Source organism: Clarias gariepinus, chromosome 4 (genome assembly GCF_024256425.1).
Source record: "Clarias gariepinus isolate MV-2021 ecotype Netherlands chromosome 4, CGAR_prim_01v2, whole genome shotgun sequence".
Classification (NCBI taxonomy): Eukaryota; Metazoa; Chordata; class Actinopteri; order Siluriformes; family Clariidae; genus Clarias; species Clarias gariepinus.
In genome coordinates, this window is record NC_071103.1 from 4,034,659 (window position 1) to 4,147,500 (window position 112,842).

Consider the following 112,842-nt stretch of genomic DNA (forward strand, 5'->3'; position numbering starts at 1 on the left):
TGCTTGGTGGATTTCCTCCGGGTGCTTTGTTTTCCTCCCACAGTTCAAATACATTCAGATTAGGCTGATTGGCATTTCCAAATTGCCTGTAGTGTGTGAATGAGAGTCTGTGTGTGTGTGTGCCATGCGATGGACTGGCACCCCTTCCTCACCTTGTACCCTAAGTAGGCTCCTGGCTCCCCGCGACCCTGTATACAGAGTAATGCGGTACAGACGATTGAGTGAGTGAGAATGAGTATTTGGAACCTTTCAGGAAAATACAAAAGCGATAAATATGTTGTAAATATGAGTTTAAATAAAAAGTGTTTATTTTTTTTCATGCAACAGTATTCAAAAATAAAACAGTGGAACAGTGTTCGAAAACAACCCCCAAAGATAAACTCTGTCATCACAGAATATTTTTTCTTTTTAGATTTCTGGTCCAGCTTTGAGCTTCGTGTTGCCAACGACTCTTCGGTATTCATTTAGGTCCAGGAGTTTAACGCCGTTTAAACGCAGGACTTTTATTTTCTCCGTGACGCGTGTCTTGGAGTCTCCTGCTTCCTCGTGTGTTTAACGTTTAGCTGCAGGCTGGGGCCTGGTTTTTGGAGCATATTTGCATTTCTGCTTGTTTTTATCATCGTTTGCGGGAAAGAGCTGGACCTGAGAACTCTTTGGCGTCTCCTCCACACCTCGCGGCGTCTGTTTTTTCTCTCTTGTTAGCTAATCGAGCTAGTAATAGCTTTAGCTGGGTTCATGTTTTGGGCTTCCTTTGTCGCACTGACGTTTGTTCTTCTTTCAGGTTCACTCGTTTAACGAAAAAAAAAAAAAAAAACCACCCAGACCTTTCATTCAATTAGCTCGTTTTATCATAGCTTTGTCCTGATTTAGCTTGTTGCTAGTTGCACGTTTAAATCGGTTGTTGTTGTTTGGGTGTCCTTTTTTCCCCCCTCTCCCTCCCGTGCGATTGTTTGCGCTAATGCGAATATGCTAACTAGCTAGCTCGGGCTGTTTTGTTTATTGTGTTGAATGACAACAGTCGTAAATGTTCTCCCACACCGCGGCGTTGTTGTCGCACTTCCGGGTTGTATATTTCGTTCTGCCAATTTCCGAAATCAATTTTTGAATTAAAAGTGGGAGGAAAAGAGAGAAAGCAGCCCCCGTCCATTAGTAATCGCGTCGCCCTGACCTGCAGTTGTTTTGCTCCGCCTGCGTCACGCGAATTCGAATTTATTTTGCTACGAATTTACGCGAATTCCGACTGCACACGAGATGTTCCGCTTTCTGGACGATGTCGATGACAATCCGTACATCATGTGAGTGACTTTTCGAATCTCTTTATTATTTATTCGTTAAAAAAAAAAAATTCTTTCACTTTATCTCACAAGTTGAAATTTTCTTAAAAAAAATGGACGAATTTGTTTGTAGATTTACGTAAATTTATGTGTAAGGATGCTGATTATGTCAACTTAATATATATACATATATATTTTTGAATGGAGTGCGTACGAATTTGTTTTTCGTCATCATTAGGATGAATTTTTTATCAAACAAATAAATTTGCGAATTGTTTTCAGGAGCGTTTACACAGGACACGTTGTTTGGCGTTAAAAATACAGTTTGTTCAGAACAGCGAACATCGTTCGAATCATACCGAGTTTGTTGTGTGACGCACAAGGAAATTGATAAAGTTTGTGTTGCATAAATGTTTGGTTTGGCTGGCGACAATATTGACACAGAATTTTACAACAAAGTTGGGAAAGTGTAGCTGATAACCAGTAAACCAGTTAACTGAACTCAACTTTCAGGAAAAGGAATTATAAGCTAATATTGTATACATTTAGCTCTGTTTTTGTTAGCTTGGATGGTGAGTTAAGGTAAAATATTTACATGAAGTTGAATTGGCCAGAAATTTAAAAATAATGATGGCTTTAAAGTTAAGTCGAAATTAAAAGAAAAATGATGTTGATGTAAAGTCCTAGCTTGTTCAAAACTTCAATTCCAGGTTTCTATATCTTGCTTTATATCTTTACTACGGTATAATTTTTATTGGCTTATTAGAAATTCTATCATCTATTTTTAAAACCGTTAATCAAAAAAGATGGAGTCTAACTTTAAGATACTCCATATGGCCTCATCTTATTTTGAATTCTTATCGTAACATTGTTCTGAGTGTTGATTGATTGATTTTATTATTTTTCCCCCTTTCAGGGACCCATTCGCAGCACATCGTCGCCAGATGAGGAGCGTGTTTGGGTCGTTCGGGTTCGAACCGTTTCCCCTGACTCCCCAGATCCAGTCGGCCCGAACTCCCATGCAAGTACAGGTAAACACACCTGTCTCCAAATCCTGGAAACGCTTTTCCTGAGAGTTAGCATCAAGATTGTACACCCCGACTGATGTAATCATGTGATGACGGATGCTAAATGAGGGACAAAACAAAAATGAAACATTGCATTATAAATACTAAAGATTGTTTTTTTTGTATTTGTGTGTATATGTCCAGAATTATCTGTTTATTAATGTCCATGTTTTTTGTAGCCTCAGACTGGTGCTTTGGCTCCCTTCGGTATGATGGGAATGGTAAGAGAACAGTATTCCACTTTTTTGTCCTTTTTGCCACTTAAATGCTCTGCGTCAACGTCAGGATTGTTTGTGTGATTTGGAACCTTAATGATGACGAAGCCTGATTGTGATTTTGCACAACTTGGATTTCAGCTTCTGTGTTTTTTTCAGTACAGATAAACATGTACGTTGATGCCATTAAACATGATACAAATTTGGCTAATGACAAATGTGTATGTAGAATTATAATGTTCTTGGTGTGTGCTGCAGGGAGGAGGATTCATGGATATGTTCGGAATGATGAACAGCATGATGGAGAACATGGTAAGTGACATCACACATACGGTACACACCAGTTGTGTGTGCATTTGCATATTGGAAATGCCTCCATACTTGAGTCTGTTTGTGTGTAAGCGTGAGCATTTTTGTGTGTTTTATGAATTTATGTTTGAATGGTTTTTGTTAATGCATGCATGTGTCTGTGTCTTCTACAGGATAGGTTCTCCGGTTCTCCATCATGTCAGTCGTTCTCCTCCTCCACAGTCATCTCGTATAGCAGTGACTCCGGAGCCCCGAAAGTGTACCAGCAAACCAGAGAAATCAGAACAGCACCTGGAGGGGTGAGACACGCATGCACACACACACACACACACACACACACACACACACACAAAAGGGACATTATGAGGACACAAGCTTTAGTTGGTCCCTTAGTTTGAGATACCACACACGTGCACGTTTAAAAGTGGCTTTGAGCAATTACAATGTCACTTAGAAGGGTCTCTCCTACCCTCATTCTTGTGATTTAAAACATTTTGGCGACACTTAACTGTTTTACTAAAGCGTTTCGGAATAATTAGAACATCACTTGGAGGGGTCTTTCGCACACACACAGACCCACACAATGTGCTTTATGGGAACTCTGTTATCATGATCCTACACAAACACACTCCTACAACCTTTAGAAATTAAAACGCCACTTGGAGGGGTTTGTGTTTCGACCCACCCATCGGCGTGTGTGTGTACAAACACCCTTTTGTAATTACTTTGATGCACAAGCGAACACTGTCACATACCTGCTTTATGGGGACTCACATTATGCACGTATATTACAATTGGTTTATGGAATCTCTCAATTCATACTTACACATTCTTATAATCATGACAGTGTAAGAACACAACAGTTTTCCATGGACTTTCCATACTACTCTACACACATGCTGTTCAAGCAGCAGCTTTGAGAAATTAGAACATCACCTAGAGGTATCTTGGTCTCTCTCTCTCTCTTGCTTTCTTTCTCTTTTGCCTCTACCCACTCCACTGCCCACGATGTGCGCTTGGGTGCACACATACTTTTATAATTATGATGACGCACCAGCACATACTGTCACATTCCTATTATTTTAAACAGGGTTCATATATTAGACTGTGATGACGCAGTGTGCCAATTTAATAAATCTTTCACACATTCCGGAATTAATGACATTATGAGGACACAAACCTGTTCTATGTAAATTCCATGATATTACACACACATGCTCTAACAACAATGTCTCTGAGAAGTTAGAACATCACTTGGAGGACACACACACACACACTACTTTTCATACCTTTCTTTTGTAATGGTTTTCTTTATTTGTGCGTGGGTAGATCAGAGAGACGCGTCAATCGTTGCGTGACAGTGAGAGCGGAATGGAGCGGATGTCCATTGGCCACCATATCGGAGATCGAGCTCACGTGATGGAACGCTCCAGAAACGCACACACTGGGGATCACGAGCACCGACAAGACTTTATCAACCTTGAAGAAAGTGAGTGCGACACCGGTTTTCCCGTGCCTTTCTGACTCTAATGTGTATCAGCTAAAACCGGCTGAAACGTCGTGTAATTTATGCTAATCTTGTAGATTAAAAAATACGTTTGTATGTATGGTCGTAGAATTTCATTTGAGATCCAGCTTGTTCTTTGTATAACGTCTGCCAATTTCTGACTCTGTTTCAAGTTTAAATAATTTAATTAAGTTATTAAATTTAAATTAAAGTTTCTTGTTGACTATTTTAACAATGTTACTCCCCCCCCCCCCCCCCCCCCATTATCTGTGTATCTTGTCTCTGTCTTTCTTGATTTTTGCCTCAGGTGAAGCTGAAGCTTTTGATGAAGAATTCAGGAGGGGGGTGGGGCGCTACATGAGTCCTAATGCCCGTGGCCTGGATTATGGACGGAGCCGAAGGACAGCGGCAGGACAACTGGCCTTACCTGCTCCACCGAACTCCAACCCCTCATCCTCTCCTCGACCCCCCCACCGCCCCCGCTATGACTGGTAAATTATTAGCTGAGCCAAATTTCTAAATAACCTACTTTAGTAATTTTATCACAGCCTATTGAACTGCTAGTTTATTTATTCACTTTAATCCAATGGCCCGCCCTTTTTGCATAACGTAAAAACACCTAGCTATCTTCAGTAACTCTGAATTCTTAGTTTTGACTGGTCAAAAAATGTTATAAATTTTTTTTAGCAGCAGCTCAGATGTTGCTTGTTCTAATACATATTGACGACGCACGCAAGAACGTCTTTTAACATGGAACAGAACTTTATCAGTCACAAAGGTTTTAAAAAACGGACCTCTTTCAAGGAGTCCCCAGTTTTAGCTCACTGGTGTCTAAATAATGTGAGAACTTTTAGCGTAGTCACAGTGACTCCACTTTGTATAGTGCTGCATCACATCTAGCAAGGTTATAGGTAGCAGCTTTAGTGCCAATGTATCGCTGGTCACTGATTTTTTTTTTTTTTTTTTGCAATTTATCCTTTAACCGACAGAGAGAAAATTGTAGGTGAATACCAAACTAACTAGTACCAACCTTAGTTTACCTTGCTTGTTTAATTGCTATTGAGTGTATTGTAATACTGTTTCGCTGAGGTTAATTGCAATTGTGTGTGTGTGTGTACATGCAGGTGAAGAAACCAAGCAGATGAGCCTCATGATCTACCTGATGATGTGAAGAAGATTGTTTAGGAAACCATGGTCCTCTGTGTGTGTGTGTGTGTGTGTGTGTGTGTGTGTGTGTGTGTGTGTGTAAACACTGCAGGACTGACACTGTACAGTATAAATAGCTGGGTCCAAAAATCCGAGTGCACTCCTCTCTGCTATATAGGCCACATCACAAAAGTCTCACCTATGGACGTGTACACCCTAATGACTACATGGGTCATGGGGCATTATGGGGTACAATTCCCGGACTCTGTCCTGTTGTAGGGCATTGTGGGAACTCCTGTGTGTGCGTGTGCTCTTGATATGCTTTGACAAAATAGTGGACTCCAAAGATAGTTAAAAAAAAAAAAAAAAAAAAGTTGTGATTTAGGACATGCCGTGAGTGTTATTAGTAGTATTGAAATTGCATTCATGTTTGCTTGGTAGTGCACTCTGAAATTTTGGACGCTATGTACATGCATGCACACACACACACTTCAACATTCAAAGTCCATTCCTATGCTTCCAACTCTTAAATATTAAAAATGTGTAATTTATATACTGCTACACACCAGGCATGTGCCGATATTAAACATTTCATATAACCAGAATAGGTCTGAAGTTCTGTTGTAGTTAACGTTAAAAAGAATTGATTCATCTCACGCCTGTTCTAAAATGGACCCACAGTTCACATGCTCCGAAATAAGGACTATTATACGCCAGCTGTCCTCGTGCAGCACTGCGACCGAGACGTGCAGAACGAGCCTCACCTTCTGACTGGATTTTATGTCAGCAGTGTTGAATACCGCGGCATGTTGCACCCTTAGTCATCGGCACATGCCTACTACACACACACTGTACAGTTCATTAATGTCTGTGTTGTTGACGCTATGCTAATCTGTGATTTGAGCTGTACACTGTTGACTAGTTACACTTATTAATAAATAAATTAAAGTTGTGTTTGGCCCATGTCTTGTTATTAACTGTACAGTGTGTGTGTATATTAAGTGCATATATACCCATCACTTTATTTGGAACACCATATTAATGCTGTGTGAGACCTCTTAGTTCTACAAATTGAGGTTTTGCCATTGGTGTGTCTTATTATTATTATTATTACTGGATTTTTGTTTGTTGTTGCATACGCTGGAAATCTCTACGGATTTTTAAACCAGTTTGAGACTATTTTGTGACGTTATCCTGCTTGAAAGAGTCATGGGTAAATCGTGGCCATAAATGGATGTGCATTTTGCAGCCACGATACAGGAAAAGTTTGGGCATTCCGCACACACTTGATTTGTATTGAGGGATGTGCCGGGAGAACATTCCCCACACTGTTGCACCATCTTAACCATCTTAACATTTGACCCAATCAGGCTGTGTCCGTTGATTCATGCTGTTGACTGCATGAACCATGAACATGCGGTCCTCAGAATCCTGTTCTTGGCTGACTTTAGATGGTTTGCTTTTGTAGCCCATCCACTTTAAGTCTTGACGTGTTGCATGTTCTGAGGTGGTTTTCTTTCCAAAAGAGTGTTTATATGAGTTAGTTTAGTCTGCCAGTCAACTTGAAGCATTCCTAAAGTTTTGAGACTATTTTGCGTTAAAACATGTTACATCTGAATGTTGACTTCAAAATTTGCATGATTTCGTACATTGCGCTGCTGCCTTGCGATCGACTAATTGTATGAATAAGCATGTGTCCAGGTGTTCCTAATAATGTGTATGGTAAGTGTATATATATAAGACATTAAAAATGACTTTGCTAGCTAATACATGTCAACCGTATGTTCGCCAATCCCTAAACACGCTCATTTCTAATTTAATAGGAAATAGTAACCCTAAGTGCTAGTTGTTGCAATTTTGGAAAAAAACACACCCATATTTACCAAGATAATAGTTTTTTTTATACATGGTTCATCTGGAACAGTGCTTATGGACATGCTGCTTGCAAAAGGTTTGTTATTAAAACGCATTTGAGTTTAATTACCTGGATGTTGTTTGTTGGCATCTGTTCCACATTAGTTTCTGAAGTGTGTTCTGGGTCATGACCTTTGCTGATCCTATGACCCCACCAACCATGATCTTAAGAACCCTTTCACAAGTTCTTATAATGAATCATGAGAAAATATAAGGTCCTCGGAAAACAGCTCCATCCTGGCCACTTAAAAAAAATGAACGTAATGCATGGAAATTGGTTAAAGAGCGTTATTCTCAAATCAACTTAGGATGCATATTTAGTGTAAGAACTCTTTGTACATAATGAAATATATACAGCGAATTCATTTATTCTATATTTTGTTATGGCTATGCTAGCTACCAATTTTTCAGTCCAGTTAACGTTCTGGTTCGTCTTCATGCCATCCGGTAGTTAAGGTACTCACTACCCTAGAGGTATATCTGTCATTTTTGTGGCAGTTACTAACGGGGTTGGCTTGGCTTGCCAGCTTGATACCTGCTTGTATCTGAGATACAGTGGCAACCTGGCAGTGTCAGGGCTCGAACTGGTGGACCTCCTGATCAGTAGTCCAACACCTTAACCACCGAGCCCCCTAGTTAGCTATCTAACCTAGCTATATGTTACATGATTAAATACAAACATTTTTTGGTAAAGAAAGTAAAAACAAAATATGAATATACAGTACACCACCAGGGCAAGACGACCTCTGCCAGGACTATAAGACTTCCTATATCTTTGATTACAGCACACAATATGGTGGTCTAAATAATTCCACTTGTTTGCATTTTGTGTCCTGGAATATGTCTGTGTCCATAGATGTAATAACCTGGTCAATCAGGACATTCAGATAGTCAGCTTTCTTCATTTTATTGCCACATAATGTTGCTAAGCCTAGACCTGAGCAACTAAGGAACCCCAGATCATAACAGTGTCTCCAGAAGCTTGTACAGCTGGCACTATGCATGAAGGGTGCATCGCTTCATGTGCATTTCTACCATGAGGCTAATGGTTCAGCATCTATCCATACTCTTCTTCTTCTTCGTCTTTCAGCTATTCCCTTTCAGGGCCGCCACAGCGAATCATCTGCCTCCATCTAACCCTATCCTTTGCATCCTCTTTTCTTGCACCAACTAACTTCATGTCCTCCCTCACTGCATCCACAAATCTCCTCTTTGGTTTTCTTCTAGACCTCCTGCCTGGCAGTTCCAACCTCAGCATCCTTCTACCAATGTGCTCACAGTCTCTCCTCTGAACATGTCTAAACCACCTCAATCTGGCAACACTTATTTTATCTCCAAAACATCTAACATGGGTTGTCCCTCTGATGGACTTATTCTTGGTCCTATCCATCTTTGTCACTCCCAAAGAGAATCTCATCATCCTTACCTATGCTACGTCCAGCTCTGCCTCCTGTCTTTTTATCAGTCCCACTTTCTCTACGCCATAGAGCATAGCTGATCTTACCACTGTTTTGTACACTTTTCCTTTCATTTTTGCTGATACTCTTTTATCATACAACACATCTGACACTTTTCTCCACCCCTTCCAATCTGCCTGCCATTTTACCTCCATTCCACACTCTCCTTGCTCTGGACCATTAACCCTAAGTCCTGCACCTTCTTTACCTCTGCTCCCTGCTTTACCGTTCCACTTGGGTCCTTCTTATTCACAAACGTCTTCTTTTTTGGGGGGGATTTTTTCCCGCTTCCTCCACCTTTTCTTGCTCTCGTTACAAAGCACAATGTCATCTGCAAACATCATAGTCCATGGAGACTCCAGTCTAACCTCATCTGACATCCCCTCAATCACCAGAGCAAACAAGAAGGGGCTCAAAACCAATGTTTGATGCAGATCCACCTCCACCTGGAACTCTTCTGTCACACCTACAGCACATCTGTCCTACAGCTCTCATACATGCCCCTCACCACGCTAACATACTTTTCTGCCACTCCAGACTTCCTCATACAATACCACAGCTTCTCTCTCGGCACCGCGTCATATGCTTTCTCCAAATCTACAAAGACACAATCTTACTCTATAAATCTTGTTAAACCGACTAGTCAGAAACTCCACTGCCACCCCTCCTATGCACTTCTATATCTCCACAAATATGTCATCTGGACCAACTGCCTTTTCACTCTTCATCCTCTTAAATGCCCTCCTCACCTTACTCTTACTTTTTTCCTACTTTCTGCTCCAGAACAGTCACCTTGTCTACTCTTCGTTCTCTTTTATTTTTCCCATGTAAAGTACCTCTTCCACGTTCCCATCAGTCTCCTGGCACGTGTCAGTACATTTCCATCCCTCTCTATAATCACTCTAAGTGGCTGCACATCATTCCCATCTCTATCTCTTTGCCTCGCCAACCTGATATATACAGATATACCTCTGCCTCCTTACTGTCTAACCTAGCATATAAGTCCTCATATGCTCTTTGTTTGGCCTTTGCCACCTCTACCTTTACTTTCACACTGCATCCCCTTACTCCTGTCTACTTTCCGTATCCCACTTCTTCTAAGCTAACCCCTTTCTCTGTATTTACTTCTGGACTTTCTCGTTCTGCCACCAAGTTTCCTTGTCTACTTTTCCCATTTACTGATGTACCAAGTTTCCTCCTAAATGTCTCCCTGATCACCTCACTGTAGTTGTCCAGTCAACTGTCAGCACCTCCTGACCACCCAGTCTTAACTCCCTGAAAAGATTATTCTTCCTTTTTTAACTTCCACCCTTTGTCCTCTGCTCTGCCTTTGTCCTCTTCACCTTCCTCACCGCCAGGGCAATTTTACACACCACCATTCTGTGTTGTCTGGCTACATTTGCCCCTACCAATACTTTGCAGTCACTGATCTCTTTCAGATTACAACGTCGGCACATGTAGTCGATGTAGTCCACCTGACTGCTTCTGCTGCCTCTCTTATATGTCACCCTATGTTTCTTCTGGAAGAAAGTATTTGGCTGCCATTTCCAGCCTCTTTGCAAAGTCCACCACCATCTGTGCTTCTGCGTTCCTGGCCTGAAGACCAAACCTGCCCATTACAGTCTCATCACCTCTGTTCCCTTCCCAAACATGTCCATTAAAATTCAATCACCAATCACCATTCTTTCACCCCTGGGGATGCACCCTCTGCATCTCCAGAATATCTCCTTATGTTCTAACTCACATCCTATCTGTGGGCCATAACCACTAACAATATTGCACATCACACCTTCAATTTCCAGCTTCACACTTATCACCCAATCTGAGACTCTTTTCACTTTCAAAACATTGCTTACAAACTTCTTTTTCAGGATAACTCCTACTCCATTTTTTCCCTATCCACACCTTCTAGCCTGGCTTCTACTACAGCTTTTAATAATGTGTTGGACAGTTTTTATTTCAATGTCATGTTTTTTTTTGCTTGATGCCTTGCAATATTTTGACCCTTATTTTGGTCAGACAGTGTACGTTTCTCAATATGAGGAACACTAAATTAACCCAAATTCTTAAGTTCGATGGTTGGACATAACTTTGTTCCTGTATTTGGGAGAATCACTGTAACAACATAGTAATGGGACATACTGTAGCTACATGAGAAACATTAGAAATTAAGTCACTGATTCAGCTTGTGTAGGTGTTGTAAGATGTAACTGGAGAAAAAAAGAAAAGAAGCTAAAGATAACTAGCTAGGTAAAGTTCAGTTTTTGCCTTACAAAGGCTACACTTGTCGGACTGACGATAGCCATTGTCTTTATGTATAGGTCATGTTGCTGCATTTCTTTTTTTTATGTCCACGCATGGAAGTCCCCATAAAACCAGGTTTGGGCTGATTTTAGCTTTGAATGCCTGTAACCATAGTGACAACTGCAGTATGAATGTTTTATCAAGGCATTCTTTTATTATTGTACTTAATTCAGAGGGTGAAACTGTAGCCATTTTAAATGTATGTTAAATATATTTTAGCGTAATAATATTTTGCATTTTGTAGAACATACATGGACAGCCAGAAGGACCAAATGTCCTTACTGGTGTAGGTATGTGGGGAGAAATATGTGCATCGTTGAAGCTGACACATCCACATGCATACACATGACAAATACCAGTAGATGGAGCACAAGCAGAAATAGGAAAAGAAGAAGAAAATAGACACACACACACACACACAAACACACACACGAAAAAAAAAAAAAACTGCCTGGTTGCTATGGTTACAGCACAATGGAAGACGGGACATAAAAGAAATGTAGAAGAAGGGAGAAACTGAGGGACAGAAGAAAAAATTGAGACAGATGAAAAAGAAGAGTGCTAGTGTGTTAGATTAAATTTGCTATATTGGTTATACTGTTGTGAAAGTCTTAGACTGTTCCACATTTCTGTTTTAGATGTTGTACATAACTGTTCACCCTGACTGGTCGACTGCATTCGGTAAATGAATGCCTGCGGACACTTTTTTGTTCAATCCCATCATGCACTGTGAAACACAGAGGGAGGGGCTTCCTAGTGGCTTATCTGCACAGGTGTTGTTTTATAAGAAATTATGATTCGCATTTATTGAAGGTTGTGGTTGTAGACACTTTGTAAAAGTAAGATTCCCACCATGTAAGAGTCTTCAGGACAGAAGACTTTGCACTTCCTGGTTTCTCAGTAACATGGCAGCTATGTGTTTTTTTATTTATTTATTTTTATTTTTGTTGTATTAACTTTTATAGACTTTCAGTACCTGCTTTATTGTGGTGGATCTGACTTCAGATGTAACACCAGTGTACATTTACCATTTACATTTAGCTGCACGCGAAGCCACAACCTTTAGCCGAATGCAACAGCTACTGTACACCTAAAGACTACTGTTAAGAGCTATGATAACGTTGATATAATTATATAATAATAAAAAATTGCAAGAAATGCAGTGCCATGAAAATTATTTTTTTTGCATATTTGTCACACTTAAATGATTGAGATTATTTTTTATGTTACACAAAGTTAACATTAAATGCAAATTGCAGTTTTAAATGATGATTTAATTTCTTAGTGGAAAAAGTTATCAAAACCTACCTCTCTATGTGTGAAAAAGTAATTGCCCCCTATTGCTAGACTTTTGTGCAAATATTCCGTGTATTGATAGAACAAAAGTTGGAAACTTTGAAAACTTTTTGGAAGGGGTGCATCCCATTACATCTGGTGTAAAAATCTAACACAAAGAACAACATACCAACAGTCATACATGGTGGTTGTAGTGTGATGGTCTTGGGCAGCTTTGCAGCTTCATGACCTGGACGACTTTACATAATTGATGGATACATGAATTCTCCGCCCTACCAGAAAATCATGAAGGAGAATGTCCGGCCATCAATTTGTGACCTCAAGCTCAAGCACACTATGCAGCAGGACACTGACCAGGAATCCTTAAACAGGCAATTCAAGCTGGAAAACCTTCCACTGTGGCTGAATTAAAACAATTCTGCAAAGAAGAGTTCGCCAAAAGTGATTTGAAAGCGTCATCACAAATGCTTAATTCCAGTTGTTGCCTACTAAGGTACTACAAACAGGTATTAGGTTTAGGTTAGGATTTTGAAGTGTTTCTGTACCCATTCATTCTGTAGAGCATTTAGGAGGTCAGACACTGATAGTCGACTGATGTTTCAGTTTGTCCTAAAGGTGCTTGATGGGGTTGAGGTCAGGGCTCTGTGTTAGGGCCAGTCAAGTTCTTCCACACCGAACTCATCAAACCACGTCCTTATAGTCCTAATTAACAGGTTTGGCCAAATACTTTTGTCCATAAAGTGTAGCTATCAGTATGGTTTATTAACCTCTCTCTCTTTCACACATTTCTTTCTGGTCTTCCTTCGTCATACACCTTAAGAATATGCAAATACGCAAATGAGATGCAAATCATCGAGCTGTCACACGTTATATACCCCCCACCCCCCACCCCACCCCACCCCAGCACAGCGTGCGTGTCTCGCGTTCCCTCAGCCGTGGAATTTTTGTTTTATATATAGCTCGTGCCCGTTGCACGAGGGGAAAAAAAAGGGAAAAGAAGAAGAAAAAGAAGAAGAAGAAACACGAACAGAGGGAGAGGGAGAGGGAGGGGGAGAAATCAGGGAAGAAAAGGGGGTGGGGAAGAGGAGGAAGGCGCACGCACGCGCGCGCATCAGATTGTGTGTGTGTGTGTGTGTACAGTCATTCCTGCTGAAGAAGAATAGAAAAGAAAGAGAAAAGCAAGCAGAAGAAATAAAGACAGATGCATGATTTGGCGGAGCGCTTGTGATGGGGAGCTCGTGCGTGCACGCGCCGCATGCGTGTGCCCGCGCGTGCGTGCGGTAGGAGGAGAGAAAGACGCGGAGCAAGAAAAGGAGAGGAGGAAGGAGGGATCCGGCATCGCAGCGCCAGCCTAGGTAAAGGAAAAGAGCGGAGAAAATGGATGGAGCACTCATCCTCGTCCTCCTGTTCTCCTTCTGCTCTTTGTGTGTGTGTGTGTGTGTGTGCGCGCGCGCGCCTGGTGGCAGTATGTGTGTGTGTGTGTGTACCCTGTGTTTCCACCAGCAGAAGAATGTCTGTGCGTATATGTGTGTGTGTGTGTGTGTTCGCCATGCTTCTGCTCCGTGGAGAAAAGATGGCAAAAAGGGGGTTCGTGCTGCACGCGCACACACACGCGCGCATGTGCGCTGCGTTATTGTGTGAGATCCAGAGGTGGCCTGCGTGCAGCGGCGGCGCGCGCGACCAGTCCAGCTTCACTGCAGAGCTGCAGAGTGCATACAAAAGAACGCGCGCGCGCGCTCACGTGTGTGCGTGCGTGCGCGCGCGCGTGTCTCACAGACAGACCTGTGTGTATATATGCGTGTGTGTATGTGTGACAGCCCCATCTTTTCATAGGCTTGTTTCGTTTCTGTGTGTGTTTGCATGTAACATAGAGGCCTGTCACCTGTGTGTGTGTGTGTGTGTGTGTGCATAGACTGATTTATATTATTCATATTTGTCTATATGTATATATGCATATGTGTGTAGACCTATGTTTCTTATACTTGCGTGTTTGTATGCATAGACTGATCTATATTGTTCATACTTGCCTATGTGTGTGTGTGTGTGGTATAAACTGTATTGTTTTTGTTTATGGGTTGGTGTGTGTGTGTGTTTGCATGTTTCATACAGGCCTTCCACCTTTGTGTGTGTGTGTGTGTGTTTGTGTGCATAGTCTATTCATACTTTTCTATATGTATAGATGCATGCACATGCATATGTGTGTGTGTGTGTGTTTGTGTGTGGGTTTTTATAGACCGTCTCTTAAACGTATCTATATCTGTGTATAGTATAAACTGTTATTTTTGTTTCTGGGACTATTTTGTGTGTGTGTGCGTGTGTGTGTGTGCATAGACTGATCTTTATTATGCATACTTGTCTACACACACACACACACACACACACACACACACACACACACACACACACATGCATATATACTGTATATGTGGACTAAGATGTTTTTTTTTTTACTTGTCTATATGTGTGTGTTTGTGTGTGTATGCCTCTATATTTTTCATACTTGTCTATATGTATATATGCATGTGTGTGTGTGTGTGTGTGTGGACCGAGTGACCTACGTTTCTTGTACTTCTTTATATGTGTGTCTGATGGAATAATAGAAGCTGTATTGTATTTGTTTAAGGATTGGTTTGTGTAGTTTGTGCGTGGTTGTGTTTATGCATATGAGCTTTTCATCATGTTAGTCCAGTGGTTTGGATGTGTGCGTGTGTGTGCTCGGGCAATTGTCAAAACCGGAAATATGAAAACTTGCCAGAAAGGAATTATATTAAATGAGTTGCACATGCTGCAGTGAGTGAATATTTGACCTTAAACATATTGGGACATAGCGTTTTATTTGGACACGCTGCATGTCCATGTCTGCAGCCAAGTCTTCCTGGCAGAAGTTTTGTGCTAAAATATCCTGGTACTTAACCAAATTCTCGATGTCATCAATCTTCACAAGAGGCCCTGAACCACCAGCCACAAAAACAGCTCTAAAGCCTCATTGATCCACCACCATATTTTTACTGGGTTTTGAGCTCTGTCTGTTTCTTTCGAGGTTCACTTTCCTTTTGCCTAAAATGTAGAGAGTGTTCACGGTTTTCATACGATCTGACCACAGTGCAGGATTTCGACGGTATGCGGGTCATCTTTAGAGGTGTCAATTATCTTGTCATTTGTCCTGTTATTTACCTCTTTTTGTAACCAATAGAGGAGAAATACTGTAGTTTGAGATAAAATTAAATTTCGATCGGTAAAGAGGTGCCAATAAATTTGGTATTGACTGTAGGGGTCTGTGTGTGTGGATATACTGTGAATCTAAGCGAGTCCTTAAACACCCTGCTGTTCATTCCAAACTGCTGGCTTGTGAATGAGTGTGTGTGTGTGTGCTTGTCAGTGGTGGGGTGTTAAGATTTAATTATCACGTGGGCTGTGCTCTATATATAGTCTCATACTCCATAAATAAACACTGTATGTGTGCTTATGAATGAAACATCTCAATATATCCTTCCCTTACCATCTTTTTTCTGCATGTCATTTTTTTCACCCACTAAATGTGTGGTTTTAAAGGCAGGTCTCGTCTTTTTCGGGTTTCTTGAAACCCTACCGACTCTTATCGCCTGTGACACAAGAGTGTGAATTGCAAGTTTGATTCGGATCGGTTAGACGTGTTGATTAATTTATTTTAGAACAACACCTCAGACAGTAGTTCCTGTCGCAAGGCAAGTCACATGGTGATAATAGTAATGGGCTTATTTGAATATTCTACCATTTCTATAGTAACAACTTGTACAGTGGTACTTCAGCATGCAAATTTTATCTGTTCCGTAGGCGAAGACATGTACGTAAATTAAGTAAATATAAAATAAATAGACATTAAACCTCACTTAATTTATTTTATGATTGGCACTGGGTGCTTTCAAAAAAACGAAACTGAAAGTGGCTGCCTTTTCTTCTTGCTACTGTCCTTGATGACATTCTAAATCTTGCACAAAATGTAAAAACCCACCATATAAACTCACTTGGCTTTGCTTTTCACCAATGCAAACAAGTTTTGAATTCGGTTCGCTCATATGCTAAAAATAATTTGTATGCAGACGCAAATTTCTCGCTAAATTTTATTTCTTGAGGCGAAAGTTCGTATGCCAGGGGATCTCTGTACAACCTGTTGTGCTGTGTGATTTCTCGATAACATGACAAGCTGACCTTTTTTCTTGAGTAACCGTGGGAAGTTGTGTTATAAAAGGAGTAAACCACTGTAAGATGATTTTCATAGGTAAATATTCATACCACATACCCTAATGATTTTCCTAATACTATATACATATACAAAATGGCATCCGCTTAACCAACAGGAAGCCAGAATAGTTCAATATAGAAATTCATGCCAGTGGCCAGTATAACCATTTCCATAATGCTAGAGGAAAGGGGAGGTGAAACAGGCCAGAGATACACCATCGACACTGGAGCAATTGCTCCCCCTCCCCACTCCCTCACCGGTCTGTGTTCACATTACTATTTTTTCCCGTACTTGGGTACTCATTCACTCACTCATCATCTATACCGCTTTATCCTGTATTCAGGGTCGCAGGGCGCCTGACGCCTATCCCAGGAGGCTTAGGACAAGAGGCGGGGTACACCCTAGACAGAGTGCCAATCCATCGCAGCCGTATTTGTGTACACTTGTGTAATTTTAGCCTCCGAACCAGACTTTAGAGTCAAGTGTTCTCGGAAACCATCCCGGTCCCTAATGTGAAAACACTAATCCATTAATGTGGATCTTCTTAAAAATAGAACAACATAACTGTTCAGGATCTCCATTCAATCTGGCTTTACCGAACCTAAGGGGAGCAAATTTGTTCCAACATGGGAATGTCCCTGTGCATAAAGCAAGCTTCATGAACGCATGTCCTGACCTCACATCTGTGACAATAAGAAGTACCTAACCATTGGTGTGATGGTTAGGTGTCCAAAAATTGTCGGACATACAGTATGATTGTATATGAAAGCATTATATGGAACAATCACAGTTGTTGCTATTGGTGATATATCAGCCCATTCACTACTTACATGCTGCAGAGCGAAAGCTGGTTAGCCAAAACAGAAACTGACAAAAGAAGAAACAAAGGAGCTTTGTCGTTTAAAGTGTTTAACACTCTCAGTTCTTGTGTGTTTGTGTTTTTACAGTATTTAATCCGTTGAATGCTGTGTATTGTGCGTTAATCGCCTGATAAAAAGAAATGGAGTGATGAAAACCAGAACTCACAAAGAGCCGGTGAGTTCAGAGAAAATAATGCTGTATTCAGGAACGTTGCTTTCACTATGTGTGTATGAAATTTCTGCATAAACTTCTCCGTCGTCAGCTTACTAATTGCAATTGCCTGTCTATCTATTTATCGATCTATGTGAATATAGCATGATTTTCCGTCGATCATCCCTTCCATCCATCCATCCATTCATTTAATCATCCACCCACCCACTTTCCTACTTGTTTATTCTTTTTTTGTTTGGAAAAACACCCTTAATCCTCTGTTCCTTCTTCTTCTCAGATGCCTGTACGTAGTGGGCGAAGGCGGGGTGGTAGCGAGGAGCGGAGGGGAAGGCGTCCACATCCTAGCCCATCTCGAGCAGAACGAAATGAACGACAAACAGTAAAATACTGTCTATACAAGTTTTCATCGCTCTTTTGTTTCCCTGCTTTATTTCATCCCACAGCAACCTCTTCATTTGGCAATTTCTCTAACTCCTTTATTTAGTGAATCAAATACAGTGAAATAATTATGGAAGTCATGGAACTAATCATGATGAAATATTATCCTAAGCATCTTTCAAACCTATTAGACATCATAATCTGTGAGGCCTTCGTCTCACCATGTACCGTATATCATAGTTTCTTGCTTTGTCATCTTTTGTTCTCATCTCTTATGTCATATTTCTTTTCTTTTTCCTTCATTGTACCGTTTATCTATTCCTGTGCAGCCTTATTAATTTTTCATAAATATCAGATGAGAAAGTGTAGTAGTGAAGAACTGTTTCACTGTAAATTATTATTTGACATGTTTAGCAGAGAGCTGTGGGAGAAGAGCTTGGTTGTTTTAGACGACCACAAGGACAGGATTCATCTGAAAGTGATGGAGAGCGGACTATTCCTCCCCCCAAGAGGCAGAAGGTCCAGGTACCAGGCGTAGATTTTGTTTATTTGGAATGCAGAAATGACAATTAATGAGGATAATGCAATAACAGCAGCTGAGGACCAAACAATAAACACACATTATATTTGTCTTTCTATCTAAATATGTTTTTTTTTTTTTTTTTACTGCAAGGACTCTTCATCCAGTGCCCCGACATCAACACATTCAACCGGGACGACAACTTCAGCACCGCATCCAACTTCGTGCAACACCCGGGAAAGTGACAACGAAGATGGGCAGTCACAAGGCAGCCGTAGCTCAGCTGGAGGAAGCTTAGCTAATAGCAGCAGTAGTATTAGCAGTGGACGGGATATCGATCAGGACAATCGATCCTCTTCACCGAGCCTCTCTGGCTCCCCATTGGCCAGTTTGGACTCTGAATCAGACTCACCAGATTCACCAAAGCAAGCCGGGAAGGTGAAAGAAGGAGCGATACCTAAACCGGGAGGAGCAGGAAGGGGGACTGATAGTGTTAGTGGAGAATGTCGGGACACTGAGGGGGGGATGGAGGCTGATTTATCAGTACTGAAATCGCCATCATCACTTTGTCCTTTAAGTGAAAGCGGAAATGCAAGAAAATCCTACTTTGCAGTTGACCCTAAAATAACGCCCAAGATGGAGTTTTCTAGTGTTGTGAGTGATGAGGCATTACATGGCTGTGGCCGCAGCAATACCAACCCCAAAACGCCTTCTCAATGTGGAGGAAAGATTGTAGTTGGTGGAGCAGAGTATCCCCATGGAAATCCAAATGTTAGTCATGCCCCCTCCTCTTCTCTCCCCCCTCCACCTGCTCTGAAGCCTCTAGAGGCAGGCCAAAGTGCTCCTGGTGATGTTAAAATGGAAAAAGTTGAGAAATGTGACAAGGCTCCACCCTCTCTTCTTCCACAGACAACCTCCTTACCACAGCAGGCCCCTCCCCCTCGCCACACTCTTCACTACAGCCCTACTACATGGTCAGGCAGTGCTGTTTCCACTTGCCCTGGAAACTGGGGTTACACACGTTACCCAGGTGTCCACCATGCACCTGTGCAACAGCAACAACTGCCCTCTGTCTACAACCCCCCCTCCTCCACTCGTCACTCATCCCATCCACCCTACCTCCCCCACACACACCCACCCCACCCACACAGGGAGTACTTGCCCAGGTACGGCAGTCCAGCTGAGCGGGACAGGGCTGCAAGGGACATTGCAATTAAAGATGCCACTGGTGGATCTGCTGCACATAACAGTGCGAATCTGGGAAATGACTTTGCGACTCCAGTTTCTGGACAAAACCGAGAATTTGGAGCACCAGGCCGGGAAGGACCACCAGGGGGTCGGGAATTTCGAACAGGATTTCGGGATCGGGATGGACTAAGAGAATTCTCTTTGCAGAATCAGAACCAGCAACACATAGCACAGAGCCGGGACTTTGGATCTGGTGGGCCGAGTGGAGCAGGAGGTGCAGGTGGGTGTCACCCAAGAGATAAGGAGGGAAGATGGGGCGAGTTTGCAGGTCAGATAAGGGAAGTAGTTGGTAACAGCAATCCAACTAATATTAACCAAGTAAATGTTAGCACTTCAAGCTCCACTGTATCATCTAGTTCTCCACAAAACAGTTTATCCACCCAAAATAAAGACTTTCAATCTGCGGTGGAGCAGGTGGGGCAAGGTCATCAAGGACATCAAGTCCCTGCTACTGGGTCAGATCCTCCCCCCACTGCGCATTTCCTAAGGGAATACCCTCCACCAGAGTCCAAGGAGTACCCTCCAGCAGGGACTCAACCTTCATCTGCCCCTCATCCTGGTACATCCAGAGAATTCCCAAGTCCCACCAGACTTGCTTCAAATATGGGTCGAGATTTTACTGGAGGGCCTGCTGTTCCCCATCCACACTATCTGGTCCAGCCTGGCCTGACTGTCCAATCTAGAGAGAGAGAAAGAGAGAAGGAAAGGGAAAGGGAAAGAGAGAGCAGTGCTCCATCTTCCATTTATCACAATCGTAATCACCCACCATCTCTTTCTCCCTCCTCATCTTCTTCCACACATGGACACCAACCTTCTGCCTCATATCCCCCAGCTTCCCACAGTCAACAGCCTCTTCCAGCATCCACACTTCCATCTAGTCAGACTCGTCCGGGGCAGTACCCCTCATCCAATCAAAGTCCACCCAGTACTCTCTCTCCACTTCCTAGTCCATCAACAAACCAAATGGGAGGATTTCCACCATTTTCATCAACTTCGGCACCTTCTGCATCGGGTGCGGTCACTTCTTGTCTCTCTGGTTCCCGACCTGCTTCTTATCATGGCACTTTAAACAGTCACACCCCGTTTGCTAGTGCTTTCCATGGCAATAGTAACCATAGTAACACTGCAGGTGCCAGCAATCCAAATAGCAACAATAGCGGTAACAGTCACATGCACTTGCATTCGCCTACACCCTCCAAAATCCAACCACATCTCTGCAACCCTGTTGCTCCCCCCAGTAACGCTCCCACCAGCACAGATAGTCAATCTGAATCAACATCTTGTTCTTTGCCACCACCTGTCATAAAAGAAGAGCCAATAGAAGAACGAGAGGAAACTGAGACTCCACCTTCTGTGCTCAGGAGCCCCTCGCCTGAGCCAAAGGCTATCGATATTCCAATTCACGCCAGCCAATCTGCTCGGTAAGACAGATATTTGTCTCTGTATTTTTCCATAAGACTCAGTAACTTAATCAGCAATGTGCTAAATGGATGGGTTAATACTATTAGACATCATTTGAAAGCCTTTCTCTCTGATAGACAGTGGGAAGATGTCATTGTGATAGCTACAGTAATTTACAGATACTTGTATAAAGCTCTTTGTGGTATCATTACATTAATAATGATGAGTGATAGGTTAGTGAAAATCTGTTTTATTAGGTTCCACAGGGTTCTAGATCGTGGCAGTGGGAATTCTTGTGCTCGCACTGATGTCCTCTTCATCCCTCTTGACGGATCTAAACTCTGGAAAAAGAGAAATGAAGCAATTGAAAGAGCAAGGCGAGAGGTGGAACAGAGAGCTCGGGACCTGAGAGAGAAGGAGAGAGAGCGAGAGAGGGAAAGAGAGCGTGAGCGAGAAAGAGAAAGAGACCTGGAAAGGCATTTACAGGTGAGGTCCAGAAAATATTGGAGTCTGGGATCAGCTGAAGGAACAAACACTTGAATTATTCATTGGTGAAAATATGTGATATGTTTTTTTTGGTAGACCTTGTTACTGTAAACGTTCTGCAAACTTTGCAGCACAAGAGGAGAACATGGAGCAACAGAAACTGAGTAACATTCAATTACCTGCCTAGGGCATGTTGCACTCCTTCTTGCTAGCTGTATCATTTTCCTTAGTATCACATGACTATCAGTCCCAAACAATAACTGTATGAATATAGCGATCGAGTAAACATGACCATACTACTTATCACTATCTAACTACTATAACTTTAGTCTGCATTCATGCATTCCTAAAGAACAACCACGTTATCCTGATCAGTGTGGTAGTGGTTTCTGGAGTCTGTTATGGGAACCCTGGGCATGAAGTGCATGAAGCATCCTGCTTGGAATGGCAGTCGATTGCCAGGCAATGTAGAGTCACCAATCTACATATCAGCTTGTTTTTAGGTGATGGGAGGAAACGAGAGAGCCTGGAGGAAAACCACATGTGCATAGGGAGAACATAAAAAAACTGGAGCAAAGCAACAATGTCTTCCCTTATTATTACATGAAAAGCCACCAACGTGTGGTAGCTACCTGCCTGAAACTACAGGTACATAGTTTGCCTCTGTTTTAAGTAGGGATGCACCGAAAGTTCGGCCGCCGAAAATTTTCGGCCGAAATAGCATTATCGGTTTCGGCCGAAACGTAAGAAAGCGCCGAAAATAAAAGCCGAAATTGTTGCCACGCCTCTCCCATCCTCCCGTCTCGTTCGCGCTGTCATTACGCATCAAACACGGAGTATGTCGGCGGTTTGGAAGCACTTCAAAGTTTCAGATGAGGACAGCAAAGTTGCAATATGCAACATTTTTTTAATACAAACAAAAAGAAAATATTTTAAACATGTTTTTTAATGAAGCCATTTTCGGTTTCGGTATCGGTTTTCGGCCAAGTGCATCCAAAAATTTCGGTTTCGTTTTCGGCCCAGAATTTTCATTTCGGTGCATCCCTAGTTTTAAGCAACCTGGATGGAAAGTGTGAAGTAGATGTTTAAAATTCAGACTTTTTAAAAATTTAGCCACATTTAAGGAACCAAAAGCAACTAATACAAAACGCTAATATGCATCGAACAAATGTACAATTCTATTTACACGTGAATTGTGTCCTCCATATCTTCTTTCCTCAATCAATATTTATGAATCAAGCCAATTCAATTTTAGCTAAATGCATATACAAATGTAGGAGTTGGTGTAGAAGGTGTTACTTGGACTTGGACCAAGGGTAAGTGTAAAGGGACAGATTGTTCTTGTATTTAAAGACATTTTTACTCTTTGTCTATCTCTCAACAGAAGGAGAGTAACCCTGGAGTAGCTCCCCGTCAGGGCTCTTCCCTCTTCTTTTCTCCTTCCTCCTCTCTCCTCCTAGACCCTTCGTCCTCATCCTCCTCACCCTGTGTAAACCCCTCCCACCACCCTGCCCACCACCCCACCCATGCAATCCACCCATCTCATGCCCACACTCTTCACCCTTCCCTCTCTCATTCTATTCCTCACTCCCTTCTTCTACCATCTGTTGGAGGTCTTGGTCCATATCTTGGGCCCGATACACCAGCATTGAGGACACTAAGCGAATATGCCCGTCCCCATGCAATGTCACCACTTGGCGCGACCAATCGTGCTCCACCCCATTTTCACCCCCACCCCCATCCTCATTCTCATCCTCACATCCACCCCTCCCTCTTCCTGCCCCAATTCCAAAACCCCGCTCTCGCTCATCCACATCAGCTTCCTGCTGATGCAGCCACTGCTGCTGCCATCCTTGGGTTTCTTTATGGAACTGGCTTGGAAGGAGGCCATGCCCACCCTGGGGCAGGGCCAGTGGCAGGGCCTGGCCCTGGGGGGATGGCAGGGCTAGGGGCCGGTCTTGGAGGGATGGGATTTCCACACTCTGTGACTGCTCACAGGGAACGAGTGAAGTCGGGGTTTGACTTTAAAACTGAATTTGACTCACATACACACTCTCATTCACACTCCTTACTGCTAGGAGGTGGAGCTACAGGTGGCGCTCCGACCAGTGATGTTGCCCTTTATGGGACCCCTCCACCTCCAGCTCCACCCCCTCAAGCCCTTCCTACAGTTGCGAGAAATCCAAGCTCTGTTCCTCAGCCTTTATCAACCCCGCCTACTTCTTCTTTGTTACCACCTTCCCTACCTAGTCATGCGCCCCCCACTGTAAACCCTGTAGGTTCTGCCCCTCCCCCTCCTCCTCCTGCACCTCCACCACCTCCTCCTGCACCCACAGGTTCCTCTCTCCATCACCCTTCCTCTCACTCCTCCCACCCAACCCAGCCCCCAGCCTCTGAAGGTTACTCCGCCCCGAGCCGGACTCCACCTAGTACCGAGAGAGCAAGGAGTGTGGAAAGAGAGAGGGAAAAAGAGAGAGAGAGAGCACTGCCAGGTGGAGACAGGGAAAGGGGAGCCCCAGTAACCCCAGCCGGAGGTGGAACTTCAGGAGGAGGTGGGGCATCAGGAGGAGGTGGAGCAGGAGAGTCTTTGGGGCGACTGCAAATGTTAAACGTGACTCCACATCATCACCAGCACTCACATATTCATTCTCATCTGCATCTACACCAGCAAGATACAGGTAACCATTACACATCACACACTTCAGTGTTTTTTTTGACATACAATTAATTTAAAATATATGACATTAGTAGGCTACAAATGTAATAATTGATTGTGTAGTAGTTTGCTTCTTTTAAGTAAAAAAAACAAAGCTCACACATAAACATTAAAGCTAGAAAAATATAACCTACCTAGCAATATTGTTGCTGTAGCGTTATTAATATCAAGACTGAAGCATTATTGATATAACCTAGCTAGCATTACTATTTCTGTAGCATTACTGGTAAATCCTAGCTAGAATTATTGCTGCTTTAGTGTTACTGGTATATCTTAGCTAGCATTACTGTTGATCTAGTGTTACTGATTTAATCTAGCTAGCATTAATACTGCTGTAGTGTTACTGGTATAACCTAGCTATCATTACTATTGCTGTAGTGTTACTGGTTTATCCCAGCTAGCATAAATGTTGCTGTAGTGTAACTGGTAGATTTTAGCGTTAGTGATTTAACCTAGCTAGTATTCAGACTACTGTAGCGTTACTGGTAAACCCTAGCTATCATTAGTTTTGCTGCAGCATTACTAATATAATTTAGCTAGCATTACTGTTGCTGTAGAGTTACTGATATTACCTAGTTAGCTATAATACTGCTGTAGCGATACTGATTTAACCTAGCTAGGATTAATATTACTATAGCATTACTAATAAAGTGAAACCTTGGATTCCGAGCATAATTTGTTCTGGAAATGTGCTTGTATATGAAAACACTCATATATCAAAGCAAATTTTCCCCACAAGAAATAATGGAAACTTTGTCGATTTGTTCCAACTCAAAATTATTTATATAAAAATAATTAATACAAAAAATAAAGTAAAAATAAAAAAATTTACTTGCACTTTACCTTTGAAAAAAATTGTGGCTGTAGTGCTTGAGACCAGAGAGTGGAGAGGAGGAGGGGAGTGTGAGGGGGCTGCTGTGTGGGACGACATTTACACACACACCCGCGTGCGCGCACACAGGCACACACACACATGGACACACCAGTTTACCAGAGAGAGTTTTTATAGAGTCACTCACTCGACCAAGCGGGCTTGCTCACTTAGCATCAAAACAAGGAGCACATGTGTGCTACATGATACTCAATGATCCTTGGTACTCGTAAATCAAGACTCGCTCGTTTTTCAAGACAAAATTTATAACAATTTTTCTTCTCTTGCGGAACGCTCGCCAACCGGGTTATTCGCAATCCGAGGTTCAACTGTTGCTGTAGTGTTACTGATCTAACCCTGTTTGCATTATTAAAGCTATAACGTTACTGGTATAGACTAGTTAGCATTACTATTACTATAGCATTACTAATATAACTTAACTAACATTACGGTTGCTATACACACATTACTGATTTAACCTAGTTAGCATTAATACGGCTGTAACATTACTGGACTAACCTAACTAGTGTTACCTCTTACTATAGCATTGCTTTTAAAACTTGGCTAGCATTGTTGTTGCTGTAGCATTACTGATCTAACCCAGTTAGCATTATTAATGCTATAACTAGTTAGCATTACTATTGCTGTTGCATTACTAATATAACTTTATAGCATTATTGTGGATGTAGTGTTACTGATCTAACCCAGTTAGCATTACCACTGTACTGCTATAATCTTACTAGTATAAACTAGTTATTAATATAGCATTGCCAATATAACCTAGCTAGCATTACTGTTGTATTTGCAACCTAAGTTAATTATTCAGTGGTACTAATGGGTAGAATTTAACAGTCTTAATCATGGACAAAACCAAGACCCATATTTATTTCACATAAATTATTGTAAAAATAAAAGACTTGCATCCAGCAACAGTGTTAGTTGGCAGGCTCGCAGTTAATGTTTGCCTTAAGCATGAAAAACAAGAAAGTATGAAGGATTAAAAAAAAAAAAAATAAAATATATATATATATATATATATATATATATATATATATATATATATATTAAATGTATGCATAATCTAAGTAAAATGAGCTGTAAATGATATTTTTTAAATACTGTAAAAATCTTTAAACTAATATATAAAATTATTATGAAATCCATCAGTTTAATATTTAAATGTATTACATAGGAAAGGTTTTTCTAATTATTTTTTCCTATATATCTTTTACAGCACCTAGCAGCGTGCACCCGCTCATTGATCCGTTAGCGACGGCAGCTCCGTTACCACGGCTACCGTATCCAGGATCCATCATCACACACCCTCTTTCAGAGAGCGACGTACTGCGACAGCAACTCTTCGGTAACACACAGCGCTAACACATACCTCTAACATGCTTTTTAGATACTGAGCTTAGAAGTTAGGAGGCATTAGAAATATTCAACCATAGTAAGTGTGTGTGTGTGTGTGTGTGTGTGGGTGTTAAGGTCAGAATGTATTCACATATTAGTGTGTAAATAGCCTGTTTTAAAGCTGACCTATTTGCAAATGTGCGTGTATGTGTATGTGCGCGTGCGTGTGTGTGTGTGTGTGTGTAGGCGCTCCGTTCCGTGATTTACCCCCCCACTCCTCCATGCATCATCAGAACACAGAGCTTCAGATCCAGAGACTTGCACTGGAGCAGCAGTGGATCCATCACCACCATCACTCTCTCACACAGGAAGAGTATTACAGGTATACAGACACTGACACACACACACACACTCACATGGACACACATACGCTCCAACAGATCTAAGTACACCATTAATACTGGCCTATTTTTGATCTTCATATTGCAGCCACCTGAAGAAGGAAAGCGACAAAACGCTGTGAGCGCAGAGCCGAGCGACGGAGAAACACGGGAAAGTGCAAATAAACAAACGAAGGACATCACAAGAGTGATCATAAACTCTCGACACACAGCACTAACACATCTACACAACAAGAGTCCGATTGTCTGAGTGCGCACTACTGACGCATCATTTGTTAAACATTAATGTTAGAATCGTATTACTACAACATGACCGTGCAACGTGTTCAGATTGGCTGAGGATGACTAAACATAATAACACACTACAGCACACACTACAGCTGGTTTTTGATTGGTTTCCAGGTGAGCATCATGTCATATAACCTTTATCGTAGGTGATTTTAGACTTCCTTTAATGGCTTCAACTCTACAAAGGTGTGTATACATTGGATACCATGGGCAGTATTCAAAATTTTAACTTAGATCAAAGAGATTTTGTGAAGAAAGTTAATTACAGGACAATGATTATTAAAAAAAAAAAACATTGTGCAAATTTTGAGTCAAATAAAAACCTAATATTCAGTTTTATATCCTATGTTAGTATAAATATCTAGCTAATAACCAGTAAATAATAATAATAAGATTAATTAATACGATTATCAATAATTTTTTCTATTTGTAATATTTTTATATTCAATATATATGAAACACAAACAAACCTGTTGTTACACAATAACAGGGACTGGTTACAGTGTTTTATTTTTCCTATAGACGGCTTCAGCAATTATGATTATTTATTAACAACACGTCATAATTCTTTGTATCAGTTTAAAGTTAATTTATAACATTGAACCTCCTGTCCTGCTATCAGTAGGTATAAATAATTGACATCATTTTCTCTTAAAGTCAATGAAAAAAAAAAGACAAAATCTCTCATCTTTCATGCGGTGGGAAAACTAAAGTGAAAGCTTTACCTTTGATTGTGTAAAAAGCACAGATCCGGAGAGTCTCTCTCTCTAGAGAAGAGTCGCCATATTGTACTTTTTTTAAATAACGGCGCCCTTTTAAAACATTCGTGCTTTCAGACGTAAAGCACCGTCCATACAAATTCCCACAAATTGGCAAATAATTAAATACAACAAACTGATAACAACCCGGGAGCTGTTCTGTGGAGCTACAATCAGTGACCTTCTGACCAATCAGAATAAAGAATTCACTAACGCTGTGGTTTATGTTGTTTAAGCTTATGCATTAAGAATTAAAACTGAAATAGCTGACAATATATGTGACCTGTCATATCGAGTCAGGTATTACGTCACATAGGCCGGTTCTGCGCTATGGCCAATGGAGTGCAATTTTTTTTTTAAAAATGGACAAAAATCAGTTAATAAATTTCATATCTTATCAAGAATAAGAAAGTTTTAATTTTAAACCCTGTTTTAAAGCACTTTAAAGAACTTTAAGGAAAAATTTAGCTTGTTGAACCAGGAATCTGAAAATATGTATAACAAATCATGTGACTTAATACCGGATTTGATGTGAGGTGTCACTTTTTCTACACAAAACCTGGCCATAATTATTCCCTAGATATCTCACGTCCATCAAAATGCACTTAAATCACATAGAATTACACGGTCTTTGGGAAACTGATGACAAATTTTAACAGATTTACTTATAACAAAGAAAGACTATAATTGAATAAGAGAATAATTGTTTAGAAAAGCACTTATAAAGGCCTACGAAGCCTGCATCACTCAAAGGTGTTAGCTATTTGATTTTGTCTACAAACTCTAGCTAGCTCGCTAGTTACTATGCTACGTTGCTGATTTCGAGAAGTGGATTGTTTATAAAACGTATACAATTTTTAAAGTGCTAAAACAGATTTTTAGCATATGACGTCTTTGACTAGCCCGCTAGCTTGGAGCGCTGTTTTTAAAAACTCATTACAGATTCAAATGTTTTTTAAATTTCACTTTCCTTTTCCATTACAATTTCCGATTTTATTTTCCAAATTAAACAGAAAGCATTGTACTGCGTCAAGAGAAAGGGGGCGCTTTTTTCTTCGCAAAGTATGTTACACAGTAGTGGGCACCTCAGTAGTGCGCACTCGAGGACTTTTTTAGGGACAAATAATGGATAACTGATGTAATAAACAGTCGTGTTAGTGCACAAATGTTTAAGATCCAGTGACTTAATCTGACTTTCTCTTTTTTGTCTTTGCATGTAGCTATAAACAAGCAAACAAACAAAACAAAAAAGCCCTACTATTTGAATTTTTGGGCTAAAATAAAAAAAATAAAAAATAAAAAAAGAACTTTTTTTTCTAGCGGCTCGCTCCAAGAAAGCGAGTATGTACTCGAGTGTGCATGTGTACCTACACTCCGCTCTCATAAACCCTTTCTTTGTAGTATTGTTCTTAATTATTATGATTAATATCAATGTTGTCAATGTTTGTTAATAATTATGTAATTATATAAACATATTATTTTGTGTTTTACATATTTTTTTACATTTTCATGGTACCGTTAATTTTTTATTTTTATTTAGAATTTTACTTGTGGGGGGAAAAAAATGCAAGATTCCAATTGTGAACGGGAAAAAAAATCTGGAAATAAATTTTTTTTCCTAAAAAAAATTTTGTTTTAGGAATGTCTTTTTTTTCCTAAAAAAAAAAAACCCTACAAATGTTGCATTTTTCTTTATGCAATGTATGTTAAAATATATATTCATTTACACTTCTTCAGCCAAAAACCTCCTTTAGCCTATTATCATTAAAATAAGTTAGAAACAAGATCGCTGCGTTATAAGAGAAATAAAAAACACTAGGTACAATTATACATCAGTCTTCTACATTTATTATTTTTTTATTTCACAAATCACACCTCTAAGTGATTTTTTCCTTTATTCCTTATTCCATATCCACAAAAAGAAAAAACAAAAGCCTAGTGGTTAAGTAATAAGATTATAAGTAATAAATGATCCACTAACAAAGCCATGGCTTGTTTTAAAAGTAGAGTTTGTTCATTTATTTTCTTGTATATAATATTTGATATACCTGCGAACAGAGTGTGTGGTCAGCTCGCTGCCGCTCTTCGTGCTGCTCCGATGTTTCAGCAGCCCTTACTGCTGCCTGTCATATGCGCTGTCGCTGTAGACGCTCTGCAGTCTGATCTCGGTTACAGGAGATATGAGCTCGGCCTGACGTACCTGTTATCGACGCACATATTGAAGTTGATGCTGATGTGGCCTACTGTTGCAGTCAGGTAGTAACGCCTGTGACACACCCGTGATGAAACGGCCTGGGCAAACAAACAGAAAGGGAACCCGCGTGTTACCATCACCTGCGAATGGAGTGTGCAGTCAACTCGCTGCTGCTCCTCATGCTGCTCCAATGTCTCTACAGCCTTACTTTTGATCTGGGTTTCAGTAGATATGAGCTCATCCTGACAAAAACTCCACAAACTTCACATTGGAATTGATGATGACACTGTTGCATTGAGGGAGGAGCTTCTGTGATGGAAAAACCTGCGCAAACACACTAAGCCACAAACATGATTTATTTATTTTATGTACTGTAGATAGATAGATATTAATGGATTGACATTTTATATCGGTAATTACTGGACCATTTACTTTAGGTGACAACAAATGCTTTGTTTTGTGTCAAAGCTGACTAAAGTCAAAATATTACATTTTAAACCTTATTCCGTATACAAAAAAAAACAAACACTTTCTTACTATTTTGAAGTCTAGTGAAAATATTAAGTGATAAACGATTCACTAACGAAGTGTTGGTTTATTTAAAAGGTGTTGTATTTAATTTCTTTTATTGAATATTTTATTATTTGATTATTTTCCTGTGTAAACAGAAAAACATTATTTTGTATACGATTTTTTTTTTTTTTTTTACCAAAACGTAACATTTATTATTAGTAATTATAAGCTACGACCACTAGGTGGCAATAAAAGCTTGGTTTTGTGTCACAAATCTGGTTATGGTTAAAATGTTAAACTCAAGCCCAAAAAAATGTTGATGCACAGAACTCTCTACTTTGCAATTCGTTTTATATATATATCTTTTTTATTTATATATATATGTCTTTTCATTTCAGTTAAAGTTCACTCTAGCTAAAAAAGGTCATCGTATTAATTAGGAAATTAAATAGAAACAAAGTGGACAAATTTGTAAACAATAATAAATACGATTTTTGTGTTAAAGCTGGTTAAAGTTTAAATATTATATTTTAAACATTATTTCGTATACCAAAAAAAACAACCACAAAAACAACTAAAAACACATTCTCACTTTTTTACATTTTTGTTTTGAAACCTAGTGGAAATAATAAGCAATAAAATATCCAATAAAGTGTTATCACCCCCCCCCCCTCAAAAAAAAAAGTTTAGCTTGAAAGTTGTTGTATTCAATTTACTTTATTAAATATTTGATAGATTGTTTCCTTGTGGTCACAGAAACATATTTTAGTATTTAATATTGGTAATTACTATCTATGACCATTAGGTGGCAATAAAAGCTTCGTGTGTGTGTGTGTGTGTGTGTGTGTGTGTATCCTATATACGTATATACTGTATATATAGATCATAAAATTATCAAAGTAACAAAAATGGGCTTCCCCCCTCAACTTTGTAATTCTTATCAATTTATATAAAAATACTGATAAAAAATTGTATATATATTTTTTATTTTATGCAAAGTTCACAATAGCTAAAAAGAAATCATGGTATAAATTTGGAAATTAATTAGAAAAAAAAGTAGACACATTTTTAAAACAATAATAATAGGAAAAAAGTAATTACACAGTGTGCCATTAATTTTTTTATTCTTGTACAACACAGTAAGTAACAATCAGTATACAAAAGTGCGCCAATTCAATCGTGTAAGCGTTGCTATGACGACGCTCCTCCTACTGTTCCACCTGTTGACGCTTCATTTTCATCGACTCCGCCTTACTTTCCACCGGCCCCGCCCCTCTTTCCTCCAGTGCGTGCACTCACCATGACTACGTCTACAAGCTGCACAGGCCAGTGGCGCTCGGGACGGTGAGACGGCGGCAGGTGGCGTTTGCTTTTAACACCCTGTTTAAGAGAAGCGCGGAAGTGTGTGGTTTTGGACGCGGCCCAAGCGAGAGCGACTTGGACTGCGCACAGGCGTGCAGGAGGATATTATTACTCAGGTAAACAAGTCGGCGTGTCAGACGCAGCACTGCGAGCGGGAAAGGTACGTGTTCTGGGTTTTTTTTCTTCTTCTCTTTCTGGGAAACTCATCTAAAACATTTATTGCTCTGAGATTAGCGAGTCAAGGGGAATAAAACAAAACAAACTAAACCTAAATCGTTGTTGAGTTAATAAGCTACACGTGATTAATCATTCAACAGGTGACAGATTTAAGCCTAAATGTGAGCTTTAAAAAAATATTGTATTTATAAAAGTTATAATTCTAGACTATTCATGGCGATAATAGACGTTTGGTAACATTTTAAATTATTTGCGTATTTGTTCTAATCAAACGTAAAACCAAGTGGCAACATTTGATTCATTTAACTGAATCGATTCATCCAAATGAGTCATAGGTTCATAATATACAGTACATTCGGATCTGTTTGAATGGTTCGGTTCTTTCTAGATAAACATGCTTCTGAAATCAGAATTTTGCTTTCGAATCTATTCATTGGTGTCTTCGTGTTGATGTGAACATAGTAAGGAGAAGAGCGATGATATAATTTTTTAGTTTTGTCATTCTCACACTCTCATCGTCTATACCGCTTTATCCTCCAAAGGGGAGACCTCCAGGAGACTCCTGCACACACACATTAACACACTATGGAACGTCAATTATCCTAACCTGCATGTCTTTGGACTGTGGGAGAGAAACAGAGCACCCAGCAGAAACACACCTAGAACATGGAAAACATGCAAACTGCATGCGCACACACACATGCAGGAATCGAACACGGACACTGGAGGTGCACGGTGACAGTGCTAAACGCTACACTGCCATGCCGCCTCCACCAGTCATTATCATTAATAAATACAGTTTCGATATCAGGACAGTGTGTTGTGGGGGAAATGATCCAAATTGGGGGTGCTCAGTTTAAATCCCGAGCTGCACCACAGGACTATATTGTTATTTATGGTTCTCAAACAGCACAGTGTCAAATGTTAAATTTCTTGGACGATGACCTAAACTTTGCCTGTCTTAATGTGGCGCTGGACAAAAATGGACTCCATTTCACTGTTTACTCAAGTCTGCTTAAATGTAACTTACAATTTCCTCTTATTTATTTAGGTACAGAGCCTAGATGTTCAAGGTTAAAGATCTTGTACCAAAAAAAACTTTGCCAAGGGCACTTGCTGCACATGGTACTGCAGTGTTACAATTTAGTTCTATAGTGCAATAGTGTGTTTGGTATATCGTTCATGAACGTCGAGGTGTGGACTCCACTAGACCTCTGAAGGTGTGCTTTGGTATCTGGAACCAAGCCATCGTTAGCAGATACTTTAAGTCCTATAAATTATGAGATGGGGACCACATGGAACGGATTTGTTTTTCCATCACATCCCACAAATGCTCTTTTGGGCTTGTACCTGGATATTCTGGAAAACGAGTCAACACCACAAACTCGTTTTGTTCCTCAAACCATTCTTGAATAATTTTTGCAGTTTGTCAGGGCACGGTATCCTGATGAAAGAGGCCACTGCTATCAGGCAGTATAATTTCCATGAAGGAGTCTACTTGGTCAGCAACAACAGACGTGTAGGATGGTAGTACATGTCAAAGTAACCTGCACATGAATGGCGGAACACAAGGTTTCCAAGCAGGACATTGCCCAGAGCACCACACTGCCTTCACTGTCTTGATGTAAAAGAAAACGTGATTTATCCAACCAGGCCACCTTCTTTCACTGCTCTGTTGTCCAGGTTTGGTGCTCAGATGCCCACTATAGGAGCTCTCGGAGGTGGATGATGTCCAGTCTGCAGCACCATGTGTTATGACACCTTTATCTGAACCATCACTAACTTTTTCAGCAATTTGACCTACAAAACTCTTTTATTGGATCAGAATACAAAGGCCAGCCTTCACTCCTCATGTGGCCCAGTAAGCCATGGCTGCTCATGAACCCATCACCGGTTTACCGGTTTTCCTTCCTTGGAGCACTTTTGAGAGGTCCTGACACCTGACTGGGAACATCTCACTAAAGCTGCAATTTTGAGCTGTAGTTCCTCTGGACTCAGTTGTCTAGACATCACAATTTGACCACTTTAAATCATTTGGGTCCTTGGGCCAATTTTTTTTGTTTGTTTGTGTTTTTATTAAAAATCTGTTTTAGTAAAAAAAAAAAAAAAAAAAGCTGTTGATTAAAAATTGAATTAAAGTGAATAAAAAACAGGATTTATAAAAAATAAATCTCTATATAGTTACAGTTACTTTTGTTGAATGTGTTGGGGGGGGGGGTGGCGATGGAAACTTATTTCCTGTCATCACTTGTGTCCCAGGAGCTGTCTCACCAGCACCACCTTTAAATGAATAGGGGACACGTATACACACACTTTTACAGAGAATGAATCAACCCCTCTGACCAATCAGATTAGAGATTTCAGGGGTTGCTACAGCTATGACTAAAATATATTTTTTGTTGTACAACTCCAAAAACATAAGCAGCGTTACCAGTTCCACCGCACTCTTTATTGTCCTTGCAGGTGTGTCAGTATCGCTGCCGTACCGAGACTATTACATCACCCTGTTTTGCTTTGCAAACCTTCCCCGCCAACACATAGACGGCGACCAAGCTTTACACACATCCAAAAGACGGCTCACCTCACACACACACACACACACACCACGCTGTAGCAGAGTGCATTAACCATGACGTGAACTCATTAGCTTTGATTTCTATCATTAATCTGGCAGCGTGTCAGGAAGTCTGCCCGGGCTGTGCTCCCCCCGCACGAGCACTGCGAAGGTGTGACGTTTTTTTTTTCTTTTTCTTTTCCCGCGTTCTGATTTTTCCCTCCAGGTGAAATAACTATGTTTAGAAGCACTGCAACTTTGTCTGAACTTTGGAACAATAAGGTTGGAATGATATGCAGCACCTTGTGATATTAATCAATACTCATAAAGATGCTTTGAAATATTAAGCACTTGCTTTAGTTTTCCTCTCGCTCACCATTTTTTTTTTTTTTTTGTTTTTTTTTCCTTTGTATTTGCTTTACAATTAACTCCATGAGAACTCCATGGTCTGTTTTTATTGTCTTCTTTGTGGTTTGGATTTTACTTTGTACATGTCACATGTGTGATCAAAGATTAACCATTGTGTTCTGTGTGTGTGTGTGTGTGTGTGTGTGTGTGTGTGTATAGAGTGATGCAGTTGGATCGTCGTTGGACCGAGGTTTTTGATGACTCCGTGCGTGAGGCTTTGCACAGAGGCAAGACAACAAATCAAATGAGAAGTTCACGCCTCTCCATCGGCCCCTCAACACAACGGTCACAACCGATGAGCATCAGAAACAGCTACAGGTTCTGACTAACAAGTGCAGTTTCTGTCATTATACTTCTTATGTGATTTTTATTAAAATGTTTGCACTAATTAATTCCAGTTGGGATTTTATTACACATCTTCCTGCCCAGTCAGAATTCATCATTCAGCAGTTATGTGTTACAGCTACAGATGTTTTACAAATACCATAACTTTAACTAGCTTTTAATGCCTTCCTGTGGTTTAGCTAATTATAACTTTCTGTAATAACTTTAGCTAGGTATATGTTTCCATGGTGACTTTGGCTTGTAAATCCTTCCAGGGGTAACACTACCTAGCTAGTTAGAACATTTCTGTGGTAACTTTAGGTAGCTAGTAAGACCTTCTTGTGGTAAATTTGGCTGGCTTTATCTAGCTAATTAGAACTTTCTTCGGTAACTTTAGCTAGCTAGTTTTCACTTTCTGTAGTACTATTAGATATTAATAGTATTAGTTAAAATAAGTTTACCTAGCTAATTATAACCTGTTATTACTTTAGCTACTGTAGCTAATTTTAACATTCTATGGTAACTTTAGCTAGTAGTTTCTGGGCAAAATTTTGACTTTTTAGCTAACTATCTATATTCCTGTGGTAATTTTAGCTAGTAGTAACTAGTAAAAACCTTTGCTATCTAGTTGTAAATTTCTGTGGTAACTTTTTATAATGTACTCTGGTATCTTTAGCTGACTAGGTCTAACTTACCATGGGTAACTAGCTAGATATAATTTTACTGTGGTAAATTTAGCTAGCTTGTAATAACTTTGTGGTAACTTTAGCTCGTAATAACTTCCTGTTGTCATTTTCAGTAACTAGTTGTACATTTCTGTGTTAACTTTTCTAGGTAGTTATAACAACACACTATTTTAACATTAGTTAGTGTGAATTGGCTGTGGTAAACCTGGCTCGAAAGCATTTATTTTGTTTTCTAGCTACAAACGAGAGTTCAGACCTTCATCAATGCCATCCATACCCAACCCGTTCCCTGAACTCTGCAGTCCCTCACACTCTCCAGTTCGGGTCGGCTCACTGGTGGGAAGCATCAATGCCACTGATGAAGACACGCATGTAAGTGTCACCTCAGTTTTCAATGCACTGTAGTTCACTATTTAATTCTCATAGCTCTATAGTAATAAAAAATACCTTTATATTTGTTTGGCTAGTTGGACCAATTTGAGTTTTAGTACCTTGGACTTGAGAAAAATCTGAATGTTGTTTTGCTTTTAAACAGCTGCAATAATCCAGGCTGGAGGCCAGTAATAATGTGCAAGTCATTAAGTTCGTTAAGGTGATTTATCAAATGAGAGTTGACCTTAGACTACATTTTTAGTTAATGATTAAATATTATTACATTAATTGAAGGGTTAGAGACGAAGTATGGCAGCCAGTGGTATATCTAAAGTCAGCACTGTTTTTTTTTTTTTTTTATTATTATTTATTTATTTTATTTTATTTATTGTATTGACGATAAGTTAAAATGGTAATGTGATTCTGCATACATTAATAAGCATCTGAGTCATTGCCACTGTAATGTAATATATTGTTTGCATAAAGTCATGAAATGATAAAGAAGAATTAATCATGAATGTGCCTCATGTATCAGTTGACGGTTACATAAGTGTCTCACTCATTGACCTTTCCCTATTGACTCTATGCTTGGAAGAAGGAATTGATTTCCTTGAAGAAATCAATTGTTGCAGGACAGTTAATCACTTGTTGGTGTTTCATGGCAATGCACCCACAAAGAGGTGGTGCCAGGGCTTTATTTTGCCTACCAGAAAATCTTTAATAAGAAAATATAACAGATTTGTGAGGTTAATGCCTCCAAAAGAAGATTAATAATCGTTATAAAAATGTGTAGCCATTTTTTGTCACTTCATGTGATTTTGCATAAAGGAGGTCCCGCGTGACACCCGACCGAGGTCCCGCGTGACACCCGACCGAGGTCCCGCGTGACACCCGACCGAGGTCCCGCGTGACACCCGACCGAGGTCCCGCGTGACACCCGACCGAGGTCCCGCGTGACACCCGACCGAGGTCCCGCGTGACACCCGACCGAGGTCCCGCGTGACACCCGACCGAGGTCCCGCGTGACACCCGACCGAGGTCCCGCGTGACACCCGACCGAGGTCCCGCGTGACACCCGACCGAGGTCATGTTGTGCATAACCAGTAAATCAGGTTGCGCAGAAAACTTTAAGGAGGTTTTGCATAATGCATAAACGGGGTCGTGCGTAATGCACAATCAGGGTTTAATTCATGTGTTTTCTAAGTAGCCAATGCCAATAACAAAATAAATAATTCCCTTCTCGTGAATAAGGTCTTACTGTCTTTTCTGAAGAAAGTAACATCCTGCACTCTTTTCTTAATAATAAGGAGTAATTACGGCAGATCAAAGTGTTTTAATTCCTTGTGGTTAGAAATCCAAACATCACCGTGCCTGCAATTTGCGGTTCTAAAGCCATCAGACTAAATATTAACACAGACAGCACGCCGAAGTCTAGGGTGTGTGTGTGTTTGTGTGCGCGCATGTTTATGAATTTGTGTATGGTTGGCATGCAAATGTGTTTTCTCTGATTGTCCCCATGTGTCCCCTGTGAACGTGATGACTGAGTGGGTTTGACTGTTCAGTGGTACTGGTTCATCAGGTTTCTGGTTGAAGTATTCAGTTACTCGCTATCTTTCCTTTTTTTGTTTTCTTTCTTTTTCTTTTTTCAATAAAAATAATCGATGGAACATCATTTTTAAAACTATATGTGGTACATGATACCGTGCTAAATAATTCGACAGTTTGTTTGAAGTGTACACGTCTACAATGTACACGTGCACACCTTGGGCAGGTTGTTTTCTTGCAGGTGTTTTCATAATACCTTCACTGAAAAACTGAAAGACAGTAAATATGTCTCTGTCTTTCGCTAATGCCTTCTTTCTTTTGTGCCTTTGTCACTCGTATGTCTTGTTGCACAACACTTACCAGGAAGTAAGGTGTTTTTTTTTGGATGTGTGTGTGTGTGTGTGTGTGTGTGTGTGTGTTTCATTATTTGTCATTTTATGAGTGACAGGAGTCGTGACTCATGCTAAGTGTTCTTAAAGAATGTCTTGTTTGATTTTGTTTATGTCTGTGTGTGCGTAGGTAGTAAGGGTGTTCGGAGAGGACACACACAGCCGGTCAGTGGTCGTGTCATCTACAGCAACAGCGCGCGAGGTGTGTCACATTTTGGTCGAATCCACTCACTGCATGGATGAAGAGAACTGGGCTCTCCTCGAGCAGCACCCTTCACTAGGGCTTGGTGAGAAATGACAGCGGTGACGTTCTCGTGCTCTACATACACACCTGCTTGTGTAACAAACGCTGTAGTTCAAATGGTCCTTGTGTTTGGTATTCAAAGAGCGCTGTCTCGAGGACCATGAAGTGGTGTCTAAGGTGCAGTCATCCTGGCCACAAGATGGCGACACGAAGCTGCTCTTTCGTAAAAACTATGCCAAGTATGAGTTCTTCAAAAAGCCAGCGGTATGATCCCATTATAAAAAAAAATTTATCAGGTCTATACAGTAATCATACTTCAAGTATTTTGAATTACTACAATTAATGTTTTGTTTTCATTTCATTTCAGCAATATTTCCCAGAGAACATGATTTCAGACAGCACTGATGTCAAGACAGGAATGACCCCATCGCAGCTTGTCCAGGTATTTGAGATAAAAAAAAAAGAGCTCTGTTCTCTACCAAGCCCTCTGTCTGTCCTTTTTAAATCCCCCCCCACACACACTTTTCTTTGTTTGTAGAGCATGCTGAAGTGTGGATCGTGTCCCGAAATTCAGGGCTACCTTCAGGTCCGTGAAGCAGGGAAGAAGTCTTGGAAGAAGACCTACTTTGTTTTGCGCCGATCAGGACTTTACTGCTCAACCAAGGGCTCGTCCAAGGTCTGAACAGTCCACACACACACACACACACACACACACACACACACACTTAAACACAGCATACATGTACAATAATGTTGTTTTGATTACTATTAATATGTGACTTGAAGACAAATGCTGTGAGTAAAATGAAATGTGTGTGTGTGTATAGGAGCCTAGACATCTTCAGTGTGTAGCAGATCTTGAGGACGTTACCGTGTATACAGTCAGCAACAGCCGGAAACTCTACAGCTCACCCAAAGGACACACTTTCTGCATGAAGGTAACAACACTGGCCAGGTTCACCAGGCTGGACAGAAGTCTGATCGTAGAGTCACCTGTTTTTAGTAGTGCCATCATTCCTGTTGCTTTTATAATACTTTCTGCATAACGTGTTTTTTTTTTCTTTTTTTTTTTTTTTTTTTTTTTTTTCTTTTGTGTGTTTCAGACTAGCAGAAGCAGATTTCACTCTCAGGAGCTTAAACTGTTGTGTGCGGACAGTGAACAGAGTAAAACCTGCTGGGTTACGGCCTTTAGGCTGTTTAAGGTGCGCGCGCCGCACACACACACTCTATAAGTTACTCTACACCGAGTTAAATACAGTGGGGCAAGTATTTAAGTTCTCCCACTTAAAAAGATGAGAGAGGCCTGTAATTTTCATCATAGGTAAACCTCAACTATGAGAGACAAAATCCAGAAAAAAAACTCCAGAAAATCACATTGTAGGATTTTTAAAGAATTTATTTGCAAATTATGGTGGAAAATAAATATTTGATCTCCTACAAATAAGCAAGATTTCTGGCTCTCACAGACCTGTAACAACTTCTTTAAGAGGCTCCGCTGTCCTCCAATCCTTACCTGTATTAATGGCATCTGTTATCAGTATAAAAGACACCTGTCCACAACCTCAAACAGTCAAACTCCAAACTCCACTATGGCCAAGACCAAAGAGCTGTCAAAGGACACCAGGAACAAAACAGTAGACCTGCACCAGGCTGGAATAGCCAAATCTGCAATAGGTAAGCAGCTTGGTGTGAAGAAATCAACTGTGGGAGCAATTATTAGAAAATATAAGACATACAAGACCACTGATCATCTCCCTCGATCTGGGGCTCCACGCAAGATCTCACCCCGTGGGGTCAAAATGATCACAAGAACTGAGAGAAAAAAATCCCAGAACCACACGAGGGGACCTAGTGAATGACCTGCAGAGAGCTGGGACCAAAGTAACAAAGGCTACCATCAGTAACACACTGCGCCGCCAGGGACTCAAATCCTGCAGTGCCAGACGTGTCCCCCTGGTTAAACCAGTACGTGTCCAGGCCCGTCTGAAGTTTGCTAGGGAGCCTTTGGATGATCCAGAAGAGGATTGGAAGAATATCATATGGGGAGATGAAACCAAAATAGAACTTCATGTTTGGAGGAGAAAGAATGCTGAGTTGCATCCAAAAGACACCATACTTACTGGGAAGCATGGGGGTGGAAACATCATGCTTTGGGGCTGTTTTTCTGCAAAGGGACCAGGACGACTGATAAATGGGGCCATGTATTGTGAGATTTCGAGTGAAAACCTCCTTCCATCAGCAAGGGCACTGAAGATGAAACGTGGCTGTGTCTTTCACCAGAACAATGATCCCAAACACAACGCTCGGGCAACGAAGGAGTGGCTTCGTAAGAAGCATTTCAAGGTCCTGGAATGGCCTAGCCAGTCTCCAGATCTCAACCCCATAGAAAATCTTTGGAGGAAGTTGAAAGTCCGTGTTGCCCAGCGACAGCCCCAAAACATCGCTGCTCTAGAGGAGATCTGCATGGAGGAATGGGCTGAAATACCAGCAACAGTGTGTGAAAACCTTGTGGAGACTTACAGAAAACATTTGACCTTGGTCATTGCCAACAAAGGGTATATAACAAAGTATTGAGATGAAATTTTGTTATTGGCCAAATACTTATTTTCCACCATAATTTGCAAATAAATTCTTTAAAAATCCTACAATGTGATTTTCTGGATTTTATTTTTCCTATTTTGTCTCTCATAGTTGAGGTATACCTATGATGAAAATTACAGGCCTCTTGCACCATTGGTAGCTGACTATGTACTTTTTTGACCCACTGTATGTATTTGATTTGGTGTGTGTATGTGCATATACACTGGTCAGCCATAACATTATGATTACTTGTCTAATATTGAGTAGGTCCCCCTTTTGCCAATGAAACTGCAATTCACCCCGTCACAAATTGTCCAGCACTTGTGTGATGTTCCCGGTCTGCAGTTGTCAGGAACACACCAAAAGTGATCCAAGGAAGGAAAACCGGTGAACTGTCGACAGGCAGGGTCATGGGTGGCCAGGGCTCACTGATGCACATGATGATGACTAGTACACAGAGTGCATCGCTGTTATGGTGGCAAAAGGGGGACCTACTCATTAGACAGGTCTAATACGATCTTTTTTTTTCAGTGCCTTAAATTGGACGTCTTGAAAAGGCAATTAGATTTCCACCTAAAATTACTTCATATAAAAAGATACACTCTAGTATCTTTTACTATAATATTTCTGTACTTTAGTACAGTTTTGTTTCGCATTTCTTTTTTTTTTTTTTTCGCATTTCTGTGTTTTTCCATCAGTGAGGCCTTATAAATATCTGTACATACTTATGAAGATGTAATATACTTGGATTTAAAGTTAAAACTTTAATTTCACGCTTTTGTTGCTACAACAATTGCAGTTTCCTAATAACTCTTGAAGTAACGAGCCAAATGTGTAGCACTAACAAATAGACACATGGTTAGGCTAGTAAATGCAAATACTAGCTTGTAGAACCTGTTCGCGGACAGCAGGTGCATCACGCAGGGCACGAGTGCGCAATGTATAGTTGTAAATCTTTGTGTGTGTTACAGTATGGGAAGCAGCTTCAGTGTAATTACCTGCTGGCGCAGGCGAATCCTAGCCTACATATCCCTCCACGAAATAACACCAAGGTACTTTTTTTTTCTTTTCTGTTTTACGGATCACGTCTCCTCATCCGCTCATCTGATTGTAAATGCTGCTGTTGCTTCTGTCGTTTTTCAGCGAGCAGATGGAGATGAGTCGATGGTAGCCATGGATTTCTCAGGGAAGAGCGGGGGTCGAGTGATCCTCAACCCGCGAGAGGCTGAGAGCGCCGAGCAGGAGGAAGGATATAATTGGAGGGTGTGTGTAAGATATGGTTCAGCTTTAGATGTCCAAGTCTAGATCTACATGGCTGATCTAATGTTGAAGCTACGTGCTTTTGTGTGTGTTTTTTATCATGCAGCTGATTTACTGAACGTTAAAAATCTACTTTCGTTCTGCTTTCATTAGTACATGTTTAGGTGTTAAAAATGAGTAATACTGTTTCATTTTCATATAATAAAAATATGGATAATGCTGTAGTAAACTGTTTGATTAAGAAAAGTTGAGAATATTCCTATATTAGTGTTCCATTTAGCCAAGACACAGCTGTGTCTCAGAGTTTACCTAATGTAGCCTGATGTGTAGTGTGACTTATACACAGCTCCTTGTCATCCTGTACCGTATGTCAACACACAGTTTAAAACCTGTTTTCTCTGTATGTGTTGAAGAAGAGGGAGGCGCTGCGGTACAGCCTACCGAACAGCAGCCATGGGTCACGACATCCAGGTGAGTTCAGTGTATTTGAATTTTGAACCTACAAGAGCTTGTTTTGGTCAGTTTAATAGTAACCTGTTACTAAACACCACATGGTTTTTGGGGAGCAACTTTTTCTTCCTAATTTGGACTCGCCAGTTCCCACTAATGAGTCCTCTCTCCCCGATCATGCAACAGCTACTAAATAGTTTGGGGAGTTTGGGTGGGACTTTTACTTGCTTAGTGTGAATGCTATTAATCCACCCCCCCCAAAAAAGGGAAAAGAACTGCATGAAGATACAGTGGAAACTTGGATTGCAAGCATAATTCATTCCAGAAGTGAGCTCCTATATCAAAACACTCATAAATCAAAGCAAATTTCCCAATAAGAAATAATAAAAACTCAAATTATTCATTCCACAGTCCAAAAAAATAAATACATAAAAATAATTAAGACAAAATATAAGGTAAAAACAAAGCAAATTAACCAACACTTTACCTTTGAAAAAAAGTAAAAATTAATCCCGACAGATAAATGTTTTTGGCGCTGTGTGTGAAGCTAAAGTACGAGGAAAGGAGGAATGAGACCCTCCCCTCTCTTTTTTTTTTTGTTCTTATCTTACACAGTAACTCTTCCTCTCGTTACAAATTAACGGAAAGACTGTTTTATCGGGGAAATTCAAAAGGAACATCTCTAATGACACTCACGTGAGCGCACACTAACAGAATTACTGCTGTAAAGTATACATAAAACAAATTAACCTGCACTTTACCTTTAAAAAGAAAATTAAGTGTGTGTGTGAAGGCGAGAGGAGTAGGGAAAGGTGAACAATGTCCAGTGAGTACAGTGCAGTGCCGGCTGACACAGAAGAGAAAAGGAATCTTTTTAACCTCTGTAATGACTTGTTTTTGCTTTATACACACGCGCACACATGATATGTATGTATGTAATTATAATTTTTTTTTAACCATGTAGCTGTGCACCAGGCACAGCCCTGGTTCCACGGTGGAGTTTCCAGGTCTGAAGCCCAACAGTTGCTGGAGGAACAGGGCCAGGCTGACGGGTAAGGACTTTAGATTTAACCCAATAACACACTCGGCAGTACTGCAGCAAGGTAAATTATAATATTTATGAGTATGATGCATGCCTTGAGTGTCTAACTGTGTGTCTGACTTCCTGTCTGTCCAGGCTGTTTCTGGTTCGGGACAGTCAGCTGCACGCTCAGTGTTTCGTCTTGTCACTGTGTCATCAGCGGAAGATCAAACACTACCTGCTCATACCTGTGAGTTCCTCTGCGCTCCTTCTCCTTCTTTTCCTATTTTTATGATGAGGTCTGAGAAAACTCAGTCATATTCCGTCCTCATTTTTCTCAAATGCCATTGGGAAGATGTGCACAAGAGTTAGTTTACTGTAAGAGACCAGTGAATGTGTGCAAATGGTTAAAAATAATTAATAGAGATTAATAAAGTCACACCATCATTCTCTTTGTCTGTGTGTAAAGTGCGAGGAAAGCGGCAGGCAGTACTACACCATGGACGACGGCGTCACTCTCTTCATCGACCTCCTGCAGCTGGTGGAGTTTCACCAGATCAATCGGGGCATCCTCCCCGTCTGCCTCAAACACCCGTGCATACGCATCGCTCTCTGAACGCTGATTCTGCACAATCCTCACACTCTCTGTCTAAAATCGACTCCGGCTCGAATAAGATTAAACTCTCATTACAGAACCTAGTGCACGTTATTTGTGCACATCATTTCCATCCCTGCTGTTCACCTTTTTCGTCACTTGGTGATGCTGGAGTTCACCACATCCTAGTTGGGGGTGGGGGATGTGTGTGAATACATCTGATAGATGAAGAATTTTGCACAATGTTTTGGCAACCTCCTTTTTTTTTGTTGTTGTTCTTTTTCCAGGTTAATATTTATGAGTTATGTATTATGATTGCATTCAGACATGCTTATGTTTATTCATACACTTGTTTTTTTTTAACGGCTGTAAACTGCAGGCGGGTATAAAGCAGTCTTTATTGTTTTTGTTGTTATTGATGTTTATTCTTTTATGTTGTTAAATAAATTCTTCCCTATACTCTTTAACAGTGTGTGTTTTTATCTATCAGGGGCTTCCAAATCCAGTCCTGTAGGGCCAGTGACCAGCACAGTTTGTAATTCACCAACACCTGAACACACCCACTGAACCTAGTAATTAAGAGATTAGGTAAATCAGGTGTGTTTTGAGAAGAAGAATCACCAAACTGTGTTGGACACTGGCCGGTCATGCTCAGGAGATTTACAAAGTTTAATCTGTTTGAGGACAAGTGAGAGGTGACATCAGTATAAGTGAGAAATCCCTGCATTTTACTTGTAGGTTAGGCGATTAAATGTACATTTTCAATTGTGTAAAGGGTTTCCCGTACCACCATACATCAGAATCTTTTTATTTATTTATTTATTTATTTATTTATTTATTTTTATCTATAACCTCATGCAGCCTTTAACACTTGAGGCATAAGTGGTCTGACCTTTTGGCTTATAATAATTCTACTTATTCACCGTGCTGTCAATTGTCAATGGTGATGTTGCCATGGAGACTGGCCTCTGTTTAAAGAGCTTAAATGTACTAGTAGAGGAACCTCGCAAAACCCATTTGCATAAATGTCATGTTTTTTTTTTTTTTTTTTTTTTTTGGTTTAATGAGGTGGAGATGTATTTTAATGTAATCGTGTTAAAGACTTATGTATAATGCATTATAATAAACATGTGTCACATTTTGATAATGGTTTATTGGAGATAATAACAGTTTATGCTGATGCAGTGAATTTAGGGAGGGAGAATGTCAAGTAGTTGTGAGTGCACAACAGTGATGATGCAGGATGTTTAATATCCAGCAGCACCACAGTGTTCCTTCTACTACAACTAATATTAATGAAGAATTTCCCACCAGTATCAGTAGGTTTTCAGGACAGGTGGGTTTATGCTATTTGTGGTTTCGTGGTGACATAACAAGCCGTGAGAAAATGGCTATTTATAGGTGCTCCAAGACAAGTGTTAAAAGGAATGAACTCGTCTTGTGGGTTTTCAACATTTTCACAAATGGGTAAAACAAGTGTTGTTTTCATTCTTTGTTAGATAAGGAATTGTCATTGCAGTTAATATCTGCTTGTTGCTGTTAATGAAACATTCAGCGTAGTATCTCGAACACTGGACGTCGTTGAGTCGTAAATGGTCATTTTACCCTCAATTAAACATTTATGATAGATTTATTTAAAAAAAAAAAAAATTACTACTCTGGTTCTCCGTCCATTTCTCCTCCTACATTTATTCATATGACAACGCTGTTAAATTCTTAAATACCTGACAAAATCCCATTAACACGTCCTTGTTTTGCCGGCTGAAAACAATGAACCTTGATGTCTTGGTTAACAGCAAGAGTCTTTGACAGCAGATGGAGCGACACATAGGATGGAGTATCTTTTCTGTTGCAACAACCCCAGGGTGGCATCACTTTGACAGTCCTAGGGAACGCTTGGGCACTGCCCCTCAGGCAATGCTTGTCGCCCCCGCCCCAAAAATAAGCCTACCTGCTCATGGACAGTGTGGACTAAAGAAGCTGGTCCATTACCAGTACTATTACCATGAAGGTCATTGGCGAACATGAAAAGTGGGTCAACACCTTGCTCCTGGTTGTCCATCATTAACATCAGAATGCCTATCAGCCGCTGGTGAGAATTAGCCTGCCACCCCAAAGAACTGGGAAATTGACATTGCGCATATAGAGGAAATGAAAGGGACGGGAGGCAAAGTGACAGAAATTGGCAATGGCTATAAGCTCTTCTATAATTGTGAAAAGTCAAAACTGAAGCCAAAGTAGTGGCCATTAGCAAGGAGCTACAAGGAAACATGGTGGAAATGTATAAAATCTCAGATTGGCTAATGTCCATCAATGTTGAAACAGTATACCGGCCCTACAGGACGTATCATCCTACTCACTACAGATCGGCTGCCCTGTTAATGAAAAAGATAAATTCTGAGAAAGTGTTGACAAGTTCCTGAAATTGATCCTCACTCACATTCTCACTTACACATTGTCTATACCGCTTTGTCTTGCATACAGGGTCGCAGGGTGGCCTGAAGCCTAGGCCAGGAGACTTAGGGCACGAGGCAGGATACACCCTAGAAGGGGTGCCAATCCATCGCATGGCACACTCATTTACACACTACAGGTAATTTGGTAACACCAATTAGCAAGGCGACAGTGCTAACCACTAACTACCACTGATTCATTTCACCATCCACTAATATCAAAGACCTGGTTTATGGACACAGACCGTCCATCACAAAGTGTAAAAGCCCCCTGGAGCTGTCTGACTCGTCTTGGTGTCCTGCTTCTCGTTGGAGATCTCTCGCATAGATGCCCCTTGTGGTCTGCTTGGGATGCGTGTGGTGACTGGCGACGGTTCCACTTTTCCATGAAGTTGGTTCTGTCCTCGGCTGATGCAGACAGCTGTTCTCTGAGGACTTGTGACTTTGGTCGCTTGATAGTTCAGGACTTGAGTTTCCTTCAGTCTACCTGAGCCTCCAGGAACAAACTGAACTCTATTTTAACTTAAGCACATCTCCTGTTATACTGAACTTCCAGTCTCGCACAATATGGTGTAGATCAATCCCTGCTATCCGTTATCGCCCAAATGAGGATGGGTTCCCTGTTGAGTCTGGTTCCTCTTAAGGTTTCTTCCTATTACCATCTCAGGGGGTTGTTTCTTGCCACTGTCGCCATCGTCATCAGCTTGCTCATCGGGTACAGTCTTATCACTGATTCATACGCATTCACATCTCATACAAACTTAAATAGTTTTTTTAATTGTGTAAAGCTGCTTTGCGACAATGTCAATTGATAAATGCGCTATACAAATAAAATTTAATTGAATTGATCTTTCTGATGATATGGAATTGACGTCCTTGCAAAAATTTTTGCCAAAATGGTCAACAACTTTATGGTCAACGTGGTCAAAATGGCAGTAGTAAATGAGAGGGCTTAAGGCCCTGGGTTATTGTTTAAAAGGTTGGTGGTTCGAGCCCCAGCCCCACCAGGTTGGCATTGTTGCGCTCTTGAGCAAGGCCCTTAACCCTATCTGCTCCAGGGGTGCTCTATCATGGCTGATACTACGCTCTGACCCCAGTTATGCTGGGATATGCGAAGAAAGAATTTCACTGTGCCGTAATGTATATGTGACAAATAAAGGCTTAACTTAACTGGTCCCGTGAGACTGGTCCCAATCCGAAGGGCCAAAGGTGATGTCAGTGACTGTGACAATCATTGACCTATTTGCCTTCCATGTCACACAGTGAAGAGACAATAACATGCAAATCGTTCATTAAATCGTTAACATCGCCCCTAATCAATGGAGGATTAGTTAAGGGACGAGGAACAATGGACATCCATGCTGTCTATTTGCTGATCTATAATTGCATGCAGAAGGAAAAGGTAATCTCGCTTCTGGTCTGTATCTGTGGAGTTTGCATGTTTTCCATATGCTAGCTGAGTTTTCTTTGGTTTCCTCCTCAAAGTCAAAAAACATGTGGAGTAAAATGATTGGCATTTCCAATTTGCGTATGGTGTATGTGTGTGTCAGGTTGTGCATTGTAAAGGGTCGGCACCCTATCCAGGGTGTACGCCTTGTGCCCTATAAGTGCCCTGTGCTTTCTGCAACCCTGAAAAAACGAGCCTGGTGAGAGAACATCTGTTTATAGCTGCTTAAAAATAAATGCTAACCGGGAATCACCCTTTTGTCTTGGGTCTTAAACGTACCCGTAAATAAATTAAACACGGCATTCTTTACATTCTTTAATAGATAAAGAATTGTAGGCATTGCTGGGATGTTAGTGGTATAAACTTGACATCGTTGATTATTTGCTATGATTAGAACCACCTAAAAGTCTTGATTGGTCAAAACAAAGCAAAATAAAAATCATTAGATTATCAGTAATAAGTTAATGTATTCGATTTCTTGGGTCTATATTTTACAGTTACTTACTTTGTGTACAAAAGCAACTTTTATAGCCCATGGGAATAAACCATGAAAATGGTTGACAGTCCTGTAAATTTTGTAGGTTTCTTTTCATATTTTCACCTATTCTGCTTTCGGAGTTCCAGTCTTCCAGGTTGATTCCCATAGAGTGTAAAATGGAAATCTAGTGCACTACATAGGGTGTACAATCCCTCGTTCCACACACCAAATAGTGCCTTAGCCTTTTGTTAGAAGCTAGTCAGTTTTGTAGCTCATGTTAACCGTGAACAGAACAACATGGGACGGTGCAAAGGCAATTCGCAACAACTAAGAAGCAATTGCTAAAGGGAACAAAATGTTGTTTAAGACGTAATGTAACTATTGTAGCTAACCGTTGTATATTGTTTAATAGTTAATAGTAATAAGGCTTTAAGTATACATTTTAGCTTTATGTATTTCCATGATCAAATTTTTTTATCCAGATATAATAATATGTTGACCCCGGGACATTTCTCCGCTTTCCAGGTGAAACATTACCTGCCCGTGACTCCCGACATGACAAACACCTCACCTCATGCAAGATCGAGTTACGGCCCGGGCGGGTGAGTCTAGCGCTATCCCTCTCCTCCACTTAGCTCTGCTCTAACCAGCTACGCCACAGTCCAGGTTCACTCGCGTCGTCTTCTGTCGCGCTCTGTCAGTGCTGCCGAGTCAATACGACAGTAAACGCACACGGATTCAGATTCTGCATCAGTTCTGAAAATAGGACGCGGAAAGAGGAAGCATACTGGGGATCCGAATTATATCCTGCGCATTATACCAGCTAATCGCTTTTTAATCGCTTTTTAATTGCTTGCGCCTCTTTTGCATTGCATTCAGGCTCTACCTCACATAGAAATAAACATGTTTAGTCAAAACTGGTCAACAATGACAAAGAGTAAATCTCATTGCCTCGTACAAAACACTGGGGTATTTTCTATACAATACAATATTTTTGTAATGTTATGTGAATAATAATTACTTACACATTTTATTACAAAAGAAAACATTTTAAATGAGAAAAGCAGTGTATTAAAATAATTCAGGATTATTTTCCAAATCCAGTTTCATCAACATACGGATGCTTTTTTATTTATTTATTTATTTTTTTGAGCAAGCCTATCCAAGCAAATGTCTCCTTCTTGCCCTGCTGCAATTTTCCCATCATCCACCCCCCTCCCCCTTTCTTCTTACCCTATGAATGGTACATTCCTCGCTCCATCATCCTCAGGCTGTGTGTGTACTGAAATGGGATTTTCCACTATCAACACTCGAGGAGGTGTACAGGGGGAAACGTGTCTTCCGCAGGAATATCAGATGAGGTCCGGCTGTGCCATGCGGACCTGGAGCCCCCCCCGCAATAGAATGGGTTTGACGCTCTGACACACTCATACTCGCACTCACTCACTCACTCACACACACAAACACACGCACACACACAGGCACCACGCTGACCAGCAGACACCCGGTGCTCGCTGGTTTCCTAGGAAGGACAAGATCTGGTAGACAGATGGAAGCCAAGCAAGGAAAAGGAGATGAGGATGAAAACTAGGAGAGCAAGGATGAAAGGAAAGAAGGCTGTTTGACAAACGGAGTGATCAAAGGAGGAGAAGAAGCCAAAGCTCGGGCAGGTACGTAGTGCTGCAGGACTACCCGAGTGCAATTTCATGGTGATGTGGGATCAGATTCACATTAGACCAGACCAAGGATGTGGAAAAGTGCCAAACTGGTCTGAGAGCGGTGCAATCACATGTAAAAGAGCATGGAGCTTGGTTTTTAATGTACGCTTTCTCTTGCAGAAAAGAACACTCAATTATATGAGAGAGAGAGAGAGAGAGAGAGAGAGCACTGGCAGAGAAATATGCACTCCAGCCTTGCCATATTATCATGATGATGTATGGCAGCTATGGGGTTTAATGCACTCTAATGGATCCTAAATACCATCTGAATGTCACCAATAGATGTGTGTAAATGGGAGAGGGAGAAAGAGAGAGGTGTGCCTGCAGGAAGAGAGAGAGAGAGAGAGGGAGAGAGAGAGAGAAAGCGCACTGGCAGAAATTGCTCTGCGGGCAAGCATCAAAGTGGTGATGTAGAGATACTGGCAGAGAAAAAAAAACGCAGAGTACAGACAAGGGAAGAAGAAAATCCCTTGTGTCTCACTGACAAAGTATTCAAAGACATGCTGAGAACGTGTTCCAGAAGATTGCAGGTTCTAACGACCTTCTGTTACGGTAAAGCGAGACAGGAGACAGAAGCAAAACCGGTTTTATCGTTATCGCGTATGAAGTTTTTTTGTATTATCAACATAATCAGGTCTCGGTCGGTTTCGCCACCTGACGTAAAAAAAAAGCAGCGTCGTCTTGTCTGGAGGGACGGGCACAACTCATACACAACTCCCTTCAGGACATTTTAAATCATTTTAAATCTAAATCTAAGCAGGTGGTTCACTGCCCCATTTGGTCCCAGAGAGTTATCATTGCTCCTACTGGTCAAGAACAGGAACTGCAACAAACACTGATGGAGTCGTCATGAGGCAGGAATAATGCTGCCCCTCGCACAGGGGGGAAACCAGATTAGTTTCAATGCTAGACTGTTACTATTATAAGGTTACTCAGATAATTCTTTGGATAAGTAAATAAGAGGTGGTTATTAAGCGGTTAACACTGTCACCTTGCATCTCCAGGGTTGAGGGCTTGAACCTCACCTGCAGGAGTTTGTATGTTCTTCTCATGCTTTTTGTGTTTCCTCTGGGTACCCCAGCTTCCCCTGCATTGACATTTAGGCATTTGGCAGACGCTCTTATCCAGAGCGACTTACATTTTTATCTCATTACACATCTGAGCAGTTGAGGGTTAAGGGCCGCGCTCAAGGGCCCAACAGTGGCAACTTGGTGGTTGTGGGGTTTGAACCTGGGATTTTCCGAACCATAGTCCAATGCCTTAACCACTGAGCTACCCCTGTCCCCCTGCAGTCCCTAGACACCCTCTGTAGGCTGATTGGCGTTTCCAAATTGCCCGCATGTACTGTAATGATGATGAGTTGGAGTTCTCAACAACATGACTTTTCTCCTAGAGTCGCTCATGAAGCCACAGGTCACTGTAGCCATCCATCATGTGCAATTATGGATTAAAGGGATGGATGGATGGATGGATGTCAGGGATGCGGGATAAAAAATATTAGTTGCATGGATCCATAGTCTGGGCTAAAATGAATTCAGCACCAGTTTTACTTCCCACTTTTATGCTATCAGGGGTCGTTCAATTCAAACTGGGACTTGTGATGCAATTTCTGGTAAAATATAGGTGTCTTGGTTTGATCATCAAAGGATTTCTGATGTTTTTCTCAAAAACTACACCACTTGCACATTACAGAAACTTGGATGGAAGTGATATATACTCCATATAATCCAGTTCCATGTTTGGACCATTAAAGGAGTTCCTGGGAGGCCAGTGTTGCAGGCATGAAGCAGACAGTTCGATCATGGCTCCGGCATACTGAGAAAACCTTTCATCTTGATGTTGTCCAAGCACCAGTGAAACACAGGGATAAGTGCATTACTGTAGCAGCGGATTATATAGAGACATAACTGTGCTCTGTTATTTTGCACAATCAAAAGTCCCGCTTTGACTTGAACCTCTGCATGGTGTAGGAAACAAATGTAAATGTATGGAGGGCAGGGACGTCAGGGTCAGGTGATCAGGTTAGCAGAGGAACAAGACAGAACAGTATGGCTGCCAAAGGGAATTATAGAGAGCAAGTAGCATGGAAGATAAGAGTGTAGAACCAAGATAAGAGGCAGAAAGTCTGACGGATTTATGATAAAGACGTAGCAGATTTGACAGACAGCAGGGAGGAGGAGGAGGATGACGAGGAGGGAGACCTTGATAAGAGCAGAACTGGAATAATCACATCAAATAAAGATTCACACATCTATGTCGTCTTTGAAGAGAGAGACAGAGAGAGAGAAACAGAGAGAGAGAGACAAAGAGAAACAGACAGAAACAGAGAGAAACAGTGAGAGAGAGAGAAACAGAGAGAGACAGCGAGAGACAGAGAGAAACAGAGAGAAACAGAGAGAGAGAGAGACAGAGAGACCGAGAGAGAGAGAGAGAGATAAACAGCGAGAGAGAGAGAGAGAGAGACAAAGAGAGAGACAGAGAGAAACAGAGAGAAACAGAGAGAACCAGCAAGAGAGAGAGAAACAGAGAGAGACAGCGAGAGAGAGAGAAGGAGAAAGAGAGACAGAGAGAGACAGCAAGAGAGAGAGAGAAACAGAGAGAGAGAGAGAGAGAGAACCAGCAAGAGAGAGAGAAACAGAGAGAGACAGCGAGAGAGAGAGAGAGAGAGAGAGAGAGAGAGAAGGAGAAAGAGAGACAGAGAGAGATAGCAAGAGAGAGAGAGAAACAGAGAGAGAGAGAGAGAGAACCAGCAAGAGAGAGAGAAACAGAGAGAGACAGCGAGAGAGAGAGAGAGAGAGAAAAAGAGAGAGAGAGAGAGAGAGAAACAGCAAGAGAGAGAGAAACAGAGAGAGACAGCGAGAGAGAGAGAGCGAGAGAGAGAGAGAGAAACAGAGAGCGAAAGAGAGAAACAGCGAGAGAGAGAGAGAAAGAAAGAAAAAGAGAGAAACAGCAAGAGAGAGAGAGAGAGAAACAGAGAGAGAGAGAGAGAAAGAAAGAAAAAGAGAGAAACAGCAAGAAACAGCGAGAGAGAGAGAAAGAGAGAGAGAGAGAGAGAGAGCGAGAGAGAGGGATCGAAAGCACACCTGAAGTCTGTTGTGAAAGATATTTTGATGAAGGTAAGTTTGCTCACATTTTTTTGATATTCAGTTAAATACAGTAAATAAACAGTGTGGCCAGTTTAATAGGTACGACAGACACTCATGTGGGTGACATTTATTCAATGTCGGGACCGACGTCATGTTCATGCACCTAGCACAGCGTCTGGATAGTCTGGATTTCACTTGGCTGAGGTCGGCGCTTCAGTCGTAACTAGGTTATTCAAATTTTAAATGAAATGCACGGCTTTGTTGTTTTTGCTTTCACTTGTTCCCGCTTCGCTCGGCCCATGACCATGTGACTGGACCCAGGGCGTGAGGCGGGAAAACACCCTGCACCCCATGCCCGTCCATCTGTAGTGTTATTAGTGGGTTAAAAACGTCTTTGCTGTATGAGTGTGTGTGTGTGTGTGTGTGTGTGTGTGTGTGTGTTTAGTGAACATACACATTAGGGGACTCTGCTGGTGCTGGACATCTGTCATGCTTCCTTTCTTCCTCAGAAGTTTCCAACACAAAATGAGATTCAAAGCTGTTGATACCCTGAGGAAAAAAAAAGAGAGATCGAGAGAGAGAGAGAAAGAAAGAGAGGGGGGTTATATATATTTAAATTTAGAGCTAGATAGACACACGGATCGAGAGAGAGAGTGAAGAAGTAAGTGAGATGGAGAGAAGCAGAAATTTGATGGACAGAAGGAGAGATGAAGAGAAGAAGGGTGGATGGAGACTCAGAGATAGATAGATAGATAGATAGAGTACATACATACATACAACAGACACCAGGTGAGAAATGGATAGATGGATAGGCTAGGACAGAAAGGTACAGGGAGGAAGAAAGAAAGATAAAGAGGGAAGGAGAGCAATGTGATAGGCAGAAGGTGAGAAGGAGAAAAAGTATTGAGGAGCAAAAAGGTGATGAAGAAATGAAGAGATGGGGAGAAGGAGGAAAAAAGTGACAAAGAAGGAGAGAAGGGAGAAAGAAAAGATGCGGCGAAAGATTTAAGATCATATTTAAGGATGGATAGATAGATAGAGATCACTTGGAGAGAAATGGAGAGATGATGGAGTAGTACAGATGAAGGAAAAAAGAGAGAGGAAGAGAAATGGGAAAAGAGAATATTCAGATAGATAGATAGATAGATAGATAGATAGATAGATAGATAGATAGATGGTGATCACTTGGTGATTGCGAAATGATGAGAAGAATTTGTTGGAGAGAAGAAGATACTGAGAAAAAATGTTGGTGAAAAAAAGTTGATGGAGAGAAGGAGGAATTGAGAGAGAGAGAGAGAGAGAGGGAGGGAGGGAGAGAGAGAGGATTCTCTCAGCTGTCTTTATCATCTAAACTGCAGTCTCATGAGAGCAGAACATACCGTGTTGGATAATAACACACACACACACACACGCACACACACACGCAGTCATACAGAACGCAGACAGACTGACACCTGAAATGGTGGACAAAAAACAAGCTAATGGCTGCAGTGTGTGTGTGTGTGTGTGTGTGTGTGTGTGTGTGTGTGTGTGTGTTTGTCTATCAGTCTAGCTCTTTCCCACAATTACCTCTCCCTCTGTCATCCCTTTTGAAACCTCAGCACCTCTTCATACCCCTCTGTCTATCATTCCCCTTCTCTGTTTTACTCTCTCTATGTTCTATCTCTCTCTCTTTTCTTTCTCTGACACTCATTCCTTTCTCTTTTTTTACTTCACCTCTATTATCCATTATCCATCATTTCTCCTCCACCTCTCCTTCTTTGTCATTCCACCACTTCCTGAAGCTATTTCCCCCATCCCTAATCAATCAATCAATCAATCAATCAATCAATCAATCAATCTATCTATCTATCTATCTATCTATCTATCTATCTATCTATCTATTTATCTATCTATCTATCTATCTATCTATCTATCTATCTACCTGGTGTCCCTTTTTTCCTTTCTCTTTTTAGCTTTTTGGCAGACTATTAAATCTCTCTCTCTCTCTCTCTCTCTCTCTCTCTCTCTCTTTCTCTCTGATTCAATTAGAAACATTCGGCTGTCAGAATGACAAATAATCACCCACTTTCTTTTCTTTGATTTTCAGACTCTCTCTCTCTGGAGCCCTCATTCTTCTTTGTGTATGCTTTGTTGTTTTTTTCTTGTTGTAACACACACACACACACACACACACACACACACACACACACACACACACACACACACACGCAGTAGTTTTGATTTCTGCCAGATATAAGGGCCAAGAGTGAGAGGGAGAGAGAGATGGTTTCTACACTCACTACTTCATACATCTCTCCAGTTTTATTTCCGGAGGCAGCTGATTGGCTCTGAATGGTTGATTGACAGGTGCAGGAAGTCACTATTATTCACATCCTGTCTCATTATGCACTTCTTTTTGTATTCGCATAATCTGTAGCAGCTTGCGTGATAATTATGCACCTGAAATTGAGTTGTGGAAAAACACTTTGTGTGTGTGTGTGTGTGTGTGTGTGCATGTGTGAGCAAAACAACAATAAATCTGATAACAGGATGATTCTAGGTCTTTGATGTCCATACATGGAAAGAGACAGGAAGTTACCAGTCATTTATGTTGTGCAAATGCAAAATTATTGGCACCCTTCTTATAATTAAAGCAAATATAACATTTATCTTCTACATATAAAGATCTACTGTAAATCAGCTCATTCTCACACTGAAAAAGAGTTTTAAATTTTTCTTCTCCTTTTTTTAAAATAACAAAAATATTGGCCCTCCGAAAAGACTCGTAACGCTGATATGCTCGATACACTGCTAACAAAAAAAAAGAAGTAATAACATTTTGATAAATCATTAGCACTAAGGCATAAATATTAGGTCAGAAGTAAAGATCTGGAGAACCTTTTAGAGGATAAAGGATGTGCACTAAAGCACGTAACCATGATGACTCGAGATGTTTTATGACTGAGCAACTTATTAACTGGATAATAATAATAATAATAATAATAATAATACTAAAGTAAATGGTCAGATTTTTCCCCCTGTATTACATTCAGGTTGCTAGGCGGCATGTTGGCATAAGGGTTAGCACTGTCGCCTTGCACCTCCAGGGTCCGGGTTCGATCCCCCCCCCCCCTCAGTGTCTGTGGGTCTACACCCCATCCAGGGTATACCCTGCCTCGTGCCCTACAGTAAGTCTCCTGGGATAGGCAGGAGACCCTGCATACGGGATAAGGCAGTATAGACGATGAGTGAGTGAGTTCAAGTTGCTAATGCTAACATGCTAACCAGCTTGTGGTAATATGGCTGTAGGAATATCTGTAATTAAGTGTCTGGTATTAATTGTTATTATAAGTGTGTGTCCTTGTGTTTTTATAAAAACATTTTTACATTAGCTCTAGTCGGGCCTGTCATCAAGGTCAAAGGTTAAAGAGACGTTTTTCCCTCCGAGAGAGGAATAATGAGTGATTTGTAGCCCGGTGGTTGTGTCTGCATGAAGTAGTTGAAATGTGCTATTAAGGGCTGATTTATTTCATCAATTATATAAAAAAAGAACTAAACAAAATAATGACTATGAAGACTGGAGAAGAAATCTGTATTTAAATGTTATCACATGGATGTTTGGACACACATGGCCCGTGACACAAGTATTAAATCGCGAGACGCCTATGAACTATATGGTTCAACTATATAAATAAATGTGTAAAATATTACTACTATAATTTAAGTTTAGCACAATTTTTTTTATCCCCCAAAAAAAGTCTCCATAAACAGTATGTTTTTTTCCCTCCATTTTTTTGAATATTTTAAGTATTGGCTCCCCTGCGAGACTCCCACAGAGACGTCCCCATGGCTAATATGAAATACCTGGAAAAAACAACAAACAGAATTTTCCCCACAAAAAAAACTTTTTTTCAAAGGCATATTTCAGCAGCTCTGCTTTTATTTCCTTCCTGACCGAAGAGATGAAGAACACTCCGAGTTTTTCACGTCATGCTTTCAGAACTTTTCACCTCAGTTGTGGTTTACAACCTTAGCTAATGTTTTATCCATACTGTAGTACTGACTAAAATCAGACCACATGTTAGCAAACAGGTAAGTGATCTATCTTTTTAAAGGTCTATGTTCATTTAATAGATAAAAAAAAAACATGAAAGAGGAAAGAAAGACACACATGAGTGTAACATCTGATACACGGCGCTATGGGGACTTTTGGGAAGACTGTTCCCATGCAGCGTTGCAGCCATGCTAGTCATGCAGCGTTTCACATTCAGGAACGTGTCTCTGTCTCTTCACTCGGTTATTTAATGGATCAGAAAAGAGCTCCTGGCAGGTGTGAACACACAAGATTGGAGCTGAATCGGGGCAGGCAGCGTCCAGAGCCGTGTGTGTGTGTGTTTGTCTTGCTGTTTCGCAACTGATGCCAATTAAACCTGAAGTGGTTCTTAACTTTCTTCCAGCGGCTGCTGCTTGTCCGTGTCGCTAATTCTTTCTTGCAGTGTTCACTTTCTCGCCAGACTCATGATCATGCAGATGGAAAGAACAGACTCGTGTGAACATCTGCTGTCGTGTTGACAATGTTTAGCTTTCAAGTTTCACGTCCTTTCCCCACCGCCGGCCGTGTTTTTATTCATAACCCAAAAATAACATGTACAAAGAACATCTCAGATTCTCAAGTCCATCATGACACCTTTACCCTGATGATTTGTTTGTTTTAAATTCACCTAATAATTAAGCCAGAACTCGGACTCCTTCATCCCAGTTCAAGCAACTATCTGTCTCTCTGTCTGTCTCTCTCTCTCTCTCTCTCTGTCTCTTTCCCCCTTTTTTCCCCCTGAGTCATTTAAAGGGCCAAGGCTGTGTACACACCAGCCATGTGGATTTATGATAGCAAAGACGCTAGCTGTCGCCGATCTCTGGCTAAGTAACGACCTTGTTTGGGATTATGTCATATTTCAGTGTCCTTAGGCGACTCTGAAGGCTGCTGTGGCATTTCTCATTACGCTTCTGTCCGACCCAAACCGGCTCGTAATAAAAAAAAAAAAATACCCATCCATCCACTTTCCCATCATTCCAGCGGTTTCTTTATCTTTCTATCTAGCCGCTTTAATGTTTCTTATTGCAGCTCTCAGTGTTTCGATTTCTCTCTCTATGTACATCTCTCTCTCTCTGTATAAGAAGATCCAAAACTGGACATTTAAAGTGCACACCACCCAAAAATAATCTTAACGTTCCATTCTGAAGATCGGAAAAAACATGTGGCTTGTTGAATATTGTAAAATGCAAAAAAAAAAAAAAACCCAGAAAGAGATAATATCACTCACTGCTTAAATTTTAATTAATCACAGAAGGCTTTATCACGTTTAGAAAATCATCCCACAGAGACACAAATTAGACATCCTGTCATCATCATCATCATGATGATGGTATAAATTACAACGAGAGAGTGTTTACTCTGGACTGTGAATAGCAGGAGATTACAGAGGTATGAGTCACCTGAGATGTGAGGTTGATTAATCTGTCGCGTTTCTGAAAAATATCAGGGTTCGTTATGAAGCTGGGACGATTTGTTGGAGGAACATCGGGGAAGCCGCAAGTGCTGACATTATCAATGTATTTATTGACCTTTTTAGAACTGTTGAAACCTATGACAAATCTGCGAGTCCTTAGGTAATTGTTAATATCGACAAGGGGTGTTCAAGTCAAACCGAGACTTGTGATGAAATTCCTGGTGAACTAAGCCGCAAAAGTCATCGCCAGCGTTTACGGGAGACTTTGATCACAGCACAGTGATGAGACTCTTAGCCGCAGTGAAATATTTAAATGGTGCAAACGTTTTATAGATTGGCAGAATGATTCAGCGCCCGATCCTTGAAAGTCTGCGGATAACTTGTAGCCAGCTTGTGGAATAAAAAGACGCATTTGTCTGTGTGAACTGTACACACAATTATTCACCAACACTTACAAAAACTTGGCACGTCCCCCAGTCCTGAACTCGATCCAAGCCATTTCCAAGGACAATTAAAGGAGTTCCTGGTGGGCCAGCCTTATAGACGTGAAGCATATAGACAGTCCGATCATGGCTCCGACGTACTGTACTGAAAAAACTTTCTATCTTGATGGTTTGAAAGCACTAGTGAAACACTGGGATAAGTGCATTAGTGTACAGTAGCAGTGGATTATATAGAGAAATAAAGTGAGTTTTTACTGTCATAGCTGTGCAATCAAAAGTCCCAGTTTGACTTGAACACCCCTTATATTATATACTAGAACATTATTTTCTCATAATCTGTACTTGCTATAAATTGTTAGCAAGCGTTTCTTGAAGATTGAATAAATCAACTGACTGTGTGTTTCCAAACTGCTGTTCACTCGCTTCTGTTTGTGAGCGGGATAACACACTTGAAGGAGAGCGCTATCCACCCCTTCCACTCGCGAGAGCTCTGACAATGATTGATGTCAGAGTGCAAACCCCGCCCATACTGTGGAAAGCGTGCATGGCTTTAGCGTCTACTGAAAAGTTTTGAATCACTAGCTGTACGTTTTTTTTTTGCAACTTTGCAAGACAGTTCTGCTTTTTCAGTGCCTATTAATTATATATATATTTTTACATATTTCTTAGTGTGTACTTTGCGTGCATTTTGATGTCTGAGTTTGCATGCTTTGTTTGTGTGAACCAATAAATAGTAAGCGGGACTTACATAGAGTAGAGCTTCATACAGTTGCAGATTGATGGATCGATCGATCGATCGATCTATCTATCTATTTATCATCCACAGATGTATATTCAGGTTCTTAAAATGTGAAATCCTTAAATAAATAAAAATAGTAGAATAATGAATTCAATAAAGGAGAGTAGGGAAATACATTTCTTACAGTTTTTATCTTCGATATATGGGAACGGTGTGTCGTTCTGTTTGTGTGCCTCGTCCACGAGTCAAGCTCCATTTCGTGTATGTTGCCATAAATATCCTCGTAAATAAGGGAATCTCATTTGCATTTTTATTTATTTATTTATTTATTTATTGGTTCATTTGTTCGTCCAGACCCAATTTGTGTTTTCACGATGCGGCCACCCGTCTCTAATTTGTATGTAAGGGCTCGAGCAGGAAAGCTGCTCTTTTGTCTGCCCTTCTGCTGTGAGGATGTCTGACACAGCAGGAAAAATGTGTTAACACACACACACACACACACACACACACACAGGATGCAGCAAGTAACACCAGACTGAGCAATAAAGATTGACCCTATAGTATGACTTGCTTATGCTTAAGTAGTACCTGCCATATGTGGGGACAGATCCCAGGTCATAGATCAACACTATTCTATACTTTTCACCGCCACACCAGTGATAATTTCATTGCAATAAATCAATTTGTCATATTATTGCCTAATATTTGACAGGATTTGCTTTTTATTAAATTAAATAATTTGTTCTAATTGGTCAGATTGTGTTAATAATTTTTCTGTAGTGGCAACACTAACGCTAGTTTTTCCTGTTATAGTACGTCTACGTCTATCTGGCTTTTTAAAATACATTCATTCATTCATTCATTCATTCATTCATCTATCTTCTATACCACTTATCCTGTGTACAGGGTCGTGCAGGCTATTCCATTACAATTTTTTTTTTTACCTTGCAGATGTAATAAACCATAAATCATACCTACTTCTAAATTTACCGACTCGGACCAAAGCAGAATATTAGCTTGCTACCTTTTGTGAGATATAATAAGCCATACCTGAAATTAGGCCCATCAGTTCATGTTAATTTCTCACACTTGTTGCCTTGAGGACGTGACTTGTTTTATTTCTCGAGGAAATGTTTCTGTGAAATTTTAGCCAACGAAGTCGGATCCAAGCAGCGTTACGGAAACGTCCCCGAAGTGTTAATCCATACTGAATAAGCTTTAAGGTTGCCGTAGTGATTAGTGTTTGATCTTATGTGATTGGTCAGGCTTCTAAATGGGTCTAAGATTGGAAAACGCGTTACTTGATGCTTTTTAAAAATTTATTTATTTCTACAACCCCAGAGATATGGCACAGCAAGTGTGTGGGTTTGATGTTTTATGGCTTTGGTACATGGCCAATGCCTGCTGTTCATATTCTTCCTTAACACCCATTTTCACTGTTATTAGCATTTGTAAAACACAGTTTAAACAGTGCAGTGTAACACAGTAGAGGAATTAAAGTCATAAACGAGGCACGATATATTGCCTTGTAGAACGGAGATACAATTTTGCGGAATGTTGAGTTTATTTTACAAAACGGAGCAGAAAGCAAACACAGGCTTATTTAGCCCATTTCATTGGCATTAGATGCAATATCCGAATATATAAATATCGCTGGAGTTCATCCCCTCTCAAGGGATTCCCTCCAGGCTCTTCTCAGTAGCTGGATTCGTCATCTAACATGTATTCCAGTGTTCCCAGGATCCTGATTACTGAAGAAGAATTGTCAGGAATGATCCAGCAATAACTCAAAATTAGGATCCGTGTGCATGAGGTCATTGAGATGTAATATTATATGTAGATTCTAACCTTATTCTCATGGATCATCATTCTATGTCTCTGCCAACCAAAGACTTGTAAAAGGCAGAAACAAGACAGGATTAAAGCACACACACTTACAGTAAGACTCCTTTATATAGTTTTTCCAAAGGAAGTGGTATGTTATGGAGGAAGTGGGTTAGAATTTAACAGATGGCATCTCTCGTGGTCCACCAGGGTAGGCTCCGGGAACACCATAAAAAATGTAGCTCATCACGAACAAAAATGAGCTAAACAAGTAACATCCACTGAAAATATAAGTACAGTATATATTTATTTTAGTAAACAAATCTTCCGTTGTTCGGCTGTTCTTTACGTTTGTCCTGTGCTTTGTCTTCCCTTCATCAAATTTTACCATCCAGATTAATATTTACGTATCAATTTTGCAACGTTAGAAAAAAAAATTGTCTGGCATCTTTCTTTTTAATTAAAGGAAATGAATAAATGTAACACTGAAATACATTGTGAAAAAAAGGTAGACAAGAAAAAACGACATGTTGCATTGAATGAGCTCATTCGTTCATCGATTTATGCTCTTCAATCTCATCTAGGCATCATGAAGCGGACTCTAGCAGCGTTTAGATTTAATCTCATCATCAGACAATTTCCTGCCCCGTATTTTGTTCTTGATGTTTTTCCCAGTTTCCTTTTCCACTCCTGCTACCATATCGTATATAAATCTCAAAATCTCAACAGCTCGGTAGCCTAAAGCTGTATTAGCTGATCTGTGTGTGAGAGTGTGTGTTATATTAGAAGCATCTTCAAGACCAAACCCCCAGAGCAAAAAGATTTTAGCTACAAGTAGGGAATAAAAAACGACATGCGGTGTGATATGGCGAAGAGTAAAGCTGAGCTACTGTAAATCCCCCGAAGTTTGAAGCATGTTCTATGTGTGACCTTTGACCTGTTGCCCCTTAACTGCACAGATCTGGCCAGGTGAGAGGAAAAGAGGAGAGAAGAAGGATGATGCGAGGGGAGCATGGTGAATACCAACGTCAGTATCACACGCTGGGTAACGCGGCCCGGCGCTTCTCCAACCCGGATGTCGAGGCAATGGCCAAGATGCATGCAGCGGATGCCGAGAGACAGCGGGGCAAATACCCTCCTCAGCATGCTGCTACACTCGTCAGTGCCAACTGTTCACGCCAGCAGGTACAGTATGTAACCGAATGTATGTATGTATGTACTTACTGTATATGTGTTATGAGAACATGCTAAACATGACTTGGCCTGTTCCAAAGAACAAAGTATTGTCTTGAATAGCTATAAGAAGCTGTGTGTATGAGTTTGTGTGTGTGTGTGTTAGTGTATGGGTGAGTGGTTGTGTGATATACTGTACAAGATCTCAGTGTATATTTATCATGATGTGATATAGGATAATAATTAAAAAAAAAATCACAGGCTGGCTTGGAGAAGATCTGCTTTCCCCTTTCCTTTTTCCTGGCTTTCCTTATTTCCTCTTGTTTTATCTACAGTATATTTTCCTTTTCCCCCCACCTTTATTTTCATTTTCTCTCTCTTTCACTATCCTCCCTTTTCACATCCTGTCCCTTTGCTTACATTTCCCTTCCTTAGCATTTTCTTACAATTCATATACTTTATTTCCCTGTCCTACTTTTAATATTCTTTTTCCATTCTTCCTTTTTCTTCCACGTGCTCCTCATCACATCTCTCGTCTATCCCTTTTCTTTCCTTTTACACTCTTTTATCTTTTACATTTTCCTATGTGCTCCTCTTACCTAGAATTCCCCAAAAGTTTCACCCCTTCATAAATTCTCACTTTCCTTCATATTTCCGTTCCATATCTGTTTCCTCTTATCTCCCTAACATACATTCTTTATGCTTAAATTTTTTCCCGTTTCTCTATATATCTCTTCTTCACCATGGCCTTAGCTTTGCATTTATTTTATATAACATCCGTGGCTCCCAACCATCTCAACCATCCATAAACCCCAGTCATCCACAGACCCAAACCATCCATGAATCTCAAAAATCCATAGATTCCAACAACCCACAGACCCCAACCATCCAAAAACTCAGGTTAAGGCACTGATCTACGGTTTGGAAAGTCCCAGGTTTAAATTCCATGACCACCAAGTTGTCCCTGTTGGGCCTTGAGCAAGGGCCTTAACCCTCAACTGCTCAACAAACCAGAACTTTATTTGTAATGAAAGTTTCATAGCAGAAGTTAAATGCTTCAGTCTAAGGTATCTCTAAATCTGTATAACTCATAGAGGAATTTGATTTGTTTTTTGGCAAATTGCACGAGTAACACCAAGAATCAGAATCACCTTCTCCTTTATTGCCCCACATACAGTAAAAACCCCATAAAACTATCGCTGAGAAGACTATCATGTCTACCCGACTTTAGACTATTATTGTTAGTAAGGGTGATTGGGGTAGTTTTGAATTTGGGACTTTAAGTCACACTTTTATTGATGAATTTCGAAAACTGCCATTAGCTTTATAGGTTTTCATTATGCATAGTTTTGCTCTGTACAGGAAAACATTTTGAAATCCTTTTTCTGTTGTTTTCAAATACAGTGAAACCTTGGATTGCGAGTAACGCGGTTTGCGAGTGTTCTGCAAGACGAGCCTAGATTTTTTTTTTATAAATTTTGACTTGGAAAATGAACAAGGTACTCTTGGTTAACAAGTACTAAGTTTTATGTATCACGCATGGGCTTCTTGTTTTGACGCTGAGCGTCACATGATCACAACTGATCACAACACAATATTTTGTGTTAATTATTTGTGCGCACAAATGGAAAAATTATCTGTTAGGATTTATTTTAAAAAATTTTTAAAGGTAAAGTGCGGGTTAATTTGCTTTATTTTTACTCAATATTTTGTGTTAATTATTTGTATTTTTTTTTTTGGGGGGGGGGGCTGTGGAACGAATGAATAATTTAAGTTTCCATTATTTCTTATGGGATAATTTGACTTGGTTTACGAGTGTTTTGAAATATGAGCCCATTACTGAACGAATTATGCTTGTAATCCAAGGTTCCACTGTATATGCTCTGGGCACAGTTAATAGACATTAGACCAGCCTGATAAAACACCAGCGTATCTGTTAAGCTTGGTTTATGTTCATCTTCTTCTGTAAAAGTCAGGCTTGTGTAAGACACATGGCTTGAGCAGTAGCTAGTACCCAATCTTGCTACTCAGGATGGAGGAAAAGAGAAAAATTGGGGATAATTAATCAGTCCAGTGGCTCCACTTTTTGGCTTTAATCCCCATAACTGTTAGTCCTAATTTTTTTTTCCTTGACAAAGTGTGAACAACTTTCCAACATTTAACTCCACTTACCTCCAGAGATTTTTAACTGTTTTGTATAACATGCAAAACGTCTATTTTGGCCTCCTAGTCCGTGGTTGTCCTTTTTGTGATTCGTCTGTAAATATAAAATCTTTTCTCTCTGCTGTTTATCTCACACCATTTTCCTTTATCCCAACCTCTTTCCCCTCTTTTTTAATCCCCTATGCACTTCATATCCTTCCCTTCTTGTCTGTTTGCTCTATCTGTTTGTATTCTGCTGTTAGCAACAGAAATGGGATGGGGGGTGGGAGGAGGGGTTTGAGGCAGGTGGAGTCAGACGTTTCCATGGCAACCTGGGGCCCATATAAGGCGATCGAAGAGATCACATGGCGAGAACCGGCAAGGTGGAGAACGACAGAGACATAGAGACAGAGGGAAGAGGTAATAACCGGGGAAAGATGAGGAATAAGATGAGGGGTTTCCCTAATGGTAGAGATGGTAGAGAGGAAGTGAATGAGTGAGTGATAGAGAGAGAGAGAGAGAGAGCGAGGGAGAGGGCAAAAGAGAGAGAGAAAGGGAGGGAAGGGGCAAGTGACGGAATAAGGAGAGAGAGAGAAAGAGAGCGATAGAGAAACAGAGAGAGAGAGAGAGAGAGGAAAGATCCAGAGGCAGGGGACTTTCTGTGATCTGCAGCCTGGAAACAGTGAGACGGATGGAGAGACAGAGGGAGAAGGAGGAGAGGAGGGGTGGAAGGAGGCACACAAGAGAGGAGGATTAATTAGCAATGGTATGTTACATTCATTAATCGATGAAGACTATCAATTTGTGCTGAACAAACAGAGAGAGAGAGAGAGAGAGAGAGAGAGAGAGATTGTCTACCTAACTGGTTGGTGTTTTGAACAAGGCGGATATAATTATCATCAACCAGGTGAGGAGGAGGACTGTGATCAGAAAGGTGTGTGTGTGTGTGTGTGTTGTGTTTATAGAATTGGTTGCAAGCTAGTGCCTAGAGTGTTGTCATCGTAATAGTGTGTGTGTGGGGCATGAGGTGGGCAGCAGGTGTGGCTGGAAAGCCTGCCGCAGTGTGTTTGGAAGTGTGTGTGTGTGTGTGTGTGTGTGTGTGTTAGAAAGAGGCATACAGAGAGAGAGAGAGAGAGAGAGAGAGAGATGGTAAGACTTTAAGGGGCATGCTGGACAGAGATATAAAGGAGTGGAATTGTGTGTATGTGTGTATGTGTGTGTGTGTGTGTGGGAATGCCAAAGGAAGAGAGAGCAGAATGGGTGGGCACATGAGCCTGCTTGGCATGCAGACCATGTCGCAATTTCATCCCTCAACTCTGCTTCCTGATTTCTTACACACACACACACACACACACACACTAAAAGGATCTTGTGTGCCTTTAGTTAAAACGACACTTCATCTAAGATGGAGAAATGTTTCCTGAATGACATCGCCCCATAAACTAATACTTTACTACACAAATTTCCCACAATGCACCTTTTAAACCAATACAACTAAACAGTAACAAAAGTTTTAAAATCCTCCCAAATCCTGGGTTCATTTTAAACTATGATTGATCTTATTTATAAAAACATGAGTTGTTTATAATTTCTTGATCAATTCCTTCTGTGACATTTGTTAAATTGAGCTAAAAATAATTATAAGAAAAAAAGATTCTGATTGATCAAGATGGCCGCCCCCATCTTAATTCCAGTGTTTTAGCTAGCCCCGATGTGAAGTTTTGTTTATGATTCATCGACTTACAATCTATTCTGGATCACAAACATGATTTAAAGCTGATTTTTACAACAAAAAAAAAGGAAAAAAAAAAAAATTCATTACTTGCTAGCTATGCTAATCTTGTAGCTTCATATCAAAAAATGATGGTGTAGATTTAGCATCTAATGGCTACAATATAAATAAATACTGTGCACTTTTTGGACCTAGTGCTACACATTTTAGTATTAGATAATATTTTGTTTTTAAACATATTTAAAATGGCCCACTTCAGAAACTCTCAGGAACATTCGCTAGAAAAATACTGAGGTAACCTTTAACCTTACAGTCACAGAGCGGTGCTAAATTCCTTAAAATATCCATGATATGAACCTTGTTCTTACAGAAATGAGAAAAATAAATACAGTGAAAATACCCTATCTGAAAAAAGCTTCTAGTGTTAGCATAGTTGTAAGTAAGTACGCCCTTAAGAACCCTACCATAATTTCCACCGTTGTTCAAAAAAATGTAAAAATAGGTTATTTTAGACCAGCACTAGTCCAGCTATTCAGACCTCCAGCTTTGACTAAAGCCTCGGGTATTCCTTTTTCACTAAAAAAAGAGCCGCCTACAGGAAGAGGCGCTGCAAAACTCCAGTCACAAACTTTTTCGAACACTCATGCTAATAAAACTCGCAGCTTTTAAAGACAGACTACATCAAAACAATAGTTTTTTTCTTCTTCTGAGGTTCAATACGTGTTTCTTCCGTAACTACGCTTCTTTCTCATTAGTCTGGCTATATTCACGATCAAATAATTCATAGTAGTTATGTAATGATCTGCATCACGATAGACCACTTCATAATAAGCTGGAAGGTCAAAGCAAATCTGAATGAATCCACAGCGCTGGATGAATCATTTACAGTTTGTAATTTCAAAGGTCTCCAGAGGTTTGTAGCATTGTGGAGAGATTTGTAGAGGATTGTCTAGATGTGTCCTGTGAAGGTTTCTATAGGAATGGTGATTTTCTGGTATTTTCTGGAGGTTTTCAGAGGTTTGAAGTATTGTGTTGACCTTTTACTAAGTTTGTGAACATGTGGTAGCATTTTCAGCAGTTTGTAGAGGTCTGCTGGGAATTTTAAAAGTTTGTAGACACAAGGAAGACAAGTAGAGAAGTAGAGAAGTTTAAAGAGGTACTGTAGGTTGAAGGTGCTAGAGGTGTCTTGAGGTTTATGCTAGATACTGTATGGTGAGGTTTTTGGAGGTTTGTAGAGGTTTCTGGAGGGGTATTAAGGTTTTTAGATCTTTCTGGACGTATTATGAAGTTCCCTGTGGTTTGTAGATGTGTGCTCGGTTTGCTGATGTTTGTAGAGGTGTGTTGACATTACCAGATGTTTCTAGAGATGTGGTGAAGCCTGTAGATGTTTAAGGTGTCTTGATGTTTGTGTAGGCATGGTGGAGGTTTGTAGATGTGTATTGAGATTTTAAAAGTTCGTAGGCATGTGATGAAGTTTTTAGATGTTTGTGGAGGTGTGTTGACCTTTTTAAAGAGTTGTGGGCATATCATGGAGTTTCCAGAGGTTTGTATAGGTTTGGTTGGGGTTTGTCGATGTTTTGTGTTAAGTGTCTTGGGGTTTCTGGAGATGTTTGTAGAAATATGATGAAGTTTCCAGAGGTTTGTCAATGTACGCTGAGGTTTGTGGAGATTCTTTAAGGTTTTTAAAAGAGGTATGATGAGTTTCTGGAGGTTGGTATAGTGTAGATCTGGTTAGTTTTTAGAAGTTTGTAGTCATATGGTGAAGTTTCCAATTGTTTATACTGTAGGCGTGGTGGGGTTTGTAGATGTTTATATAGGTATGTTGATGTTTCTATAGTTTTGTAGATGTTTGTAGAAGTACAGTACAATGTGCTTTATTTTTTTTACAAATTTGTAGGGATGTGTTAAGGTTTGTATAGATATGGTGAGACTTTTAGAGAATTAGAGGTAGGTTAAGGTTTGTACATTAATTTGTCTGGATGGTTGTAGAAGTGTTGTAAGGTATAGTAGGTTTCTACAGGTTTTAAAGATGTACTGCGGGGTTGAGGTTTCTTAAATATGGTTAAAGTGAGTTGAGGCTTGATAAGGTGATTGTGATGAGCTTTCTAGAGGTATATTGAGGTTTCTCGAGTTTTCTAGAGGTGGCTTGTGGTTTGTGTAGGAATGTACAGTATAGCGGTGTAATGAGAAGTGTTTAGGGATGTGTGAGGTGTGGAGACATGTGTGTAGGGGTTTGTAGAGGTGTGGAGAGAGGTGCATAAGGGTGTAGTGTCGAGGAGTGACACAAAATTAATTTATTGATTCATTTCTTACGAATAAAAAAAGAAACAAACAAATAGAAAACCTGCTTGTCCAAGGTGCTTGAGTTACTGATTTGTCCGGGTTATTTAAATAACAGCGTCAGGTTGTTTGTGTGTAATGCTGGTGTTACACACATGCATAATGTACATCTGTTTAGGGATTTTTGTCTCATTCTCCTAAAGGCGCATTTGTCTGAGGTCAATATTCTTACATATTCAAATGATCATCTCTCTCTCTCTCTCTCTCTCTCTCTCTCTCTCTCTCTTTCTCTCTATGTACATGCTCTCACCTTCCCTACTATGTAGGTGTATGGACACAAGGCGGTCTGGGTGCAGTGCAATTAGCTTTTGTAATAAAGGCCAGCAGCCGTTCCCACCATCTGTCTGTATGTCTGTGTGACTAAGATTCAACAGAGAGTGTGTTAAGACTTTATTATTATAATCATGTGTGTGTGTGTGTGTGTGCTTCACCTGTATGAATTGCATTCATGGGAATCATAATAAAGGGTTGGCGAGGACTGGTTGATTAAATTTGCTAAAGCTTGTGTCACCCCCTTATCTCTCTCTCTATTGTGCAATGCATTTTTTCTCTATTCTTATTTTTTCAGTTAGTGACTCAGTTGTCTAAGACAAGACAAGTTTCTTGCTTGAATGAATATGAAGTTTAATACTCTCTCTCTCTCTCTCTCTCTCTCTCTCTCTCTCTCTCTCTCTTGTAGCAACCACACTACTGGAGCTTTAAGGTCAGTGCTCTTGAATGCATTTCTATTAGATGAATAGAACATGTTTATATCTTTATTTGTTTATGCATGTTTTTTTTTCAAAAGTCAATTAGATGTTTTTTTTTTTTACACTAGTATCTAAAAGAAATAACTCGATAAGGGACAGACCAATTTCTACATGTAAGCAAACCAATAGCACCCAGGTGTGCATACACCCACACAGGATTATTCGCTCTGTAATATAGTCAGTAATCATGCTGGTGTTTGTTATACTGTATTATTACATTACAGGATGTTAGCGGCAAGACAATTCATTTACCTGATGAGTTTCGCACATAAATTATTGCACAGTTAGGGAGAAAAGGAAAAATAGAGATACTGAAGATGCAGAGAAGGTCTAATAATGATGGCCTGTGGAGCCTCTGTATAATGCTGTATATTACATGTTTATCACTATATATCTATATAATTAGAAACACACATAGAAAATTAAATTGCCTTTTTAAAAAATGGTTGCTTGGTTCCTTCATTAGAACTTTGTAGCTGTGATTTTTGGTTAAATATAAAAGCTTTTTAAGACTCACACATAAATCTTTTTAAAATAAAAATATAAAACTATTACAAGATCTGTGGCCTGTGAGGGACTGGCACCCTGTCCAGGCTGTACCCTCCCTCGTGCTCGAGTAACCTGGGATAGGCTACAGGCTTCCCACAACCCTGAACGATATAAGTATAGAGAATAAAGTGAGTATGTGAGTAAGTAAGAAATTTGTATGATTAAATAAATCTGTATGATTAAATAACTCAAACAAAAACATTCTGTTAAAATAAAGACAAAATATCTTGTTTCTGAAATTTATAAAAAGCATTAAGGTCCAAAACTACCTAAAAAGCATTTAAAAGGTAGAAAATTTCATGTATGGTGATAAAACTGTACTTGATGTTCAAAAAGCATCTACATTCAAAAAATATGTTCAAGAGTAAAACATAACATAATATAAACAAAACAATGACCACACATTTAATAGCTAGTTTCCAAGCCTTAAACTTTGGAACATGATTAAATAAAAAAAAAAAAAAAAATTGTAAATTCAATTAAAAAAAACTACTTTCACTATCCAATTTACAAAACATAGCTAATTTCCATATCTATTTCACAAAACATAACCACCTAACTATTTTAGAAAAAGATTTTCAGAGCTTAAATACTGTAGCTAGCCAATTTATCTAATTCAAATGTTAGATTGTTGTTAATTGATCTGAATAATAATATAAGTATTTACTTTTGATGAGTCTTGAGAAGAAAATCTTCCAAAATAGTACGTAAGTGCAGCACCGAATTACAACTAAATCACTATTTCCTAATTCTGGATAACAGTGGGTTCCCCATTGTGGAAAGGTTCCTCATGATGGTTTTCTAATGGGATTTAAAGTTTCTCCATAGGAGTCCGAGGATCTTTCATGAGGACATTGTGGTAGCAAGCTGTGGTTTAATGCTCTTTATAATTCCTGATTCAGTATCCTGCTGCCTGGTAGAAAACAAGGCAGCACTGATCTACTGTACTGAATTTTTGGAGTATCTTATTAGACATCAGGATACCACACTTCAGCTAATTCTACCCAGAATAGATAACATTTACAGTGGAGGGAGACGATAACAGAATAAACTGCTAACAGTAACTAACTGGATTCATAGATGTACAATATTGTGAATGTAAACAGAAAAGACATATGATGTGATGTTTGTTAGCATCGAAATGAATGAATTGGCGGATTAGAAATAGAGAAGATATAGAAGCCTGAGGACAGAGATTGGCCCATGCTGAGTAACATAGCATGACTATAGCCATAAACTCAGGTCTGTACATTTTGAAACGAAGATAGGTTTTTTTTTGTGATTCGGCCTCCACACTCAAGATGGGAGCGAAGTCAAGGCTTTCAGCTTTAATTCAAGGGGTTTGACAAAAGTGTGCTATTAACCATTCATGACTTATTGCCATTTTCATACACACAACCCCACTTTGGGGTCTCACACAATGCACTAAGTGCTCATGCACAGGCGTGTTATAGCCTTACATCTCTGACTAATTTTCTTTCGAAAATATGACCATAACGAGCATCATTGCCCCAAATGCAGAAAAGCAGTGCTAGTCATAGCAGGAGCATGAGGAAAAGACGTATAGTTTAAGAAGTGACAGAAGGTTACGTTACAGTATACCACATAGATTTGTTAATAAAATAATATGCATCTCAGCATCTAAATGGCATAACGCTCTATTTCACAGAATGTATCAGGGACATTAAGTGAAGCATGTCTTTAATTCACTAATGCTAGACATCTGCAATGGCAGTTATAGAGTCTAAAGCCCTTTTATTTGGCTTCAACATTCTCTAAAAATCCAATGGATGCATTTGGTCCAATCATGGTACCCGCTATTCTGGGAAGCCGGTAGTTCCGCTTCACTGACTACCTGACAGAAAGAAGTGACAGGACTGGGATTTCAGGAAGCATTGACTATTGCCAGTATACCAAGACATTCTATGCAATTGTATTTGTCCAACTAATTGTGTCAACAGTTTAGGAAATAACAACATACTGTAGAGCTCTGATGGTCAGATGTCCACAAACCTTTGGCTGTACACTGAATTTGCTTTGAGAAATCCTCTATTTTCAAAAACTTTTCTTTTGATGTTAGCTCTGTGGGTGATCTCGCACAGCTTTCAGAGATGTTTGTTTCTGGTCCAAGGTGGCTGATTTAGTACCGTTTTGCCCATCTGTCTTCTGCTTCAAGTGGGTTTTAATTGAGTTCGGAATGTGTTCGGGGAGTCATTATCATGCTGGAAGAACATTTTTACCACTCTGTTATTTTCCCAAAGGTACTGCATGATGAATCAAAATCTGTTTATGTTTCCTCAGCATTCATCATCTGATTGATTTGCACCACATTTTCTACATCACTGTCTGAAACCCTCAGACCACGACAGCTGTCAAATAAACCAGACTTATATGTCTCATAGGCTCTTAATTTCTGACATACTGCTACCTTTGTGAAAAAAAATCTCGAAATTGGACTCATCACCCCATAAGACTTTCTATCACATCGAGCTTTATGGTCTTGAACACACTGAAATTTAGCCTAACACCACCATCTATCCGGTACATTAATGGTTTTTAAGTTAAATCAGTTGCCCTGATACTAGAAATGTTTTAACCCTCTGTGAAATCACTAGGGGTTCGTTAAGAAAAGGTGGGAAACCAAATCAGTGCTCTTCTTCAGAGCAGCCGTCATGGAATTAGAGAGGGAAGCAGATGGCTGCTTAGATTCTTGACCTACTCGTGCTGAGTTAGTGCCCGAAACATGGTCCAGCGTCTGGTGGGAGGAAGCGTTTGGTTTCCCTCAGAGCAGTTCCAGGAAAAGTACAGCCACTGTACTTTGTTTTTTTGCTGTGGATTTTTGAAGAAGCTTTTTCACTTGTACTGATACTGCTTATCCAACAAAGCCTTCTTTCAAGATCTCAGCTTGATGCTGTTTCTTGTCTTCTCTCACAAGGTCCTCCTATTCCACAGGGACAGAGCAGTTGGCTTGTAAATTCTTCATGCTGAGAAATGGGATTCAAACTCTTGGGAAATATGCTGACACCCAGGAGGGCAAAGTACTCTCTGAGAATATTACAACTCTGCATCTAAGATCTTCCACCCTGTAAAGATAGTGCTGACCACTTAAACTGTACAGGAACTGTTGCTAGGTATTTTGCTGCAAAGCTGAAGACCAGAATTTATTCATCTTCAGTAGTCAGTTAACCCTGGTTGAGGTAGTTGGTCTGATTACCCCAGAGCTACAGTAATGTTGCTGCATCCTCTTAAGCCATGACATTCTTACATAACAAAGGTGTTTATTTCAAAGTTTCCCTTTGATGATTCATCCTATTGAGGCTTCAACAAACTTAAGAAAGTGCTTTTTGTACAAACTTAAGACAAGTGTTCATATTTTTCCCCTGTCTCCAGTGGTTTCCAGCAGCTATGTGCTGTCAATTGTGTTCTGATGGTTTACGCTGAGCAGACTGTTGCTAAGGTAACATCAAAGCAGTTAATGCACCAGCAGTCTAGACCAGTAATGAACAGTAACCTCTCTCGAGTCTCTCCTGTTTGCTAAATTCCTGCCACTGTTCTATATGTTATGCACTCTTCAGTCAATATGCTTTGCAACAGCTTGACAGATTCATTATGCAATCAAGCATATTTAGGTTTTGCATGCTAGCAGTGGCGCCTTTAGAGGTGTCTTGATGTTTTCAGTTTATTAGCATTCCTTACTTTTTCACACCATGAAAGAGGTATGTTTTATTATGCACTGTATTTTGTATCAGAATTAATATTTCTTAGCCTGTTACAGTACATCTTAAGCAGTTGTTATCTTAAAAAAAAAATTAATTGTGACACGGTAGGTCAGGGGTAGCTCAGTGGTTAAGGCATTGGACTACGGTTCGGAAGATCCCAGGTTCAAACCCCACAACCACCAAGTTGCCACTGTTGGGCCCTTGAGCGCGGCCCTTAACCCCTTAACTGCTCAGATGTGTAATGAGATAAAAATGTAAGTCGCTCTGGATAAGAGCGTCTGCCAAATGCCTAAATGTAAATGTGACACAATCACGGTTTAGAGAAGCAGCATTCCTAATTTTTTTTTGTGCCGCCAAACTACTGAAATGCACACCTGATGGTAAAGTGGCCTAAAACTAATGGAAGCATTTTGTCTCTCTTGATAACTATACAGTAATACGCCGGCATCAAGAGCCGTGAGTAAACCTCTAGTAAAAGGTAAAATACAGAGTCTTCATTACATCCTGCCTTGATTTATTAGCAATAAAGCTGCCAAAATACTCTCACATTACACATATGAATTTAAAGACACTGCAAAAATTTTATTTTGTAATAGGCACCAGGTCATCAAGCTTACTTATATTCACATGCCTTCTAGCTTTTAACAAATCTATAATCTGCAGAAAGACCCTATTGGCCTGAGAAATCAGGGTGAAGGAACATCAAGTCAGCCTATTTCTGTCAAGTTCTCCAAAGGATTTCAAATGTATGAAAGTACAGATTGTGTTTGCTTCCGAGTATAAGAATTACCAAACTTTGTACGATTAATAGCTACAATTTTGAGTCATACACAAGGAGCATTCCAGTCGTTCCAGGACTTCAGGTGAAAGTCGTAAAACAGATTGACATTTACAGAAGACTTCAAGTGGAGTATGGTGATGAGTTTCTTAGCTGGAGTAAAACATTTGAATGGTGCAAACGTTTTAAAGAAGAAAGTACATCCATGAATGACGATCCTCGGACGAAGGGGCTCGAAGCCCACTGCAGTAGTTTCTGTGAATATTCAGTGCCTGATCCATGGAAATCGGCGGATAACTTGTCAGCAACTTGTGTAGGCCTCCTTCAGCAACTTGTGTAAGCTGTGAGACATTTACACACAATCATTCCTCAACACCACTTGCACATTACAGAAACTCGCCTGGGAGTTATTGCCACATCCTCCGTACAGTCCTGGACCTTGCTTTTAGCCATTATCACAAATTTGGACCACAATAGAAGAAACTTTTTCTACCTTGATGGCATCCAAGCACAACTGAAACACTGGGATAAGTGCATTACTCTAGCAGGGGATTAAACTGTATAGAGGAATTTTTTTTCTCATAACTGGGTTCCATTATGCCGCACAATCAAAAGTCCCGCTTTGACTTAAAAACCCCTCGTATTATATCTAATGAGCTGATCAGGGCGTGACTCATGGAAAATTTGCGACATAAACTCTTGCTCTTCCTTTATGGTGAGTCCACTTTGTTTTTCTCCTTAACAGTATGTACATTGGATTATGCATTCTGAAAGCACTTGTATTATTTGTTAATTTCAAACTATTTAACTGAATTACTCAGTGTATCGATCAGTTTGTGCTCACTAAAATAGCTGGGAGGAGGTCAAACCCAAATTGAAGAAAAAAAAAAGTGCAAAGACTTAACATTTTCATGGAAGCAACTGTTGCTACCTATTATCTGTCCCCACAAAATGACTGCCTGGCTAAACCACTGACCCACAAACACACTTCGTCAGCATCAACAGGCTTTGTTGCTCTGACACTCCCATCATAATTAGTCTTAATCATTAGAACATGAGGTTAATTAGCTGGATACAGAGCCACTTTAACTCTCTTGTCCTGCTTTAAGTCGGTTTTATTGATTTATGCATGATTTATGTTGTTGTTAGCATGGTGTTGTTGCTAACCATCCTGAATTGACTGGGTTTACCAGCGATGAGGCATCACGTAGAACTTAATACAGTATGCAACAAAACAAAAACAAAAACAAACAGACTTAAAAATCTCGAATTGAACCAATAATATGGGGCAGAAGTGACTCAAATGGTTAGGGTTATAGGTTACTGATCCGAAAGAGGTGGTTCGAACCCTTTAGCAAGACCCTAAACCTTATCTGCTTCAGAGGGAGCTGTATCCTGGTTGACCCTGCACTCTGACCCCAGCTTCCTACTGTAACTGTGATTTGTGAAAATAATCTTTTTACTGTGCTTTAAGGTCCATGTGACAAATGATTAAATCTTACTTTTGATCAATATTTGAATATAAACATGTAAAGTCAAGTTACCTGATGTGTATGTCGATTAGTCTCAAACACACACATACACACAATTAAAATCGAAATCTTTAGAAACACCAGCATAGTTCAAGAATGGGTGGAGTCAAGATGAAAGGGGTGGTTCCTAATTTTCCTTGTTTGTGCAGTCTCCTCACCTACATGCGGGAGATGTTTACGAGCAATTTTTGTTGTTTCCTTTATGTACAGTATGTGTGTGTGAAGGTGTGCGTGAAAAAACCCCCACAACCGAGACTAAAGATGGGTATACAGCATGTGTGTGTGTGTGTGTGTGTGAGTTATAGAGAGCGTTAGAAAGAGCCTTTGTATGTTTTAGCCTCATTAGTTCCGCTTCACCAGCCAACGTTGACAAAGCAGACTCACACACACAAAGTTATCCCTTGATGGTTCGCCACCTTCCCATAAGGCATCGTTGTCGAGTTCTGCACATCTGTTACTATAGTGCAGCTAATTAAAGTCTGAGTGCTCTGCCGAGCAGTCCTTTTACTCCACCAGTTTCTAGAAGCTAGTGCACAAATTTACTTAATGCTTCTTGTTTGATAATAGAATTATAAGCGAGCTATTTACTACAAATGGAGTAAATACTCTGTTGATAGGAAAAAAAAATGGATTAACATTGGCTAAAACATCTAAAGCATAACAAGTTGTAGGTGTAGAAAATTGCTTTGCTATAAGGGGAATAACCCCTTTTGGTTATTCTTATACCTTTTATACTTATTTATTCAAGAGAATATGGTGTAATATGGTGTTTGATGAAGTGATGAATAGCGTGGTGTTTGGTCATGCTCTCGCTGCACAGGCAAGGACTCCACGCGCCAGCGGTGGAGGTCATCACTCTCTTGCTGATCAGGGTGGAGGACGGTCGTTCTACGCCTCGGCAGAGAATCTAGAGACCATGGGCGACGCTGACCTTGCTCTTGGCTTCAGCCGCTCCAACCGCCTCAGACAAAGCCTGCCGCTTGCCCGGTCTCCCAGCCAGAACAAGCTCCGTCCACCAGGTACAGCCGAGCCGAACCTTCTCTACTTGAAGGGAAAAAAACAACTTACCCATGCTGAAAATTAAAATTGGAGACTCTTTCCATAATGTTAAATTAAACAGCTGCATCGTCCACTCATGTACTGTATATAGCACATAATGATAATTTGGAACACTTTTTTGACCAATCAGAATCGAGAATTTGGTGTTGGTATATTCCTGCCTCACAGTTCTTGGATACTGAGCTCTCGATCACAGGAACATGTTTCAGCGTTGCTGTAGGTCTCAGAAGGGAGGTGTGCTGAGAAGAGAGATTTACACCCAGAGACTGCTGGGATTTTTTTTCCCCCTGCAGAAAGCCTGAAGTCGTCTCATGAGATTTGTACTAATGTTAACTCTGATACACTGCAATCCACACACTCACAAAATGGCGTTAATCTGTCTAATGGTTGACTTTCCTCCCGCCTTTCTGTTTTAAATCGTACTCCTTCCTCATTACCTGCCTCTCTCTCTTTTGTTTTTTTCTCTCTGTCCCTTCTCAGGCGTTTTGTTCCTGCAGTTTGGCGATGAGACACGACGTGTTCACCTCAGCCACGAGCTGAGCAGCATGGAGACGCTGCACGCACTGATTGTGCATGTGTTTCCTCAGCAGCTGAACATGAGCGTGCTCCGCTCGCCCGCCACCGCCATCCTCATCAAAGATGAGGCGCGCAACGTCTTCTACGAGCTGGATGACCCTCGCCGGATCCACGACCGCAGCGTGCTCAAGATCTACTGCCGAGACACCGCCTTCAACACTCACCACCACGTGCACCACGGCCACGTCACCAACGGGGACCTGAGGGTGAGCATCCAGAAAAAACCTGTCTTGTTTTGACTCAATCAAAAAACGCTTTTTTATTTAATTATTTTTTTCAATTCAATTCAATTTTATTTGTATAGCGCTTTTAACAATTGGAATTGTCACAAAGCAGCTTTACACAATCAAAAGAATTATTTAAGTTTGCATGAAATGTGAATGTGTATGAATTAAAATGATAAGATTGTCCCTGATGAGCAAGCCGAGAACGAGAGCGACAGTGGCAAGGAAAAACTCCCTGAGATGGCAATAGGAAGAAACCAGAAAAACCAGACTCAACAGGGAACCCATCCTCATCTGGGTGATAACGGATAGCAGAAATTGACCTGCATCATACTGTTTGTTTAAAGGCTGAAAGTTTAGTATAACAGGAGATGCGTTTAAGTTAATATGGCGTCCAGTTCCTTATGGAGGCTCAGGTAGACTGTAGGAGCTCCAGTCCTGAACTATCTAGTGACTGCAGTCACGAGTGCTCAGAAAACAGCTGTGAGCATCAGCCGAGGCCAGGACCGTCTTCGTGAAAAAGTGGAACCGTCCCCAGTCACCACACGCATCCCAAGCAGACCACACGGGACATCCATGCGCTGAGATCTCAACCAGAAGCAGGACACCAGGACGAGTCAGACAGGTCAAGAGAGCAGAGGGCGTCTGGATCACTGGCAGCTCAGGAACAACATATAGCTCGAGAGGGAAAGAAAGAAAGGTAGAGAGAGAGGAAAGGAAAGAGAAGTGGAGAGAGCAGAAGAGAAGGAGAGATGGCAGTTGGGTATGGTCACAGGTCCACAATGTATAATGCTTTATTTATCAAAAATTGTATTTTAAAATCAATGCGAAATTTCACAGAAAACCAATGCAGTACAAATACATACAGTACAGTGGAACCTCAGCAAACTAATTTAATGCATCCCGAAAGCGAGTTGTTAAGTTCTAGGTTTTCGAGTACCTAGAACAAAGTGCACTTAAACTAATGCTGAACACTACATAACAACAAATTTAAAAAGTACACACGTACACAAACTAACCCTAACCCTAACCCTTTTTGTTTGTGTAACTGACCTGTAATAATAGTAATCAAGTAACATCACAGCTCCACCCACATCTTTTCAGTTGGTATATGAGAAAGGCTCATGGGACAATAAAGCATCAAAACTTTTTTGGTTTCTGTAATATAACACTGCACCAGGGTACATATTAAAAAGTACATATAGAATCACATGATATTTCTTTTCTGTGTTCTTTTCTTCTTTCTGCCTCCATCCACCAGAGGGAGCTAGCATACACATCACGTGACTCGTCTCCCACTCGGCGCCTAAACGCCCACCCTTCGTCCTCCTCACCGTCCGCCTCTCCAGCCCGCCCACACTCTCGGATTTCTTACGCATCTGTCCGACCTTCCTCGTACGCTGGTCCGCCCCCGTCCCCTCAGCCTCACCCTTACCAGCACCAGAACCCAAACCACCCTGCCTTTTGCCCCTCCCCCAGTGCCATCCTCGAGCGACGAGATGTCAGACCGGACGAGGAGGCCCCGGCATCACCATCAAAGAGTGTGGTGCTCCTGAAAAATGAGGCGGCGTATGCCGACCCGTATGCCCTCGTCCACGGTGTGGCTTCACCTCAATCGCTTGCATTCCGACGTGGGTCTCTGCGGTCCCTGAGCCCTTATTCAGCTGCTGCTTTGCATTGTGAGCTTGATGCTGCCCTCTACAGGCCCGGTGGACCTCTCTATGCTGAGCCTTACGGCCCGATGGGTTTCCGAACTTTGCCACCCGCATCACCGCAGAAGCTGGAGCCATACAGGGGTCATTCGGGTCGCGGATCACCGGGAAGGCAAGGCTTCCGAAAAGATGGCACGGTGTATGTAGAGGGTCATAAAGCGCGAGTCGGAGGCCCTTTGCTTGATCAGATGTGTGTGATGGCTGGAGCAGGAGGTGAGGGAGTGGCACTGACGGGGTATGAAACTGACACAAGGTGAGTTTTGACCATTTTGTAAAGAGAAACGATGTCATAAGGCATTTAAGATAATTTGAACAATTTGAAGCTTGCTAATGACTTTTAGATTTTCTGCTGTTTTTGTATATTGTTGGGATTTTGTATATATAATGGGTTCTATTAGGATGTTTTTTTTACTGAATAGGATACATATTGTGACAATTATAAATAGTATTTGTGTTTTAGGGAACGAATGGAAGCCATGGAGAAGCAGATAGCCAGTTTGACCGGTCTGGTCCAGAGTGTTCTTACCCGGCCCCCGGACAGTCCGTAAGACGTTTTCCCATTTATATACTGTATAAAGCATATCTATATATCGTTTCTAAACCAAAGTTATAGTTAAAATATCCCAATTTGTCTAAATCACAAGTAAATTAGCTTTTTTTTATGAATAATTTTGTCGAAATGCATTAAAAAGTACTTTTTTATTGTATAATGTTGAGATAAAAACAGATTGACAGTGATTGATATTAAACCTCTGGAGTTTCCAATAGAGACAGGATATGAATGGATATTAATAGCAGACAATGTGTGACAGATATTTTCTTCTACAGCGACAAGGCAGAAACAGCAAGTGACTGCTCGGCGCCTGAGAGTAAGTACTGTGTGAGTGTGTGTGTGTGTGAATGTGTGATAAGAAAGGAGTCAAATAAGGATGTTTCAGGAAAATAATTAACAATGGGATGATGTAATGGGAAGTAAAATGACTCTAGAAATAATAAGGCACTACAAACTACTGTCCAAGCTTCTGACATAGAAAACGAATCAACTTGTTCTGGCCGTTCAGATTCGACAACTTATAACATAACATATAAAATCTATGATCATACGGTATGAATTGTACAGTATAACCTTGATTTTACTTAGGCTAGCTGTTCTTTACAGACCCCGTAGATGGATTGCTTAGTAATAGTAATAGTTTTACTATAGCACACTTTGGTTTTAATGGATCAGACAAATGGTCTGTTGCATCATCGTTTCATAACCATATGGTACCATCCTTTTTCCTTATGCATTTTCCCCACATTGCTTCTGAGCTGCTTTTCTGCGCCTCTTTGCTGGGTAGAACCTTTAATCCAGTTCAAAACATGGCAGAAACCAGCCTGAACACCACATACATTCATTAGGACAAGGTCACAGGTTAACCCTTCACATGTTTTGTGTTTCAGCTGGCAGGTCTAGAAAAGGAAAAGGTATTTTTACCGTATGTGTGTCTGTTTCTACGCTACTTTCGTTGTCGACTTCTGTTTGTCCACGGTCTGTCGAACCCACCACTAACATCTGTTTTTACTTCATCAGTTATGACAAAACAACTATTATTAATTCTTGGGTATTACGTATCTTACAGATACTGTGAATGAACAAGTAATGTTGAACAAAAAACAATCAATGTCATTGTGATCCAGCCTGATATGAAGATACTACTGTGAGGTTGATTGTATTTATTGATTGTTTTCCAAATACAGCATGTCCCGGAGTGTTTTATTTCTCTATTTTAATCCATTAAACAATGGAATGTCTCATGTTTTCTCCATATATATCATGTTACCAAGAAAGCTGCCACCATAAAGATAATAAAATTGTAATATGACTGGAGGGAGATAGGATTGCAGTAAGAATTATTTACAAAGCTACTGTTTTATTTAAGGCATATATTTTAATGTAATATTAGAACCATATGCATGGTACATTTGTAATAGTTTTTCATAACTGATCAAACGAAAAACAGTGCACTGAGATATCTGCTGTAGATTATATGGAATGGAGTCACGGAAACGTAGATCCCTGAGTTTGAACAAAAAAAATGTTACAATGTGTATGTGAACAAGTAAGTAAGTGTGTTGAACCCAAACCATCCTGGAATGTTTGGAGTGCAACCCCTGACCACCTTCTTACAAAATGGTTTCATCAGCAGCATGTTCTGTTCCCTTTTTACAAAGAGAGCAATAGGGCTGATGATGACCTGGACATTGCTTTAGTGCAAGCTGTGTGTTACATTACTTAAGGGGAAATGAAGATGTGTGTTGCATGTGCAGACCCCACAGAGGAATTGTGATGATGCGTGCTTCAAATACAGTTTATCTGTATCTCTGTTTTCAGTGGTGTGGATAAGGAAAAAAAAAGATTGTATGAACAAACATAAATAAGAGTCTATTCACTTATTCTACTTGGGAAAGGACACTGCATCGACCTACCCAGTTACCTTGCCATTCATTATTATTGTATGTTAGCTTTAAATCAGTTCGGTTTCCAGGCAGCCGGATTTCATTTCAAAGCAAAACCCAAACCGGAGTTGCTTAACTCCACCCTTGCTGTGTCCTGACCTCGATTCTTTTCTCTGGCAGCCACGACTCCCTCGGCTCCTCTGGCCCTGATGCCACCTCCCCTCACTGGAACGTCTCAGCCGATTACAATGTCTCGATCCCAAATGCACCTGCATCTTAGTGACTTGCAACGAAGTACCACGGAGCTACGCAAGCAGCTCTCACAGTTACGCAAAATACAGGTGACGAAGAATATCAGCAAACTTTTGCCTCTTCATTATTAATTAGAATCTTGGTGAGTGATTTGATTTTGTCTGAATGTTTTTAGATGCAGAACCAGGACTCGGTGCACACTTTGCTGAGGCAAGCCGAGGCCGATTTGGGTCTTTGCCTCATTGAAGCGTCTCGGACGCAGGAAGATCCTCTACAACGCCAGCGCCTCCTCGTGGAGGAAGAGAGACTGCGCTATCTCAATGAAGAAGAACTCATTATACAGCAGCTACAGTGAGCTTTAGCTTTCTGTTAAAATATTTTCCATGACAATTTCACTATCTTTAATGATAAAAAAAAAAAAAAAATCTGTTGAAATGTGCTATTATTTTATCATTTGTTTGCATTATGGTTTAAGTGATCTAGAACGTTCAGTGGAGGAAATGATGACAGGGGCAGGGCTAAACCATCGCTTGGTGACGGAACAGGAAGTGGAACAGAAAACTCAAGAGCTTCGGAAGCTTGGGGAAACACTGACCAAGCTCAAGGGTGAGTGCTGGAGGAGAACATTCACGAAAACTGGACAATCAGAAACCAGTATGAGGCTTGCAGCCAGAAACCAGATTGACCAATAAAAACATCAAGGTCTTAAGATGTATATATCTGTATACTGTACATATACAGTGGTGTGAAAAACTATTTGCCCCCTTCCTGATTTCTTATTCTTTTGCATGTTTGTCACACTTAAATGTTTTTGCTCATCAAAAACCATTAACTATTAGTCAAAGATAACATAATTGAACACAAAATGCAGTTTTTAAATGAAGGTTTACGTTATTAAGGGAGAAAAAAAACTCCAAATCTACATGGCCCTGTGTGAAAAAGTGATTGCCCCCCTTGTTAAAAAATAACTTAACTGTGGTTTATCACACCTGAGTTCTATTTCTGTAGTCACCCCCAGGCCTGATTACTGCCACACCTGTTTCAATCAAGAAATCACTTAAATAGGAGCTACCTGACACAGAGAAGTAGACCAAAAGCACCTCAAAAGCTAGACATCATGCCAAGATTCAAAGAAATTCAGGAGCAAATGAGAACAAAAGTAATTGAGATCTATCAGTCTGGTAAAGGTTATAAAGCCATTTCTAAAGCTTTGGGACTCCAGCGAACCACAGTGAGAGCCATTATCCACAAATGGCAAAAACATGGAACAGTGGTGAACCTTCACAGGAGTGGCCGGCCGACCAAAATTACCCCAAGAGCGCAGAGACAACTCATCCGAGAGGCCACAAAAGACCCCAGGACAACATCTAAAGAACTGCAGGCCTCACTTGCCTCAATTAAGGTCAGTGTTCACGACTCCACCATAAGAAAGAGACTGGGCAAAAACGGCCTGCATGGCAGATTTCCAAGGCGCAAACTACTTTTAAGCAAAAAGAACATTAAGGCTCGTCTCAATTTTGCTAATAAACATCTCAATGATTGGCAAGACTTTTGGGAAAATACCTTGTGGACCGACGAGACAAAAGTTTAACTTTTTGGAAGGTGCGTGTCCCGTTACATCTGGCGTAAAAGTAACACAGCATTTCAGAAAAAGAACATCATACCAACAGTAAAATATGGTGGGGGTAGTGTGATGGTCTGGGGTTGTTTTGCTACTTCAGGACCTGGAAGGCTTGCTGTGATAGATGGAACCATGAATTCTACTGTCTACCAAAAAAATCCTTGAGGAGAATGTCCGGCCATCTGTTCGTCAACTCAAGCTGAAGCGATCTTGGGTGCTGCAGCAGGACAATGACCCAAAACACACCAGCAAATCCACCTCTGAATGGCTGAAGAAAAACAAAATGAAGACTTTGGAGTGGCCTAGTCAAAGTCCTGACCTGAAACCTATTGAGATGTTGTGGCATGACTTTAAAAGGCAGTTCATGCTAGAAAACCCTCAAATAATGCTGAATACAACAATTCTGCAAAGATGAGTTGGCTAAAACTCCTCCAGAGCGCTGTAAAAGACTCATTGCAAGTTATCGCAAACGCTTGATTGCAGTTATTGCTGCTAAGGGTGGCCCAACCAGTTATTAGGTTCAGGGGGCAATTACTTTTTCACACAGGGCCATGTAGGTTTGGATTGTTTTTCTCCCTAAATAATAAAAACCATCATTTAAAAACTGCATTTTGTGTTTACTTGTGTTATCTTTGACTAATAGTTAAATGTGTTTGATGATCAGAAACATTTTGTGTGACAAACATGCAAAAGAATAAGAAATCAGGAAGGGGGCAAATAGTTTTTCACATCACTGTATATAGTATACAAATTTATGCACGGGTGTGTATCTGTCCAGATCAGTTCCCGACACTACAAAGTAAAATGCGTGTAGTGCTGCGAGTGGAGGTCGAGGCAGTGAAGTTTCTGAAGGAAGAACCACTGAGGCTTGATGCCTTATTAAAACGCTGCAGAAACATCACAGATACACTCGCACTGCTAAGGAGGTACTGCACACACTTATATATGTATATACAAAAATAAAAATCATAATGAAAAAGAGACAACATGTCCACATTCCCAAGAATATAATAATATTTAATGAAATACAAATTTAAAGCAGATCCACTTGTGGTTTCTTTACATAGGCAGGTATCTGAAGGTCTTTGGAAAACTCCAGAAGACTTCAGCACCTGCAGTGATGTTGACTTTACAAAAAGCTGTGATCTGGACATCCTGACCAGTCCCTCTCTGGCCAGTATACCTGACTTTGCAGGCACTTTAACAGGCACTGCAGGGCTGTCAGGCACCTTGACGACCAACTCTGTCAGCATAGGTAGCCTACTACATTCCACATATATTTACAGTAATTAATTAGGAAACTGAGGTTCCCAATGCAGGTCCTCAAGTGTCATAAGGGGTGCTTGGGAACCAGTGGATTAGTTGATCAATGTAAACTCTTGATGCAATCCTGTAAATTGACTCAGCTTTCCTTCCAGGCTCTGGTGCCAGTCTGTCTAGTGCTCTTGGCACCAGTCTGGGCTCGAGTCTGAGTGGCGCTACAGGTTTAGCAGGCACTACCACCCTTGGAAGCTGGCTGGCAAGCACAGGAGTAGTGGACAGCAGCATGCCTGAGCAGGATGGCACCTCAGTAGGCACACCAAAGAGTCGTGGCATGGAGGATCTGCCTACACGGAGAGATACGGACAAAGGCGTGTCTGTGGAAGTCCGTCTGGTAACACAATTTCTGTCATTGCGTTTTTTTGCCTGTAGTGGATGCTCTCATACATGACAGAGTAGAATTAAAACTGATTATTAGTAATATATGCAAGGTGAAGAGGGTGGAAAGGATACATTAGATGGATGACAAGTTGATAACAGAGCTCTCCTTTGATTACACCATCTTGTTGCATTCTCACTAGTTAGGATGAGCACTGACAGTTTTAGCACTTTAATGTAACTGTGCTGTCAAATAAATAATCTTGAACAAGATTTTGGTGGGAGTATTGATATTGCCTGGTGTTACAGTAAGTACTCCCAGTAGGGCCACCTGGGGTCAATCTATGGGAAAATGTCATAACAAGACAAATCCCAAAAGACTCACATGAAAGGTATAAATGCGTAATTGCATCCTACCTGGATTGAGGTTACAGAGATTTAACTCTACAGTCAGACCTGTGTATGATGTCCGCAGCATTACATCCACATGCAGTAAAAGCATTGGTTCTTATATCATGGGACCTAAGGTAAGGTTTTTTCTTGTTGGAGATTTGTTTTTCCTTTCTTAAAGGAAAGTAGGGCAAGACCTTGGGGGGCAAGACCTCCATTGTGTTACTAAGGCATTTTTGTTATGAACTCATGTTGTGAATGATAAAGATACCAGTGTGTTGTTATTGGCAAGCATAGCCTTCTAGATTTTGCTATACGTCAAAGCTTATTAGGGGTCAGGATGTGCCTGGGTGCCACCCCAATCTGTGCACCCACAGCAGAGGAGCAGAGGTATACAATACTTTGTTGGAGGACTAACATCACCACAATTGGGCGCAATTTTGTCATATTGACCCCAACAGACGTGGATGTCTGACACATTAAAAATGAGCAAGTTAATTATTTTTAATCTGATCTGTATTGGTCTGTAGTAATGAAGCAGGAGCTTATTTTTTGGATGAAGCTCATTGGTTATTTGGTGTACCTCAAGCTTTGACTAATAACTAAATGAATTAGGTCATAGATAGAAACAACAGAAATCAGAAGTTCCTCCACAGGGTAGTCGGACTTGAGAGCTAATTGAGGAGCCAGTTGAAATGACTTGCTGTGTGGATTATTTGTCACAGTTGGCCTCAAGCCACAGAGAGCACATAAAATAATAATAATAAAAAAAAATATCATGTGGATGTGTGTCTAGGCAGCAGAGCGTGATTGGGAAGAAAAGCGAGCGAGTTTAACCCAGTTTAGTGCCCAGGATATAAATCGTCTCCTGGAGGAGACGCAAGCAGAACTGATGAAGGCCATCCCTGATCTGGATTTTGCAGCCAAGCAGATCACCAAACCTGCTGTACCCCCTAAACCACAGCTCACCTCACTACCCAAACCTGCCTCACCATCTTCGACACCAAGCTGTACACCTGAACACCAACCAGGAAAGCCACCACCTAAACCAGCTGGCAAGGAGGGCCTTCAACGAAGAGAATCAGGTAAGATAAAAAAAGGGAACTCACACTTGGACTAATCTGTTAGAATGTTTTATGTGCTGAAGTAAAATGAACATGATTTAAGTCTTCAATGATCTTTGTTTTAATGTCAAAGGATCCATTTTCTCTATGTATAATATGAATCATACAATGCAACATACAGTGGAACCTCGGATTAAGTAACCTGGGGTGCAAGCGTTCCGCAAGATGAGCAAAAATTTTAAATAAAAAATAAAATAAAATTTAATAAAAAACAGATTGAGTCTTGATTTACGAGTATTACGTATAATCATGTAGCATGCATGCGCTTCTTGTTCACAACTGAACCAATGGTTCGTCTCTTTCTCGTGCTCAGTCGTAGTGTTTATATAATTTTTAAAATTTTTACTTTTTGGGTTGTGAAATGAATAATCTAAAGTTTTCAGTATTTCTTTTGGGAAATTTGCTTTGATATATGAGTGTTTTTATATACAAGCTTCTGGAACGAATTATGCTCGGAATTCAAGGTTCCACTGTAATTGTATACTATACTGTATAATGTGTTTCAACACTCATTATTTTAATTAAACTCTAGAGGTTTTTGAAACATCACGCTACATCAAGACATTTCCTACTATCAATAATTTTCCATAATCTACTATCAGATGTATGTTTAGCTAAACATTGAGGGTGCTGGTGTGTTTGGGTCCCTGACTTTTTTTTGCTAGAAAAAAAATCTGCGTTTGCATAATGTGTCTGAGGTTGCTCTAATTAGCAAGTAATTGTAATTTTGCAGTCTAGCTCTATTTCAGATGGTTACATCATACCAATGAACCCATGTGACCAGTTTATCTGTTTCTCTTGCATGATCTTAGGGGAGTTGACGGTTCCACGGTATCGAACAGAAAAACCCTCCAAGTCTCCACCACCTCCACCACCACGCCGCAGTTTCCCATCAGGGCACAGAGTCACAACTAACAGCAGTGGCGAGGTTGTCATCGTTAACAAGAGTCTTAGCGTAAGAAATTATAAAGTTTGTTGTTTATTACGATCCTTTAGACCTTCTAACAGGCTTTAATAGCTTCTGTTCCACTAGCATGAAATCGATAATCGATAAAGAATCGATAATGAAATATATTGGCAACTGTTATCATAAAAAATTTATATATCTTTCCTGCAGTTCTTTCGGTGCCTAGCTTTGCTGTCTTACACTTCCAAACTCACTGAAAAAAAAATTGGCGTATTCATTTCATTAATATCTCATTTGAAACTCTTCTTTGCTCTTTTTTTATAGAAACCTGAAAAGAATGAAAACTGTGAGGAGTTAGATACGGTAGTCCAATCTCAGACTCCACCTGTTAAACTCAGACGACCTTCGACTTCTGACGGGCTCCGGCCATGCTCCACACCACCGGTTATTGCTGCTTCTGGGATGAAGGAGGATGGGGACGAGGAGGAGAAGATTATGGCAGAACTTGAGGTAAAATATGGATGAAAGATTTGTTCTCAATCTCTAGGTCGCATACTGTGGAAATCCTGTTATCATAAAAGTTACTTATTCAGCTTTGTTAATCAACATCATTGCTTAATGCTGGATAATACATAGCTGTTCTAAGCACATAGAGTTATTTATTGTTTGTCTTTCTCCTCTAAGCATAATTGTAAAATTATCATCTCATTACATTTGTGTTTTTTTTTTGGACTTAAATTAATGAAGAAAAACAGTGGGGAAACCAGCTTAACACGGGTCATACTGTATCTTAATTTCTCCTAACACACATGCACACACATACACTCATATGGCAGATCTTCCAGCCAGCCCTGGTAAAGCGCGTCACTCCCAAGTCCATCAACTTCCCACAGTCCACCAGTCCCAAAAGCAACGCTCCGGGTTTGGGTCAGTGGACATGCAGCAGTTTGTGGTTAGAGGTAACCGGTTAATTCACCTCAAACCCTCTCCTGGTTTCCCTTCTGCTTAGATCCTTACTCTAATGATTTACTTCATACTGTACACTGGCAACTTTTCGAGACAACTTCTATGGACTAAATTTTTTTTTATACTAAATTGCTCCTGAATTCTTAAATCTGATTGATCTGAAGTTTTAATTTCATAATACTAGGGACTTGTTTTGGACATCTGTGGTAAAAAATTCTTGTAAATGTTATGATGTTTTCTTGTAAGAGGACGGTTATTTACTGTAAAAATTACTATTATGGAAGGAGTTTATACGGCATCCTTTGGATGTTCTTAGTAACAAGAACCTATTATTATCATTATTATTTTTGTAATTTTAAAGATCCTGTATTTTACTGTTTTATTAACAAGGTCTTAGAGGCTCCTCTATAGTGTGTGTGTTAATACTCTTACCAAAATACCTCCCAGGAAATTAATTATTCCATATCTCAAACGCTCTTTATTTCACTTTTCCTCCAGACATGCAGTTTCAGTGTCTATGTACAGTAAAGGAGATAATGCTGAGCCATGTGCTACAGCAAACGGTAGAGCTGATCAGAAAGCCAGGGGAGGGGTATCTTCTTATATGATGTCACAGTAGGGGGAAAAACGAATTGGTTTGTTTAAACCCAGGCCAATAAAAAAAAAAATGCCACATTGATGTGCACACTGGAGACCCATCGGAATGCCTAAAAATGAAAAAAGTGTTTTTTTTTGCAGTAATAATATTAATAATATTAATAATAATAATAATAAATAATAGCTATGCAATATTTAACTTGATGCTTATGCTAAACCTCTTTTTATTGAGCGTTTAACAAAATAAATTGAATCATAAAATTTTATTAGAATCAACTAAATAACTGTCAGTATTTTAATTTCCGGCTAACGATTAAATGCCTAATGAACATTCCTCAAAAAGTTGCCAGTATAATAATGAACATACAACAAGAGCTTAAAACTGAAGCCCTGACTGACATCTTAGCCTTTTCCTTTTCTTCTTTTTTCTCTCCTTCTCTTGCTTAATTTGTTTTCTTCTGGAAAATGTATTCACATGAGTTTAAGGAGAAAATTACATCATCAAATAGCTCCAATGAAACGGTTTACATTTAAAATAAAGGCTGATTATTTTCATGTGATGGCAAACTTGAAGTGTAATGATTTTTTTTCTTTTTTTTTTTTTTTACTTTTTATACAATAACCATCATCAATACATCATTATACCTACCTTTTTTCATATTTTATGATGTGTGGACATAACCTCCAGATAATCGCTACGGAACTGAGCCCTGTTAACTTCTGGATCCCACGCTGCTTTGCTTAATTGCTCTGTCGGACTGCTTTACCCTGGGTGGTTTGTGTAAGAGTGTTTTGGTTGCTTTCTTGTTGCTTGGTATAATTTACGACAGTGTTAGCTTCGCTGTTTAGACAGTTCGCATGTGTGGGCGAGAGGCACACAAAGCTTTCTTTCTGTTGTTTGCGGCATGGGGTAATATGTTACGCTGAACTCCCCTGGTGGAACTGTCATAACAGAACAGAGTGTAAATAGAGAGTCTTGTGGGTTTTTCCTTTTTGTTTTAACCCACACATGCTAGGTGTCGATCTGCTTTTCCTTTCTAACTTACTCTTCTGATGATAGACTTATAAAGTTTCTTTTTGCCTTCCAGAACTTTTGTTGTGTTAAGTCTTCATTTTTTTCTTTTCAGAACGCAAGGACTCCTCCAGGGTCGGCTAAGACGACTTCTTCGTCGTCGTCATCTCGGTTGAAGCAGCTCCAGCAGAGCAGTTTGGAGCAGAAGAACAGGAAGCAGCGTGAGCAACAGGGCCAGCAGCAGGTATTTCACTTCTAAACAGCTACTGGCACTAATTCTTCCGAACGAACCTGACGCTCCCAATCTAGGACTGAGCGCTACCTGCTACGCTAGCACTGTTACCCGATGAAGCTTGCTAGCTGAGCTTGCTAGTCTGTCTTTGTTAGCACTTTAAGGACGTTCGAGGTCGACAGCTAAGCACAATTAGGATCATCTGTGAAGTCTGAAGCTAAGCGTTTTTTGGGCATGATGGCTACCTCTCTGCAGGGGGTTCAAGCATTTAGACCCTATTGTCTTTCCATTTAAATGTCTTGTTATGTTTTTTGTTTGCTTCCTCTCTGCTCCATAGACATCACGCAACCTTATATGTTACAGCAGAACCAAACCCTCAAAAAATGCACTCATTTTTACTTTCTCCTTCTCTCTCTCTCACCCTTGTGTATGGATACAGTCCATCGAGACTGATTTCAGTACACTGTGCCGACTTTTCCTTTGTCAAAAGAATTATTTAATCTTTTTTGTCATTACAAACTGCACCCCAGGGCTTTCTGCTTTCAGTGTCTAAAAAGTTTTGCCCTTGTATCATCTTTAGCCAACATACAGCTCTTCTTAATATGCTGTGATCTAAAAAAAAACAAATCAACAACCAACATTAGCATTGGTGGTGTAGCATTTCTAGCTTCCTTTTCAAGATCAACTTTTTAACTTTTTCCTTACCTCAAGAAAAAAACAAACAGTGCTTAATCCCTTTGGTCAGATTTTTCACCCATCTATCTAAACTGATGATTTGTCTTATGATTTAGTCACAGCATTTTAACATGGGAGTGTTCTTGCTAGCAACGTTGTCACTTCGGCTAGCAAGGAACTCTGCTAGCTAAACAAAAAAAGAAACCTGCAGATTTCATAAGGCTCAGTTGTAAACCTGCTACATGCAAATGGTAATCGAAAAAAAAAAAGTCACAGCTTTTTAAGATAAAAGTTTTCTTCCTAACAATGTTGGCACCTGTGCTAGCATAGCCCAAGATGCTTTTATTTAGCGTTGTTAAAAAAAAGGCTAATTAAAATAAAGATTTCTTATATTATATAAAATAAGAAATCTTTCTTATAAGATTTCTTATATTATAAAAAAAAATCTATAAATTTAATTCAAACAGGTCTCATTTAGCAGGTTTGATGCTAATCAGTGTTATTATATTATATTATATTATATTATATTATATTATATTATATTATATTATATTATATTATATTATATTATCTATACCACTTTATTCTGTACACAGGGTCACAGGGGGGCCTGGGGAGCCTATCCCAGAACCCTTAGGGCATGAATCAGGGTACACCCTGGATGGGGTGCCAATCCATCGCAGGGCACACACAAATAAAATATTATATTATATTACAACCAAAGCAAATCTAAGCTTGTAAGATGATGAAGAAGAAAAGGTCCAAAATGGTTCGGGAAAAAAAACATATTAAATATTTTAAATGGAGTAATTAATAAACAACTCACCACCACAACAAAAGAAACCTGTTTGGTTACAAAAATATGAACAGAAGAAAAAAACAGAAAAAAAAAGAAAAACCACACCAGAGACGAAGCATGGAAAAAGCTAGGAGCTTCAAAGTCTCTCAAGTGACGCTTATCTTCAGGGGCAGCTTTGCTAAGTCAAAGGAGACCAGCAATTGGGGAGAAGTGGAGAGAGAGAGAGAGAGATGAAAAAACAAGCATACTGTAGACTGAAATGCAAATAGAGAGAAAGAGAGAGAGAGATAGAGTGGTTTAGTGAGAGGGGCCAGGCTATTAGATACTTTATCTACAGTATGAAGACATTAACTAGCTAGCCAGCTGACTGAGAGCCTTCCACTGAGACTGGTTAATCCCGTGTAACTGATCCAAGAAGGACACAGTGTCAGTGGAAGATAATTTGAGAGTTGTCAGACTCAAGTCTTTTTTTGGTTGATGTGCAGTAACTGTATCCATCTAGGAACCTCTGTAGTCCAGCTAGGGACCGTGGAGGGCGATGGCGACCATTGTATTCATTCCCATTTTTTCCACCATGGTTGGTAGAATGTCTGGTTATTTACACAGGCAATTTGGCAACGCCAGTTAACCTAATCTGCATGTATTTGGACTGTGGGACGAAACCGAAGTACTTGGAGGAAACCCACCAAGCACGGGGAGAACATGCAAATTCTATGTACACAGACCCAAGCTGGGAATTGAACCCAGACCCTGTACAAACCACTGAGCCGCCGAGCTGCCAATAACTGTATACTGTACAGGCGTAAAAAGGTGAAGGCAATCAGTGCTGTGTGCGAGCATAGTGCAGGTCCTGGGGGAATCCTTTATGATTGCAGCAGAAATAGCAAGAGTTTGTAAAGACCCTCAACAACAACAGAAGATGAGCCACAAGGCAATGAAATTTAAGCTTGTTGACCAAAAACAGTGCTCATATATGTAATCTACTGAATGTCACTAAGCCCAATAAAATAACAAAGCAACTCTTGGTCAAGAGCCAGGGATACCTCCCCATAGATTTGGTAAAAGGCTGTTGACTAGGGGATGTAAAAAGCTGTGATGGAGTGAGTGCCTGGGTGTAGACAGCTTCATTCAGACGGTCTGAAGAATGGTAAACGCTCACTCAACCATAGCCAACCATTCATTCTGGCCACCATGACCTGTGTGACGTGAGCATGGCTGATGAAACCTCGTCACATGGTGTGAGGCAAATACCAACCATCTGTCAGAGTTGCATTAGAGCCTGGCAGCTTCTGCTTTATACCCAGCCAGAGGTCAGGCAAATTTGGCATCCTGCATCTTAACAGAAAACAAGCTTTTGTACCTTAGCATCTATCTTTGTAACAAATCTAATTAGTTTATGAACTGTCTGGCTAAAGAAAAAAGCAGAGAAAGAAAAAGCGTAAGACACCATGGGTGAGGAATTCTTGGCAGTAGGAATGTTTTATTCAGAAAAAGTCAAATGGTTTGTTAGAAAAGTCCTTGATTAGCATATTAAGGTAATACTAGCCACTTGGTAATGCTTTAAGTCTGCTTGTATGAATGAAAGGGACAAAATTATTCACAGTTAGCGGGAGGAAGTGGCTTCATTCCCAGACACTAAGTACACCTCAAAGCAGATGCTCAGACCAATTTTTTTTTATTATTTGCTTCAAGACAACCTTGTTTATTTTGGTGCTATAAGAGACATTTCTTACTCTGCATACCACCACAAAGGCAGGCTTATCACCAAGATAGTACAAAGTCCAGCATGTAACATGTTTAAAAGGCGGTCTGAGAACAGGCTTTTTGATGCTAGTCTAGTGCTAACTGTATGAGATACCTACTAGGAGCTGATTCCGCAGTAACATGGTCCTCGTTGCGGAGCCTGTTCCAGAAATAGTGGGTGTGGCCAAACAAACAATCTTTTCCCCTGTAGTCTTATAGATTGGTAATATTTTTGGGTGGCTGGAACGCATTATCTGCATTTACATTATTTCCTATGGAAAAATGCGTTTTGCAACATGGAAATTTCGCTTTAAGAACTTGCCTCCGGGACAGATTCAATTCGTATACCGAGGTACCACCATATTACTAAATAATTAATAGTAGTTGCTGAATAGTATGTGTGGTAAAAAAAAAATAAGTAACAAGATTTGTTGATTAACATCACATTTAAAATTGTACCTGATCAAACTTTTATCAAAAAGCTGTAATGAAAAACAAAACCCAAACACGCCTTGGAACATGACTAGACTTGAGGTAAGGGAAAAAAGTAACAAAAATAGTTTCTTAAAAATTGTGGTTGATTTTTTTTCACAGCATAATATAAGCTTCACTTTTGTTTAACAGTTTTGTTGAAAGTACCAAAATGGAAAAGGGTGTTCAAACTTTTCATCAATACTTTAAAAAAAGGGGGCCGAAGAACACTGTTTGTATGTGCCTTTTTTTTCTTTTTTATACAATTCTGGCCATAAGCTCCAAATTAACAGTTTTGTCTTTTCTCTTCTTTCTACCCTCGCTCTTACCTCTCCTTACTTGCTTGCTTCATGCTTGCACTTCTCTCCTCTGGCTAATCTACATTCTGCCATTTGCTTAAATGATATGCACCATTTTGGCATGCATCAGGCATAACCCAAATGTTGCACTCCATGCCCAAAAGAAAGGGAAAAAAACTTTTCTTATTCATATGGATTTTTATTTATTATTTTTTTTATTTAACTTATCCTACTCACGTGTAGTCTAATATATAGAGAGATTTGCTCTTTTTTTCTGAGGCATAACCCTTTTTGCAAACCAATTCCCGTGTCCCTTTCTGGCCAATCACAGCCTCTTTCTCTCCTCACTGGCATGTTGGCATTAATTTCAGCCAATCACTGTCCTTCGCTCTGTCCTCCCCTGAGATCTTATCCTATCCAAGGTGATTAGACCATGACGGTGAACCGTGAGGACGACGCATGCACCGGGACCCTGAGTAGGATACTGAACGGCAGGCATCAGGCACATGTTATATCTAATACATTAGGGTAAGTTAGTAAGAGTAACTTATGTAATACTGTTATCACTGTTTGTACAGTAAAACAACATCAGCACCATGGGGTATTTAACCTGTAGAGCAAATGCGTGAGCAAATGTACGTAATGTATAGAGATCAATAACTGGGAAATTACTGGGCAGCTCACAAGCGTAGAAATAAAATTTATTTTTTAATACAATTTTCCTTTTTTAGTTCTGCACTGGAGCTAAAAGTTATAGATGTATAGCTAACATAACAGAGCAAATATAATATAAAACAATTAACTACAGTAGATAGTACTACAAGTCTATCCCACGGCAAAGTATTTTTCATAAATTAGCATCAGACTCTTCCTGTTCGACGTTAATAAGCTACGTACTGTAATGACATCATCAAGGCGCTACTCCTTTTACTACAGAATAAAGCACGAGGAATAATAATAATCAGCTACGGTAACTCATTAAAGTTAATAGTCAATTTACACAGCAGTTTGTTTAACAAACACTGTAAGTTATAAAATGTTACTAATGTTTACTCAACCACCAGATAGCTTAATTCTTACTATTTATTGTATAGACTTCCATTCATTGTATTGCCTTTTAGCTTCAGTGCACGACTGAAGGTGAAGACATCTTGGCTAATTATATTTGGTGATTAAACGGTAGAATTGATGAGGTGAGGTAAATTTTTTTTTTTTTTGTTTTTTTTTCCCGCCACACTATATAGTACCTCCAATCGAACAGAAGAGTAACAAATACGTATATAGCACTTACACAGAGACCTCAGTATACACAAAATGCAGATCATATACAAATTAGAAACTAACTGTGATAACTGTGACTAATTTAGATGTATTTACTACCAAAATTGTGTTTATGAATTATGCCTATATAGTGTGATTTGTATGATTAGAATCTTTTGTATTTTTATATTTTTGAATGATGGAGCGCACTGAAAGTCTGAAAATTATGAATAATCAAAAGTTTCAAAAAGGAAAGAAAGGAAAAAAGATAACCTAACAAGTGATGTGCTCTTATTTTCGGGAAAAGTGTTAAAGAAAGTTATATTCAATTAGAGTTCATCTTAAAAATATATTCTCATGAATCTAATCAAGAATAAGAAAAGATTGCACAAGTAAGCTGAATATTACAATTACAATTACACAAACACCAGTCATTTCAGGTATCTTTTTCAATTATTGCCCATAAGAATAGCAGAGTTTAATGAAAAAAAGGAATAATTCAGATTTTATTTATGCTTGGATTTATAAAAGTAAACAAGATAAAGACAATCAGAGCCATTTTAGACGTGATTGTACATTCATTTTACGCACTATAAGATGCACACTGAAAGCTCCGCCCCTTTTTCTGTCTCAGCATAAATTCGTAGGTGTAGAAACATTTTGGTTAGTTTTTATGCTCCATGTTTTTGTCTTTTTCACTGGTTTGCATTGCCTTACTTATGAGCTGTGGCATTTTTGTCTGTGTTACTTTTTGTCTTGTTAGTCGCCACAGTAGTTTTTTTTTCCTCTTAGTTTCGCTTTTCATTGTAGGGCAGTATAGAGTTTGTTCCAATACTTTTGACTTGGATTCTGGTAGTTAAAGTGTGTATTATTTTTGTCGTATTACTTTTTTTTTGCTTTGATACTTTTTGTCCTGCAAGTGTTATATTGTTATTATTATCTTTTTGGTAGTCTTGCTGTACTTTTACTATTTGTAAACTTTTTTTTGCATTTGTTTTGCTGCCCTGTTACTTTTTGTTTCGTTAGTAGTTTTGCTTCCACCGGTTTCATCTTATTTCAGGGCAGTATTGTGTTGCTCCCAGTAGTTTGACTTTCTCTTTTTATTTTATACATTTTTTATTTTTTAGCCCATTTAGTGTTACCTTACTTCAGGACTTCGGTATTGTTTTTAACCCTCGATATGTTTTTGTCCCTTTAGTACTGTTATAGTTTACATCGGTTTTACGGTAACCCCATTAGGTTATCTTTTTTTTTTAAGTCTTGCCCTAATTAAAGTTTTTCTCCCCCCATTTGTTTTGCTACCCTGTTTTTGTCTCAGTGGTGAGACACGCTCTTCCATCAGTTTAACTTTACGGCAGTATTGCATTCGTACCAACAATTTTGTCTTCTTGTTTAGTTTTTTTGTCCGTATTTAGAATTTGCATTGTTGCCAACCTTACTTTTGGCCCATTTAGTGTTCCTGGCATGGTATTTGTTCGTCCTTTAGTACTGCTATACTTTACATCTGTAGCAGTAGTTCTGCAGTAACCATATCAGGTTTGCAGCCACGTTACTATTTGTTCTTTTTAGTGTTCCCATGTTTAAAGTTTTCCCTATTTGATTTTCTGCCACGTTACTTTTTTGTCTACTTTTACTGTTGGCACCCCAGTAGTTTTTCTTCCATTAGTTCCACTTAGGGCGCTACTGCATTTGACTTCCTGTTTTTATGTCTTATTAGTGTTTCCTTATTCAAGATCTGTATTGTTTTGCTGCCTCATTACTATTTGTTCTTTAAATGTATGTGTAGTTCAGGTTTGTGTTGTGTTTGTCTTGTTTGTGTTGCCATAGTTGAGGCATGTACTATTTCTGTTCCATTAGTATTAATATCACATTATTTATTTTTCTTCACCATGTTAATTTTTGTCCTGTTATTTTTGCTGTAGATGAGGGCTAATAATAATCAATTAATTCACTATTAAGGTAATAAAAATATCTATGTCAAATGCATTTATGTGATTTATATGTTTCCCTAACAGTAGTGTATCTGTAAATAACCTTAGATAAGCAAAATAATATATTTAATAATAATAATAATAATAATAATAATAAAGAAACTGTCGTTTTGCATCTTAGAGTGTGTAAAATACCACAAATGAGACTTAATAAATGATTTATATTCACAGCGGACATTAAGTCATCGCTGGTCGGCCTGCTGCGTAAAGCTGCTTTGCGACAATGACAATTGTTAAAAGCGCAATACAAATAGAATTGAATTGAATTAAAGTGGAGTTTAGATACTGAGCCAGTTCGTTTAAGCTCTATAAAGGAAGCCACCGGCACACAAAGAGACTTTCTTTTATACACATTGCACTTTAAAAAATAACATAAAGGTTTAATTCATTAAATACTAGCCAAAAAAATAATAAAAAATCACTGACACACGACACTGAAGCACAGTTTTCTCGGCTCTTGTACGCAAAACAAAGTGATGGGGTCTCCGAATGAAAGTGTGAAATAAAAAGTTTATGAAATTTTAGGTGTATATAAACTGTGCTAATCTGGTGTACTAATTTAGTGACTTTGTATGTAAGTTTTTTTATTTAAAAATAAATGTTAATAGGATATTAGTGAAAAAACAATCTGAGCTCACGCAAAATTCGTACGATTTCCAACGAGCAAATACAATTCTTTATTTGTAGTATTTATTTATTTATTTATTTATTTATTTTTTAGATCTTTAAAATTTTGCACCCATCTCGATCCTTACCTTTCATTTGTCACTTTTCATATGAAGCAGCTCGAGTGAACGCTTACGAATTTTGCCCCCCGTGAGATCACGTTTTGGCGAAATTGCATGTACAGTATATCTGAAGTCTGCATGCAGGAGCAACTCTGTAAGCTGTTCTTTTTTTTTTCAGTGTAAAATAGAAACAAGTTCTGTATAAAAAAGAATGATATTTTTTGTTAAAGATAGTATCATACTGTATGTGTTGGTGGGTCGATCTCGCTCGCTTTACTGTCGTCTGTAGCCTTGTATCTAAAACAGTTGTTCAAAACTGACAAACCACAAGCGATTGATTTCGCTAGCTAGGAAATATCCAGTAGCTAAGGAACATGTCGAGTGTTTACAAAATAACCATGTGATTATAACAATAACTATAATGAACTGAATGCACATTTTGACCAATACAAATACAGCTGTATGGAGAAATTATAATGCTGCTCTTGTTGGGGGAAAAAAAATACATACATATATATCAAACTTATGTTCCAGAGACTGTTGGTTTTGTATATTACTGTTGTGTTTTTGTGAGTATTAAAGTGTTCAATCTTGTACTACCTTCTCGAGATGTCATTCTTTTATCTTCATCGTTATTATGCTGTATGTATTCTCTATTAACACGTAAAAGTGAAAATTGGGTCCTGCTTAATATGTCTTTACGAGTACATCACACTTTACTACATCCAGTACACCTTCAGCCAATCATGTGGCAGAAGCATGACACATCCTTGTTGAGAAGCAGAAAAGCATTTTGATGCATCAAATTTTAAGCGAGGATGTGCTACACAAGCAAAATACCACATTAATGTCTTCCAAGTAACAGGCCTCTGAATCTACAGTAGCCACAGACTCTCGCAATCAAAAGCCAGAGGAGGCCCTGGAACAATACGTTGGTGAGTGCACACATACAGTATTATATACAGTGGTACCATATGAATTCAATCCATTCTGAGGGCAAAGTTTCTTATTGCAAAACACATGTTGCCATAGGAAATAATGTAAATAGAGATAAACGTGCAGTCACCCAAAAATATTACCAATACTACCAATTTCCAACATATATATTATAATCATATTTCTGTACACAAAAACAATCAGTATGTTTATAAAAGACATGTTAATAAAGTAAAATATAAATTAAAAATTTTAGACAACTCCTTGCTAACATTCTTGGGACCCATGGTGTTATGGCTCCACAAGATCGTGCACAAAATGCAACCCATGATGAACATATATAACAAAATTGGTACAGCATATAATATGGTGCCTAAGACTTTTGCACAGTACTGTATATTTATTCGTATTAGCATTTCAATCATCTACAGTAGTACCACCGTAGAGACTCTGTGTCTCTCTGTTTCTGTGCATGGGGTTCCTCCCACAAACATGCCAGCATTACTGTATCAGAGCTACACATGAACATACCTGAGTACTACAGTGATGGGTGCTAGTGTAGTGCCATGGTGTATGTATATTACCATAACATGCTAAATCTATACAGTATATGCCATCTTTAACATTATTTGCCATAAATATTTTATTATCATGGTTTAACTACATATAACGGTGTGTTACAATTTTGTTGTAATGATGTCGAGGTAAAGGTACTGCATTATGTACATTATTATTCCGATACAACACCTAACTATTACCATGCAATTACCATGTTATAACTATTTCACGGTAGTCCATCTTGTCATAGTTGGTGATACTGTGTTATAACTTAACAATCTATTACACCAACATTATTAGCATGGTCTTACCATAATCTAATGGCAGGTAAAGGATTTGTTTTTTTACTTTGTCATTTTTTTGTTGTTATTATTTCATTAAAGTGTTATTAACTATTACCATTCTATTACAATATTGTTAGGGCATGTTAAAACACCCAACTATTACAAACTTACACACCTTGTTGTTACTGTTCCTATGGTGAGTTAGGTGCAGATAAAGTTGCCATGCTATTGACCGAAGCCCATCTGTGTAATCGAATGTCATTTATTGATTTATTTAATTAGGTTACATGTACATCAAGCAACAGTACCCAATATGAAATGACCTATTCCTTCCATCCATTACATAAGAAAACATATCATAGAAAATAGATTTGGTGCTAATGTACATCAGAAGTATAGGGCACGCATGACCTGAAACTGAAATCTTGATTACGGACCATACAGTACATCTAAACTGTGTTTTATTACACATGAATCACAATTCAAGACGAATTCTCTGCATGTTTGTGCTAGAGAGAGATATCCGAAGACACTTTTAGTTTCTGTGACGTTTTCCATCTGTTGCTGCGTCTTCCTCCATCGGCTCTAACGTAGGGCTGATTTCTCAGACCTGTAAAGACACACACACACACACACACGCACACACACACACACACACACACAGTCATTGCAAAATGCAAACACTGCCTAGTAAAAAAAAAGACACAAAAAATCTGAATCACTACCAGAGAAGGCAAGAAACAGAGAAAGGAGTCTATGAAGGGTTTAAGTCATTGAGGGCGGAGTCAGAAAGCAGCTGGGACGAGCGCTCCCCCGAACGAGCCGTGAAAAGAACAGCTTTCAAAGCTGAGAGGTACAGAGATGTGAAGCCGATTATTTCAGATTGCACTGAAATCGAGTCTTAGAGATAAGTTGGAAATAGGCAGGGAAGGGAAAAGCACCCAGGTCTTTGTAGAGTCGCTCAATTTTACTCGAGCAGACATGTGACCACCGACCTGTGATGATGTCCTCAATAGTGCCGTCCTTGCCCTCCCGCACGAGGGGGGACACCTGTCTTCGCTTCAGCTCCGCTATCAGATCCACCTGCGCCAACAGGGGCGCCATGGGCACCTGAGGAACGGCGGGGAAACATATTTATTGACAGGTGTGCACGGCTTTCTGAACAGTTACTCGGATTCTGAACAACATCCAAGAGGAGGTGAACTTTTTTTTTCTTTTTTTCTTTTTTGTCCGTACCTTGCCTCCCATTTTGCCCGCATCTGTCATGGCTGCCTCTTTTCTCTCGTCACCTCCGATGAAACTCTCTCTCTTCCTTTGCTCGTTCTCCAGTTCAGCCATCTGTGCAGATATAAGTCATACTTTAATCGCAAGTTTCATTTACAAGCGAGAAAACTCCACAGAGAGATACCGAGAGGTCGCAGGGTTTAAATGATACAAGTGCAAAACATGCAAAGCACCTCCAGATTACTGAATATACATGACTATGCAAGTTAGAACATCCTTTGAAACTAAGTTACCTTATAAGCTTTAATAAACCTGATGAACATTAGGAAGAACATGGAAGGCGGAGTGGTTGCGGGATTCTCGCCAAAGTACTCCACCACTGCCTCGTACACCTCCTAAAGAGACAGAGAGAGAGAGACAGAGAGAGAGAGAGGTGGCGTTATTTTAGCTCATGTGTTTTAGCATCAGTTTTGTTTTTTAAAGTGAAAATGTTTCAGACTTTCACACCTGAGCGGTTTTAGCATCTTTAACCACAGAGTCCAGGAGACTGCCGTTGTCGGACAGGAAGTCCCTTAGGATGACATTGTCTTTCTGTTCTTCAAACTCCTTCCGGGCCACTTCCATTCCTGCCTCCAGGGCACGCACGTCTAATAAAATGCTGTCCAGAGAGACTGAAGGAAAAAAAAAAGGATCAGTCTAATCAGAAAGAAAATCAAGCAACAATAATAAAAAAAAAGATGGAAAGTGTTTCTGTAAGATCACCATGTTTGTGTTTTTGTGTGAGTGTGTATGTGTGTGTGTGTGTGTGTGTTTACCCATTGCTGCTTTGTCCATAAATTGCAGCTCGGTATGAAAGGTGTGTAATAGTGGGAATTTCTCCTGTATGGTGCTGACGAGGAAGTGCAGCAGTGTCTGTTTGCGATCCGTCGACTTCGTGTCCAACAGCTGAGCGAAAGCCACAGCACAAGGTAAAAGGAATATAACGTGACAAATGTAATTAACAAATTAAAACAATACGGGTAATCACGTCATCATCAGGTCATCGAAGTTGTTTCCCCTGTTTATACAGTCACATTTAACACTGCTGTTACATCAGGATCCCTCATCAGCATCTTTTTTTTTATTTTAATACATCTACTGTATTTTACTGTGTCTATGTCTGACTGTTTCAAAGCCTTGACATGTTTTTATCATGTTCATGTTCAAGATCACATTACCACACTGCAGTGACTTAATTTAGATTTCCCCCCCTAATTTAGGGTTGTTTAATTGGATAAATCTGATGTTTTTCAGATCAGATCTGAGTCCCTTTCATATGCGTTCCCAGATCAGATATACTGTATATCCAATACATTGTCATGCGACTTGGATCCATGGTTCCACATTAGAGTCAGATAAAAGTAGTGGTAAAAGTAGTGCTGTCAATTAATTACTAATTTAAATAATTAATTTTTATCTAATTTTAAAATAGCTGCTTCCAATATTGCTTTGTTTTTTTAGTTAAATGAAGTTTGAATGTCACTATATATATATATATATATATATATATATATATATATATTTTTTTTTTTTTTAATCCATTTTTCCTTTTTAATTCTGTCTACTACAGTATCTTCTTCTAAATATTTTTTTCTTTTTTTATATTTATTTTAACCTTTCCATTTTTATAAAAAAAAAAAGAGTACTTTGGATGTAGTCAGCAAATTTACAGTTTTATACTTAAAATTTGTACTAGGTAATAAGTTTAATAATTTAATTTTGAAATGTACATTTTGTATTTGTACAAGTTTAAATGTTTCCATAGTTCTATGTATGAGTTAGAATTTTCTTTTTGATGGAAAGTTTTAATGTCCATTGTGAGTCTTTTTTTTTAAATTCGGGAACTACGCTAGAAATTCTTTTGATTTTTATAAATTCATCGTCATCTACACATTTCATCTCACCTGATCGAGGCTCTGGAGGCGAAAGCCGTACGCAGCACCTCTCTTTCCACTGTTCATGTAGTTCCCAAATGCAAGAATGATCTAAAACGATGAGAATAAAACGAAATACGATTAAAACGACATGGTGCTTAATCATTATGAAAGATCAAATCACAAGCAAAAAAAACTGGTCCCAGTACCTCCAGAATCTTCTTGACTTTATTGGAGGATTTAATTGACATGGATGCAGCGATGATGGCATTCAGTTGCTGCAAGATAAAAAAAAAAGAAAAAAAAAAGCACCATTACAAATAAAGACAGAACAAAAAGCAGAGAAATGGTCCAATTATCTAATCAGAGCAAATAGATGCTGAGCTGCTGTTCATCTGAACAATCTGCATTGACATGTCTGTGATAATGTGCGGATAAACGCTGTAATTATGTGATTATCAGAATCCTTTTCTGCTTTAATTAACATGTTGCTTAATTCTCACCGCTTTGTAAAAGGACGGTTTGTATTTCAGGGTTTTTAAGGAAAAAAATCACGTGGTCTGACTCGTTTTTTCACTAACATTCAGTTCCACTAAAAAGACTACATTCCTGTGAGTGTGTTGTGTTTAAATTGGCATTACATTAATCTCATTAAGAACACACTGCTTCAGTATTAATGGCATTTTACACACAAAATTAGAATTTACCCTTTTCTCATACACACAACTCATTCTCTCTTTCTCTCTATCTTTTATATGAATTACTTTTCTCACAAATATTACAAATATTCCTCAAAACATTAGTATTGTATAGAAAATAAGCATTTCTTTTTTCTAAAATTGGGAAATTTAAAATATTCACAAATTTCTATCTTAAATATTCAAGACGTTATTTTAAAAAAAATTTAGGTTTCGCACTTTTATCCTTAAGACATAATTTTTATTTTCCGCAAATATTTTCTGTAATGAAACATTTCTCAAAGCAACAACAACAACAACAACAACAACAATAATAATAATAATAAAAATAATGGGGAAAAAGTTTTTTTTTGTAAATACAATAACCACATTTTATATTAAATAATAATAAATAAATTATTATTATTAATCAAATATTATTATTCAATAATTAAAGTAATTTAAATAATAACACTTTCATAACATTTGGGAGTTTAATTTCAAATGATAATGGATATATAACTTTACTTATGCATAAGTATATTTCCTGCAAGTTTAAGAAGTTATTCTTAAAATATCAAAAACATGTTAATAAAACTGTTTTAAATGAATTAATTTAAGGTTACATTAATCTAACTTTTAAGAATAATCCTAACAATGTTACTTATGTAATTCTTAAATAAATTTGTTTATTAAATTGTAAAATTACAAAAATTGTTAAATTGCTATTTATTTTTCCTCCTATTTTCTACATTTTATTATATTTCATGAAAAAACTAATATTTCTTGTAAATTGGAGAATGTAGTCAGTAAAGCTATAGTTTTATACTTTAAATTTGTACTAGCTAAACAATTTATTCTTGAAATATTTTTACCACTTTAAATCGCATTTTTGACTTATTATAGTTTTATTTTAAAGGACAAAAAGCATTTCTTCTATATAGAGTTATGTAATTTTAAAATATTACAATTTTCGTATACAGTTCTTGGAATTTTTAGATTTAATAATTTAAAAGTGACAATTTTAAGAAATGCTTCCAATTTATTTATTTTTTTGTTCCTGACATGTTTAAAATTGGAGAGACTTTCCTACAGTACAAGTCAATTAAATCAAATGATTTGTTTTATTCTTTTACAGATAAACATAATCTGGTATAAAAAAGGATGAACTTGATTCATTGCTCCATGGCGTGCTACCTCGTCCTGGCTTAGTCTGGCTATAGTGTGCTACATCAGTGTGTACTTTGAATACACACAACTATATTCTCTCCCTCAGTTTGTTTCACTTTTCCCACAAATAATATATCTATTCCCTTAGAGCTCGCACTAACCGGCTGCAGAAGCTGGACTCTCTCTCTGAAGTTCCCCATGAACGTGAGCGTGCTGATTCGCTGGCCGAGTCGCGGGATTTTCCCAAACTGGGCCATGAAACGGTCTTCCTCAGAGAGCTCCTGGACGGATCGTCCATCATGCTCAAAATTCTGTATCAATTTCAGCTCGTGGTCGGAGGGAATGAAATGCTCCAACTGCTCCAAAAAGTCTAGACTTAATTCCTTTAGGTTATACCTAAGAGAGAGTGAGGTGTGCATAAAAGTATGTAAACATAAGATGGAGATAAACACACGATAATGATGATGATAATGATAGTAATGATGATAATGATGTTGATGTTGATGATGATGATGGAGATGATGGTAATGACAGTGATGGTGGTAAGATATCGTTAATAGTGATGATGATTATGGAATGGTGATGGTATGATAGTGATGATGTAAATGATGATGGTGATGAGAAGATGATGATAGTGATAATGATGATGATGATGATGATGATGATGATAGTGCTGATAGTGATGATGGTTATGGTCATGGGGATAATCATGGTGATGATGATGATGATGATGATGATGATGATGGTAGTGACAGTGATGGTGATGATTATGATGGTGATGATATTGATGATGGAATGTTGATGATATGAGAGTGATGTTGGGGATGATGGTAATGGTTGTGATGATAATAAATGACGACAATGGTGATAGTAATGCTGATGTTATTATGATAATGATGAAGATGATTGTGATTATTTTTATCGGTGATAAAATGTTGATAGTGATGTCATGATCATGGGGATGATGATGGTGACAAAAGAATGATTATTGCGGTGATGATAATGGTTATGATAATGGGAAAGATGTTGGGGATGATGGTATGATAGTGATCATGGGGATGATGATGGTGAAGTTAATGATGGTAATGACGTCATGATAATAGCGATGATAATGTTAGTAATGACAATGATGGTGATGAGATGATGATGATGATGATGGTAATCACAGTAATTGTAATGATTATGATGGGATGAAGATGATTGTAATGATAATCATGATAATGGGAAAGATGGTGGTGAAGATGTTGATAATGATTCTTCTTATTCTTATTATTGTTGCAAAAAAATTATCATTACTACAAATAGGGAAAAATAGTTTGAATATTTGTTTTTTATTATTTATTGTTGGTGAGTTGCATATCGGATATTGTGCTCATTATCTGACAAATATGTGTGTATGTGTATTTGTGTGAGAAACAGAAGGGGACATACGTCTCAATGGCGGTGCAGATCTTCTTGGCGTCCATGCCTCCTTTGTGCAGAGTGATGGCCAGGTTCTTGGCGCGGTTCGGCTCCAGCAGAGAGATTTTACTGGAAGACTTGCGCGCCACTTTCATCTTCAGCGTGCTGCCGCAGGAGGGAGGAGTCTGGGCTTTCGTCTTAAAGAGCTCCTCGAAAGCATCCATGTCCAGCTCCTGGAAGAAACAGATGTTTTACACTATATGATTTGTTCAATTGCCTGAATGTATAGAATCACCTGGTGGTGTGCTTTTATAGGAAACTAATCAACGAGGTAATCAACTCATTGTGAGGTGGAGAAAAAGAAATCACGCCTTACTGCTAGGACATTTTCGTCGTCCAGTTCGGTGAAGACGGTTCCAGCGACCTGCTCGTCTTTCAGCGCCTGCCAGTTAAAAAGTGGCATGCGGTATTTCGTCTGGATCGGTTTCTTTTCCTTCATACCTAAAAAAACAAACCACACACACACACGAATATACAAACACACACTGGATTGATGAGAACCCTGCAGTGTGTGGATGGAGATCTCACGTGTGCTGGAGGTGTTCAGAGGTGGAGGCGGCGGTGGAGGAGGAGGTGGTGGGGGAGGGGCAGGGCCCGGCAGTGGGGGCGGAGCTGGAGGCGAAGGTTGCGATTTTGCACAGGAGTCACTCACACAAACGTTTTCCTGAGCAATCTCGCCTATGACTTGAGAAATAATATGTGATTTTAAAACAAGATATAGAAAAAGACAAAAATCCATAACCAACATACACACAACACACACACCAGTTTGAGGTAGTTGTGCGTTTCCTGCCTCATGGATGACGTTCAGGTCCACGGATCCGGACTCGGAACGCTCCATGCGGATGAGCCCTCGCTCCACCAGGGACTGCACCTGCTGCTCCAGCGCCTTCAACCAGCGCTCTCGCTCCCTCTCTCTCTCCCTCTCCTGCTCTCTGGACATCTCTCGCTCTTGCTCCTGCTGCTGCAGGGTGGAGAGCTGCGCGCAGGATTCCCGGAGATTTTCCTTCAGAAGGTCCATTTCTTTAGTGGTGTTTATAAGCTGTTTCTCCAGGTCTGACACTTTCTCCATAGCTTCATTCTCACACTCCTGCAGCCTGCTGCTCAACTGCAACACACACACACACACATGAATAAGGTAGCTTAAAACTCTAGATGACACTGTTCAGTTAATTAATATAGATATGTGTGTGTGTGTGTGTGTGTGTGTGTGTGTGTACCTCAGTGTTGTTCTGCTGGAGTTCCTCTAGGTGCTCCAGCAAGGTGTTTTTGGCCTCTGCGTCCTCCAGCAGCACTCCGACGTCGAACAAGTTATCCAAGTACGCCAGAACCTGGACCTGCAACCTCTCATTCTCACTCTCTTTTAATGTCTAAACACACACACACACACACACACACACACACACACACACACACACACACACACACACACATTTATATATGTTTAATAGTTTGTATTGCTTAGTGCTTATTTGTTTGTTTATTTATGTAGTGATTGTTTGTTTGGTTGTTTGTTTATTGCTTAGTGTTTGTTTGTTTATGGTGTATGTTTATTAGTTTTCTTATTGCTTATTGTTTGTTTGATTATTTATTGCTTGGTATTAATTTATTAATTTATTGATTTATCTTTTAATTTATGATTTAGTGTTTATTTTTAATTTAGCTTGTTTGTTGCTTAATGTGCTTTTTAGTTCTTTGTTCTTTGTATTTATCTCTTTGTATGTTTATTACTTATTGCTTATTTGTTCGCTTGGTTTTGTATTTATTTGTTGCTTACTGTGTTTTTATTTGCTTTTTGTTTGTTGCACCTCTAACACTCAATGTTGCATTACAGAAAAAGTAACAACACACAAATTCATATACATGCTTATTTATTTATTTATTTATTTATTTATTTATTTGTTTGTTTACTTTCTTATTGTCATGTTTCATGAATTGTATGTATTTATGTCTATTTGTCAGTTTGCTGTGAATTTTGATCTAATCATTTAAAATATTTGTTTATGTCGTTGTTTGTTTTTTTTGGCTACTTGTTTGTTTGGTGTTTTTTTTTTTTACATTTTATATTTACAGAATATATACCACAAAAAGCAACAACAAATCTATTTATTTATTGATTGATGTGTATTAATTCATTATTTCTTTTCACTTACTATTAATGGTTTATCTGTTGCTGACTCGTCCTGTCCTGTGGCTTTTTGTTTTGTTGCCAGGGTGAGGGTTAGAGTTCAAGGATGCTTTAGTTCAAGGATGCGTGTGTGTGTGTGCGTGTGTGTGCGTGTGTGTGTATGTGTGTGTGTGTTTGTGTGTGTGTGTCTGTGTGTGTGTCTGTGTGTGTGTGTGTGTGTATATATGTGTGTGTGTATATATGTGTGTGTGTGTGTCCGTGTGTGTGTATGTGTGTGTGTGTGTGTGCGTGTGTATGTGTGTGTGTGTGTGTGTGTGTGTTTTATCACCTCCAGGTAATCGTCCAGGCCCAGCTGTGTGAACTCGTACTGCAGATGAACTCTGAAGTTCATGTTTTCTACAGAATGCACTACAATATTGATAAACTGCATGCACGCCACCTAGTGGAGAGAGATTACAGTATATAAGGCATTTTTTAATCACAACTGAACACAAATTTATTGTGAAGTCAATCAAAATATAATTAAAATAAATTAAATTAAACTATAATAAAAATATAATTATACATGTAATTTCATATTCATATTTACAATATTTAAAACGTTCATCACTATTTGTTTCGCTTTATAGCTACAGCTTGCATTGATCTATGCTTTAACTACAAAATAAAGCCCTTTTTGGCAATAAATAAACATTGGTCATGCTTTTTCTGTTTTTCCTTGCTAGCATCACATCCAGAAGTTAATAATGCTTTGGCTGAATCCCCATAAAGAGAAGCTGAACACCTGATGAGAGACAATCTTAACCATTACACACTAACACTAACATCATCACCTGTCAACGCAAGTCCACGGGCCACCTGTGAGTCTATGGGTGGGATGGATAAAAATAAAAAAAACACATCATTCCGGGGTGACTCTCAACCTGGAACTCACCATGAAGTCCATGCTTCTGTCCTCGCTACAGAAGTAGGCCATCAGCTTTTCGAAGCGGCTCTTCTCTCCGCATACCTACACACAAATGCACACACGTTTAATAACAGTACATATTAGTAAGGACACATGATATGCTTTAGGTTGATGTGATTAGTGAATGTATTATGCCTAATTCTAGCAGTAATAAGTATCTTGGAAATATCTTGTTGCACTACCATAAATGCACACAAGGGGGAGAGCTCACACAACTCAAAGAAAAGTTTCTTCTTTCTGAAGCCAAATCTTTCTTGCTTTTTTAAATAACAATATGATAATAAGCCCTATAGCTCTCTAGACTCTTTATTGTATCCAAATTTTTAAATAAATATTGGACATAAGTATTTTATGTTTATTTGATGTTATTCTTATATGAGGTCATATTAGGTGTGAAATCTAATTAGCTTGTTTAAGCCCGGGGCCACAAAAATCAGGAAATGTTTGTTTTTTTTGTAGAATGTCAAAGAATGAATACAAAGTGAAATTTGCATAATAGTTGCCCTTTAAAGGCGTGATAGTGAGAATGTATAATACATATAAATATAAATACAATAAATAAAAACATAAAAAAAGTGTTTGTGTGTATACATACATATGTATGTTGAGTGAGGAAGAGATAAAAAGTGAATGCGGGGGATATGCTGTGTGTGTGTGCGTGTGTGTGTGTGTGTGTGAGAGAGAGAGAGAGAGAGAGAGAGAGAGACTCCTGAATAATGCAGAAGTTGGCCTACTGCTCCCTTCCCAAACAATACCTATATTATGTCACCACCATCACCATCGGACACCTGAACTCCCTCACACACACACACACACACACACACACACACACTCACACAGCATATCCCCCGCATTCACTTTTTATCCCTTCCTCGCTCAACACCTGGACGGCGATGCATTGTAATGAAATGGAAATGTTGATCGTTGATTAGCATAAAATGTGTGTGTGTGTGTGTGTGTGTGTGTGTGTGTGCAATAAAAAACATGGTAGCATGTATGCCTGTGTGATCTTTCATTCTTCCCTATGCATTGTTAATTAGTCTAAATATTTGATTCATTTAATTCATTGTTGACCAGATCAGATTGCCCACACACACACACACACACACACACACACACACACACACACGCGCGGAATCCCTGAATTAAGGACTGATGTAAATATGTTATGAGCAGTAAGTCATGCTCAGAGCTGATCCCAACGTCACGTGGTCACATGATGCAGCACAGACTACAGTTTCTATTTAATCCGTTACTAAACAGAAGGAGTCTCCAGTGTCAGAGCGGCGTTCAGTTTCTGCACACATCGTCACTCACGTCACTCACGTCACGTCACTCACGTCACGTCACTCACGTCACGTCTCTCATGTCACGTCTCTCACCTCTTTAAAGTTGTTGAAAGCTGCCAGGATGATCTCGTGACCTCCTCGGACGAAACACACGGCAGCCAGCAGCTCCAGGACCAAAGCTTTAGTTCTACACACACACACACACACACACACACACACACACACACACACACACACAAAACTACATCACTGATCTACTTTTTTTAAATCTGTTTCTGTTTAATAAGTAGTG

General features: G+C 39.6%; 5 protein-coding genes across 11 annotated transcripts in view; 4 read left to right on the top strand and 1 right to left on the bottom strand.

Annotated features, from left to right (window-relative positions):
* The first annotated feature begins 454 nt into the window (after positions 1-454).
* mlf2 (myeloid leukemia factor 2) lies at positions 455-6,470 on the top strand. The gene is made up of 8 exons (XM_053495367.1): positions 455-1,295; positions 2,191-2,305; positions 2,521-2,562; positions 2,815-2,868; positions 3,039-3,164; positions 4,195-4,354; positions 4,680-4,863; positions 5,497-6,470. The coding sequence occupies exons 1-8, from the start codon at positions 1,252-1,254 to the stop codon at positions 5,498-5,500; spliced, it is 729 nt and encodes a 242-aa protein (XP_053351342.1). The 5' UTR covers positions 455-1,251; the 3' UTR covers positions 5,501-6,470.
* A 7,152-nt stretch (positions 6,471-13,622) lies between these two features.
* atn1 (atrophin 1) lies at positions 13,623-27,331 on the top strand. Of its 4 annotated transcripts, none has more exons than XM_053495317.1 (10): positions 13,623-13,844; positions 17,659-17,746; positions 18,021-18,122; positions 18,536-18,646; positions 18,795-21,310; positions 21,548-21,776; positions 23,161-24,454; positions 26,598-26,726; positions 26,963-27,098; positions 27,206-27,331. In XM_053495317.1, the coding sequence occupies exons 2-10, from the start codon at positions 17,720-17,722 to the stop codon at positions 27,237-27,239; spliced, it is 4,578 nt and encodes a 1,525-aa protein (XP_053351292.1). In that variant the 5' UTR covers positions 13,623-13,844; positions 17,659-17,719; the 3' UTR covers positions 27,240-27,331. The 4 variants fall into 4 exon arrangements, with proteins under 4 accessions (XP_053351292.1, XP_053351293.1, XP_053351294.1 ...); XM_053495318.1 differs by having other exon boundaries at positions 18,539-18,646; XM_053495319.1 differs by lacking the exon at positions 17,659-17,746.
* Positions 27,332-32,195: 4,864 nt separating this feature from the next.
* On the top strand, positions 32,196-45,304 carry grb7 (growth factor receptor bound protein 7). The gene is made up of 15 exons (XM_053493589.1): positions 32,196-32,392; positions 35,531-35,689; positions 36,618-36,753; positions 38,818-38,974; positions 39,074-39,195; positions 39,299-39,373; positions 39,470-39,607; positions 39,759-39,869; positions 40,035-40,133; positions 42,483-42,563; positions 42,655-42,774; positions 43,185-43,242; positions 44,186-44,273; positions 44,399-44,492; positions 44,712-45,304. Exons 2-15 carry the CDS (start codon positions 35,535-35,537, stop codon positions 44,856-44,858), a joined length of 1,581 nt encoding a protein of 526 aa, XP_053349564.1. The 5' UTR covers positions 32,196-32,392; positions 35,531-35,534; the 3' UTR covers positions 44,859-45,304.
* Positions 45,305-50,691: 5,387 nt separating this feature from the next.
* Positions 50,692-97,613, top strand: srcin1b (SRC kinase signaling inhibitor 1b). Of its 2 annotated transcripts, none has more exons than XM_053493536.1 (19): positions 50,692-50,885; positions 63,474-63,699; positions 70,581-70,604; positions 78,049-78,247; positions 78,768-79,069; positions 80,349-81,052; positions 81,260-81,343; positions 81,628-81,668; positions 83,419-83,579; positions 83,666-83,841; positions 83,966-84,096; positions 85,890-86,037; positions 86,179-86,366; positions 86,530-86,765; positions 87,936-88,224; positions 89,076-89,218; positions 89,495-89,680; positions 91,861-91,989; positions 96,095-97,613. In XM_053493536.1, the coding sequence occupies exons 2-19, from the start codon at positions 63,511-63,513 to the stop codon at positions 96,098-96,100; spliced, it is 3,336 nt and encodes a 1,111-aa protein (XP_053349511.1). In that variant the 5' UTR covers positions 50,692-50,885; positions 63,474-63,510; the 3' UTR covers positions 96,101-97,613. The 2 variants fall into 2 exon arrangements, with proteins under 2 accessions (XP_053349511.1, XP_053349513.1); XM_053493538.1 differs by having other exon boundaries at positions 83,672-83,841.
* Positions 97,614-101,986: 4,373 nt separating this feature from the next.
* The window catches only part of fmnl1b (formin-like 1b), a 24,814-nt gene continuing 13,958 nt past the window's right edge, over positions 101,987-112,842 (bottom strand). For all 3 annotated transcript variants that reach the window (XM_053494525.1, XM_053494523.1, XM_053494524.1), the window contains 17 exons: positions 112,644-112,737; positions 111,229-111,303; positions 110,623-110,733; positions 109,387-109,536; positions 108,932-109,274; positions 108,695-108,850; positions 108,483-108,607; positions 108,137-108,339; positions 106,867-107,101; positions 105,068-105,136; positions 104,889-104,969; positions 103,761-103,890; positions 103,453-103,616; positions 103,239-103,340; positions 102,958-103,059; positions 102,717-102,831; positions 101,987-102,331 (listed from right to left, as the gene is read on the bottom strand). In XM_053494525.1, the coding sequence (XP_053350500.1) occupies positions 102,231-102,331; positions 102,717-102,831; positions 102,958-103,059; positions 103,239-103,340; positions 103,453-103,616; positions 103,761-103,890; positions 104,889-104,969; positions 105,068-105,136; positions 106,867-107,101; positions 108,137-108,339; positions 108,483-108,607; positions 108,695-108,850; positions 108,932-109,274; positions 109,387-109,536; positions 110,623-110,733; positions 111,229-111,303; positions 112,644-112,737 (2,356 nt within the window). In that variant the 3' untranslated portion in view covers positions 101,987-102,230. The remainder of the gene's footprint in view (positions 102,332-102,716; positions 102,832-102,957; positions 103,060-103,238; positions 103,341-103,452; positions 103,617-103,760; positions 103,891-104,888; positions 104,970-105,067; positions 105,137-106,866; positions 107,102-108,136; positions 108,340-108,482; positions 108,608-108,694; positions 108,851-108,931; positions 109,275-109,386; positions 109,537-110,622; positions 110,734-111,228; positions 111,304-112,643; positions 112,738-112,842) is intronic.

Coding starts and splice junctions, on each gene's coding strand:
- mlf2 (XM_053495367.1), top strand. CDS start 1,252: ATGTTCCGCTTTCTGGACGATGTCGATGACAATCCGTACATCAT. Junction 2,306..2,520: donor GAACTCCCATGCAAGTACAG/GTAAACACACCT, acceptor TGTTTTTTGTAG/CCTCAGACTGGTGCTTTGGC. Junction 2,563..2,814: donor CCTTCGGTATGATGGGAATG/GTAAGAGAACAG, acceptor TGTGTGCTGCAG/GGAGGAGGATTCATGGATAT.
- atn1 (XM_053495317.1), top strand. CDS start 17,720: ATGAAAACCAGAACTCACAAAGAGCCG. Junction 18,647..18,794: donor CCAAGAGGCAGAAGGTCCAG/GTACCAGGCGTA, acceptor TTTTACTGCAAG/GACTCTTCATCCAGTGCCCC. Junction 21,311..21,547: donor CACGCCAGCCAATCTGCTCG/GTAAGACAGATA, acceptor CTGTTTTATTAG/GTTCCACAGGGTTCTAGATC.
- grb7 (XM_053493589.1), top strand. CDS start 35,535: ATGCAGTTGGATCGTCGTTGGACCGAGGTTTTTGATGACTCCGTGCGT. Junction 36,754..38,817: donor CCACTGATGAAGACACGCAT/GTAAGTGTCACC, acceptor GTGTGTGCGTAG/GTAGTAAGGGTGTTCGGAGA. Junction 39,196..39,298: donor AGTTCTTCAAAAAGCCAGCG/GTATGATCCCAT, acceptor ATTTCATTTCAG/CAATATTTCCCAGAGAACAT.
- srcin1b (XM_053493536.1), top strand. CDS start 63,511: ATGATGCGAGGGGAGCATGGTGAATACCAACGTCAGTATCACACGCTG. Junction 81,053..81,259: donor GGGTATGAAACTGACACAAG/GTGAGTTTTGAC, acceptor TTTGTGTTTTAG/GGAACGAATGGAAGCCATGG. Junction 86,038..86,178: donor ACACTCGCACTGCTAAGGAG/GTACTGCACACA, acceptor TTCTTTACATAG/GCAGGTATCTGAAGGTCTTT.